The sequence below is a fragment of the Malania oleifera genome, chromosome 1 (assembly GCF_029873635.1).
Source record: "Malania oleifera isolate guangnan ecotype guangnan chromosome 1, ASM2987363v1, whole genome shotgun sequence".
Classification (NCBI taxonomy): domain Eukaryota; kingdom Viridiplantae; phylum Streptophyta; class Magnoliopsida; order Santalales; family Ximeniaceae; genus Malania; species Malania oleifera.
In genome coordinates this window covers 145,646,877-145,791,055 of record NC_080417.1, presented here as the reverse complement: position 1 = coordinate 145,791,055, position 144,179 = coordinate 145,646,877, and the positions used below count along the sequence as shown (strand labels likewise).

The window sequence follows — 144,179 nt, the reverse complement described above, 5'->3', positions numbered from 1 at the left end:
TATTTCTGAGGTAAATGAAAAGAAAAAATATGGTTGTTTTAACATGGAATCTGAACTCTTCTATTCTTCATCCTCCACCACTCCCTCACTTTAGGGGGAGACACCAAGTGAAGAGATGAAGTGGTTAAGTTTTGATTGGCTTGAAGACTAGAATAATCAGAATAACGATTCTATGGCAACACCAGACATGATCACAGGGTGTACACCAAATGAGGAATCCCCCTTGTCTGCAGTATCCACCACAGACTTATCTCCTGAGAATATTCCTGAGGTAAGTCATACTATTACATCCTCCTTTACAGATAATATAGAGTCATCTACTGGATATATCTTACCTTTGAGGCACAATCGTGGTAAACCACCAAATAGATACTCACTAGACAGAGAGAAAAAGAGATCAAGGTACCCAGTTACCAACTATGTGTCCACGGAAAAGCTACCTAAACCTCTCAAGACTTTTTCCAAAGACCTATCCACAAGCCAAATCCCACTACTGTTCGGGAAGCACTAGTCGATCCTAAATGGACACAGGCTATAGAAGAAGAAATGGGAGCATTGTCAAAGAATCAAACATGGAGGTTGACTCCACTACCCAAGGGGAAGAGAACCGTTGGATGCAGGTGGGTGTTCTCCATAAAACACAAAGTAGATGGATCTGTAGAGAGATACAAGGCGAGATTAGTCGCACAAGGATACACCCAGATGTACAGAGTAGATTATCAAGAAATATTTTCACCTGTAGCAAAATTGAATACAGTTAGGGTTCTGTTATCTCTTCCTGCTAACTTGGATTGACCTTTACATCAATTAGATGCAAAAAATGCATTTCTTTATGGCGATCTCGAAGAGGAAGTCTACATGGATATACCTCCAGGGTATACAACCTCCTCAAAAACTGAGGTTGTGTGTAAATTTCAACGGGCATTATATGGATTAAAGCAGTCACCTCAGGCATGGTTTGGACGATTTAGTCAGGCTATGAAGAAATATGGGCTTTGTCAGAGTAACTCAGACCATACACTATTCTTGAAATATCAACAAGGCAAGGTAACAACATTAATTATTTATGTTGATGATATGATTATTACAGGAGATGACAAGGAGGAAATTACCAGACTATAAGCAGTTGGCCACTGAATTTGAGATGAAAAATCTAGAAGGGCTAAAATATTTTCTAGGAATAGAAGTTGTTAGGTCAAAACGAGGTATATTTCTTTCCCAACGAAAATATATCCTAGATCTATTATGCAAAGTTAAAATGTTGGAATGTAAGCTAGCAAACACTCCGATTATTCAAAACCATGAACTTGAAGAACACCCAAACTAAGTTTCAACAGACAAAGGACAATACCAGACATTGGTTGGCAAGCTTATCTATCTCTTACATACTTGCCCGAATATTGCCTATGCAATAAGCGTAGTAAGTCAATTCATGCATCAACCCAGTAAAGACCATATGGAAGCAGTAATTCATATCTTACGATACTTAAAATCATCTCCAGGAAAGGGACTGTTGTTCTCAAAAAATAATCATCTCAGAATCAGTGGCTATACAAATGCAAACTGGGCAAGAAATGCTACAGATAGACGATCTACCTCAGGATACTTTACATTTATTGGAGGAAATTTGGTCACATGGAGAAGTAAGAAGTAAAAAGTGGTGGCACTATCAAGTGCCAAAGCAGAATTCTGTGGGATGTCAAAAGGGCTATGCGAACTTTTGAGGCTAAAAAGACTTGTGTCTGAAATAGGTTTCGACCCTACCTCTAACATGGATCTTTTCTGTGACAACAAATCTGCCATTGCTATTGCACATAATCTCATACAACATGACCGGACCAACACGTAGAGATTGATAGACACTTTATCAAGGAAAAGTTAGAAGTTAAAATAATTCAGTTTCCATTTGTGAAGTCCGAAGACCAACTGACAGATATTCTGACAAAGGTAGTATCAAGTAAAGAATTCTACAACTCACTAGAAAAGTTGCACGTTGAAAATGTGTTCACTTGAGGGGGAGTGTTGGCTTGAGCTATAAATTAGAGAGATTATAAATACAAATCCCTTCAATTAAGAATCCCAGCTATAATCCTACCCTTCAATTTTGTAAATTATCAAAAATAGAGAGAAAAATATCTCTATTTATATGTGTAATATTTCTAAGGTAAATGAAAAGAAAAATATGGTTGTTTTAACACCACTTAATCTCCTTTGATGGCCATATATCTTTTTCTTTTCTTTTCTTTTCTTTTTTTTTTTGAGCCATTTGGATCCACACAAACGATATTACATTGAGGGATGAAAATATTATTGTCTGCCCATTAATGCATCTTTGATAATTTATTAGGCAAACGACAAATGAGAAATTGATTTTGAGAGGTTGGGGTCGAGAAGTCTTTTTACTGGTACATGAATTCAATTTTTGTTTCATCCAGACAAAGTATACGTAATACAACAAAGATTTCTATATTATGTTTGGGAAAGCATCAAAAGCTTCCTGGTATCCTAGTAGCCTCGAGCCAACCAATGGCTTCATCACATATATGCATTTTCACAATGATTTAAGGGGTATTTCAAAGGATTCATGAAATTAAATCCGATTTATGACTCCTAAAATTTACTTTTTTGTTAGTGACATTAGCTTTTAACTTATGAAATTATGTAGATAAGGGGTAAGTCATTATGGGAGATAAAAGTAAAGATAAAGAGAAGAAATTGATCTTCAAACTTCAATACATAAATAATTAAGATTCAGCGTTGAAAGCTAAGAAGTGCCCCTTTGCCCGCAGATTAATCAGATTATGTTGAAGGCTTCGCGCATTAAAAAAAATAAAGTGTGAAGTGTCACAGACTAAGCTTTTTAAGGGCATTATATTTGCCTGTGACCGCTTGCCTTATATATTTGGGATGGGTTTTTGTTAGAATTGGTGTATTCCCAAGAGGGGGGGTGAATTGGAATTTTAAAATTTATCACTTAGGTTATGCTGGATAAACAGCAGTATATACACAACCTAGGGTCTGCCTATTCAATTTCCAAATGCGTAGATAAGTATAATGTGAAATTTAAGTCATACGCATCATTCACCCATAACATACATGTGCGGCTAATATAAAGTGCGGAAATATAAATGAACACACGATATGTTATCGGGGTTCGGCCAACCGTGCCTACGTCCCCGCCTCAAGCTCACAAGCTAGAGGTTTCCACTAAGAGCTCACTTAAGGGTGGAGCGGCACCGTTTACAACCAGGTCAAATTAACACAGGGCTGACCTCAACCTTCACGCCTTAACAGGACGACGCACCTAGCTTTCCTAACCGGGTCTAAGCCAATCCGGGACTATTCCAGGGCTAGTCTCCCTCTTCAGGCCCGTTCCTGGAAATACAACCAAAGTGTATTACAATGAGATGGTACAGTGATTATGCTTTCAAGTAAAGCAGATATGTACCCAAATTCGCGCAATAATATACACCACAAATATGAAATAATTTGTAAGCTCAGTGTGGTCTAAGATGTCAACTCTCAAATAGATTTACTATCGTTGTAATGAGTGCGTGAGAGTGCAAACCTAAATGATCTTTGTATCACAAGATATTTAATCTAAGTGCTCAAACAAAGATATCATCCAGACTTCATATATTTCAATCAACAAGTTTTCTCAATACACATATGTATATGAAGATCTAGCAACGTATAAGTTTGGTTTGCAAAAGGATATTCAATCTTTGTATTCAGCAAGAGATATATGAGTTAACGAGTATTGCAACAAAGATTTTATCACACTATCAAATATCTCATCAAATATTTTCAAGATTAATAACACAGTAGATATTTGAAAATGTTTTGCAACCAAAATACAAATACTATCTTCTTAAGATGTTGCCATGGAGGTGCAAATCTTAGAAGATCTATCAAAGTTTTCTTAGGATAGACTTATTAATAAAGTCCCCTAAGAATACTCAAGGTTTAGCTCTCAAGGATAATAAAACAATCAAATATGAATGGGAGAGCAAACCTACTTAGACTAGCACTCAATCAACTTACGAAGGGTTTAATTTGTATGAGAAGGTAAGTATGAGTGTAGGAGGCTTAAGAATGAGTATTATAGGGTTTTGGATTTTCAAAGAATTTTCCCTGATCAAAATGGCTAATCCTTGTTAATCTATGCAAATGAAGGCATATATATAGGCAAGGGAGAAAATATGACCGTTGGGGACCTATAGGGTATTATTAGAAAAGTTTAATAGAGTTTAATGCATTTTAACCCTGTTTAGAAAAATATTAACCACGGTAAAAATGGGAACAACCCGAGAGGTCCGGTCGACCAAAAGTAGCTCGGTCGACCGGGACTCAAGTGGCTCGGTCGACCGAGGGCATTTTGAACTAAGGGGTCGGTCGACCGGGATAAGGCGATTTTGAAATCTCCGAGTTTCGGTCGACCGAGGCCTTTTTGAACTGCACGGCTCGGTCGACCGAGTTGTTGGGAATTCTCCCGAGGCGCTTCGGTCGACCGAGTTGTTGGTGTACAAAAGTGGTCGGTCGACCGGGGGGTCAAATAGTTGACTCCCAGGTGGTTCGGTCGACCGAGGTCAAATGACCTGTAAGGGGTCGGTCGACCGGGACCGGGTCAAATAGTTGACCCGGACCGGTTTCGGTCGACCGGGCCAATTTGAACTGTTCGGCTCGGTCGACCGAAAGTGCACCAAGTGTGCATTTCGGTCCCGAATTGACCTAACTCAATCAATTTTAAGTGCCTAATAAACATATGTGCATATGTGTGTGTCCTAAGGCCACTTTGGGTCCAATTTTGAAGACACCGAAAAAGTCCGGTGTCGGTCGACCTTCGGTCGCCCGAAGGTACACTCTAAGGTCTTTCTATGGTTCGGTTTGAGCTTACAAAGTAAATCATTCATGTGATGTGTGTGAGCTTATTACAAACCAGTACCCTAATTACTATTACAGACAGCCTAATTACTGGAAAATATTATAATTAAAAGTTTATGAAATTGTCTTCAAGCCTTTCTAGCTTTGTGCACATCTTGATTTTATCATTCTTGATTCCTGCACAAAAGCTCAACCACTCATTAGATACAATGAGTATTTGTCATAATCAAAACCGGGCGTGACCAATAAGGTCAACAGTTTTCATCATGTAAATACTCGCATAGTCTTTCATAATGGTGTAAAAATAATCGGACCGTGACACGAAGTCATGTCAAACATCACTAAAATACCTAAAAGAACAACTTTAATAATGTACAAACTACATATATGAGGCCAATTGAGGCAAAATGCAGTATAAACGTTCGGGGTGAGCGGTGAATCCTCACCATGTACATTTTTTTTTTATTCTACTCGCAAATCTCAGTTCACAAAGTCTAGCTAAGTAAAACATGAACTAACCTGGTCTCATCCGTACACTCAAATATCCTCATAAAACACCTTGCTCGATCATGTATGGCCTTTTTATTTATTTTATTTCTTCCTTCCGTGGTACTTTATGTGCATGTGGCTTGATTGGTTTTAAACATTATTAGCCAAATGTTCAACTAGTGGCTTGATTTTTGTATTTGATCCTGATTTCTGGTCCATGAAATATTACATGGTGCAATATTTATCTGTGGTTATGTAGGGGAAAGTCGAACAGTGGTGAAACTCCACCTGCTGCAGTCCCTTGTGTAATTATGTATTTTGTGAAGGTTAGTCTAAATCTTCATATAAATTGTAATTAATATTCTCTGCGGGTGTGTAGAATGGCTGAACATAGGAAAGTGAGGCTAAAGGTGTCAGGGTGTTCTACTTATAACTATTGCTAATTGTGACTTCATCTGACTTCAAGGATGTAAGTAAATTGTCGAATCTTGTAAATTTGTGTTTTTATATGTTGATTGTTTCTAATTTCTCATTTTTCTATATTTCATTTGTTGGTTTTGTTGCAAGTTTCCTAACATTAATTCCATTGAAAAAGCCGAAATGGGCCGAGGCTATAGCGTATACCTTTCTTTTTCTTTCAAAATTCAAACTTTAACTACTAGGGTGTTTCCCTTTCTCCTATCTGATATACCTTTCTGTCGCTTTCAAAATACAAACTTAAAACTTCCAATAGAAAGACCTTAATCTTTAGCCATTAGGGATATTCCCCTTTAAGGGACGTGTACACATAAGATAATCCTCCTCAAAGATATAAAGAGCTAAGGGTAAACTATAAAGTTAATCATCAACTTACTATATATTTAGAAGTTTCAGCTTTGAACCTGAATTTGGTTTTATATGTATTTGGATAAAATATATTATAAAAATGTGTTAAATTCTATCAAAATTTACACAAACTCAAATTCAAAATTCGAAATCTACATTATTAACAATACAACTAGAAATTAGTCAATTTGACATGGTTGTTAGGTTTGGTTATGTTTTTGCTAATTTTCTAATTTTTTTACTTGAAATTCAAATTGGATAATAAAATGAAACATTAAAGAATTACTTATTTTACAATTAGCCATGTCAATCCATTTTTTTATGCAAGAACAAAATTAGGACTTTATGGTTAAACTGGGCAGCAAATATAATTAACATTAAGAGTATTAGGATGATAAAATTACTTGAGAGAGAATCATTGTTATATTTGTGTGTGGTTCTTATACTTAGTGAGATTCACAAACAAAGGAAGAAAAACATGAGTTTTGAAGTATTCCTAAGTGGCAGCAGAAGATTTGTCGACGAGTGTCCTGTACTCGTCAACAAGGAGATCTAGAGAGCAAGAAAAATTCAGAGATCTTGAGATATCGAGAGTAGAAAATGGGCTTGTCAATGAATGCTCTATTTTCGTCGATGAGTGTCCTTCTTGGTCTCGTCAATGAATCCCCTGTTCTTGTTGACAAGAAGTTTTGGTGTAATGCCCCGAACCCACCAAGTGGGGCCCAAAGGTTATGTGTTTCATTCACCTGTTTCTGATACCATAAATTACAATCACGCAGCGGAAATAAATAACAATATCAATTTAAATACCAAAGTTTATCTATAAACTCCAAAAAAAATAACTGCATCCATCTGTTTATATTACATCCCTGTATTTAAACATAAATTATACATAAATTTTTCTTACAGTCACCCCAAAATTACCAAAAATACTACCCTAACCGGAGCTCTAAGCTCGATCACCTGATGGACCTGAAAATATAATCATTTGCTAGAGTGAGACACATCTCTGTAAGGAAGATTAAATCATAAGAGTGTGTGGCAGAAAGTTTAATAATTACAAAATATAATCATTTGTTATTCAACATCACTAGAGGAAGCACATACAGATTACACTCACATATACATAATTATTTTTAGTGATAGTTCCCAAGAATAGGGAAGATTACCCGCCCATACAAGTAGCTTCCTTCTACTCTAGTACCAATACCAAGGCACTTACCTTACTTAGTGAGCCCTCAGGTTATGTATCCAAGTAAAGTCTCCGAGAATAGGAAAGATTACCCATCCATACAAGTAGTTTCCCTCTGCTCTAGTACCAAACTGAAAATTACTAGGGCACTCGCCTTTCTCAGCAAGCCCTTGGCGGAGAATTTTACTTTGCCATAAATACTTATGTAATTAAATTCACACATATACATTATAAACCATTTCACTGAGATTCATGTATACACATAATCACACACATCCACACTAGATACCACACACTTTAATTACATCCACACAGGGTCCGTATCCACACAGAAACACCATCCGCACAGGACTCACATCCACACAGGGAATATTGTCCACACAAGACTCACATCCACATAGGATACATAACATGGCCCACACAGGTGCCATCATCCACACAGGATATAACATGGCCCACACAGGCACTACTCCGACTTCCGTGACACGTGGTTCACACAGACACCTCTATTCACCAGTATCCAATCCCCATGACCTACCTGTAGTATATCAGTAGAACAAACTCCTCACGCCTGCCAATGTTCTACCTCAATATATAATGACAATATAACGAACTCCTCAAGCCTGCCAACATTATATCGTGATTATATCTAGGCAATATAACGAACTCCTCAGGCCTGCCAACGTTATATCGTGATACACACAAATAACCACACAAAATGAGTCATTCACATACATCAAAGTATTCATCACACAGTAATCAAAAGTAACCAGTATTCACAACCAATCCATGCTCACAAATAAATTGTAACCACAATCAGCCAATATTCACAAGTAGTCAATATTTATCACCAATTAGTATTCACAACGGCCAATACTCGCAACCAATTAAGTTATGAAAGTTATATTCATTCTACATAATTTTTTTCCATACATGATATATAATCAAAAATCATTATTTTCCAAATGCCTAACTGTTCAGAAAATCATACCTAAGCATATAAATTTGTATAATCAAATTAACCGATTCAAACTTAGTAAAACCTGCTATAATTGATTTCCCTTACCTGATTCCTAAAGAAACCGCTGAATTATACGGAAAACTCAAAACCCTAGGCTCCAAACCCGCCAACAAACGAAAACCAACGAGCTACAACACGAACCTTACGTCCGGGAGCGATCACAAACCGCCTCATAGGCTTAGAAACACTTGCAATGCCTTAAAACACCCAAAGACCCGAAACCCTGGCGGAGAGAGCGAAGGAGAAAATAATTTTTCTAAAAAATGAACTAGGATTTATTTATAGGTGTTCTATCCCCTCAAAAAAACCATCGACGTTTTTCTTGCACTTGACAAAACCGTCGACGGTTTGGTTCTTAAAATGCCCACTAAAGAGAAAATCGTTGACAGTTTTTCTGAGAGGTCCTCAAACCGTCGATGGTTTGGTGCTAAACCAAACCATCTTCTTATTTTTATTATTTTTTATTTCCTTTATTTATTTTACTTTTCTTTTATTCATTTTTATTTTATTTTTCGGGTTTGGGTTACTACATCTGGGCTGCAAGCAATTTTTTGAATTTTGAATTTGAACATTGGGGTGGTTAGGTAATTGGAGGGAAACCTCTAAAACATTATTATATATGTCATTTTGAGCATGTATTGAGTATGTGTGATCATTTTGAGAAGTGTATTGTGTACTTTGAGATTTTCATAATGAAATTTGTGTGTCATTGCTTCTATGGATGTAGGCTTTACCGAACCACGTAAATCTTGTTGTTGTTCTTGCTATTTATCATTTTATGGTTGTGTTTCATTTACTTATTGTATTTATTCCCTGTGCTTCATATTTATCTCGTCCATATCATAACAAATTGGTATCAAAGTGATTGTTGTTATGGCATCGAGATCGTCTTCTGCAAAATTTGACATCATCAAATTTGATGGAACCGAGAACTTTGGTTTATGGTATAGGAGAGTGAAGGACATTCTTGTACAACAAGGAATGGGAAAGGAATTACTTGGTGTTCAACCGGATGGAATGGATGAGGTAACATAGGGAGATTTGCAAGCAAAGGTCGCTTCTACAATACGCTTGTGTTTGGCCGACGAAGTACTCTATTGGGTAATGGAGGAGGATTCTCCAGCAGCTATATGGCGAAAGTTAGAGAGTCGGTACATGTCCAAATCTCTTAAAAATAAACTTTTTCTTAAGCAACATTTGTATTGGCTTAAGATGGTTGAAGGATCACACTATGATCAACATATTAATGCTTTCAATCAAATTATTAGTGATTTGATGAGAGTTGATGATAAGTTTGATGAGGATGAAAAAGCTTTAATGTTGTTAAACTCTTTGCCCTCGACTCATACCTATGAAAATCTTGTGACCACTCTTACGTGGGGAAAAGAAACACTTGATCTTGAAGAGGTAACAAGTGTTTTACTAAATGTTCATCAAATATTGAAAATATATGATGAAGGAGAAGGACTTGTGGTAAAGGGTAATAACGAGCGAGGCAAAGGAAAATCCAAACATGGTGTTAGCCTTACAAGGTTTAACATTCTATTTTGATGCTAACAAACAAGTGGAACTTAACATATTTGGTTAAGTGATGTCATTTCAAGATTCAATGATGAATGTAAGGTCAAGTGTTCAAAAGGATTCATGAAAGCTTATATTTCAAAGAAGGATGATCAATATGAAGCTTAAAACATGGATTCAAATATGGATTCAAAGATAAAGCTTGAAGATCATGAGAGCATGAGGATTAAAGAAAACTTGATGAAAGCTCAAAGAAAGATGAAACAAGTATAAAGACGTCAAGGAATTCAAAAATTGAAAATTTAAAAGAGTCTATAGGAAATTTCATGTAAGTACTTCAAATAATTTCAATATAAATGCATGAAACTCTTAGGTTAATTTCTTGGACCTAGATACCTTTTAACATACTTGAAAAATATTTTTATAAGGTCAAAAAATTATTTCAAAATGGTTAGAATCATTTTTGGAATGAAAAGCACCAAAAAGAGGATTTCCCAATTGCTGTCATTTTTGTCTACATCTGCATTGATGTACATTTTTCTCTATCACATAATCTTTATTTTAAAATGTGTTTAACATGAAAGTTGTGAGATTTTCTCTTAGCTTTCGTTTGACACCAAGAATGGCAAATTTGGAGTTATGTAGAAGAAGTTAGGAAAAAACACTGAAAGGTGCTCGAAGTTGATAGCTTGACAGCCGCCTGTCCATGTTCTTATAGGCAACTTTCAATGAAATCTGAGGCACCTGTCCGTGTTCCAACAGGCGACTAACACCCTACTGCCCCTTTAAAATAACTAGATAGGTGACTAACCAAAAAGTGAGAGTCAACTATCACATGGCAGACTTTAAATTTTTATAACGGACAAATTTTTTAAATGAGATTGCTTGGGGCTCAAACTTTGTGAAAACTTGGGGAATACTCCAAGTCACTTGGGGATCAAGTTACATACTTTTTCAAGTCTATAAATAAGCCTCAAGATCATTGAATTAATTACCAAGAATCAAATTTAGCTATCAAACTCTCTCAACTACTCTCATCATTGAAAGGCTCTCTTGCTCATATCTTGTGCACAAATTCAACTGAGTATTGCTGACATTCAATCACCAATATTGTGCTACAAATTCTAAATCTTTCAATCATTGAAAGAATTAATCGGTGATATACTCCCTTGAGCTTCAAGTTAAATTCCATATTGTTATTTACTTTGAAGTATATTATAGTGCTGAATTATTGTACTAATAAGCTCTATTTGAGAGCATTCTTTGTACATCTACTTGATTTGTATCTTGTATATATTGATGTTTCAACATTATTTGGATCGTTGGCTAAGCATGAGGATATCGCTTAGAGAGGTGGGCTCTAGCCTAATTGAAGGAGTGACCGAACGAGGGTATATCGTTTGGAGAGGCAGGCTCTAGCCTAATCAAAGAAGTGTTGTGTAAACGGTGTTCCACTCGGCAAAGGAATTGATTTTAGTGAATCCTTTGGAAATTTTACAAAGGTAAGGAAGTAGGTTAGGTATAAGCTGAACCTCGTAAATATCCCAGTCTCTCTTTCTCTTTCCCTTACTCACTTTATTTTTAGCACATATAAAATTGTGTGGATGTTTTAAATATCTAAATCATATACACTATGTGGATTAGATATTAAATAAACTTAAGATTAATTTGTTTTTGGGATTGCGGAAACCTAAATAGAGTATGTTAGTTGATCAATCTTTTGTGTAAACTGTAAAGTAATACATTGATTGATTCAACACCCCAAGACTCTTTAACTTAAAGTTTATTTAAGGTCTAAGTATTCAGAAAGAGTGATTGGATGTTGTATTGGATATCAAATTGAGAGACAAATTTCATATATATAAGGCTTGATTCAAATTTATATAAACGGGGCTGAACACAAGTTGAAAAAGCTGAGAATTTTCATTAAGTTGCAAAGTATATCTTGATTGAATGTTTTATGATTAATTGGTTTGATTAATTTGTTTAATTGAATGTTTGTGTGGTTGTGGATTAAATAAAAAGAATTAAGTTGTTGTGCATTATCAACAAAAGTTAAGTTTTCATTAAAGGAATTAAAATAAAATTTTAAAAATTCACCCCCTCCCCTCTTGGGACTACACCATTGTTTTCAATTGGTATCAGAACCAAGTTATAGTAAATCTCAACAAGAAGTTATAAAAAGATCATATGACACACATAGGAGTAGCTCCCTTCGAAGAGGGTCAATCCTCAACCCAGCCACCCATCCTTTGTGGTTTGAACTATACTTTTTGGAAACAATGTATGAGAATTTATCTTCAAACTATGAATTGGAAAGCTTGGGAGGTTTTCATAGATGGTGACCTAATTCCCCTTAAACTAGTAGATGGAAAACAATTTCCTAAGGAGAAAAATGATATAACAAACTTAGATCATAAGATGTTGTAAGTTAATTCTAGTGCTATGAATGCTTTATATTGTGCTTTAGATGCTAATGAATTTAATAGAGTAATGGCTTACAAAATGGCTAAGGAAATATGGGACAAGCTAGAAGTCATTTACGAAGGCACTATAGATGTTAGGGATAATAGGATTGACATGCTTACAAGCGAATATGAAACTTTTAAGATGAACCCAGATGAATCTATAACTAATATGTTCACTAGGTTCACTTACATAATAAATTCCCTAAATGCCTTAGGAAAAACCTACACTACCTATGAAATAATAAGAAAAATTCTTAGAGGGCTTCCTCCTATATGGGAACCAAAAGTCACCGCAATAACGGAAGGTAGGAACCCTAACCACCTCTTTAGATGAACTAATAGGTTTTCTACTCACATATGAAATGTCAATGAATGAAAGGAGTGGAAAAACAAAAGCCCAAGTGTAGTGACCCGAAGAATTATGGTATTTAATTAATGAAGAGGGAGAAAAGGAAAATTAAAAAGGGGGCACAGCAGTTCGTCAACGACGAGCACAAAGCGTTCGTCAATGAAGAGACATATTTTGATCGTCGACAAGGGTGCGCTTCGTCGACAAGAAGTTATCAAGAGGATTTTTTTTTCAGCTCTGAATTTCGTCAACGAGGAATAGAATTCGTCGACGAACTTCCTTCGTGACCTCATCGACGAGGTGACGTGGCTCGTCGACGAAGACCAGTGTATAAATAGCCCTAAACGCGATTTTTCAGCTGATTTTCACACAAAAACCCTTCTCTCTCTCTCTCTCTCTCTCTCTCCTCTTTGGTTCCCACTCCTTCTTTCTAAGTTTCTGGGCTGGATTTTTGCTGATTCGACGATCTGAGGCCACCACAACACTCCTAGGAGAGTTCTCTTTAAATCTGCTAGAGTGGATCGTTGGTGGGGCTAGTTGGAATTCTACCCCAAATTTAGGGTAAGACTTTTATTCAGTATTTGACCTTCCTTACAGTTGTAGAAAACATAGTATGCGTAGAAATACTAAATTTATATTCTAGGAAATGTTGTTTTCAAAGTGTTTAACCGAGAACCCTGCGGGTAGAAGACCAGTCGTAATAGGGGCTTCTCAGTAATCAGGTAAGGAAAATATGCTATGCTAGTTAAAGTAGAGATTATTACTAGTAAAATATAGTATATGTTCATGAGTTTTCAGAGCAGGAATTTATAGGGTTTTACAAATTATGTTTAATGAGTTTTAGTTGTGTGGCATGAGAATATTGATATAGTACAGAGTTCTACATAGTTTTTACAAAATTAAGTTTATGTAGTTTCTACAGTATCATGATATACAGATTTAATTACGGGTTATGGTTTTGTTGTAATTACAGAATCATGATTTACAGTTATATATAGAAAGATGCTTTATAGTATTTTTAGGAGTATGATTTACAGTATCAGCGGACAGAAGAATTTTTTACAGTTTCTTTGTCATAATACCATGATTATACAGTTTTACAGAAACCATGACACATAGAAATACAGTTTACTACAGCGTCATGGTTAATACAATTAATACAAAATCCTGGTAAAATAGATAGACTTTATATAGAAATATATAATATAGTATCAGACCCTAATGGACCATTGCAAATCAGTTTCAGAGCACGGTACCGTAGCTATATTCAGTTCAGAGTGCAACCACATTACTCAGATAGTATGTGGTATACAGTAGTCGATCGTGCCTACGTTGTGGACAGGCTCTCCTTTAGATAAAGGTTAAGGAGGCCAATCTGACTGTCGGAGTTCAGTTGACTTACCTCGATCGATCAGCCAGGATAGGTCCGCCCACGAGCTGTACAACCCTATCATAAGGGGTTAAATCATGACATACAGTAACCATCCAGGGAAGTTTTCTCAGTTATTATATATACTCAAATTTACAGAAATAGTAGATGTAACTATGAATATTAAAAGTATTATGAATAGAAAAATTATAAAGATAGTTATGTTAAGTAACGTTGGTGTGAGCTTAGAATGTACTATATTTATACATGTTTTTCTCAGATTCGATTATCCATGATATCTCTAAATCAGATTATTAAAAATATGTAACTCATTTGCCACACACTAGCGATAGCATATTTCATCTTACTGCGCGTTGTGTCATTCCAGTGATTTAATATTTTTCAGGTGATCCAGGTAGGCGAGCAGATCAGGCTTGCAGATAGAGGGAGCTACAGTATTGCTCTATCTGAGGGTGAATATTTTGGGGGGATTATTGTCATTTGGCCCTAGTTCTGTTGGGGGTATTTTGGGGAATAGTCGTGTATGTATAGCTTGAGGAATATTCTGACACTCCAGTATTGTAGATATATATGGTTGTTTGTTGTAGCATAGTTTCATGGGTCCTATCTGGACCGAGATGTCGGTTGACTTATAATAATAGATATCAGAGTAATGAAATTTCACAGTTTATATATAAGGAGAAAAAGAATTTATTAAATCAGGTCGTTACAGTTTGGTATCAGAGCCTAGGTTTGCTAGGTTCTGTAGACTCTAGAGTGCAGCGGAAGCAATACCAGAGTATAGAAAAGGATTGAGGTTTTGTTCTATGGTCTGGGTACAGGATTTCCATGGTGGTTTCTGTGTCTTTCCTGGGGTGACGATTTCAGGAAAGTCATAGTAAACTATTTTTAGGTCATGTGTCTAGATTGCAGAATTGGATTTTGAATTAATGTCAAGGAGGGTAGTTAACTATGGATATAGTATTTCAGTTGAATGAAATGGAATGGGTTTTGCCAGGGAGATAGATCTTTAAAGTGTGTTCTTTGTTTTTCAGGATGGACTCAGGAAGCAATGGTACGAACGCTGGGGGAGATGGACTAGGACCATCTAGCATGGGTGGTGCAGATACTGATGCAGTATTGCGTAGTGTTACCCAGAAGGTAATGACTGAAATGCCAGGGAGCTCTGGGGAGCGTAGCTACATGATCGAGCAGTTTATATGGATGAAGCCCCCATCTTTTGCTGGAGGAGCTGATTCGATTATGGCAGAAAATTGGGTCTAGGATATTGAGGAGACACTGGCAGTGCTTCCATGTACGGATGAACAGAAGGTGGTATTTGTGGCGTTTAAACTGATAGGAGAGGCAAAACGCTGGTGAAGATCAGCACGACTGATTGAAGAACAGAGGCTGGATCCAATGCCGGTGGCGTGGGATCGATTTAAGGAGCTGTTCTTCGAGCGATACTTCCCTACTATCGTTAGGAGTGCAAAGGTAGTAGAGTTTATGCACCTATCCAGGGGTAGATGACAGTATCTCAGTACGCAGCTCAATTTATTGATTTGTCATGATTTGCCTAGCATTTGGCACCAGACGAAGAGAAAAATGCAAGGAAGTTTGAAGAAGGGTTAAGGCAGAATTTGTTTGAGCAGGTGATTGGTTTTCGGGCTCAGACATTTGCAGAGATCGTAGATAGGGCTGTGATTATTGAGAGTGGCACACAAAGAGGTATTGCAACTCAGAGTCAAAGAAAGAGGCCTACACCTCAGAGTTTTTAGGCAGGGTCCGGTTGAGGCCCATGGAGAGGGAGTCGTGATAGGGGAGATCAGAGGCAGATGGTAGGACCTCATGAGAATCAGGGTATGCAGACCTACCCAGTATGTCAAACGTGCGGGAGACAACATTTGGGGGAGTGCCGGGTAGAGAGAAATGTTTGCTATCGTTGTGGGAGACCCGACCACATGGCACGAGCATGCCCAAGATAGCTGATCTAGGTCCCAACTCCTAGACTCTATCGGGGAGGTTATCAGGTGCCACGTGGTTGCCAACAGAGGAATGTAGCCCCAACGAGGGTTTATGCTTTGACGCCGGGTGATGCTGAGACTATCTCAGATGTAGTGACAAGTACTTTTACTGTTCTATCATATCAAGTTATTGTTTTATTTGATTCAGGTGCTACTCATTCCTTTGTCTCTACGACCTATGTCAAACTGTCTGGAAATGAGACCCAGTATTTAGATGTGGAATTGTCAGTAGCTACACTGTCAGGGTCGGCGGTGCATTGTCAAAGAGTGCTCGAGGGTTATCCAATAGAAATTCAGGGGAGAGTGTTACCAGCTGACCTAATTGTATTAGATATGTGTGGGTTTGATATAATATTGGGTATGGATTGGTTAGCAGATAATCACGCCAGTATTGATTGTCATAAAAAAGAAGTAATTTTTAGGCCCCCTGGCGAGCAAGAATTTAGATTTATTGATTCACGTGTACATGCTTCATCGTAGTTAGTGTCAATTATGCAGGCGAGCAGACTGCTCCTAGATGGAAGTCAGGGGTTTATGACTTATGTAAAAGAGGTATTAGAAAATGAATCAAAGCTTGACAGTACATTAGTGGTAAGGGAATTTCCAAATATTTTTCCAAAAGAGCTACTTAGGTTGCCTCCAGAACGTGAGGTTGATTTTGCTATAGATTTACCTCTAGGGACAACACCGATCTCTAAGGTTCCTTACTGTATGGCTCCAGATGAATTGGGAGAATTAAAGGATTAGGTGCAAGACTTGCTAAATAAAAGGTTTATACGACCCAATGTATCGTTATGGGGAGCTCCTATGTTGTTCGTAAAGAAGAAAGATGGGTCTATGAGGATGTGTATTTATTATAGGGAAATAAACAAGGTCACTATTAAGAATAGATATCCTCTACCCTATATAGATGATTTGTTTGATCAGCTCTAGGATACACAAGTGTATTCTAAGATCGACCTCAGATCAGGTTATCATCAAGTGAGGGTAAAAGCAGTGGATGTTTCAAAGACAGCCTTCAGGACCAGGTATGGGCACTATGAATTTCTCATTATGCCATTTGGTCTGAAAAATGCCCTAGTTGTATTCATGGACTTGATGAACAGAGTTTTTCACTAGTATTTAGACCAGTTTGTAGTGGTTTTTATTGATGATATAGTGGTTTACTCGAGGGATTTTGAGGATCATGAGGTGCACTTGAGGCAAGTACTGCAGACACTTAGGGAGAAGAAGTTGTATGCAAAGTTTAGTAAATGTGAATTTTGGCTAGAGAAAGTGTCATTTATGGGTCACGTGATCTCAGGGGATGGTATTTCCGTGGATCCCAGTAAAATTGATGCGGTGGTGAATTGGGTCAAGCCAAAGAACGTACAGGAAGTCAAAAGTTTCTTGGCACTGGCAGGTTATTACCATCAATTTGTTAAGGGGTTTTCAAATTTATCAGGGCCTCTTACGCAAAAATGCTAGATTTGCATGGGATGCAAAATGTGAGCAGAATTTTTAGGAATTAAAGTAGCGGCTCGTCACTACACCAGTATTGACGATTCCAATAGGAGGTGATGGTTATGTAATCTATAGTGATGCGTCTTTGAAAGGGCTCGGTTGTGTATTGATGCAGCATGGTAAGGTGGTAGCATATGCCTCCAGGCAGTTGAAAGAGTATGAAAAGAATTACCCTACCCACGATCTAGAATTGGCTACAGTGGTACACGTATTAAAGATTTGAAGGCATTACTTGTATGGTGAGAGATGTGAAATATTTTCTGATCATAAGAGTTTAAAATATTTCTTTACGCTAAAAGAGTTGAATATACGGCGAAGGAGATGGTTAGAACTTATCAAGGACTACAATTGCACCATCAGCTACCACCTAGGTAAAGCAAATGTGGTGGCTGATGCACTGAGTCGTAAACTAGAGGGTACAGCGCAGTTAGCTGCAGTAATTCGCCACCCAATTCAGATAGACTTGGAGAGGCTCGACGTGGAGTTAGTGGAGGATGATCCTCATGTATTTATTGTCAGCCTGGTTGTTCAGCCTACACTATATGAAAAGATTAAAGCCGCTCAGGGGAAGGACCTAGAATTAGCAAAGGTAATAGCTAGGGTACAGGATGGTCAGGGAGAAGAATTTAGCATTTCAGACGATGGGGCTCTGAGATTTTGTACTATATTGTGCGTGCCTGCGAATGATGATATTAAGAGAATGATTCTAGAAGAGGCCCACAGATCTCTATACACAGTTCATCCTGACAGTACGAAAATGTATAGGGATCTGTAGAAATATTTATGGTGAAGTGGTATGAAGAGAGAGATTGCAGAATTTGTGCAGCAGTGCTTGACGTGCCAGCAGGTTAAGGCTGAGCACCAGAGGCCGGAAAGACAGCTACAGCCACTCTACATCCCTAAGTGGAAGTGGGACCACATATCCATGGATTTTGTTACTAGGCTATCACCAATGCCGCATGGACAAAATGCCATTTGAGTAGTTTTGGATAGGCTGATGAAAACAGCTCATTTTCTACCCATTAAAGTTAGCTACCCTATGCACAGATTAGCAAAGATTTACATTCAGGAGATTATTCGACCTCATGTAGTATCGATATCTATAGTTTCATACCGTGATCCACGCTTCACATCACGATTCTGGAAGAGCTTGGAGGAGGCGTTGAGGTCTCAATTAGCATTTAGCACTGCTTCAATCCTTAGACAGATGATCAGATAAAGAGAACAATTTAGATACTTGAGGACATGTTATGAGCGTGTGTATTAGATTTTGGGGGTAGCTGGACCCAGTATTTGCCACTAATGGACTTTGCCTACAATAATGGTTATCATGCCAGTATAAGCATGACACCTTATGAAGCACTTTATGGCAAGAGGTTCCGTTCTCCTTTATATTGAAGTGAGCTAGGTGAGAGGCGAGTTTTGGGGTCAGAAATAGTGCAACAAGCGTATGATAAGGTTCAGCTTATCAGAGATAGAATCAATGGAGCTCAGAGCCGACAGAAGAGTTACGCTGATACCCGCTGCAGGAAATTGGAGTTTGATGTCTGTAATCATGTATTTTTTTAAAATAGCTCCGTTAAAAGGGGTTATGTGATTTGGGAAGAAAGGTAAACTTAGCCCTAGGTTCATTGGCCATTTCGAAATTCTAGAGAAAGTAAGGTCGGTTGCCTACAGGCAAGCTTTGTCACCTATGTTGTCCAAGATTGATGACGCATTCCACGTTTCCATGTTGAGGAAATATGTCCCAGACCCTTCTTATGTGATCAGTTATGGTGAGTTAGAACTCAGTGATTCATTAGTTTATGAGGAGGTACCAGTACATATTCTAGACAGGAAAGAGCAAGAATGACGTAATAAGAAGATTACTCTAGTGAAAGTTCTATGGAGGAATCACGCAATGGAAGAAGCATCTTGGGAGCTCAAGGAACAAATAAGGCGAAAATATCTGCAATTGATCCAAGAGGTTTAGTTATAACCAGGTAAAATGTAAATAGTTAGATAATATTTCTATTGTAGGTACATGTAACAGTTTAGTTAGTAAGTAGTCTTTTAGTTTTGGAAGAATTTTATTTTGTATATGTAATCTCCCAGAACTTGAAATGTAACCACGGTATTCCTCCGCCATAAGTAAAGGTAAGTAATAAAATAAGTAGACCACTTTTATTAAGGGATGATGAATCATATGAATAGTAAATTTCGAGGACGAAATTTTTATAAGGAGGGGAGAATGTAGTGACCCAAAGAATTATGGTATTTAAATAATAAAGAGGGAGAAAAAGGAAATTAAAAAGGGGGCACAGCAGGTCCTCGTTGATGACCTTCCTTCATAACCTCGTCGACAAGGTGACGTGGCTCGTCGATGAAGGCCAATATATAAATAGCCTTAAAAGCAAATTTTCAGCTGATTTTCGCGCAAAAAAAACCCTTCTCTCTCTCTCATATTCAGTTCCCACTCCTTCTATCTAAGTTTCTGGGCTGGATTTTTGTCGGTTCGACGATCTAAGGCCACCACGACACTCCTAGGAGAGTTCTCTTCAAATCTGCTGGAGTGGATCGTTGGCGGGGTTAGTTTGAATTCCATCCCAAATTCAGGGTAAGTCTTTTATTCATCATTTGGTCTTCCTTATAGTTGTGGAAAACATAGTACACGTAGAAATACTGAATTTCTGTTCTGGGAAATGTTGTTTTCAGAGTGTTTAACCGGGAACCCTGCGGATATAAAACCAGTCGTAGTAGGGGCTTCTCAGTAATCTAGTAAGGGAAATATGCTATGCTAGTTAAAGTAGAGATTATTACTAGTAAAATATAGAATATGTTCATGAGTTTTCAGAGCAGGAATTTATAGGGTTATACAAATTATGTTTAATGAGTTTTAGTTGTGTGGCATGAGAATATTAATATAGTACAAAGTTTTACATAGTTTTTACAGAATTACGTTTGTGTAGTTTCTACAGTATCATGATATACAGTTTTAATCACGGGTTATGGTTTTATCATAATTACAGAATCATGATTTACATTTATATATAGAAAGATGCTTTATAGTATTTTCAGGAGTATGATTTACAGTATCAGCGGACAGAAGAATGTTTTACTGTTTCTTTGTCATAATACCATGATTATACAGTTTTACAGAAACCATGACACCCAGAAATACAGTTTACTACAGCGTCATGGTTAATACAATTAATATAGAATCCTGGTAAAATAGATAGACTTTATATAGAAATATATTATATAGTATCGGACCCTAATGGACCATTGCAAATTAGTTTCAGAGCACGGTACCGTGGCTATATACAGTTCAGAGTGCAACCACATTACTCAGATAGTATGTGGTATACAGTAGTCGATCGTGCCTACGTTGTGGACAAGCTCCCCTTCAGATAAGGGTTGAGGAGGCCGATCTGATTTTCGGAGTTTAGTTGACTTACCCCGATTGGTCAGCCAGGATAGGTCCCGCTCATGGGCTGCACAACCCTGTCATAAGGGGTTAAATCATGACATACAATAACCATCCAGGGAAGTTTTCTCAATTATTATATATACTCAAATTTACAGAAATAGTAGATGTAACTATGAATATTAAAAGTATTATGAATAGAAAATTTATAAAGACAGTTATGTTAAGTAGCGTAGGTGTGAGCTTAGACTGTACTATATTTATACATGTTTTTCTCAAATTCGATTATCCATGATATCTCTAAATCAGATTATTAAAAATATGTAACTCATATGCTACACACAAGCAATAGCATATTTTGTCTTACTGTGCATTGTCTCATCCCAATGATTTAATATTTTTCAGGTGATCCAGGTAGGCGAGCAGATCAGGCTCGTAGATAGAGTGAGCTACAGTACTGCTCTATTTGAGGGTGAGTATTTTGGGGGGATTATTGTCATTTGGCCCTAGTTCTGTTGGGGGTATTTTGGGGAATAGTCGTGTATGTATAACTTAAGGAATATTCTGACACTCTGGTATTGTAGATATATATGATTGTTTGTTGTAGCATAGTTTCATGGGTCCTATCTGGACCGAGATGTCGGTTGACTTATAATAATAGATATCTGAGCAATGAAATTTCACAATTTATTTGTAAGGAAAAAAAAAGAATTTATTAAATCAAGTAGTTACACCAAGAATCTTTAGCCTTCAAAGCCTCAAAAGAGAACTCTAGTAGTGAAGAAGAGATGGATGAAGATGAAGTAGCCTTTATATCTAAAAAGCTAGCAAGGATACTACGAAGGAGAAACAAATTCAAAAGAAGAAATCAAAACTCTGAATCAGATGAAGAATGAACTAATACAAAGAAATCAAGAAATAAACCCCCCCCCATATGTTATAATTGCAACAAAGTTGGACATATAAAACCGGAATGTCCACGACTAAAGAAAGAGTCTAAGAAGAAAAAAAAAAAGGTCATGAAAGCCACTACTTGGGACAACATGAGTACAAGTAGTTCAGAGTATGAATCAAGTGACCAAGAGGTTGCTTATACTTGTTTTATGGCATAGGACGATGAGGAAGGCTCCTCATCCAAATCCTTAAATAATTCTCGTAGTGATTCATCAAATGAATCCAATGATGAGTGCATGTCATCTTATGATGAATTACAAAATGATTTATTCAAAGTAAAACAAATATGGAGAGCAAACGAAACATCCTTTGTGAAACCTATCGGACCTAAAAAAGTATGGGTACCTAGATAGAAATCCTTGAAAACCTCAAAGTGTTTATTGAAACACATAAAAACACAAATAACATTGTTGGCCAAAATCAAAGGATGAGTCATGCAAGCTTAAATAAGAAAGTTTTAAAATCAAAAGAAAATATGAGCTTACTGCATAAATTTTTTTTAAGAAAATATTTTTGAGAATAAGAAACAAATTGAGCAAAATTTTAATGATATGCTCCCTGCTTATGTGATGTGTTGATATGCTATATGCTACATGAGTATGACTTGACTTGACTTGACTTATATTGATAATTTATGACTCACTATGTTGAAAATTTGAGCATAAGATTATTAAGCATAAGCATGAATTTTGATATGAGATTAATTCTTAACCATGCATGCTATTGATGAATCACATGAATAAACTTACGGCTCTTTATATTGATATCTATGAGTTATGAAAGATATAATAGTTATATTGGTATAAATGAGCTATGCATGATGTGATAATGACTTAAGTATTTATAAAATACTTTGGTATCCGTAAATATTTTAATTGATATCAACATTTAAAAGCTCACTTGGTATCACAATCTAAAAGTTCAATTTGTTTTTTTTTTTTTGCATGACAAGTATGATTATATATGTGAGTATGATATGACATTGATGATATTGGCATGATATTGATATTTGATACATGATGTGAATCAATGTTTTGAAACATGGGATGATAAAAGCATAATTGGTAACAAAACTAAATGTATTGAATTCAAGGAGAGTGTTATAACTTATTACTTATATTATGATTGTTTCCCTATTAATCAATTGGTATCATGAATTAATAAAATTTTAAATTGATATCATGAATTAAATTTTAAATTGGTATCATAAAATCAACAATTGGTATCTTGAATAATGTCAACGAGAAAAAAAGTTGTTAGTAAAGATGTTACAACTCATATACATGACTATTAAAACACACTACACATGCTATATTGAAAAATAATAAAACTAAGTGTGTACATATGTTTGATGTGCATGTTTGATGATATGCTAGAAATGTGATTTTATTTGAACTTAATCATTTTTTTCTCTTTTTGATTGATGTCAAAAGGGCGAGAACTTTTAAGCAAAAATTGAGCATGGTATTACAAAAATTGAGCATGAACTTAATATTTATCAAAAGGAGGAGAAGTATTTGATATTGATTGATAAACTTGAACTTGAATGAAGTGATGATCATGATTGTAAAAGAGTTTTTGAAATTAATATTGATCTAGCGAATATTGTTAAGATGATACTTATTGAAAGGGGGAGTCTTTTTAAGGCTCACTCCAATTTTTGTTTCTTGTTTGTTATCATAAAAAATGGGGAGATTGTTGGCCTTACAAGGCTTAATGTTTTGTTTTGATGCTAACAAACAATTGGAACTTAACATATTTGGTTAAATGATGTCATTTCAGGATTCAATGATGAATGCAAGGTCAAATGTTCAGAAAGATTCATTAAGACTTATATTTCAAAGAAGGATGATCAATATGAAGCTTAAAGCATGTATTCAAAAATGGATTCAAAGATAAAGCTTGAAGATCATGAGAGCATGAGGATTAAAAAAAAAAACTTGATGAAAGCTCAAAGAAAGATGAAGCAAGTATAAAGATTTCAAGGAATTCAAGAATTGAAATTTTGAAAAAGTCTATAAGAAATTTCAAGTAAATACTTCAAATATTTTCAATATAGATTCATGAAACTCTTAAGTTAATTTCTTGGACCTAGATACCTTTTAACATACTTGAAAAATATTTTTATAAGGTCAAAAATTATCAAAAATGTTAGAATCATTTTTGGAATGAAAAGCCCCAAAAAGAGGATTTCCCAATTGCTGTCATTTTTTTCTACATCTGCAGTGATGTACATTTTTCTCAATCAAATAATCCTTATTTTAAAATGTGTTCAACATGAAAGTTGTGATATTTTATCTTAGCTTTCGTTTGAAACCAAGAACGTCAAATTTGGAGTCATGTAGAAGAATTTAGGACAAGAAAACTAAAGGGTGCTTGAAGCTAACAACTTGACAGCCACCTGTCCATGTTCGTATAGGCGATTGTTAGTGAAATCTGAGACGCCTGTCTGTTTTCCGACAAGAAATTGACACCCTATTGTCCCTTTAAAATTAACTAGATAGGAAACTAACCAAAAAGTGACAGTCAACTATCACGCGACAGATTTTAAATTTTTATAACGAACAAATTTTTTAAATGAGATTGCTTGGGGCTCAAACTTTGTGAAAACTTGGGGAATACTCCAAGTCACTTAGGAATCAAGTTACATACTTTTTCAAGTCTATAAATAAGCCTCAAGATCATTGAATTAATTACCAAGAATCAAATTCAGCTATCAAACTCTCTCAACTGTTCTCATCCTTGAAAGGCTTTCTTGCTCATATCTTGTGCACGAATTCAACTGAGTATTGCTGACATTAAATCACCAATATTGTGCTACAAATTCTAAATCTTTCAATCATTGAAAGAATTAATCAGTGATGTACTCCCTTGAGCTTCAAGTTAAATTCCATATTGTTATTTACTTTGAAGTATATTATAGTGCTGAATTGTTGTACTAATCATCTCTAATTGAAAGCATTCTTTGTACATCTATTTGATTTGTATCTTGTAGATATTGACCGTTCAAGGTTACTTGGATCATTGGCTAAGCATGGGGATATCGCTTAGAGAAGCGGACTCTAACCTAGTTGAAGGAGTTACCAAACGAGGGTATATCGTTTGGAGAGGCGGGCTCTAGCCTAATCAAAGGAGTGTTGTGTAAACGGTGTTATTTCGCCCAGAAAAGGAACTGATTTTAATGAGTCTTTTGGAGGTTTGCCAAAGGCGAGGACGTAGGCTGGGTATAAGCCGAACCTCATAAAAATCCCGGTCTCTCTTTCTCTTTCCCTTACTCACTTTATTTTCAGCACATATAAAACTATGTGGATGTTTTTAAATATCTAAATCATATACACTACGCGGATTAGATATTAAATAAACTTAAGATTAATTTGTTTTTGGGATTGCGAAAACCGAAAAAGAGTACATTAGTTGATCAATCTTTTTCGAAAACTGTAAAGTAGTACGTTGATTGATTTAACACCCCAAGACTCTTTAACTTAAAGTTTATTTAAGGTCTAAGTATTCGGAAAGAGTGATTGGATGTTGTATTGGATATCAAATTGAGAGACAAATTTCATATATACAGGGCTTGATTCAAATTTATATAAACAGGGCTGAACACAAGTTGAAAAAGCTGAGAATTTTCATTAAGGTACAAAGTATATCTTGATTGAATGTTTTATGATTAATTGGCTTGGTTAATTTGTTTAATTGAATGTTTGTGTGGTTGTGGATTGAATAAAAAGAATTAAGTTGTTGTGCATTATCAACAAAAGGTTAAGTTTTCATTAAAGGAAATGAAAGAAAATTTTAAAAATTCACCCCCCTCTTGGGACTACACCATTGTTTTCACATGGATCAAGTCATAAATCCTGAAATAAATCCAAGAAGAAGAAAGAAATTCGGTGTTATAAATGCGGTATAAAGGGGCATGTGAAACCGGAGTGTCCGAATTGGAAGAATGGAAATTTTGAGAAACATGAGGGTACTTCAAAATTTGTGAATGTTGTTCAAGAAGGAAGTTTAACATGCAGTGATGGAGATGTTCTATCAGTTTCACCGGGGTCAGAAAATCTAACGGACTCTTGGATACTTGACTCGGCATGTTCTTATCCCATGACTTCGAACAAGGAGTGGTTCAGCACTTACAGGTTAGTGAATTCTAGATCAGCTCTTATAGGTAATGATGTTTCTTACAAGATTGTTGGCATAGGGAATGTAAAGATTAAAATGTTTGATGGTGCTGTAACAACGTTGTGTAATGTAAGACATATACCGAAGTTGAGGAAGAGCTTGATATCACTTGGAACTTTGGATTGTAATGACTTTAATTACAAGTCCAAAGGTGGAGTTCTGACGGTATGGAAAAGTAATCTGACTGTAATGAAAGGGTAGAAACTGGACGGGAATATCTAGACATTGTAGGGAACTACAGTTGTTGGTGGAGCTGCAGCTATAAATGCTGAATCAGATGAGATTGTCTTGTGGCATATGCGCCTTGGGCATATGGGGGAACAAACCATGAAGAAACTACACAAAAGGAAACTTTTGAAGGGCCTAAAATCATGTCAACTGGAATTTTGCAAGATTTGTGTTCTTGAAAAATAGAACAAAGAAAGGTTCAAATTAGCTATACACAAGACAAAAGGGTATTCTTGATTATGTGCATTCAGATGTTTGGGGCCCGGTTAGAGTTGCATCAAAGGGTGGACATGTGTATTATGCGAGTTTCATTGATGATTACTCACAGAAGGTTTGGGTTTACTTTATGCGTCACAAATTAAATATGTTTGCCAAGTTTAAGATTTGGAAGGCTGCAGTGGAAAACTTGACAGGGAGGAGAATCAAATATATAAGGTCGGATAATGGGACCGATTACGCTAATTCTCGATTTATGGAGTTTTGAGCTGAGCGGGGCATCAAGAGACACTTTGTAGTTCGCTGGACACCTCGAAAAAATAGTGTGGCAGAATGGATGAATTGGACTCTTTCTGAAAGGGCTCGATGTCTCAGGTTAAATGCAGAGCTATCGAAGAACTTCTGGGCCAAGGCAGTGTGTATGGCTTGTTTTCTGATAAACTGATCACTAGGGGTGTCATTAGCGGGTAGAGTGGTAGAAGAGGTTTGGAAGAGAAATGCAGTAGACTACTCCGAATTGAAGGTATTCAGGTGTCTAGCCTATGTTCATGTATCTAGTGAGGCGAGATCTAAGCTTGACTCAAAGTCTCGTCATTGCATCTTTATGGGATATCTAGAGGGTGTGAAGGGGTATAAGATATAGGACCCAGTGGCAAACAAGGTGGTGATCAGTAGGGATGTAATCTTTGATGAGAAGGCTATGGTGAAGTGCACTTAAAAGCTAGAAAGCTAGGGCAGTGATGAACTTGTTGTGCAGGTGCACTCAGTGGTTAAGTCCAACCCATGGGCCACACGGCCTGATTGTGCGGGGTTACTTCATGATTATAGTTATCCATCCAGGGAAGTTTTTACAGTTATATATATAAATATAAGCATATTTTCAGAAAAACATGATCTATGAATCACAGCTAAAGTAAGATTAAATAGAAAGTTTGAATTTTTAATGGCTCTGATATATGAATTATGATATTTATTTATATGCAATTGCTACCTCAGTTACAGTTTAATTAATAGTATATTATTAATGAAAAACTCATTTGTCACACACTGGTAATAACTTATCCCATCTTACTGAGAGGTGTCTCACCCCAAAAATTCAAACATTTCAGGTGATCCAGATAAGCGAGCAGGACAAGCTCCCAGGTAGAGGAGTTGTTTACACCATCCTAGAATCAGGGTAAGTGATAATCTAGGCGGTGGATTTTGAGTAATCCCCGAGAGTTTCTTTTTGTGGATTATTGGGAGATGTACATGTATATTTTTAGGAAATACTAAAATTCTAGTATTGTAAATAAGGTTTAAGTATTTTATGTTTTCCGCTGCATAGCTGGTATAATTTATAAACAAGTGTCCTCGGTACCACTTTGGGTCCGAGACGTTATAGCGAATATTGTTATGGGTATCATAGTAATATTATATTGTTGCAAAAATATATATATATATATTGTTGCAAAAAAAAAATATATATATATATATATATAATGGTAATAATTTGGGGTCGTTACAGCCCGACATTGCCTTCCCGGTCAATAAAATGGCTTAGTTCATGCATAAACCATCTCGGGTTCATTGGACCGCTGCCAAACACATTATATGATACTTGAAGGGCACTCCTCATCATGGCATCCTCCTCAAGCGCACTAGGAATCTTTCTCTTCAAGGGTTCTATTATGTTGATTGGGCTAGTGATAGGGATACTAGATCCTCCACCTCTACCTAGCTTATTTTTCTAGTTGATTGTCTTATTTCCTAGAGCACACGCAAGCACCGTGTTGTGGCTCGTTCCTCCACTAAGGTGAAATATCGGGCTCTTACTTCAGCCACCTCCGAGCTTTTATGGATTCGCTCATTGTTTCATGAACTCGGTATTCTGATTAGTAAGCCTCCATATTTATTTTATGATAATATTGGTGCGACTCGGTTGAATCTTAATCCTATTATGCATTCACGGATGAAGCATATTGCTATTGATATTCATTTTGTTCGTGATCTGGTCACTAAAGGTTTGCTGCAAGTTTCTCATGTTAGCACCCACAATCAGCTTGCAGGCCTCTTGACTAAGGCTCTATCCCGTCAGAAATTTCCCTCTCTATGCTCCAAGATTGGCTTAATTGATGGCATGCCTATCTTGAGGGAGCATATAAAGGAAATTGTGTAATTTTCTAGCAAACCGTCAATGATTTCTATATACCCTTTGATGGTTGCTTTGACGGTTTTAGACAAAATGTTTTCTAGGAGAAAATCGTTGATGGTTTTACCAAATCATCGAAGGATTACTACAAACTGTCAATAGTTTCAGCAAACCGTCGATGGTTCTGCCGGTTGCTGAACTATCGAGAATCCTTACTGTAACGCCCCAACCTAGGTCTGCCAGGGAGCATTGTGTCTCTCCTCCTCCACCTAGACTAGACAACAAGGGGCGGGCCTTATCGGACTAATGACTAGCCCCACAGACCAACACATGTCTTTTTCAGTGTATTTTGTCCTCACTCACACACTTCCTGAGAAAACTTCCGAAAAGGTCACCCTTTCCAAGATTACTCCAAGTCAAACACGCTTAACCATGGAGTTCTTATGGGAAGGCTCCCAAAAAGAAAGGTGCACCTTGTTGATATGGGTAGTAATATCAAATATTTTTTAAGCCTTTCTTCCACGGGGTATGAAATTCTCTCCCACTTACAAAACGCAACAACCCACATTTCCAAACTCAGACGATGTGAATTTCATCACACTTTCGACTGGGTAATCACTTTGATACCATTTTGTAACGCCCTAACTTGGGTCTACTAGGGAGCACTGCGTCTCTCCTCCTCCACATGGACCAGACAACAGGGGGCGGACCTTATCAGACTAATAACTGGCCCTATAGACCAACACGTGTCCTTTTCAGTGTGTTTTGTCCTCACTCACACACTTCTTGAGAAAACTTCCTAGAAGGTCACCCATCCCAAGATTACTCTAAGTCAAGCACACTTAATCGTGGAGTTCTTATGAGAAGACTCTCGAAAAGAAATGTGCACCTTGTTGATATGGGTAGTAATATCAAATCCTTTTTAAGCCTTTCTTCCACTGGGTATCACACTTGCAGTTGAAGATTGACTGATATCCGATAGTCTGCAATGACATGGGATTCTTCAGTTATATAACTTGAGTGTTTGTTTATATTTGATAGTAAATGATCTTCTTGATTTGATATTTACATACTTTTGAATTTGTAACAACTACACCATATACAAGTCCTATATATATGACATCTCTACATCAATGGAAGTGTTTTGCATTTTCTATATCTCGATCATAACCACCAAGGTAAGGATGGTTTGGAGGACTCGAGGTGTACTCTAGGGGATCAATCTAATGCCTAAGGAAGGGACTTATTTAGAAGCTAATTGCAATAATAGAAAGAATGTGTATGAATGAGATGTTTTACCTCTTCTCCAATTCCCCTTTTATAAGGGTGGAGGTTGACCCTTCAGTGATACAATATTTATTAGTGCATTATTGCGCTTGTGGGAGTTACTTAACTTTATGGACATTGATATGGGGGTTTTGAATATGATTTCGTAACCGCCCCTCTCATCAATGTGTGTAATTTAATCTGTCGGTTATGAAATGTGGTTTAATGGGGGAATCGAAATCGTTCCTCCTTTTAAATGAGGATATTTTTCGGGTATATTACTAGTAATGCAGACTACAATTATGGGTTCATTGATCTTATGCCTTAACTTAGAAACCAATAAACTAATAGCATTGAGTGATGTAGCCATATTTGAGTAAACAAAATATTATTGGCAACTCCATTGATATTAGGCAACCAATTTCTTATCCCATTAATTCTTAATTTTTATGCAAAACATTCTTATATTTCTATAATGATTTCTTATGTTGATTCAACTTCTTTCAAGAACAAAAGGAAACCTATTTATTAATATTTTTCTTAAAAAGAAACTGAGCACATTAATCTGACCAATTGATTTGTCTTAGCTGATTTTTTTTAAAAGATACGGCAGCACGTGGTAAAGCTAGATTATGGTATTTATTACAGATATGAGATATATCAATGGACACTAGACTTCTATATTTGGGTAAAAGTTCATCCCTATAGAAAATTGACAAAGGTATTAATGGGAATTGGGATGATATTAAAAAAATCTACAAAGATTTCAATGATGTAAATCAGTTAAAATCTTTAATAGGGTGGTTATTAAAGTAGAACTTACTGGTGGAGAGGTATGTCAAATTTTGACTATTATATTAACCATTTATAATTAAACATTATCAATTACAAAATGTTCATAACATTTCCTTTTCATGATTAATTATGTCTTAAAAATGTTTATAAACTTTTTAAATACTTTACTTTAATTACTATAACTATTTTTAATAATACTCGATCAGGTGCAACACATTAATAAATATGAAATTGAAATTTTTAGATAGAATGTAATCGATGTAAGGTTTAATTAAATTAAAAGCTTAATTAAGCTGCATATGTTTTGTGAAAATTTTAATTTTAAACAAGTCTTACTGGCAATGTTCGCAAGATTGATTGCTAACTAGTGTTTTCAACAAATATTAAAATTTTAAAGAATATTACACGAGATAATTTCACTAATTTTACTTGATAACCTCCGTGCCCAATTAAAACTTTTATTTAATTTAAAAATAAATATATATTTTAACATTTTCATTGTGTTAAATTACTAAAAAATTTTAAAGATGATTAAGATTCTTAAACTATAAAACAAGAAGAAAAAAAACTATCCTTTCATCTTGTAGAGTATTGCTAGATTAGAACGACAAAACGGATTAGGTCAAAAAATTTGTGGCGAATTAAGTGACTTAAAAGGTAAACATACTTAAATTCATATTCGACTCAATTAAGTGGCGATTTCTGTAGAGACCAGGAAAAGTAATAACAATGAAAATAATAAAGGAAAAAGAAAACAAAAGAAAGAAAAGAAGAAGAAAGAAAATTTGAAGGGGCAACACAACAGGGACTCGTCGAAGAGTGCCCTGTGCTTGAGAACGAGGAGACCTCGAGAGTCAGGAAATCTCAAATTTAAGGATTCGTTGACGAACCCTCTGTTCTCATCAACGAGTATTCTTCTTTGACTCGTCGACGAATCTTATGTTCTCGTCGACGAGTACGACAACTTATAAATAGACTTTGAATCATTTTCTTATGGAAAATGATTTCATCTCGCTTTCGCTCTCTAGGGTTGCGGCTCTCCTCCCTTTTCTCCTCAATTTCTCACCTGATTTCAGCTTGAATCAGCTGATAAACGTGTTTTCGGGATCCCGATGGCGATTCTCCGCAGATTAACCAGAGTAATTTCGAGAATTGGGCATTTCAGGCACCATTCCAAAATCAGGGTAAGGAAGCTATTTTTGAGTTTTGTTAATTATTAAAGGAGTATGGGCTAAGGAATATTGAATATAGAATGTTTTGGGGTTATGCTGACTAGATTAGGGTTTATGAATACAGGAGTTTTGCACGTACGTTGCAGGCGCGGATTAGGATCCCTGTAGGCTTATCTTTAGTAAGCAAGTAAGGGGAATAAGTTATACCAGGTTTTTATTAAGTTTGAATCGGTTAATTTTGAGTATATGAGTTCCTATATACATGGATGATTTTCTGAATGGTTTAGGCATTTGAAAAATGATGGTTTTTGAATATAATTCATATTTGGGAAAAACTAGTCTGGCATGAGATTAGCTCTTCATATTAAATTGGTTGTGAATACTGTTGTACTCTCTTCATTAAATTGGTTGTGAATACTATTGTAAATGCATTGATGTGTTTGGACGGTTTGTTTGTGTGGTTATTCGTGTATTTCATAATATAACATTGATTGACTTGGGGAGTTCTTTATATTGCCCTGGGTATAAATCACGATATAACGTTGGCAAGCCTTAGGAGTTCATTATATTGTCCTTTATATAGGGGGTAAAACATTGACAAACCTAAGGAGTTTGTTTTACTAATTTATTATGGATAGGTCATGGTGAAAGTATAACAATGTATGTTGGTTGGGAAGTACTAGTGTATATCCTGTGTGGATGTGAATGAAGTGTATGGTATCTTGTGTGGATGTGAATGACATGTACTGTATCTTGTGTGGATGTGAATGAAGTGTATGGTATCCTATGCGGATGTTTTGTGGTGTATGTGTATACAGATTTTGTAGGATGATTGATGTGGAATGTGTGCGAATACTGGTATGTGAATTTAAATGCATAAATAATCAGAGCGAAGTAAAACTCTCCGCCCGAGGGCTTACTAAGTAAAGTGAGTGCCCTGATAAGTATCAGTCATAACTTCACACAAATTAAAAATGGGAAAGTTATAAACGAATCAAAGCAAAGAGGCGTTACATGTATGGGCGTGTAATCTCTCCAATCCTCGGAACGGTCGCTTATAAATGTTGATGCATAAGTGAACGTGGTATGCATGTGTCTTCTAAGTTGATGTTGATTAACAAATTATTATATTTTGTATTTGTTGGCCTTACAAGGTTTAACATCTTGTTTTGATGCTAACAAACAAGTAGATCTTAACATGCTTTGTTTAAGTGATGTATTTTTAGGACTCAATAATGAATGCAAGATTAAAGATTTCATCAAAGCTTGTTCTTCAAATAAGGATGATTATATCAAGCTTGAAGCATGGATTCAAGAATAAAAGCTCAAGTGATCAATATGGAAAGCTCAAAGATTAATGAAGCTCAAAGTATGAATTAGTGATGAAAGATCAAGAGAGATAAAGAATTGAAAGCTCACATCAAATTCGGGATCTTTGAAGCTCAGCAATAAAAGGAACTCAAAGCAAAGAAGAATCAAATGAGTCTTTAGGACAAGCTTTGTAAGTACTTCAAGCTGATTCATGTATGAATTTTCATTTTGAAACTCATTAGGCAAAAAGACTTAGAGAACTTAGTTTTTAAGTCTTGGAACATACTTTTTCAAAGCTAAACAAGTTAATATTCCAAGATAAATTAAGCAATGAAGAGAGAAATTAAAAATGTCTTAAAATGAGAAATAACAGGTTGACAGACGACTGTCTGTCTACGGACTGACAACTGAAATTTTAAAAGATATTAAACAAAGAGATGGAAGCATGACAGACGACTGTTAGGCACTTGACAGACGACTGTCAGTACAAAATGAGACGTCTACATAGGTTTTGTTAGCCGACTGTCACTCTTCTGTATGTTTTAAAAATTAAGTTGTTCAATGACAGACGACTGCCACCCTGAGGACAGACGACTGCCACCTTTCTGTTTGTAAAAATTGTATTTGAAATACATGGACAGACGATTGCTAGAGAGCACACAGTCGTCTAGCTCACGGAAAAAATCAAAATACTCAACGGGCATATTTTTAAATTTTCAATTACTTGAAGCCCAAATTAATCTAAAACTTGGACCCTACTCCAAGTAAAATTGGGGAACAAGTTAGAAACCCTTCTACATCAATAAATACCCTCAAGTTACATTGATTTAGATACCAAGAAATCAATTCAGCAATCAAACTCTCTCTCAAGCATTCTGAAATTCTGAAAGTTCTTTGTTGCTCACAATATCCACAAAGTTCTCTAAAGTCTTGCTGGTTTTCTCACTGATATTGTGCTACAATTGTTAATTTTTTCATCTATTGAAAGATTCCTACGGCGATAAATCTTTAAGAGCTTTAATCTAAATTTTGTATTGTGAATTTACTTTGAAGTATATTAGTTTCTGAATTGTTGTACTAATTAGCTCTTTGAGGAGAAAATTCTTTGTACACAAATATTTGATTTGTATTTTGTAGATTGACGATTCCAAGGATTGTTTGGATCGTTGGCTAAGCAAGGGGATATTGTTTAGAGAGGCGGGCTCTAGCCTAAGTGAAGGAGTGACCGAACGAGGGTACATCGTTTGGAGAGGCGAGCTCTAGCCTATTGAAGGAGTGTGTAAAGGTTTGTTCCTCCTGGTAAAGGAACAGGTTTAGTAAATCCTTTGGTGGTTTGCCAAAGGTGAGGACGTGGGCTGGGTATAAGCCAAACCTCATAAAAATCTCTGTCTCACTATTTCTTCCCTACTCTTTATTTTCAGCAAATTTATGAATTGCGTGGATGCTTTATTAAATTCTGAATTCTAAGTGTTTGGTTGTTAAATAGATCGGAAGATAATTTGTTTTGGTTTGATCAACATTGATTGCGGAAACCGAAAGGGACTACATTGGTTGATCATCCTTAACTTATTAAATTGAAAGTTTATTTAAAAGCTGAACATTGGGAATAAGTGTGTTTATGAATGGTTTGTTGAAAATCATATTGAAGAACCAAATCCATATTAGCAAGCATAAATTATCATTCACTATAGGGCTTGGTACAAATTTATATTCACAGGGCTTATATAAACAAACAACCATCTTAAGTTTTTACATTACATAAGTGCTATATATTTTTATCTTGGTTTGGTTGTTTGCTTTCAAATTATGGATGATTGGTTTGATTACTTGGATGTTTACATAGTTGTGTTGTTGATTGTATAAAAAACCTAAATTCTTGTGTGATTGACAAACTAAACAAATAAGTCAAGAATTGGTTAAAAGAAATAAAAGAAGTTTAAGGATTCTCAAAAGGAATTAAAAGAAATTTTTATAATCTAATTCACACCCCCCCCCCTCTTGGGACTATACCTTGCTTTTCAATATTTATTAAAACTCATCTGCCACACACTGTTATAATTTATTCCATTCTTACTGAGAAGTGTCTCAGCCCAACGTATCATTAATTTTTTAGTTTCTTCTGGTGATCGAGCTTAGCAAGCTATCGGGGCAAGGTTAGTTTTTGTAACTATGAGTAGTCGTAAGATGTAGTAACCCTGATAACTATGGGAATTAAATAATAAAGAAAAAATAGGGGAAAAGAATTTTAAAGGAGGACGTAGTAGAGCCTCATCAATAACAGTCTTCTTGGGCTCGTCGATGTGGACGCGTATCTCATCGACGAGAGTGTACCAAGGGGCTGTTTTCGGGGCCTGAAACTCATCGACAAGGGTTAGGTGCTCATCGACGAAATTCCTTCTTGAACTCGTCAATGAGGTGATGTGACTCGTTGACAAGGCCACGTGTCAAAATGTCCATAAATATATACAATCGGGTTTCAGCGAGAGAAATTCATTTCTCTCTTTTTTTTCTCTCTCAACTCGGTTCTCTCTACAATTCTCGCCCCGTTTCTCCCTGTTTCAATGATCATAAGCCGCCACGTTGATTCTAGGGAGATTCTCTACAAGTCTTCCAGAACAAATTGTTGGTTTGGCCAACTTGGGCACCATCTCAAAATCAAGGTAAGTAGATTATTTGGGTATTTTCAATTTTATTAGACTTATTTGAGTTTAAATTTTGAGTAATATGGGAATATACTAGAGTTTTGTGAAATAAATTAGGATATTATATGTTGACTTTTTGAGTCCGATCCCTATTTTGATGCTGACAAAGCACATGTTTCTTATGGGTGTACTTAGCATGTGAACAGGTCCATTAATTTAACACACACATAAGAAAACGACGATGGAAGCTTGCAGGACTTAAAGACTATGCGATCAAGCATATTCCATGAAGTCAGAAGAGCAAAAAGAAAGACATTTTTGTTGTACTTGTATTACATTTATTTTTATCCTTGGTGTAGTAACCGGGAAAAAAAAATAAAATTAAAAAAATAATAATAATAATAAAATAAAATTAATTAATTAAATTAACAAGTAAAATGAATAGTATGATAAGGAACAAATATATATATATATATATATATAAATATTAAAGCATGTATATATATATATATATATATATGTGTGTGTGTGTGTGTATATATATATATATAAAGTATGAAAGTTCTTAAAGAAGCTTTACTTTATTTAAGGTTTATTATTATATATAGGAAATGGAAAGCTTCTTCAAGAAGCTTACTTTGATATTTTTTTTTTGGAAGTGCTCTCTCTCTCTCTCTCTCTCTCTCTCTCTCTCTCTCCTACAACTCTCTCTCTCTTCGATTCCGGGCTAGTTTTACACCGGATCGACAAACCGAAGCCACCACGACGCTCCTGGCGAAGTTCTCTACAAGTCTGCCGGAGTAGATCGTCAAGGAAACAAAGTTGGATTTCATCCCAAATCCAAGGTAAGGCTTTATATTCAATATTTGGAATTTTGACAGTTAAAGAAAGTGATATACGCGTAAAAATACTGAACTTTAATACTGAAAATTTTCAGTTCCAAGGTATTGATTGGGATCGTTGGGAATCATCCCTAAGTTGAGGTAAGACTTTTTAAGTCGAATTTGACTTAGTGGTAGTTACAAAAAATATTGTACGTACGAAAATACTAAACTTTAATTCTGCGAGTTTTCATTTTCAGGGTGTTGAGTTGAGAACCTTGTGGGTACGGGGAAGATTTTCTTAGGGACTTTTCAGGAATCAGGTAAGGGGATAAACTAAGCTAGTTTTGTTTTGAGAAAATGTATGTATATATATATAGCATCTGGTTTCAGGAAAAATAAATATATTTATATATATGATTTATATTTAGAAAATACTGTTTAAATGATTATATGTTGAATACGCAGAAAATTTGTTTAGTGTGGCATGAGTATAAAAATGTTGTGAAATACTGTTTTTTTTTTGAATGGGGACGATATGGATTTCTATGATGGAAAACCGGCGTACGAGCCGAGATATTTTTATATGTATATGTGATTTGCCGGCGTATGGGCCGTGCTATGTGGATGAGATTTTCCGGCGTATGGGGCGTGCTATGTGATTTGCCAGTGTATGGGCTGTGCTATGTGATTTGCCGGCGTACGGGCCGTGCTATGTGGTTTGCCAGCGTATGGGCTGTGCTATGTGATTTGCCGGCGTACGGGCCGTGCTATGTTAAAATGTGTAATACCGTGCTATGTGATTTGCCAGTGTATGGGCTGTGCTATGTGATTTGCCGGCGTACGGGCCGTGCTATGTGGTTTGCCAGCGTATGGGCTGTGCTATGTGATTTGCCGGCGTACGGGCCGTGCTATGTTAAAATGTGTAATACCGGCGTACGGGCCGATGATTTTCATGATACACGTATATATGTGAAATGATATGATTGATGTGAAAATAAATGATATGAGATATTTATGTATCACGGTTTTAGTATATGTATATGATATCAGAACCTGGTTGGCTTGGTCTAGGCTAGCACTTGCACGGTACCGTTGCTATGTGTCCATGGTCCTCGTGATCATGATATCTGTGTTAACGCCGCTGTACGGAGTGGTGTGAGATTGGATGGTCGATGTGGTTATTTTCAAGAAGTGTGCTGTTATCGCCCCTGGTGTACGGACCAGTCTGGGTAGACCCATCGGACCTACAGACTACTGTTTGACTTGGCAGTGGTCGGCCAACCATTGTCAGGTCCCGCCTTCGGGCCACACAACCCAGTCATGTGGGGGTAATACATGACAACAGCCAGCTAACCTACCAGGATTGTTTTATGTTATTATTAGTGTATGAGATGAGATATGTTTATGAAAATGCAGTATATTCTGCTATGTGTTGATATGCATATGTTTTCCCATATTTGATAAACAGTATTGAATATATTATGTATGGTATATGTAGAACACAGAATACTCATGTTGCCACACACTGGTATTAGTTTATTTCCCTTACTGAGAGGTGTCTCACCCCTAAATCTTATACATTTTTCAGGAGCCCCTGATAGGAGAGCGGGAAAAGCCCCGCTGATCTAGATCAGTTGTTTGCCCTCTTTGGAAGGGTAAGTTTTTGGTAGGGATAGTTAGGTTTTGTGGGAGGTTGTCCCTAGATTTCATTTTTGAGATGTATATACTGTGAGATAGTAATTGTAGTGACTCTGGTATGTGTTATGCACAATATGATGAGATGTATATGATTTTATACTTTCTGCTGCGTAGGCTTCTGCTGTATGTTTTGTTATATCCCTGGTGCCCATGGGCCCAGGTGGATTGTGACCTGCTGAGCTGGGATGTATAATGTGATGATAATTTATTTTAAAAAAAATATATGTGAAAAAGGAGCAGGTCGTTACACTTGGTCTGTAATAATGCATACATCTGCATGATATGTTTAAAATGCTCAGATGACCGTAAAATGACCTTAGGGGCCAAATGACCTTAGGACTTCCTTCAATCGATCGAAGGTCGACCAACACCGGATTTTTTTCGGTATTTTGAAAAAGGCTTAGAATGACCCTAAGACACTCACACATGCACATATATATATATGTGGTAATATGAATAGGGTTAAGGTATAAGGGAGTTGGAATTGAAATGCATTAAAAATGCATGTTCGGTCGACCGAGCCTTTCAGTTCATTTTCCTCCCGATTGATCGAACCTAGGTCTAGGTCAACGATTGACCATGTCCTGGTCGACCGAACTGAATAGTTCAAATAGCCTCAGGTCAACCAAAACCCCCTGAGGTCAACAAATTGACCATCTGGTCGACCGAACCAAAAATGAATACCAACTACCTGGTCGACCGAACTTCTCAATTCAAAATGTTCCAGTCGACCGAACCTCGCTGTTTTGAAAAATCGCCTCTTCCGGTCAATCGAACCTTTAGTTCATTTTCACCCTGGTCGACCGAACTGCGCTAATTTGGAAAAATCGCCCTTCCTGGTCGACCGACCCTGAAGTTCAAAATTGGCCCGGTCAACCGAGCCATATGAATTTTGGTCGATCGAAAGTCTTCTGGTCGACCGGTGCTCTCAGGTTGGAATATTTTTTAAGTGTTTAAAATGTCATTAAACTTAATTAAACTTTTCCAAAATACCGAGCGTGTCCCCAACGGTTTTATTTTCCACAAATTCTATAAATACCCCCTCATTACTCCAGATCAATAACTTTGATTAACTCTAAATTTCTCTTTAATCCTTGATTAATCAAAGTTTTCCCAAAATACTTTTTATTGTTTAAATCATTCTTTTGGGGTTAAATATTTTTATTCAAATCTCTCCAACTCTCTTTCATGCTTTTATTTTAAAATCTTCTTTGAGGAGAGTATTTTATTTAGGGCATTTCAGTTGCACATATTCTCACTAGGCACCAAATATTTGAAAAACATTTATGAGAATATTGCTTAGGTTTTCTCCTGGATTATTTCCTTGATGAATATATTTTGGAAGAAGTTATTTATTGCATAAATATTTTATTAAGCTTAACTCCTAGATTCTCCAAATATTTCTAACTTACATAAATCTTTGTTGGAGAACATAATACTCATTCTTCATATTCATTCTATTTGTGCAAAAATCATTGAAAGAGAAAAACTCTAGGTTCTCCTATAGTCTTATTGAAATATATTTTTGGAGAAAACTTTTTATTAGGGTTTCAACATAGTTAAGCACCCTTACTCCCCTGAGCATTATTTCACATCATTGGAGTGTGTATTTTTATTGAGCTTATTGTGTACATCTCTGCTTGTATTTCAGAAGCATATTTTCATGTACAAAAATGGTTTTCATGTAATGGTTCGATTCAGCCCTTTAATTGAACTAGGGAGTCTTAGCCCCGCAAGTGAGATCGGTTCGGTTCAGCTCGGAATTGAACTAGGGAGTCTCAGCCCCGCAAGTGAGACTAGTTTGGCTCAGCCTAGTAATTGAGTTAGGGTTTTCCTCGCCTCGTAAGGAGAGGATGTAAAAGGCTTTTGCTCAGTCGATTAAGTGAGCAGGTATAATGGAATCCTTGGGGGTAAGCCCAAGGCGGCGATGTGGGCTTGTTTTGGCCGAACCTCAATAACAAATCTTCTGTGTCTCTCTCTCCCTATCTCATTTAAATTACTGCACTTTAAATTCAGTATGTGTATACCTATTTGTTTACTGTTATATTCAGTTGCATGCACACATATACATTGAATGAGATACACGTGTATGCATAAACCAATAGCATAATCATTTTACATACACGCATTTAATATTGAACGCGATATGATATGTGGTGAATCGGTGAAATGTTTTAAATTAGCCGAAAAGTTTTAAATGTCAAATTCACCCCCCCCCCTCCCTCCCCTCTTGGGATCACACCAATTCCAACATTATATTTTCAGGACTAGGGTATTGTTGACTCTACGAGTCCAATCCTGTTTTGATATTGACAAATCACTTGGTATTTAATATGTGTATTGAGATTGTGAATAGGAACAATATATAGCATATACGGAAGGATGACAAGTCATGGAAGCCATGAAGATTAAGGCATACATATCTTGGCACAATCCATGGAATTAAAAGAGTTGAAGAATGAAGATGCAAGCAACAAGTTCAAGAACGTCATGAGAATGAGTATTTAGAACTTATATATTCACATGTTTCATATGATTTAATTTGAGGCTCAACATATACCCTAGAATGACCTTAGGACTCATGCATCTCATGAACATCATTAGGGGATATCTATAGACTTAGAAATATTTTTAAAACCCTGAGAAATACTTTTATAAAAAAGCAAAGTAAGAGAGCAAAGCAGGTTTTTCAAATTAAAAGAAAAAATACAGGAATTGGTCAATTCAGAAGACTATACTCAATGTTTAGTCGTCTGAAGTTGCAACTTCAGAAGACCGAAGTTAAGCTCAGTCGTCAGAAGAATTTTTTCAGAAAACCGAAGATTAAGTTTAGTCATCTAAAGAATTTATGGTGAAACGCAAAACCTGGCAGAAGCACTTCAGAAGACTGAACTCAGACTTAAATCGTCTGAACTCGACACTTTAGAGGACTGAACCCCAACTTCAGTCATCTGACACTGTGTCCAGCTTAATTTTTTGAAGCTTTAAGGAACTTCAGTTGTCTGGGTGTTTACCCTCAGTCATCTGAACTTGAGGGGAAAGTTTAAAAATTTAATTTTTAGTGAGAGAACTCGCGAGCTAATTTTTGATCCAACGGTTGAGATTGATTCTAAGGGCAAGATACCTATATATTCAACATTTAAACCCTAGTGCCCCAAAAAAGATCAACTAGAACAAGAAGAGAAGAGAAAAGAAAATACCTTTGGCATACGATTGAGTTGATTGCACGTTTAGCACAACTTTGAACATACTGCTAAAACCTTTTGCCTAGGATTTCAAAGCTGAATCTGAGCTAAAGCTATCCCGATTTTCAAAAGGCCATCTAGCTATCTTTGTGCTTTCATTTTGGTATTGAGGTTTGGTAAATCAATCTGCTCATTAGTATTTATTCTCAGAGAGTGTATTCATCTAAACTAATTTGCTGGTTGATATCTATCTTTTCAAAGAGCTTGTTATTGCTAAATCAATTTTTGAATATTTGTTGTTAGCTTTGGTGTATTCCCAAGAGGGGGGTGAATTGGAATTTTAAAATTTATTCTTAGGTTTAGCTAATCTAATAACAGTATATTCGTAACCTAGGGTTTGTCTATATAGTTCCAAATACGCAGATAAATATAACGTGCAAAAAATTAAGATCATGCACACACCAACTATAACATACATGTGCAGAAATGTAAATTGTAGGAAGATAAACAGTGCAGACAAGATATGTTATTAGGGTTCAGCCAACTGTACCTACGTCCTCACCTCTAACTCGCAAGCCCGAGCATTCCACTAAAATCTTACTTAACAGGTGGAGTGGCACCGATTACAACCAGGTCAATTCGCACAAGGCTGACCTCAACCTTTACAAATTCTCCTTGCGGGGCGGAGAAGGCCCTAACAATCCTTACGGGCTGGATTACCGCCCCCTTATGCCACACCTGGAAATACAATAGTATTTTTCTTAATCAAGTTGGTATAGTTATTGTGCTTTTATATAAAGCAAATATGCACCCAATACGCGCAAGTAATAATCAATCCACACCAAATATGTAGGATCTGTAAGCTTAGTGGTGTATGTGTGCAATCTACACTCAATATGATTATACTCAATCAAGCACAAGAGTTTTCTAAACAAGCTATATCTTTGAAACAAACTAAATAAAATCTCAATAGCAAGTTTGGGTTTCAAAGATATTAACCAAGTATTCAAACTAGCTCAAAAGATTTCCTTCAATGAAATAAGAACGAGAGTAGTTTGGAAAATATTTTAGCTTGTAGAAAATATTTTGCACAACCAACATCAAAGCTATAGGACACTTGCAATGATAATGCAAATATCCTAAGCTTGCTAGTTTATCCCAACACAAGATTTATAATATTGAAATCTGTAGGATAAACTTAACTAAACTCCCCCAAAATCAATCAATCAAACAAGAACAATGGGAATATTAGCAATATCTAATAAACACAAGAACACTCAAGAAACTCTCACAATATCAAGATGTATCAAGGGAATAAATATTTGAGAGTATTTTGGACAAAATAAGATTTTGAGATAGAAAGGTTTTTTGCTAATTATTGTGGCTAATCTCTCTCTCATTCTTGCAAATGAAGGCCTACATATAGAGATAGGAAAAATTATAGTCGTTAGGACATGCAGGGTATTATTAATATTATTTTAAACCATTTTAACCCTAATTAACCTCTTTTAAAAATATTAATTGTAGTAAAAAATATGGGGCAACTCGAGAGCACCAATCGACAGAGACGAGTTCGATTGATCGAGTTGCTTGAAGTTCGGTCGATCGAGCATTAAATGAACTATAAGTTCGATCGACCGGACTTGTAAGTCCAAAGGCGATTTTTCCCTTTTTGCACGGTTTGGTTGACCGAAAACATTTTGAGCTATCTCAGTCGGTTAACCAAACTGTTGAGTTCCACATGTGGGAACTCGATCGACCAAGTAGTTGGTTTACATTTTGGGCTCGGTCGACCAGTTGGTCAAAAAGTTAACTCCAAGGGAGTTCGATCGACCTGGAGATAATGAACTGGGTAAGTTCGGTTGATCGGGCCATGGTCAAACTGTTGACTCGGCACCGATTCGATTAACCAGGAAGATTTGTACTTGAACAGTACGGTTGACCGAATATGCAACTTAAGTGCATTTCAGTTCTATTCCCTAAGTATATTAACCCTATTCATATGATGATTAAATTTAAGAAGATATGTGTGATACCCCATGGATGAAAAGACTTAAAAAGATTAGATGTTATTACCCATATCAACAAGGTGCACCTTTATTTTTGGGAGTTTCCCTATAAGAACTTCACGGTTAAGCGTGCTTGCCTTGAAGCAATATTAGGATAGGTGACCTCCTGGGAAGTTTTCTCAGGAAGTGTGTGAGTGAGGAAAAAATACACTAAAAAGGACACGTGTTGATCTATGGGGCCAGTTATTAGTCCGATAAGGCCCGCCCCCCTGTTGTTTAGTCCAAGTGGAGGAAGAGAGATGCAGTGCTCCCTGACAGACCCAGGTTGGGGCATTACAAATGGTATCAGAGCCAACACACAGTCAGAAGTGTGATGAGATTCACATCGCTTGGGTTTGGGAATGTGGGTTCGCAATAAGGACATTGCGTTCTATAAGTGGAGGAGAATGTGATATCCCATGGATGAAAAGACTTAAAAATATTAGATGTTACTACCCATATCAACAAGGTGCACATTTCTTTTCGAGAGCTTTCCCATAAGAACTCCACGGTTAAGCGTGCTTGCCTTGGAGCAATATTGGGATGGATGACCTCTCGGGAAGTTTTCTTAGGAAGTGTGTGAGTGAGGACAAAACACACTGAAAAGGACACATGTTGATTTGTGGGGCCAGTCATTAGTCCGATAAGGCCCGTCCCCCTGTTGTTTAGTCCAGGTGGAGGAGGAGAGATGCAGTGCTCCTTGGCAGACCCAGGTTGGGGCGTTACAATATGGCATATTTTCATATAGTATAAGGAGTCCTAAGGTCAGTCTAGGTCATTTGAGGACACCGAAAAAATTTGGTGTCGTTCGACCGAAGGGTGTTCCCTAAGGTCTTTCAAAGGTCATGATTTTGTGTAGGGACCTAGAGTCATTCTAAGGTCTTTGAGCTTGTAATTTCTACATGCATGAAATGCAAATTATTACAGACCTTTTCTTAATTAAGATTACAGACTCAAATAGAAATTGCAATAAATAAATTACAGCAAGGGTCTTTAGGGTCTTCATTTTCCTTCTGGTCTCCGAGTGCCATCATATGATATTTCCAAGATAAACCTACACATCAACTCGGCAGACATTAAATACCTGAGTATTTGTCATAATCAAAACAGGGTATGACCTATAGGGTCAACATTTGTTAAGAGGTTGATCTTGAGTGTGCATATATTAAATCATTTTTTATAAGATTATCACTTGAAAAAAGTTTTTGTTATTGATTAGATATTTTTTATTTAAGTGAGTTTTCATTCTAAGACTTGATATTTTTAATATTACAAAACTACTTGTTTGAATATCCTTAGTATTCATGACAATATATTATTGAGGGAATTTTCTAAAAAATATTACATTAGGTTTTTGATCTTTGGAATACATATCGTATTTATATTTGCATATTACAAAGATCACGTTATGGTTGAATATTTGGAAGTAAACTTCTTGATTTTGATCATTATAATATTCAAGATAAATCTTTTGATAAGATCACGATTGATATTTGTGCATTAAAAAAGTTGAACTCGAATCATAATTTCTCCAAAGCCTTTACTTATATCATCAATTTTGGGAGATTTGATATAAAGGGTAATTGTGTGTTGAAGCATTTCATTCATAAAACGATTGTATCATTTCATACATACTAAGCTTCAAGTTTCATCATGTGATTATGTGTTAGGAATTTAAACTGTACTCACTAGCTTTGTTAGAAGCAACATTGAGTGTTTTGCAGATTTGATATTATATTGTAATCATGGTTCGGGTTGTGAACCGGGTTTAAAGAGAAAGTTGTATCTCTTGTAAGCAGCGGAGTAGGAGGAAGTTGTACCTCTTGTAAGCAGTGGATGTAAAGGAAGCTCCATCCCAATTTAAGGAGCAGGATTATAATGGAATCCTTGAGTAGGTTGCTCAAGACAAGGACGTAGGCCAAGTTGGCTAAACCTCATAAAATAACGTTTGCCTCCTCTCTTCCCTTATCTTTTTTATCTCTACAATGCACTTCATTACTTAAATTGCATGTATGTATGTTGAATAACCTCACACGAACTTGATAAGTAATTTGTTAAATTTAGGAAGAGGGACTTAGAGGTAAATAGATTTTAAAGAATTTTAAAATATCCAATTCACCCTCCCCCCCTCTTGGGATTACACTTAAATCAACATTTGGTATTAGAGCGGGTTTACATAAACGTAATTGTTCATTTATAAAAATATCACATGGAACACATCGATGTAAATCCATTTGGTGAGGGACACTCATCCACAAGACTATCAATTTTCTGTGGTGTAAATTACATCTATTGGAAATGTAGGATGAGCATATACCTATTAAATGTAGATTGGAAGGTATGGAAAATAGTTACTAAGGGAAATTATGTTCCCATGAAAATAATTGATAAGGTAAATGTACCTAAAACTGAAGATGAGTATACTAAAGAGGACTGAAAATCAGTACAAATAAACGCTACTATGATGAACTTGCTTTTATGTGCATTAGATATAAATGAATTTAATAGGGTAACGACATGTAACTCGACTAAAGAAATTTGGGAAAAATTAGAAGTTACATAGGAAGGCACTAAGGAAGTAAAAGATAGTAGGATAGACATGCTCACCAGTGAATATAAAGCATTTAGAATGACTGCTGATGAATTTATTCAATCCACGTACACTAGATTCACACACATCACAAATTCTTTAAATGCACTTGGAAAAACTTACCCTACTTATGAGTTGATCAGGAAAATACTCAAGAGACTACCTCCAGTGTGGGAAGCAAAAGCTATGACAATAGCAGAAGGGAGAAATCTTAAGGAGATGTCTGTTGATGAACTCATTGGATCGCTCATCACCTATGAGCCTGCAAGAAGAATGAGCAAAGCAAAGCAAAGAAAGCCACAGCACTTCAAGCATCATCTCACTACTCCAGTGAGGGAAGTAATTTAGAATCAGATGACGACATGACCTTGCTAACAAAGAAGTTCGGGAAGTACTTGAAGAAGAATAAGAAGTTCAACAAAAAATTTCGGAACTCAAAATCAGAAAGAGGAGATTCGAGCATGAAGAAAAAGAAGGAAGATCCACCAACATGCTACAACTGTAGAGAGGTTAGACACATCAAGCCCGAGTGTCCCAAACTAATGAAAACCTCCAAGAAAAAAGAAGAAGGTGCTAAAAGTTGGTTGGGACACGCACAACACAAGTTATTCAGAATCTAAATCTAGTGATGACGAGATTGAAAATTTGTGTCTAATGGCACATGATGACCTTGAGTTACAATCATTATTCTCATCATCTTCTTATTATTCTAGAGAATGACGTGCTTTCATATGATGAATTGAAACAAGAATACTTGTACACTATTAAAATGCTTGAGAAGAAAACTAAGAAAATTTATGATTTGAAAAATAAAGTCAAAGAACTTTCAAGTTTAGTTGAACGTCAAAGCGAAACTCAAGCATCTCTCATGAAAGACAAGGATTTGAAAATTGAGGAGTTAGAAAAGAATTTGAAAGACAAATCTAAGATTATTGGTAAGTTTACAGAAGGACAAACTAAGTTTGAAAAAATCCTTAGAATTCAAAGAAACTCCCTAGAAAAGAAAGGTTTTGGTTATAATGGAAAGGATAACATAGAATGGAGACACCTTTACATGAGATATTTTGTAAGAGAGTCAAAATCATATGTTCCATTTAAATACTATCATAAAAATACTACATGTTTTAAATGTAAGAGGCTGGGCCACATAAAATTTGACTGCCTTTTCAAAAATAAAGATGTCAAAAATAAGAAAGTCTGGAAGGTCAAAGGAGAATCTAGTACTAACCCCCATGGACCCAAGAAAATCTAGGTACCAAAAGTAGTTATCTGATTATGTCTTACAGATATGCTTAAGATCATCCTCTTCAAAATACAAATGGTATATGGATAGCAGATGTTCACGTCACATGACCGGGGATAAAGCAAAGTTCACTTCCATCACACCCAAGGATGGAAGATTTGTCATTTTTGGGGATAATGCTAAGGAAATGATCACAAGTGTAGGTAAAGTTGGTATTGATTCATCACTAATTATCGATGATGTTTTACTGGTTGGTGGTTTAAAGCACAACTTATTGAGTATAAGCTAACTATGTGATAAAGGTTACAAAGTGTCTTTTGAACATGACAAGTGCATTGTTGAACACAAAACTGATAATAAGATATTGTTCACTGCTGAGCGTCATGAAAATGTATATACCACTAGTTTTGATAACTTAACCTCACAGAGTGCGACATGCTTCTCTGTTATGAATGAAATTAGTTGGATTTGGCATAGGAGACTAGGACACGCAAACATGGACTTAATATATAAACTAGTTAAGGGAGAATTAGTTAAGGGATTGCCTAAGACAAAATTCGTCAAAGATAAAATTTGTGAGGCTTGTCAACTAGGAAAACAAGCAAGAACGAGCTTTAAGCAGAAGAAAGAAATCTCCACTACTAGGCCACTTCAAATGCTACACTTAGATTTATTTGGTCCAAACCCAATTCAGAGTTTAGGAGGAAAATCATACGCATTTGTCATAGTTGATGATTACTCAAGATATACATGGGTGCTATTCTTAGGTCACAAAGATGAAACATGTAAACAATTCATAAACCTGTGCCAGAAAATCCAAAATGAAAAGGGATATACTATCACTAAAATTCGAAGTGATAGGGGTAGAGAATTTAAAAATCAAGCCATGGAAGACTTCTACAATTTATTAGGAATAACTCATAATTTCTCAGCTCCTAGAACACCATAGCAGAATGGTGTAGTTGAAAGGAAGAATAGGTCTATACAAGAAATGACCAAAACTATGCTTAATGAACATAAACTACCTAAGTACTTCTAGGCTGAGACAGTGAATACCACGTGCTATATTATAAATAGAGTTTTGATTAGACCATCTCTAAATAAGACTTCGTACAAATTATGGAATGGCCATAGACCAAACATATCATATTTTCATGTCTTTGGCTATAAATGTTTTGTACTTAGAGACAATGAACATTTAGGAAAGTTTGATGTGAAATCAGATGAAGGTATCTTCCTAGGGTATGCCTTAAATAGTAAAGCCTATAGAGTATATAATAAACAAACATTAACTATTATAGAGTCCATTCATGTAGTGTTCGATGAATCAAATCCCTTCTCCAAAAAAACTAATGAAGATGAAATTGAGATAAGCAAGGAATTTGATAAACTATTCATTGACAATGATTCAGAAAAGAAAAATAAAATTAAAGAACCATCCGCTGAAACTAATCAAATTGAAAATGAGGTTAATAAACCACGTAGAGAATGGAAGTACATAAAAAATCATCCCATTGATCAAATAATAGGTGAACCATTACGTGGAGTAGCCACACGATCCTTACTTAGGAATATGATGAGTCATTTTGCCTTTCTATCTCAAGAAGAACCTAGGAATGTGAGTGAAGCAATTGAGGATGAATCGTGGGTGTTGTCCATGCAAGAAGATTTAAACTAGTTTGAGAGAAACAAAGTATGGACATTAGTTCCTAGACCTGAGGATAACACAATTATTGGAAAAAAATAGATATATAAGAACAAGAAAGATGAACATGGGATAGCTGTTAGAAATAAGACTAGACTAGTAGCTCAGGGATATAATCAGGAAGAAGAAATAGATTTTGAAGAAACCTTTGCACCTGTAGCTAGAATGGAAGTCATTCGAATGCTTTTAGCCTATGCAGCTTTTAAGGACTTCAAGCTATATCAAATGGATGTCAAAAGCGCATTTTTAAATGGTTACATAAGTGAAGAAGTGTATGTAGAACAACGCCCAGGTTTTGAAAACCATAAGAATCCAGATCATGTTTATAGACTAACAAAAGCCTTGTACAAGTTAAAGCAAGCTCCTAGAGCTTGGTATGAAAGGCTAAGCGGTTTTTTTACTAGAATCAAAGGAAGGATAGACACAACTCTGTTCATAAAGTCTAAGAAAGATGACATTTTCCTAGTTCAAGTATATGTAGATGATATCATATTTGGAGCAACAAATAAAGAATTCTGTAATGAATTTGCTTGCACTATGCAAAATGAATTTGAGATGAGCATGATGGGTGAACTAAATATCTTCCTAGGACTTCAGATCAAACAAGCGAAACATGGAATCTTTATAAATCAATCGAAGTACATTAGAGATCTGCTAAAAAAGTATAATATGGAAGATGGAAAAATACTAGGAACACCTATGAGCGCTTCTTTGAAATTAGACAAAGATGAAAAAGATATTCCAATAGATGTCAAGTTCTATCGTGGAATGATTGGTAGCTTACTTTATCTTACTGCCAGCCGACCTAACATAATGTTTAGTGTATGTTTGTGCGTAAGATTTCAGGCTGCATCAAAAGAGTCACACTTGTTGGCTGTTAAACGAATACTTAGATACCCGATAGGAACCGATGAACTTGGGTTATGGTATCCTAAGTATACATCTTTTGAGATTATCAGTTATTCAGATGTTGATTTTGCTAGTAGCAAAGTGGATAGGAAGAACACGAGTGATACTTGTCATTTCTTAAGACATTCGTTAGTCTCTTGGTTTTCCAAGAAGCAAAATTTAGTAGATCTTTCCACAGCTGAGGTTGAATACATAGCGGCAGTTAGTTGATGTGCTCAAACTCTTTACATGAAGCAACAACTGACTGATTTTGGATTAAACTATGACACAATATCTATAAGATGTGATAATACAAGTGCAATAAACATATCAAAGAATCCCATATTACATTCATGAACTAAGCATATAGAAATACGACCTCACTTTCTTCGTGATCATGTGCAAAAAGGAGATGTGACACTTGAATTTGTATGCACGGATGAACAATGGGTAGACATATTCATGAAACAACTTGCGGAAGATAGGTTTATCCAATCAAATGAGAATTAGGTCTGATGCATAGTCGAGAGGTTGCTTAGAATTATATTAGATGACATAATTCAGGGGAAGCAATGTCACTTATTTCAAATTCATCTCATTTGTTCTCATTCGGTATAACATTTGTTAACATTTGGTATTAACATTTGGTATCAACACTTGTTCACATTTGGTATTACACTCACATCATGATCAGAGTTTATTGATTTTCATATGTTAATCATCACATAATCTTTGAAATTTGCCACATTGAGTATGTTCACATTGCGATTTACATTCAACAGCACAACTAGAAAGGGGGAGAAGTACATTAAGTCAAATATAATGGTTGAATAAGTACTTAAATTTAAGATTAAAAAGGGGAGAAGATTATAAGATTCTGTCCACTCATGTATTACTTTGTTATACACCTTTTTGTTGATGTCAAAAGGGGGAGAAAAATCAGGAGGAGCAAAAATTGTAAAATTGTTGCCAAAACTAATTGTGTAAAGGGCGAGAAGAATCAGGCTATATGCCATGCCCCGGACCCAGTAATGGGACCCGAGGGTGAATAAGTAACCTAATCTTGTCCCTGTATCATACAAATCACCAATGACACAGTACAATGAATGAGGGTCCGTCCCGTGGGGTTCCCAGGCACCTTATACACATTCACATATACCATGAAAACACAGTGGAAGATAAGTCTTTCTATACATGTACAGTACCATACCAGAGTCTATACAAAGGAGTCTAACTCCACAAAATACAACACAAATCCGAGTGGCAATCAAAACCCCCAAAAGACCACCTAACATAAGCTTAGGATTTACCCAGGTACTTCCCACAGTATACCAACACTACGCTCCTACACTAGGTAGCTAGCTCCGGTTACCCGAAGGACTTGAAAAATATGTATGTACAGCAGGGGTGAGACACCTCTCAATAAGGTAGATACAAGTTATATCGATGTGTGGCATTTGAGTGTTATCATGATAGAAAAACATATACAATTAAATGCAATTTTAGTACTTTCACAGAACAATTTCAAAACAGTGCATACATGCACACACACATGATCAAGTAACCCAGTGTCGTCACACCCTTTGGCCTGAAGCCGACCTGCGATACATGGTGTCCTTGGCACACGGCAAACCCCAGGCTCCCATTTCATCGTAAGGATACAAAATGGTGGATCCACACCCTTCGATGATCAGCCGGTAAGGCTTGCGCCCTTGGATATAGAGTCGAACACTCTTTCAGTACCTGGAACAACTTGAAACTCGGTTCCTATTGCATTTCATCAAAACACAACCATGCATGCTCATATAACCAAACAAACCACACCCATTTGGTAACCTATAAATCATGAATTTCCAAGTGTACACAGTTTAATAAAATCAAGGCACGACCATCCCTAACATAATACATAACACAATATACCAAAGGTTTTCCAACAAAACCAGGGATTGTAGCCCAGTATCCCCTTTTTCTCAAGAACTGTTACATGAAAAACCTACAATTTTACCCGTTAGATTTCCCCAAATGAGTAACCAAAACGTACACAGGACCGTGAACCACAGTTCTACCGAGTCTAATTTCAAAAATAACCGACATAAACTGAATCCCCTTACCTTTACCGAATGAAAAATCTTGAACTCCAAGGCCCCTAAATCGCAAATCGAGTTCTAAAACCTACAACCCACAGTACAAAACTTGATCACAAATTTGTTACCTACAAGACTACCAAATCAGAATTGAAAGTCGAGCCTTACCTCTATTTTGGGTAAAAACCCGAGAAAGCCCGAAACGAAAACCCAATCCATAGAACTTGTAGAGAATCTTTCCCTGATCCTCGTGGTAAAGTTGGATCTACGATTCCAGCTACATACGGCGAAGAAATCTAAAGAGATAGAGAGTAGGTTGAGTTTCTAGAGAGATAGAGAGAGAATTTGAGTTTTCTTAGCTAAGAAGTAATGAAAATATCTATTTATAACCCTTTGACCCAGCCACTCCTCATCGACGAGACTCTGCATTTCATCACTAAGAACTACAAAGACTTCATCGACGAACTCTGGTTTCGTCGTTGAAGCTTGCTTAATTACCAATTTACCCCTCTTTTAATTTATTAATTCCCTATATCACGGTTCGAGTTCTTACACTATAGGAGAAAAATCATGCTAAACAACTTATATTTGACATGAGCATATTTCATTTGTTAAATATTTGATGCATTATGTGAGGGGGAGCCTTGTTAGGCGTAACCCATTATATATTTTTTTGCTCATGTATTTGTCATCATCAAAAAGGGGGAGATGGTTGACTCTACGAGTCCAATCCTGTTTTGATAATGACAAATCACTTGGTATTTGATCTATGCATTGAGATTGTGAACAGGAACAATATATAGCATACACGGAAGGATGACAAGTCATGGAAGCCATGAAGATTAAGGCATACATATCTTGGCACAATCCATGGAATTAAAAAAGTTGAAGAATGAAGATGCAAGCGACAAGTTCAAGAACGTCATGGGAATGAGTATTTAGAACTTATGTATTCATATGTTTCATATGATTTAATTTGAGGCTCAACATATACCCTAGAATGACCTTAGGACTCATGCATATCATGAACATCATTAGGGGATATCTATGGACTTAGAAATATTTTTAAAACCCCGGGAAATACTTTTATAAAAGAGCAAAGTAAGATAGCAAAGTAGGTTTTTCAAATTAAAAGAAAAAAAAATGCAAGAATTGGTTAATTCAGAAGACTAAACTCAACGTTCAGTCGTCGAAAGTTGCAACTTTAGAAGACCGAAGTTAAGCTCAGTCATCTGAAGAATTTCTTCAGAAGACCGAAGATTAAGTTCAGTCATCTGAAGAATTTATGGTGAAACACAGAACCTGGCAAAAGCACCTCAGAAGACTGAACTCAGACTTAAATCGTTTGAACTCGACACTTCTGAGGACTGAACCCCAACTTCAGTCGTCTGACCCTGTGTCCAGCTTAATTTTTGAAGTTCTAAGGAACTTTAGTCATCTTGGTGTTTACCCTCAGTCGTATGAACTTGCGGGAAAGTTTAAAAATTTAATTTTTAATGAGAGAACTTGTGAGCTAATTTTTGATCCAACGGTTGAGATTGATTTTAAGGGCAAGATACCTATATATTCAACATCTAAACCCTAGTGCCCCAAAAAAGATCAACTAGAACAAGAAGAGAAAAGAAAAGAAAATACCTCTGGCATACGATTGAGCTGATTGCACGTTTAGCACAACTTTGAACATACTGCTGAAAACTTTTGCCTAGGATTTCAAAGCTGAATCTGAGCTAAAGCTATCTTGATTTTCAAAAGGCCATCTAGCTATCTTTGTGCTTTCATTTTGGTATTGAGGTTTGGTAACTGCTCGTTAATATTTATTCTCATAAAGTGTATTCATCTAAACTGATTTGCTGGTTGATATCTATCTTTTCAGAGAGCTTGTTATCGCTAAGTCAATTTTTAAGTATTTGTTAAGAGGTTGATCTTGAGTGTGCATATATTAAATCATTTTTGATAAGATTATCACTTGAGAAAAGCTTTTGTTATTGATTAGATATTTTTGATTTAAGTGAGTTTTCATTCAAAGACTTGATATTTTTAATATTACAAAACTACTGGTTTGAATATCCTTAGTGTTCGTAATGATATATTATTGAGGGATATTTTCTGAAAAATATTACATTAGGTTTTTGATCTTTGGAATACATATCATATATATATTTGCATATTACAAAGATCGTGTTGTGGATGAATATTTGGAAGTAAACTTCTTGATTTTGGTCGTTATAATATTCAAGATAAATCTTTTGATAAGATCACGGTTGATATTTGTGCATTAAAAAAGTTGAATTCGAACCATAATTTCTCCAATGCTTTTACTTATATCACCAATTTTGGGAGATTTGATATAAAGGGTAATTGTGTGTTGAAGCATTTCATTTATAAAACGATTGTATCATTTCATACATACTGAGCTTCAAGTTTCATCATATGATTATGTGTTAGAAATTTAAACTGTACTCACTAGCTTTGTTAGAAGCAACATTGAGTGTTTTACAGATTTGATATTATATTGTAATCATGGTTTGTGTTGTGAACCGGGTTTAAGGAGAAAGTTGTATCTCTTGTAAGCAACGGAGTAGGAGGAAGTTGTACCTCTTGTAAGCAGCAGATGTAAGGGAAGTTCCGTCCCAATTTAAGGAGCAGGGATTATAGTGGAATCCTTGAATGGGTTGCTCAAGGTGAGGACGTAGGTTAAGTTGGCTGAACCTCGTAAAATTGCGTTTGCCGTCTCTTTTCCCTTATCTTTTTAATTTTCGCAACGCACTTCATTACTTATATTGCATGTATGTATGTTGAATAACCTTACATGAACTTGATAAGTAATTTGTTAAATTTAGGAAGAGGGACTTAGAGGTAAATAGATTTTAAAGAATTTTAAAATACTCAATTCACCCCTCCTCTCGAGATTACACCTAAATCAAAAGGTATTTTTAGGACCCTGCAGACATGGGTTGAGGACCCCAGTGAATATTTTTGGGAGCCTAGGTAAATTATAGTTCAAAAAATTACGAGTATGTAGGTTCAGAGAAATATAGTTGATTTATTGGAAATATGTATATATGTATTATTTCAAGATTTTTGGGATAGTACGCCGCGAGCGTGAGGATAAAGTTGGAGGCGAGCCTCCCAGCTAGTTAGGTAAGGGAAATATGATATGCTAGTAAATTCAGAAATATTATTAGTGTATTTGTTTATTATGGTATAGGGTATAAATTATACAGTTTTATAGATTCTAGAACACGAGTTTTATTAATTGTGTGACCTGAGTAGATATTTGTTGAGTATATAGTTTATATAGTTTTTCAGAATATCATAATTTACAATGTTTTTGCATAGAAATATGTTTTACTAGATTTTACCGAATTATGTATTATAGTGTATAAATATAAACAGATATACCTTACAGACATATATTTACTAGACAAATATTTTACAAATATTATATAGACAAATATTTTACAGTATTTACAAAATGTCATGATTTCCAAAACCATAACACTCAGACATTACAAATTATTCAATCAAATATTACAGTAAGATATTGCAATCATTTTAGTTAGATATTACAGTTATTTTAATCAGATATTATAGTATTTTCAAATCAGATTTATAGTGTTATGGTTATTTTAGAATCATTATGAAAATAGTAGGATATCAATAGAAATAGTATATACAGTATTAGACCCTGATGAATCAAATTATATTCGGTTAGCAGAGCACGGTACCATTGCTAGTATAGATCAGAGTGCAACCACACATCTTAGATAGTGTGTGGATGGTTTCTGTCAATCGTGCCTGGAGAGATTGCAGACTCCCCAGAAGACTGGGTTGAAGTAGCTGGTTTGCCGAGGCAGCTACTATTCTGTGCCTAGGGGAGGTTGTAGTTTGGCCGAGCTGAGGATTAGTAGAGTTACAGTTGACTTACCTGGTAGGCCAACCAGGATTAACTCCCGCTTACGGGCTGCACAACCTTGTCATGAGGGGTTAAATCATGACGTACAGTTTTTCCAGGGTAAACACCTCAGTTATGTATATGAAAACAAATTTACAGAACATCATCAGATATAGTATGATACTAGAAGTATGAAAAGTAGAAAACTCAAATATTACAGTTATACTTTAAACTATGATAAATGCAAATTATACTGTATATTAATTTACCAGCTTTTGCAGTTTTAGATATTGTCAGTATAGTATTTACAAAACTCAGTTGCCACACACTAGTAATAGCATATTTCTCTTACTGAGGGCTGTCTCATCCTAGTGATTTAACATTTTTTAGGTGATCCAGTTATGCTCGCAGATCAGGCTCGCGAATAGAAAGATCTTTTGTACTGCCCTATTTAAAGGGTAAGTGTATTCAGGGGATTGTATTTTTGAGTAGAAGACATTGGGGTGACGTGTAAATTTGTATATATAGTTTGGAAATACTGAATTATGGTATTGCAAATATGAGTGTATGACTTTATGTTTTCTGCTACATAGATGTGTCAATTTGTATACTGGGATACCTCAGTGCCCATTTGGGGCCTGAGATGTTATAGCAAGTATTACAGGGTATCAGAGTAATTTATATTTAAAAAAATGGTGAAATTCTTAGGTGTTTACATAGGAACTGAGATATGTAAAGTTATGTTTAAAATTTTGGTTATGTAATATAAAGTGGATGGATATACATTTTGGGTTGACTAGTATAGAACTCTGGTATTTTATTTGAAAATGTTTAATTATTTTAACTGTGTGAATGGTATCAGAGACGTGTGAATGGTTTCATAACCTCCCGGGCCCCACCTAACGGGTTCAGGGCGTCACAATTTCGATCGAATAATTTGTAGTGGTTGGCGGATAATTTTCAATTTCTAAGAACAAATTTTTTTCCTGATTTGATAAATAACTTATTTCGTGGTATAATAATTAAAGTTACATTTGAACTTATAATTTGATAAATGACAAATACATTTACAAAGTTGAAAACATAGCTACTCCTAAAACTGCAATAATAAATGTAAAATTTATTTAAATTTAAAAAAATGACTATTTTTAATACATACATGTCAAAAATAAAGAAAAACTCACAATTTCAAATGTAATTTTTCACATAAATTTAAATTAGAAAAGACATGAATATTTTTAAAATCAATTATGAAATAAATTGACCAAGCAATTTTTTTAATAACTTCAAACCATGGAAGTCCTTGTATTGATTATAATGTTATGATCCAGGACATCATAGCATCCACCATAAATATAGTAAAGTGGATCGGGGTCGAATAAATTCGTGGTGGATCAAACGGATAGTCAAATAATCAAATTGCAATTCATATCCAACTCGTTGTGTAGATAGATAAGATATGAATTAATTTAAGCACATCAAATTGAATTCGAATTAACGAACATTTATTTATATTACTAGATCTACACTAGTCTCTTCTAATAAAGAAGAACCTTCCTCTTTTGTATGTTGGGTGGGCCAAAAAAGTTTTTTAAATTATTGATGATGTGACTAAGATGTCATTATTGTGTATGAAAATTTAGTAGAGCTTTGCAATGAAAATATGGTCCTTTTCTACAATTGTATTAACCCGTTTAAGGGGCTATATAATGCATTGACTATTTTGCTGAAATTTACAAGAATGCATTGACTTTTAATTAAAAGAATTTTCAAAAATACATTATAAAAGGTGCACATAATTATTTTTGTTATTTCCTACTACTATTCAAAGTTCTTTTTTTTTTTTTTAAAAAAATTTCATACCAATTATAAGCTCATACTTTAATTATGACACTTTCACATTGAGCGGTTAATTTTGTAAATTTCCAACTTAATTTTGCTTAAAAAATTACTTTTCTATAAATAATTATGTTTCAAGACCACCCACGCACTCCTCCAGTTCGAATAGTATGAATATCAATTATTTCACTTAAATAATAATCCAAATCATGATTTTTGACATTTAAAATTGAAAGAAATTTTAAATAATTTTGTATTGGTTCTTTTTTGAAAACCTCACAATTTCAAATGTAAAGTCCGGTCAAAGCCTATTTTATTAGGGTCCAAATCTGTTGACCTTATAGGTCACGTTCGGTTTTGATTATGACAAATACTCATTGCAACTAATGAGTGTTTGAGGTTTTGTGTAGGAACTAAAATTGTCAAGATCGAGATGGGCACAAAGTAAGTGAAAACAAAATCCCATTTGTGTTGTAATATGTATTTCATTTACAAAATTGGCATGTAATAGTAATTAGGGTTCTGGTTTGTAATAAACTCACACACATCACATGCGTGATTTATTACGTAAGTTCAAACCAAATACAAACTAAAAGTGACCGTAGAAAGACCTTAGGGTTTGGTCGACCTACATCGAATTCTTTCGGTGTCTCTATTTTGGACATAAATGACCCTAGGACACTCACCTTTGCACTTGCATGTATTAGGCACTTGAATAGGGTGAATGTGTATTGAAACAGGACCGAAATGCACACATTGTGCACTTTTGGTCGACCAGCCAAGGCAGTTCATTTTGCCCTGGTCAACCGAAACAGGCCTGGTCAACAGTTGACCAAGGCCCTGGTTGATCGAACCAGTGTAGTTCAAAACTCCAGGTCGACTGAAACCCCCTGAGGTTAACATATTGACCATTTGGTTGACCGAGTCAAAAATGAATACCAACTACCTGGTCGACTGAGGGTCCTTGGAAAAAATCCCAATGGTCTGATCGACCGAACCAACCAGTTCAAAATGGCCCGGTCGACCGAACCTCAAAGAAATGGGAAATCGCTCACTTTCGGCCGACCTAGCCTTTAGTTCAAAATCCTCCTGGTCGACTGAACCATATGAGATTTGGTCAACTGAAACTGTTCTGGTTGACCGGACCTCTCGGGTTGCCCTGATTTTTACCTCAGTTAAACATTTTTTAAATAGGGTTAAAATATTTGAAATGTCATTAAACTTTCCTAATAATACCCAATAGGTCCCTAACGGTCATATCTCTTCCCATGTCTATATATATGAGATCATTTGTGCAAATTAGTGGGGGATTAGCCACTTTGATTAGGAGAAATTTTCTAAAATTTCCAAATCCTATAATACTCATATATAAGCCCCAACCACTCATACTTACCTTCTCCTTTTACTCAAACTCTTTATAAGTTGATTGAGTACTTGATTAGAAAGGTTTGCTCTCCTTGCTTTTGTTGTTTGATATAATTTTCTTGAGAGCTAAGCCTAAGTATTCTTAGGGGACTTGGTTAAATGCAAGTCTCACCTGAGAAGACTTGCATTGAACTTCTGAGTATTGCATATCCATTGCAATATCTTGAGAAGTTTGTATTTGTTTTTGGATTGCAAAAACTTCTCAAATATTTTTAAATATCTATTGTGCCTTTATCTTGAAAAACATTTGAAGAAATATTTGTTTGTGTGATTGTGATCTTTGTTGTAATATTCACTCACTCATATATTATTTGCTGAATACAAAGATTACACATCTTTTACAAACCAAGTATATACATCATTTGATATTTACATGTTTGAGACATCCTGCTGATTGAAATACTTGAAACTTGACATCTTTGTATGAACGTACTTGTTGAATATCTTGTGATACAAAGATTACTTGATTGATACTCTCACGCACTCATTACACTAATAGTAAATACATATTTCTGAGAGTTGAGATATTGAACCACATTGAGCTTACATATTGAATCATATTGTGGTGTATGTAATTGCGCGTATTTGGGTACATATCTGCTTTACACGAAAGCAAAATCACTGTACCAATTGATTGTAATACGCATATGTTGTATTTCTAGACACGGGCCTAAAGAGGGAGACTAGCCCGGGAATAGTCCCGGATTGGCTTAGATCCGGTTAGGAAAGCTAGATGTGCCATCCTATTAAGGCGTGTAGGTTGAGGTCAGTTTCGCTAATTGACCTAGTTAAGGTTGAGGTCAGCCCTGTGTTAATTGACTTGATTGTAATCGGTGTTGCTCCACCCTTAAGTAAGCTATCAGTGGAATCCTCGGGCTTGCGAGCTAGAGGCGGGGACGTAGGCACAGTTGGCCGAACCCCGATAACATATCGTGTATTTGTGTAAATTGTCGCACTTTATATTTACCGCACGTGTATGTTATTATGTGAATGATGCGCTTGATTTGAATTTTCGCATATTATATTTATCAGCGTATTTGGAACTGGATAGAAAGACCCTAGGTTGTAATACTCAACTGACATCTAGTTCAACCTAGGAGAAAATTTTAAAATTCCAATTCACTCCCCCCTCTTGGGAATACACCAATTCTAACAAAATCTTTGTTGTGCATATCATATACACTACTTTTCAAAGATTGAAAATTTTATGTTTAGAAAAACACCCTTACTCTACTGAGCATCATTGCATGTCATTTTAGAGTGCTTGTATTGAGCTTTATTGTGTACATTCCTGCTTGTATTTAGAAGCACTGTATTATGTTCAAAAATATATTTTTTTGTGTAATGGTTGGGTTCATCACGTAAATTGAACTGGAGAGTCTCAGCACCGTAAATGAGACCAGTTTGGTTCACCCCGAAAATTAAACTTGGGAGTCTCAGCCCCATAAGTAAAACTAGTTCGGCTCAACCTAGTAATTGAGTTGGGATTTTCCTCACCCCGTAAGGAGAGAATGTAAACGGCTTTTACTCCGTCTGGTTAAGTAAGCAGGTTTAGTGGAATCCTTGGGGGGTTATGCCCAAGGCAGGGACGTAGGCTGGTTTGGCCGAACCTTGATAACAAATTTTGTGTGTGTCTCTCTCTCCCTATTTCATTTAAATTACTGTACTTTAAATTCAGTATGTGTATGTCTATTTATTTACTGTTATATTCAGTTGTATGTACACATTTACTTTGAATGAGATATGCATGTATGCATAAACTGATTAACTTAATCCTTTTTTATACACGCATTTAATATTGAATGAGATATGATATGTCGTGAATCGACGTAAATGTTTAATTTAATCAAAATGATTTAAAACCCAATTCACTCCCCTCTTAAGATTACACCAAAGTCAATAGTATCCGAGATGTGTGAATGGTCTTATAACCTCCCGGGCCCCACCTGACGGGTTCGAGGCGTTCCAATTTCGATCGAATAATTTGTAGTGGTTGAAGAATAATTTTCAATTTCTAAGAACAATTTTTTTTCCCGATTTGATAAATAACTTTTTTCGTGGTATAATAATTAAAGTTACATTTGAACTTATAATTTGATAAATGACAAATACATTTACAAAGTTGAAAACATAGCTACTCCTAAAACTGCACTAATAAATGTAAAATTTATTTAAATTTAAAAAAATGACTATTTTTAATACATACTTGTCAAAAATAAAGAAAAACTCACAATCTCAAATGTAATTTTTCATATAAATTTAAATTAGAAAAGACATGAATATTTTTAAAATCAATTATGAAATAAATTGACCAAGCAAATTTTTTAATAACTTCAAACCATGGAAGTCCTTGTATTAATTATAATGTTATGATCCAGAACATCATAGCATCCACCATAAATATAGTAAAGCGGATCGGGGTCAAATAAATTCGTGGTGGATCAAACGGATAGTCAAATAGTCAAATTGCAATTCATATCCAACTCGTTGAGTAGGCAAATTAGATATGAATTAATTTAAACACATCAAATTCAATTCGAATTAATGAATATTTATTTATATTACTAGATCTACACTAGTCTCTTCTAAAAAAGAAGAACCTTCCTCTTTTGTATGTTGGGTGGAGCTTTGCAATGAAAATATGGTCCTTTTCTACAACTGTATTAACCCGTTTAGGGGGCTATACAATACATTGACTATTTTGCTGAAATTTACAAGAATGCATTGACTTTTAATTAAAAGAATTTTAAAAAATACATCATAAAAAGGTACATGATTTTACTGCCACTCAAATTCCACTCACCTAAGACAAGTTAAATCAGTAGGGGAGAACTTTCCTTCTTTGTGCTTTTGTATGGTTGTTTGGAAGCCAAGAAAAAGTCTTTCCTCACCAAACCACCCTCGCAAAATAATCCATTCCCCTGCCCCAACCACCTCAGCCCCATCCCATCCTGCCCCTCTTTCCAATTGGGCCCACATCGTGCCAACCCAAGTCGGAGTCCGCTGACCCAGCCTGGGCTGCGCGTAGATGCACGCGCCACCTCACGCGGGTGTGAAAACTCACTACCCACGCCTTGGCCCTCGCCGCGACAAGGGGCCAGACGGACAGCAAAACAAATGCCCGCAAATCCACGATTTTCTCGTCTCCCACCCAATTAGAGATGGGAAGCAAAAAGCACAGCGAAAACGAAAAAAGGAAAATAAATATCCAAAACAAAAGCAATTAAAACGAGAACAGAAATAAATAGAACTATTCATAGAGTGGGAGAGAGAGACAAAGGGGACGTTAAATAAAGAAAACAAGCGGGGGCTTCGGTTATGTTGTGTCCTGAAATGGGAGCCATTTCGGACCTTTGACAGAGTAATCCCTCCCACCATGTCCATGACCTTCGGCATCCACCACCTCTCCTCCTCCACCAATCTTTTCCAAAACCATGAGACATAAATAACGCTTTTGTTGTTTTCTTTTCTCATTTTTGATTCTTTCTGCTTTGAATTCGTCGCGGTTGGATCCAGCCCTCGTGATCTGGGCGGGGTCCTCTGCCCTCTGCCTATCTTCGTAACCCGATTTATTTATTGGGTTGGTTGTGGGATTCCAGCTAGAGGGTGTTGCTGATTTGAGCCGGTTGTTTAGAGTTCGGGGAGTTTTGTTTTTGCTTTTGGGGGATTATGTGGAGGGACGCTGGAGCTCCTGCGGATTCTTTCTATGAGGTTCGGTCTGAGTGCACCGATGTTCCAAAAACCCGATTCAAAATCAAGGTCTGTTACCGACTGATTTGCGTTTTGAAAAGTTCTCTGTTCAGTTTATTTCGAGTCTCGTGTTCTGCGATTATGAAGTTTGAGCTGCATTGTGTGATATGATTGATGATTGATTGTGCTTTCTTGCTTTTTTTTTTTTTTGTTTTTTTTGGTTTAGAATCAGATGGGGAATTTTTGTTTTTGGCTTGTACCTTGTTGAGCCGATGTTTGATGTTAGTTTTGTGTTGGAAGAAGGTGGATGGAAAGCTTAATTCGGAATGCCAATGAGCTTGTTTAAAACAACTAGTTTCGGGGTTCTGTTTGTGGTTGATTATCAATGTATGATCAAGTTATGGAGTGTCCCGAGTCAGAAGTAGGAAGGTATAGACATTAACACCACCCCCGCCACCCCAAATCACCCCCCCAAAAAAATCTTGAATTTGATCCTCTACTTGAATATGCAGTACATTGATGATTTTGGTATGATCTTGTTGGAAGCTTTTTAAAACCAAATATAAAGCTGCTCTTGTATAGAAAATTTACTTTCCAGTTGGATTGTTTATTATTACTGTTATTAATGTTGTTGTTAAGTTCTTGTGTTACAAACTGTTATTTGCATTTTCTGTGTTGCACCTACACAATGCCTTTCAAAACTGATGAGCACATGGGCTAAAATTATTACGCCAATGTGCTTGATAAAGAGAAAAGAATATTTTTAACAGCAACCCAAGACAATTTTATGTTGCTCATTGCTATGTGAATAAACCTCTGGATGAAAGCAATCTGAAGATGATTAATTATGCAAGTTTTCTTTGAGACACTGTTATGAGAGGATAATCATCACAAGGGACAAAGTACTTTTCCTGTAGCCCAACAAAACATGAATTGTCCCAACTAAGTTCAGTTTCTTCACTTCAGGTTCAGTGTCGGTTTTCTTGGGTTTATTGAGCACCGTAGACTCAATTAAATGCATACTGTAGGTTGGAGAAAATGACTCAAAACATATATATAAGAATATGTTCTGGAAGTGGATGATTGAGGTTTGTTTGCTTTGATATGTAAGGATGAAACTTGAAATTTGAAAAAACTTGTTCTATGGTTTTTTAAAGTGCTCCATAAAATTGAGAGAGAGAGAGTTTAACTGAGGCTGTGTGTAAAAAAAATTGATGTTAGGTAATTAAATTGACTTTTTTAAGTTATATGACTGAGACTTTTCTTCAGGAGTCTTCATTAGGAGTCCTGTCGGTTTAGCACATCCAATTGTTTGTTTGAGATCTATGAGAGGTCATCCTTTCTACTAAGTTTTTCCTCCTTAAGACAGTTAATTGGTGTTTCTTGTTGGTTGTTACAATATGGATGCATCATTTCATCCTGTAAAATATAAGAATTGCATGCCTTCAATGATCAATTCCCTTTGTTCATTTAGATTTTGATTTTCTGCTTTATACCCCTTGTATGTGCCATTTTCTATTTATGTAATTTAATATTCCTATTTTAATTTCCTTATGCAGGCTGGTAAAACTCTAAGTGCAAGAAGATGGCAGGCTGCATTTACTTCGGAAGGTTATCTTGATATAGGCAAGACACTAAATAGGATCCAACGTGGAGTAAGTTCATATTCATGTTTCAAAAGATGCCACCATGCGTGCTTAGGTGTGGTATGCAAAAAATATTAATGAATGATGTGCTTGATTGCTTGATATACTTTTGTTGTTATGCACACTTAGATTGACAAATGTTTACACCTTTAGAAATTAACTTCCAAAGTTGATTTGAATCACTTATTGTGTTTCTTGATGGTTCTATCTGCCTTAAATTGCCTTCACCGCACAGTACCTCTTGGTGATCATTATCAATTCTCTTGTTGGCCACCTAAATACAATCCTAGTGATGTCGTATATGTCATGTGTTAGATGGTGCTTACTGAAGTGGTGGTTAATAAATGACTCACTGATATTACTTTTTAAAAAATCAATGCTAAGGACATATATCCAATATCAATGATCAAGCAACATTTATAATGTGGAAATTCCTTGAGAAAAAGGTTCATCTTCAATAGAACAAAGCAAAAAGAGTAGTTTCAAAGTTAAGATTGAAGTGATAAGAATTCATCAAATTGTTGATATCTAATCTTCATAGAGCAACAATCTAGCAAGATTGAGTTATAACTTTAAAATTTTATTTTGTTGAAATCTCACAAAATGATTTCAACTTATTTCAAAATCACGTGGCTTACTTACAAATATCACCACAAAAAATTGTGTCGCGCTTGCTTGGAGAGAGAGAGAGAGAGAGAGAGAGATAGAGAGAGTGGAAAATATTCTTTTTTTAGTAGAATCTGGGTTTTCATTATCCTTCCTCAATTTATAACAATTTTGATATTATTTTGTATATTAACTCATTTTTATTTCATATGTTTGGTTAAACTCAAGTCCAAAATCAACATCCAAATACTAGTAGAGTTTACCCGCTGAATTGCATCTAGGTGATTATCCTAGCCTAAGGAATGTGTCTTCTATTTATCTTCTATCCAAGCATGCTGTGTGCCTAGGTATTTGCTTAGTGTCACGGGCCGACTATTTTCACACCTTTGTGAAAGGGCCGTGCGGCGTTAGTTAAAGCACTCTTGCTTAACTAACTAGCCTTTAGTTTACCAACATTCATCCACAAAACACTTTCAGTAGCATTCAATCAAATAGCAGCAAAAACAGTAAGCAGTCATGAAAGCAGTGGCAAGCAAGCAGTAAACATTGAATCTACACAATTCATTAACAACACCTCCGTTGACATTGTGTGTGTAGCGAGGGAGGCAAGTAGGCTAAACACGTTGACAATAGTTAGTGAGTTTTACAATGACTGATGAACACTCACCTTCCCCTAAAGAGGTTTTTATGTAATTATCATCTTGACACTAGGAAACATCAAAGTGACCGAGGAGTCATACTGCCTTATTTGGCATACAAAGATGCTACTAGTAGAAAATAATCTTACACTAGTATTTACATGATGGAAACCCATTCCAAGCACACGAGACAAGCGGTCACAGGCAAACATAATGCCCTGAACAAGCTTAGCTCGTGACACTTAGTCATGATGTGGAAAAACACATTCATTTGCGAATCATCTCAATTGGCATTGTGTTGGTTTGATTTATAGCTCATTTGAGTATTCATAGCCGAGGAATGGCCTGATTAATGATATTTATCTTTCTAGCCTTTCATGTCAACCACTGGCCCTGCAAAATATCCATGCTCAGGTTAAACTTTTGTTACATACATGTCAGTTTTTGGTCAACCAACATAATCCGGGTCCATCTTATTTTTAATTATTATTATTTTTATAATCATTCCTTTTCTTGTTCATAACATGACAGTCATTTAAGACTTCTAAAGTCTGAAGTGCGGTTATACTATTTATTTGTAACTATTGCCTCATTTCTTTTTGGATACTTCCACTAGTTAATTGAACTTGTTTGCAAATATTTTCTATTGATGACTTACATGGATCCGTGCGTCTTGGAGTTTGGAAAAATTTTCTACTAGTATAGGAATTAAAGTCCATTACTGCTGCTGGCCCGACAAAAAGGGTCTTTGTCCCTCCCTCTAAGAAAAAGTCATCCATGTCCTCTGTTTAGATATGATTACTCATTTCTACTTTGCAATTGTTGCGTAAGATTTGGCTAGAAAATCAAACAAAACTAAGCTTGTTTGTCTCCGATATGGTACAGCATTATTACTTTAAAATGGAACTGGAAACAGTTCATTAACTTGTTAAATGAAAATATTTTCACGTGACTTCTAGCTGAGGACTTTGTCTGGGTAAGCCAATGGTTGCTTAGGTGCTGATTTTTAGTTTTTATAAAAAAAATAAATTTAAATAGGTTGGCAAGATATGTACTAATGCATTAATGCAGACAAGGAATCTGGTTTGGCTTTTTTTTTTTTTTCTGTACTTGTCTATCCTACCCTATATTATATGGTGGGCATTTAGGTGCATCCATGTGCATGTATGGGTATAGAAAACAGGGGTCTTTCTTAACATTTTGTTTGGCTCAAATAGGGTATACATCCATCTATTAGAGGAGAAGTTTGGGAATTTCTACTTGGTTGTTATGATCCAAAGAGCACATTTGATGAACGAGATCAAATACGACAACATCGAAGGTAGTACATCTTTCATACTTTGCTTCATCTATCATGAACATTTTTTCCTTTCTGTTGTGCATCAAATTTTCCAGTTGGTAGAATATAGAGTGCAGATAGTGGGGAATGGGGTTGGAAGATAATTATTTTGACTCTTTAAATGGAAGTCTTTCTAAAGACCATTTTAGTTTGGCTGTTCAAAACCTTCTCTACAAATGAGCATTCTCATGAGGGTGAAATACAATTCTATTCTCTTCTGGTTTTTGAGATTTTATGTGTAAGATCAGATTTTGGTTAAGATTCTTCCATGTTTTGTGGTCCATATATCCTTTTTTGTTTGATAGAACAAATATATTTATTAAAAAATGAAAAACAGTTTCATGATATATCTGACTCCAATTCTGAAGAACAGGCTGCAAAACTCCCTGAAAGTACCCTGCTGTGAGCCCAAAATGAAGCAAAGAAAACAACTCTATCCCATAATAAATGTGAAGGAGTTGTTTTCCGATGAAAAAGACTTGCATTCTTTTTGATTTGCAAAGTCTAAAAAAGGCAAAAGGTGCATCTCCCACAATTATGCCCTTTCTCACTCCTTCCAAAATTCTTATATTGTACCCCAAAAAAGAAAGTTGCCGACAGTCTTTGATGGCACCATTGCTTCATAAAAAACTGAGAACAGATTGGCCCAAGGCTGCTTAGCCTCTTGACAATGAAGAGACAGATGTTCACTAGTTTCACTTGACTCTAAACACAAATGCATATATCCAGCTCATGGCATTATAGGGCCTCCTCACTTGCAAGTTGCAACAAATCATTAGTATTTAGCCTATTAAGAACTAGAGTAAGAGGAACCTTAGCCTTCCAAATGAAAATTACTCGAGGGGAAAGAAAAAGAATTTGAGTTTATGACTAATAAAAAAATATTTTGTGGTAAAAGAACCAGCAACATCCAAGATCGAAATCCTCATGTCATTTCTCTCTTGAGGAATAAAAGAGTCCAACACTCAACAAAATGCTAAGGTCATCAACACCTTTCTCATTGAGATTCTTGCAAAGTGAGAATCTCAAGAAAGAGAGTTCCCTTCCAAAGAATAAAAAGCATTAATTAAGGAGTTATGAAGGGAAGATAGTCTGAAAAGATAAGGGACCAATGCCTTCAATGAGACCTCACCCACCCAATTAACCTCCTAGAATCGAATGAGATTTCTATTTCTTACTTGGGACCCGGTAAGATGGTAGAGATATTTAAACTCCCAAGGGCTGGCATGAGAAGCATTATTGGTACCTCTATTTTCCCAACCATTTTGATGCAAACCATACTTACTTCTAATAGCCTTGCGTCATAAGGAATCAACCTCCAATGGGAACCTCCATAACCATATCGCAACCAGAGAAACATTTTTAGACACCACATTTCCAAGGCCTAAACCCCCTGACTTAGGCCTTCTAACCTTATCCCAGCTCTCAAGATGGTCCCTCTTCTATTCCTCCTATTTTCAACCCAAAACAAAAAAAAAAAAATCTCATAGGCCTCTCTAATGTAGCAGCCACACTCACATGTACTCCAGAAAGAGAGAAAATAAATAGCAATATTAGATGGAGCTGCACTAATGAGAGTGATGTGACCTTGTAAGGATAAACAAGCACTCTTCCAATCCTCCAAACCATGGTCTTAAATTTCCACAAAATTGTTTAAATTTCTGATTTTTGTTACCCTCGAAATCGAAATGGTAGTCGATTTCTATTTTAAAAAATTTCCATTGAAATTTCAACAAATCATCCGAAATTTATTGAGATCTCGAAATTTTGGCGAAACTTGTCAAAAGTTTAACTGTAGAATGAAATTTCCTCAAAATTAAAATGAGATATTTAGGAGCAAAGTGAAATTTCTCTCTTGATTTGTTTTTTTTTTTATTGAAAAAAAGATTATTACAAGGGCTTTTGAAATTTTATGAAAAAATAACTTACAACAACATTTTTAATCTAACCATTTATTTCTAAATTATCATTATTTGTATAATAAAAATTTAAATGATTTAGGAATTTCATTTGTATTAATTGAATATGTTGATGCACATTATCTTACAAATATGTTTGATACATAAATTATATTACAACTTTTCCACCTCATACACAAAATAGATGTATTTAACTTGTAATATATTAGTCCTAAAACTTATATTATTACGTTTGTAAACCATTTCTAAAGTTTCATAAAAGAATTTCATGCTTTACTATTGTTTTCCATTATTTTTTCAAATTGGAATTGAAATTGAAATTTCCGTTGAAATTACTGTACTTTTGGAGCTTCAAAATTTGAGTCAAAATCGAAATTTAAGACCTTACCTACAGTCCACTCTCTCAGCTGCCAAATTCTACAAGGTAAAGGAATTAGGATTGCCTCCAAGAGGAAGACCGAAATAAGTCAAAGGCTAGTCTAAAGTGGTGCAACCAGCTCAAATAACAAAACCCTCTAACTCACACCTCCCCATATTAACGCCACCCACCCCATTCTTAGACATGTTCATTTGCTCGAAATTTCAAGGTTGGCAAAATCATTTGAAATTTCAACAACATTATCTTCAAGAAAAAAAGAGAATCATCAGCAAATTGGAGAGGGGACACTACAACCATCTTCCTGCCTACCTTAAGGCAACAAATCATGTCAAGTCCTTAAGCATGGTTAGTCGGCTTACTTAGCACATTGACTACTATCATAAATTAAAGCGGTGAGAGGGGATCCATTGTCTCAAAACTCTCAACCCCTGTGAAGCCTAAAACTCTTCTCTTAGTTGACTAGTCACCATGAGAGACATACTCACTTTGTGTAAACACATTTAATCCATTTCTTCTAAGCCTCTCCAAACCCTTTCTTAACCATAACCTGGTCAGCTGGTACAAAAAACTCCAACTCACCATATTGATGTCTTTTTCAAAATCCAATTTGACCAAAACTCCCTTCCATCCTCTCCTCACATCCTCTACCACTTCATTGGCAACCAAAACTGCATCTATAATCTCTCTATCCTCATTGAAGGCAGCTTGTTCCCAGTAAATGTACCCCTTAACACCTCTCAAAGCCTCTTAGACAAAACCTTAGCCAAGATTTGTACAGACTAGTAACTAAGCTAACCGGACGAAAGCCTCTCACCCTCCAAGAGCGCTACTTATGACAAGAGCACTAAAAGTAGAATTCACATTCTTTCCTGCCACCTTGTTCTGATGAGACTTCCATGAAAAAACTTCATAACATCCTACCAAATCACCTCCCAACTATCCTGATGTGGTCCATATATCTTGCTAGGATGGAACTCTTATGTTGGGACTCCATGGTGTCCCTCAAATGATTTGGATGTCGAGCTTCAGTTAAGGGTATCTCTTGTTCTATAGTCATTTACATCATACTATGTACCTTCCTTCTCATCTTTCTGTAGTGTGCGTGCATCTTTTTAATTCTTTCTGGTATTACTTTTTGGTATTATGTTGCAGCTGCTTGTACGAATTTAGTTGTAAGAAATTAAGGGACTATATATAGTATGATTTTTGTTTAATTTTCTGCTTCATTGCATTACAGTAAGGAAACAGGTGGTGGCGACACATTTATTAGGGCTGCTGTATTTTAGTTTTGTGTTGTTATGGCAACTACTAAAAACCAGGTTTGCCATTTGCTTGTTGTGGCATCTTGTTGTGAGACTGCTCAAATATCCAAAATTCACCTGGGATTAATTTATTTGTCATGCGAATTTAAAATGAAATTAAGATTAAAATCTCTTTGAAATTTCTAAGAAGTTGAAAAAATATACGAAAATAATCAAAAAATATTTTCACCATTTTCAACTTTCATATGCAAGTATTGTTCTTGGAGTACTAAAGAGTGAATTTAAAAATATAATTATTAAGTGATTCCTATTTAAATGTATATCTTCTTTTGCATCTTTCATTATATTAATCATATTTTAATTGATTCAAGCTTTATATTTATTTCTGTTGTTTGATTTATTAATAGTGGTACTGTTAAATTGCATGTACTTGATGATGAACAATTTTATGGTGATTGAAAGATGAAAGATAATTAATTTATTAGTTGATCCAATGATAAAAAACAGACATGTACTTAACCAGATTTTTAATTTGTTTTAGTTTAGGGTGTATTATGAAATAGCTTGCCATTTTGTTTCTTATTTTTAATTTTCATTTGTATGTTTTGCCTTCATAATTAACAATTACGTCAACTAGACACTAAAATTTTCTTTAATTCTTGGTTGGAGCATTTGGAAACTTAATTTGGTTTTAAATTCTAGGATATTCTAACTTATTTCCAGGATATTCTATCTTGCTTCATTTACATATATCCTGTTGCAGTTTACACATATAGCTGACACATGGTTGCTACTTCTAAATTGCCATCATGTTAGTACTACTTTTTTCTCAAAACAATGCAATACACATGCAACATGCATAAAAAGGTAATACACAATGCATGAGAATATGATTATTTAGCTCTTTTATGCCTATGCCTTTGAATTCTTTTATGCATCCATTAGGTTTTGGTTCAGCTTTAAACCTAACCCACCCCTCTGTTCAACCATGAATTGCCAAAATACTCATATTCTTTGAATTTCTTTTCTTGGAATCATCTTTTTCTGAGATTTGAAATTCCTAAATAATTTCTCTTAATGTTTATTTAGCTAAAATGCAATCATATTTCAAGGATAACATTACATATAAATTTCCCTCAGGCAGTGAATTCAAATGATTACTAGATAGCAGAAAATTTGATTGGCTATTTTGCTTTTAAAATGTTATTGGAACTATGAAAAATCGCTTCCATCCTTTGGGCCTCATCCCCAAGTATCATTATTTTTCAAGTAAATTATTAAAATTATTTGCATTTTGTTTTTGCACAGAATTCTTTCTTCTTTAAAAAATTGAAGTTTCTGCCCTTTGTTTTCAATTTATGTTTGAGATTCATCTCCTGAGATCAGTAGTTAAATGTCATATATGTCTAAAACTCCAGGAGGCAATATGCTATGTGGAAAGAAGAGTGCCGTCAAATGTTCCCACTCATCGGAAGTGGTAGGTTTATCACTGCACCCATTATCTCTGAAGATGGACAGCCCATTCAAGATCCTTTAGTACTTTTAGAAGGAAATACAGAAAAGGAGCTGCATTTACCTCCTCAAGTAAATGGCCAAGCTGAAATCTCCGAGGCTTCAACTGGCAATATGTCAGGTGGTAATGCCTTTATTAGTGTAAATGCAAACTCCTCCTACAGTTCAGAAACAGTAGAACAGCCTATTAGTCGTGGTCCTCTAGATAAGAAAGAAATTCAGTGGAAGCTTACACTGCATCAAATAGGTTGGTGCTGTTTGTTTTATCAAATGCTTCTTGTTTTTTTGTGCAAATTTTGACTCCTGATTTATGTCATCTTTGCAACACAATGTGATCCAGTACCTCGTTTGACTAGTTTGAGAATATGAAGGATCATGAGATTTATTCACTCAGCTTTATGAGTATCGATGCTCCTTAGTTTCTCTTAATTTTATGCATTTTGATTTTGAGCTGATGTTTCAATATCTGATTGTATTCTATCAATGTAAGCATAATTGTAGCGTGTCTTTTGTGTCTCATATTTCTATAGTTGAATTTATTTATGATGTCATCTTCTTTTTTTTTTTTTTTCTTTGTTTTTTTTTGGAGAAAATGTCATCTTATTTTAGCTAGTGTTCAATCAAAATTGCTGGTATCACAGTTTAAGAAACTTAAAACTGAACAATGTAATGATGTATTTTTAGCAGAAGCTATGTTTGCTTGCCTTCCACTTTTGCGATTTCTGGCAGCATAATGGTTGAAATATGAAGCATGCCTCCTCATTTTGCAGTAATGCATGCTCTGTCTTTGGCTAGAAGCATCTGAAGCTATCTATAATCATTATATGCACATGGTTCTTTTATTTTTCCACCCCACAGTCTCCCCTTTTTTTTTGGGCCAAATATCATAAAGCAGATATTGGATATGCTGCTCATACCGAGCTACTTGTAGTCACTTCCATGAAAATGTTTTACTCATATGAACTTGTTCAAAAGTTTCTTGATTATGCAACTCTTCTAGTTTTCCAAGATTTATATAGGAAATTTAGTGAAACAAGGAAAGGATGTTTTCCAACTTCCCTGTATAATTTCAGAAAACTAGAAAACAAAGTGGCATTTTTGTAATTTTTATTTGAAAAATTGGAAAGGGAAAATAAAATCATTTTCGACAAGTAAACAGAGCCTCGACATTCCCCCGTTTTCTCATTTGCCAATCTTATCTATTCTACTGTTTTCCCAATTATTTAGGGAATATTATACCAGTTTCTGAAGATTCTAATTTATTGGAACTTAAACCTGGTTATGTTACCTTTTGTAAGTTTCAACAGAAAAACCCAACATTTCCTTCTTTTTAGGCAACCTCTTATAATTTCCTTATATGCAGTTTTCAACTGCATCCATTGTGACATATATATATATTGGGGTAGATGTGGGGGAGGGAACAACTTACTCTTAGATATCATCACTCTTTTAAGTTATGGGACTAAAACTGTGGTCTAAATGGCTTGCATCCCTTGACTCCTTTGTTGGGTGGCAAAACCACCGAATAAACATACTATGCTAGTTATGAATGAACAGAAGCCCTTTATGTTGAGTTGAATAGTTCCCCTCGAAAACTTCCATGAGTTGAGGTTTGAAGCATCATTTCTTTCCTGGTTTGATTGTTGTTCACACTACTTGTACTAATTTTTTAATGATACTCCTTTGACATTCATATAACTTGCATTTTTATTGTAAAACTTGACAGGTCTTGATGTGGTTCGCACTGACAGGACATTGGTGTTTTATGAGAAGCAAGAAAATCTGTCTAAACTTTGGGATATTCTAGCTGTTTATGCCTGGATAGATAAAGATGTTGGCTACTGTCAAGGTTGGTAGATCAAAATGAACATTCCTACAATAATAACACCTTCTAGGACTCCTATTCATTTTTTTTCCCCTCTTTCTATCCTCCACTTCACATTGTATATTTTTCTAATTCTTTATTTGTCCCTCATTCTATTTGTCAAAAAATTCTTTCCCTTGACACCATTCTGTGGTTGGTGTTACAAATTTCTTTGAGCTGATTCGGCCAATAGATAATTAAGCATTCCAATATCCTTACAGTTCTCATATTTCGTTTATCAAAAAATTTTCTCTGTTCCACCATTCCGTGGTTGCTGTCACAAATTTCTTGAGCTGATTTGGCCACTAGATCCGAAACTTAAAGTATTGGTTGCTTCATTTCTAAGTCTATTCGGTTAGCAATCTAACAAGCACACACAAAAACTTATGCATTGTAATCTTATATTTGACAAATATTGCTTCTTGTTATTTACTGGATTGCTAATCCTTAAAATTTTTTAAAAATTTGACCAGTTTTTATTAAAACCAACAAAATTGCAACAATTAAACCTTTGGCCCAAACTACTTTGGGTTTGCTGCATGGGTTTCTTTTCTCATCTGTAGTTATCCATGCATTTTTTTAATTGGTGGCCTGCCTATAAATTTTCCGGCTACCTTTAGGACAACTGGTGTCCCCCCCCCCCAAAAAAAAAATCACAAGCATCCACTAAAAATATGTTCGATACTGAGAGGAATTGAACACTGGAGAACCAGGATGCCTAAGTTGACAGCTTGTCCTACAGCTCACCCTTACCACTTGTCTGTCTACCTTATGAGAGGTTAAAGCATGCATGCCATTTGAGTGATTAGGTAGTTTGGTTGTTAGCTGCCCAATGTGATTCTCCTTCATCCAGACATGGGATTGGCTACGTAAAAGATAGAGAACTTACAAATGCTGTGGAAATCTTGTAGGAAAACTATGGCCTGGTGTATAATATAATGATATTCATACTTACAGCCTGCTGCTTTGAGCATCATCTAAGGCACTGTTGCTGCATCGAATTAATTCAGGCTTTAATTGCATGCAGTTCAGCATTGCACATTCTTTCGGTTTGAAATGAATCCTTGCCATAGGTAGAAGAAATGACACGTACTATTCTGGTTTACTTGTTTGATCAAGTGTATCATCAATGTCTTTGATTAGGTTTGACCCACCAATATAAGCATTCTTTCTATAAAATTATTTCCATAAATAGTATTTGACAAGTAGTAATAATGAAAGCATAACTCAAGTTTTTAATTTTGCTTTTGCATTTGATATCTTCTTGGGTCCATTAGAAAGAAGGTCTCAATTCTTCTCCCTCTCCCCATCCCCACCACAAAAAAGAGGAAAAAAAAATGCTGACATGGCATAAAACTGTTATAAATATAGCTACTTTGTATTGCTTGTAAGGCGAAGCTATTGAACAATCTTTCTTCCCATTTAGTTTTGTTCTATCCTCTAAGTCTTTGGGGACACAGGTTTTTCTTTACCTCCTTCTGTAGTGGGGATTGGTTCTAATTTTAGCTGTACTACTTTGAGCAACTTGATGGTTCTGCATTCTGACTTTATGAACATGTTGGGCAGGAATGAGTGATCTTTGCTCCCCCATGATAATTCTTTTTGAAGATGAAGCAGATGCCTTTTGGTGCTTTGAACGCTTGATGCGGAGATTGGTATGTATTTTTCTTTTTGATCATGGAACTTATATGCTGTGATGTTTCATTTCTTAATTGTAGATTTCTATTTTAGTTGCTGGATTTGTTCAAGAATTTATAACACCAAGTGCTTTCTCAACAATGTAAGAATAACCTTTATATAGTTTCGCTCACCTGTTTTAAAATTAGAATCCTTTTTGTTTGTTTGTAATTTTCATTCTCTGGCATTTAGTCGGGGTTCTCTTCTGAATGCTTATGAAGGTGGGAGCAACCTTATGTGTAACTAATGGTTGGATTTCCATTTGGCTTTCTATGCCTTCTTATCTTCTTGCAACTTAACTCAAGTTTTCTTAAATAAAATTGTCAGGTATTTAAAAAAAATTTCTTCTTTCATGGATATCTTGACCTTTTTCCTTGGGTTCCATATAAAATACACACATGCACATATACATATATAGCGGAGAACAGAAATTCTAGATATAGTTTAAATGCTACATATGATCTTTTAAAGTCTAGGGTCAGTGTTATCAAAACTGTGCCTGATTGGATGATAAATTACAGAACAAAAGAGGGAGAAAGGAGGGGGAGGAAAAAAGGAAAAAGAAATGATGCCAACGATTCAGCATACAATTTCCCATTTAGTGTTTTTATAGATGGTCCCTTCTTCCTAAGAAGTGAAATTCCTAATTCTTAGAAATCCTAAGTGATGTAGTATAAATACAGGGAAGAGCTTGACCGGATGGATTATGTCAGCATTGCTAATCATAGATATAACTAGATGTGAACAGCTCTTGATTAGAAGGGACAAAAGTCCAATATGGAAACCCTAATAGAAAAATAAAATAATATAAATTCACAAAAACAATAATTTTGCTTGCTTGCATGCTGCATTCTTAAGCCTACTATTTCTAATTGTTGGAGATGTGGCTCATTTTTGAGTGGTACGCATGTACTGGGGAAAGCTTAGTGATGCAAAGAACAAGGAGGCTAGTTGTTCGTCGACGGTATCAGAGACAGTTTGCTCTCGGTATCAAACCATCGATGGTTTCAGTCAATAGGATTCAACTCTCGGCATTAAACCGTTGAAGGTTTGGCTGAAAACATCGACAGTTTCATTCGGCGCAGGTCACGGAAGATCAATAGATTGGGGCTTTTGGAGGATTTTCCTCTGAGGATTGCTATAGGATTTATTTAGATAAGTTCTAAGATTTCTGTACGCATTAGGGTTCATTTATAATCATATTTTGTGACCCTTCATGTAAGCTTGACATTGTGATAGTCAAAATTCAGTTGCTACTCCCATGGACGTAGGCACATTGCCGAGCCACGTAAATCTTGTGGCTTTGATTATTATTTTCGTTGATTCTCTTTGTGAGTGATTGCTTGTTTTCTTATATTCATCATTGAGTGCTTGCATTGCTTGTTCCGGATTCAATTGTGTGGTTTCCGCTGTGCATTTGCATCAATAATTGGTATCAGAGCTATTGGCTGTAACGGCTGGGTTCTCTTCAGTGAACTTCAATGTTAAAAAGTTTGATAGAACGGAAAATTTCGGACTTTGGAAGAGGAGGGTTAAGGACTTGTTGGTGTGGCAAGGCATGGTGAAGGCACTATACGGAAAGAAGCTGGAAGGCATGGACGGCATGATTTGGAAGCGAAAGCTGTGTCCACTATTAGACATTGTTTGGCCGATGACGTGATGTATCACGTCATGGATGGGCAATCACAGGCAGCGGTTTGGCTGAAACTGGAAAGCCGGTACATGTCCAAGTCATTGACAAACAAGTTGTATCTTAAGCAAAAACTATATTGGCTTAAAATGGTAAAGGGTTCGGACCTGACTTAGTATATCAACACATTCAATCAGATCATTAGTCATCTGAAGCAAGTTGATGTGAAGTTGGAGGAAGAAGAAAAAGCATTGATGCTACTTAATTCCCTACCCATGTCTCCTACGTACGAGAATCTGGTTACGATTTTGACATGGGGGAAAGAAACCCTGGAGTTGGAGGATATCACGAGTGATTTGTTGGGGTTCCATCAGAGGAAGAAGGCTAGCGATTAGAGTTCACAAGGTGAAGGGCTTGTGGTGAAGGAGAATTAGGATTGTGGGAGGAGCAAGTTCTGAGGTGGATCGAGCAACAATAGAGCTCGGTCCAAATCCAAGAAGAGGAAGGACGTGCGGTGTTTTAAGTGCGGGAAAAAGGGGCACATAAAACCCGATTGCCCAAAAAGGAAGAAGGGGAATGCTGAAAACAAAGAAGGTTCGTCAAACACAACGAATGTAGTAGAAGGAGACTTTGGAAGCAGTGACAATGATATGCTCTCGGTTTCATTTGGGTCGGATGAGTTCGAGGATTCTTGGATCTTGGATTCGGTGTGTTCTTATCATATGATGCCCAACAAAGACTGGTTCACTACATACAGATTGGTGAGTTTTGGTTCCGTTTTGATGGGAAACAATGCTGCATGCAAAGTTATCGGGATGGGGAATATTAGAATTAAGATGTATGATGGTGTGGTGAGGGTGTTATGTGATGTTAGGCACATACCGGAGTTAAGAAAAAATTTGGTTTCGTTAGGCATCTTGGATTGTAACGGGTTTAGTTACAAATTTGAAGGTGGGGTAATGAAGGCGAGTATAAGGGCGTCTGACCATGATGAAGGGGAAGAGAGTACCCAAAAATATATACACACTGTTTGGTACTACGGTTGTAGGTGGAGCTGCAGCCGTAGAGTCTGAGTCAGATAGTACCGTTTTGTGGAATATGCGTTTTAGGGCATATGGGTGAGTGTGCAATAAAAGAACTTCACAAGAGAAATCTTTTGAAGGGGCTCAAATTATGTATGCTGGTTTCTGCAAGTACTGTGTGCTGGGGAAGCAAAATAGGGTTCAGTTGATGACATCCACGCACAAGATGGAGGAAATATTGGACTACATTCATTTGGACGTTTGGGGGTTGGTGAGAGTGCATCACGAGGGGGACATGTATTTCGTGAGTTTCATCAATGATTACTCACGGAAGGTCTGGGTATACTTCATGCGGCGCAAGTCGGAGACATTTGCCAAACTTAAACTGTGGAAAGTTGAGGTGGAAAACTAGACTGGGAGAAAGATTAAGTTCCTTAGGACAGACAATGGAACTGAGTACACGAACTCGAGTTTTAGAGAGTTCTGCAAGCAGCATGGCATAAGAAGACATTTTACAATATGCCGAACACCACAACAAAATGGTGTGGTGGAAAGGATGAACCGAACCCTAACTAAAAAGGCTCGTCTCAGATTATATGCTGGACTCGCTATGAATTTCTGGATTGAGGCGGTTAGTACGATTTGTTTCTTGGTAAGCAGATCACCAAGGGCATCATAAGATTGGAAAGTTGCTGAGGAGGCGTGGACAGGTAACGAGGCAGACTACTCCAGATTGAAAGTATTTGGGTGTCTAGCCTATGTGCACATTCTTGGTGAGGAGAGATCAAAGCTTTAGGCGAAGTCTAGAAAGTGCCAGGTGTGAAAGGGTTCAAGTTGTGGGTTCCAGTGACAAACAAAGTGGTGATCAATAAAGATGTGGTTTTCGATGAGAAAGCCATGTTGTGGCGTACTCAAGAGGAAATAGAAAAATAGGTGCTAGAAAATCGTAACAGCAACAAGCATGTGGTTCAGGTGGAGTTGGAGACTCGGGACGTAAATGCAGGGAGTTCTAGCTCGAGAGATCAGTCGGCAGTGCAAGTGGAGTTAGAAACTCACGGTGGAGATGACGATTTTTAGAACACAGGGAGTTCTAGTTCGAATGACCAGCAGCCTCGTCGTAGTATAGCTGTAAACAAACCCAGACGCATCGTCTTGCCACCCCCCAAGTACAAATTTGACGACTTGGTGTCTTATGCACCTTTCACTTGCAGTGGGGATCCTACTACCTTTCAGGAGGCCGTGCACAGACAGGAGAAGGGCAGTTGAATAGGCACCATGGTGGAGGAGATGAAATCATTTCATAAGAACCAGACGTGGGACTTGGTGGAGCATCCAGTTGGGAAGCAGGCGATTGGATGCAAGTGGGTGTACAGGAAGAAAGAAGCAGTTTCAGAAAATGAAAGAGAGAAGTACAAGACTCGCTTGGTAGTAAAAGGATACTCATAGAGGAAGGGAGTTGATTATGTTGAAATCTTCTCCTCTGTGGTCAGACACACTTCTATCAGGGGAGTGTTGGGACTGTTGGCACAATACGACATGCATCTGGAGCAGATGGACGTAAAGATGGCGTTCCTTCATGGTGACTTGGAGGAGCTGATTTACATGACACAGCCAGAAGGGTTTTGCCAACCTGGACAGGAGCACTTAGTTTGTAAATTGAAGAAGTCACTTTACGGGTTGAAGCAGTCTCCGAGGCAGTGGTATGAAAGGTTTGACGCCTATATGATCCGTATTGGCTACAGGAGGTGTGAGTACGATTGTTGTGTCTATGTGAGAAGTCTTGAGGACGGTTCTCTCATATTTCTGTTGTTTTATGTCTACGACATGCTTCTTGCTACTAAAGACATGACTGATGTAAATCAGTTGTAGACTCTATTGGAAAAAGAGTTTGACATGAAAGACTTGAGTGCAGCCAAGAGAATTCTTGGCATGGACATTCGCAGAAATAGAGCTGCAGGGAGACTATGATTGTCTTAGGGCGGTTATGTGGAGAAGGTGTTGGAGAGGTTTAGTATTGAGTAATTCTAAACTGGTGAGCACACCGTTGGCGATTCATTTTAGGTTGTTTACTGCCCAGTGCCCTAAGACAGATGATGAGGTTCGTGACATGTTGAAGGTCCCCTATGCTACTGCAGTGGGGTGTTTGATTTATACCATGGTGTGTACAAGGCCAGACCTGGCACATGCTGTCAGTGTAGTGAGCAAGTTCTTTTCGAATATGGGCTGACAACATTGGGATGTGGTCAAGTGGATTTTCAGGTACTTGAAGAATACAATCGGATATGACATCATGTTCAATAGATAATAGAGTGATCCATAAGTGGTAGGGTATGTGGATGCTGATTACAAAGGAGACTTGGATGACAGGAGGTCTACCATAGTCACCCTTGTGGTAGGACCTATTTGTTGGAGGTCTATGATGCGGTCGCTCGTTGTCCTATCTACTACTGAGTCAGAGCGCAGCCAAGGAAGCATTGTGGCTCACAGGATTGGTTAGGGAGCTGGATGTCTAGTAAGGTGGAGTTTGGCTGCAGTGTAATAGTCAGAGTGTCATCTACTTGGCGAAGAATCAGGTGTATCATGCGAGGACAAAGCACATTGATATGCAGTTTCATAGGATCAGGGAACTAATTGCTTCAGGTGAACTTCTACTTTAGAAGGTTCACATGTCTAGCAATACTGCTGATATGCAGACAAAGCCGGTCACAACGGACAAGTTTAAGCGTTTCTTGGACTTGATCAACGTATCCAGGTGTTAGACGAGAGACTACCCTAATCTACTATCCTGGGTGGAGCAACAGGTATGCTTTCGGTTTTCTCCTAAGAGGTGAATATTCACCAAGGTGGAGATTGTTGGAGATGTGGCTCATATTTGAGTGGTACGAATGCATCGGGGAAAACTTAGTGATGCAAAGAACAAGGAGGCTAGTTGCAGGATTAAACCGTCGAAAACCGTCGACGGTTTCAGTCTGCAGGATTCAACTCTCGGCATTAAACCGTCAATGGTTTGACTGAAACTGCTGATGGTTTTAGTCTGTAGGATTCAGCTCTCGGCAATAAACCGTTGATGGTTTGGCTGAAACCATCGATGGTTTCATTTGGCGCATGTCATGGAATTTGAATTGGAAGATCAGTAGATTGGGGTTTTTGGAGGATTTTCCTCCGAGAATTGCTATAAGAGTTATTTAGATAGGTCCTAATACTTCTATACGCATGAGGGTCTGTTTATAATCATATTTTGTAACCCTTCGTGTAAGCTTGACATCGTGATAGTGAAAATTCAGTTGTTGCTCCCATGGACGTAGGCACATTGCCGGACCATGTAAATCTTGTGTCTTTGATTATTGTTTTCGTTGATTCTCTTTGTGAGTGATTGCTTGTTTCTGCATATTCTTCATTGAGTGCTTGCATTGCCTGTTCCGGATTCAATTGTGCGGTTTCCGCTGCGCATTTGCATCAACACTAAGAATGCTTGGATATTATACATCTCTCTCAGAAGGTTCACATGCTTCAAGACCAACATTTTGCTGCCTCAGCTAGCAGACAAATTGTCCTGAAATATTCGTGCAAAAACAGTTATGTTACATTCGATGATTCATTTGTCTTTGCTGGAAAATTATTTACGAATGTCTCTTCAAGCTAATTTTCATCCGACCGAGTCTTAAGATTAAATTATGTAAAAGCTAAAATTTGACATTTTGTGTTGCAATATTTAATTTTATGATGATGTGGGACATATGCTTGGTGGTACAGACAAGTAGTGTGCCATTGGTCCCGTGGTACTATCTGTATCTGCATGATAATAAATGTGTAGCATTTCATTGTTTGGATCAATTGCAATTTGTCTAGCACTTTTTCCCAATGTAATTCTTCTGTCTAAATAGCAATGAGATAATGAGACTGCAATGTTTCAACCCTCACAGTATTTCTTTCAATGTAATTATTAGTCAAATACTGTACTTTTAAAGCTACTGTAGTTGTTTCATTTCATTTGCTTTCTAATTTAATTTCTAGTTGCTTATGATATGTGTTGTTATTTGAAATTTTAAAGCGAGGAAATTTCAGATGCACTGAGAGTTCTGTCGGAGTGGAGGCGCAACTTAGTAAATTAGCTTCAATTACTCAAGTAATTGATCCAAAACTTCATCAACACTTAGGTATCATTCCTTAACTATTGCTCATTGTTCTTTTTGTCAATAATCTTGGATTATTAATTTCATATTTTATTTATTCACTTTCACTCTTAATTATGCTTTATGAGTTCTGTTTGTTTGTTTTTTTTTTTGTTTTTTATGCATTACTCATTAAATAGAAAGTTGTAAGAGTGTTGCCTTATGATTTTTGAGTGCAGAGACACTGGGCGGAGGTGACTATCTATTTGCTTTCAGAATGCTCATGGTCTTGTTTCGTCGGGAGTTCTCTTTTGGCGACTCATTGTTCCTTTGGGAGGTATAATCAACTACTCTTACACTTTCTTCATTAATATTCCTGAGAGGTTTAGAGAAAGGAAACCCCATGCTCAAGTTATTTTTGGATTACTTAGCCTTATATCATTTTAAACTACTAGATATTCTTAGAAGCTTAAGCTATTAGGGAATGGGGTAATGATGTCTGTAAGGCTAACATGCTTTAATTTTTCCCCTTCAATTTGCAAAGCCACTTGAAACACAGTATATGAAATAGTGGGGGTTCTGTCAATGTAGGATCATATCTATGTCCTACCCATGGTTTTATGTTTTGGTTACAATTAAAATTTTGAGTCTTCAAAAATACAGAAATTCTAATTTCATTTTTTAAAAATGATGGAAATTGGTCATAAACATGGAATATTTTTATGAAATGTTAGAAAATGTTAATAGACATCATAATGCGAGATGTAAAAGTAAAATATTGCAAGTAAAATGCATCAATGATAAGCATGTGGTGCATAAAGTGCAATAAATGGAAAACAAAAACTTTATTGGAAAATCGTCAATTGATATAAATGGAAATCTTGAATTGGTTAAATACTGGTTCTTATGCAAATGTAACTGCCGTGTGACTTAGAGGTCACGGGTTCGAGGCATGGAAACAGTCTCTTGTAAAAATGCAAGGTAAGGCTGCGTACTATACATCCATTGTGGTCCGTCCCTTCCCCGGACCCCGCATATGCTGGAGCTTTGTGCACTGGGCTTCCAATTTTTTTTTTTTTTTTAATGCAAATAGAACTAATTTAGACATAAAAGGCTGTCTAAAGTTTTTAGCTAATATTTTACTTCAATTTTGTATAAAATTTAAGAAGTTCCAATGCAGTCCTTTCTATGTAGTAATTTATTTTCAATAGAAAAGAAGACTTATTTTGACAAGTTTCAACTTTAATGGTTTTCAATCATAAACTTCACCAAGGAAAATGATGGTGCATTCAGTTTGTGAAAATTCTGCTTTTTTTTTTTTTTGGAATTAAGTTCACTAGTTCCTTGGAATAATGTTCTTGTATTCTATTTTTTAATTTCTAAATTCGGGCAGATGATGTGGGCTCTGGAATATGATCCCGACTCGTTCTCCATGTATGAAGAAACTGAATCAGCCAATGACAGAGGTGAGGGATCCAAAGGGAAAAAATCAATACGCCAGTGTGGGAAGTTTGAAAGGGAAAACATGAGAAATGCAGGAAAGAATGCCTCAGCACCCCTTCCAATTTCTGTTTTTCTTGTTGCCAGTGTCTTAAAAGAGAAAAGCTCAAAGCTACTGCAAGAAGCTAGGGGCCTGGATGATGTTGTTAAGGTCAGTTTGATGAATTTATTTTTTATGATGCATTAGAAATTCAGATTTGCTTGCTCTTGTCAGTGATGACCTGAGAACAGTATAATGATTGAGCGGAGAAACATTGGGAAAAAAAAATAAAAAAATAGTAGTGATAAGAGAGGTGCAAGCATGCAGCAGCAAAGACCATTAATATATATTCTTGATAATTGTTTTCGATCTGGAAATGGTGCTAAGGGTTTCCCCCCTCTGTTTTCATCGGAAATGGTTGGAGTTTCTAGTGCTCTTAACAATTTATAGTAGTTTGTATGGTCTGAAGAAATGTAAAACTGCTTCATTCTTAGCTATAGCTTCATTTTAGAACATTATTTTTCAGTTCCTTTTTAAAGCTTTCAATGGATCTATGTTGCAGCCTTCTGAAAATTGATGTTTCAGCCCCTATAACTTTTTCTTTATCTCATTCAGAATTTTTTTTTTTTTTTTCTTTCTAGATATTGAATGACATAACTGGCAGTCTAGATGCTAAAAAGGCTTGCACTGGGGCAATGAAACTTCACAAGAAATATCTAAAAAAGGTATTGTATTCTTATCTCGGAGTATCTTGAGGAATTCATCCAAATGCCATACTGAAAATTTTCTACCAGTTAAAGAATGAATGAACAAGTTTGCAATGGTTGGAAGTTGGAATTGATGAAGCTTTCAAGAGTGTAATTATTAGAGTTTTACACAATGAAATTGCAAGATTCAAGCAACAACCATTTGTATGCTTAACTAGCAGCACGGAAACCTTACTCTTCTCATATTAGTTCAAAAAGTATTTGAATGAAATCTAGTTTTGGCTGCAGTCATTATGAGGCAATTTTTTTGGTCTACTTCAGAAAAAGGCTAATAGCTTATTTTCATTTTTTATTTTTTTCAAAATAGAACAGTAGCATAAAACTTGTCTGATATATCTGTTTTCATTTTAGTTTGTGTCAGAAAATGTTGTCAAAATGTCCAGAGTCTTGAACCAGGAAAAAAGTTGCTTCCATTTTTTTTCGGAAAAAGAAATCACTTATCCCATGTTTGAAGAAGCCTTAAATTTGGATAAAATGTAGTATAAAATTGTATTGAAATTTGTCAAAATTCACCCAAATTCAAATTTAAGGTTCAAAATTCATGCTATTGGAAACAAAATAAAACATTTTGCCTGTTTTTTTTCGTGAAGCAAGAAAGTACATTTCCAAATGCACCCAGATAAAAAGCCCAGATGATCAGTTCATCGATCAGATGTAGCACAAGGGTGGTTGAATGTTTTGAAGTTTTTATTTTATTGATTATTTTTTAGAATTTATATTTAGGCTAGGTCGTTTATAAGCCTATTTTCTGTGTTGTATCTGATCCTCCTCTTGCTCACTGTTACTGCAGGCTAAGAAGACGTGACACATTAATCAAAGCATAAATTTCAGAAGATAGAAATTATTTTTTTGACAGGTCAAGAAATAATCACGGCATAAGATTGTTTGGCAACTGTCAATAACAGACTTCATTTTAATCTCGGCTGGGTGTTTGCTATACCGACTGTTTGAATATCCAGATGAAGCAATTGTTGTATGTGAAAATTCCTGATTTGTATATTTGGTACATTTTTTTGTAAGGTGAATACACGAATCTCTATTATACTACCCGATGGTTTGATTTGTGTGTAATTATGGCTTAATTGAATAAAAAAGTTTTAGTTCATGACGTGCCTTATTATTATTATTATTATTATTGCTTGCTTAAAAATAATAGATAGTTAGAAAAACTCTATTCATTACAAGAAAGTGGTTGTAGAAGAAAAGTCACTACTGATAAGGTATATATTGATTTGTTAGAACTTATTAAGTATGTAAAAATAAAAAAAGGTCATTTATAATTTTTTTTTTTTTTGGTTATTTCAGTAAAACTCAACTTTTATAGGGGAATAGAAGGGTGCTAAAAAGAATAAAAGTGATTGAACTTGGAAGCATGAGTCTCAAAATTTGAACTATACCCAAAAATTGAAACACGAGCCTCGTATAAAACTTTTTGCTCTGATTTAGATGTAACCCTGCATCTTGCATCAGTGGCATACCTGCAGAGCAATGGATAGGTAGAAAATATGAATCGCATAATCTTGCATGGACTTAAGATGTGTCTCGAGTCTACACAATGCTGGTGGAAAAAAGAGCTCCCTTTGATACTTTGGGCATATAACACCACCGTAGAACAACCACTAGAGAAATCCCTTTTCTACTAGCCTTTGAATTAGAAGTAGTGATTCCAACAAAAATAAGAATTCCTTTATGGCGAAGGCAACATTTCAATGTAGAAGAAAATGATAAAGAATTGAGAATAGAGTTAGATTTGATAGAGGAAAAACGAGACAAGACCCATTTCAGGGTGGCGACATACTAGCAGAAAGTGGTTAAGTATTACAAGTCTCAAGTGAAGGCTCAAGTAGTATTCAAGCCTGAAGTTTGGGTCCTAAAGAAGGCACGGGTAAGCCCAGGAAATATTAAGACCTAACAAGCTCAAGCCAAATTAGGAAGGATCATACCAAGTAGTAGTGGAAATCATCTTCCTCTTCCTCCTTGTCATCATTTGATGAGCAGCGCTCATAAGGCCACAAAAGATGGGTACTGCTCGGGAAAAAATGATCCATCTAATGAGCATGTACCGCTCATGAGCCTAAAAAATGACCATATGATGAGAACCATTTATGAGGCAACAAGAGAAAAACATTGCTAAAAAAATTGGTTCATCTAGTTAGTATTGCTCATGAGAAAACAAGAGATAGACACTGCTCGTCAAAAATTGGCCCATTTGTTGAGCACCACTCATAAGGCCCAAAAATGCACATCTAATGAGCACCAGTCATGAGACAGCAAGAGATGGACACTGCTCAGCCAAGTGTAGGCTCATTTGACGAGTAGCACTCATGAGGAAACAAAAAATGGGCACTGCTTGGTAGAGTATTGATCCATTTGATGAGCATTGTTCATGAGACCCAAGGATGCCCATTTGATGACCTATAATCCAAATCTTGTGATATTAAAAGGACTTACAATAAATGCAATATACTCTTAATTCAAAAAGATATCTTTAAGACTCGAGAGTCAGGGGGAAACTGATATAACCTAAAAGAGATCCTAACATTAAACTCGACATTAACTTATGTAAGACCAAAAAATGAAAAGACATAAGGTATCAATGGAAAGAAGGTAATGTCTGTTAATTAAAGTAGGGGTTGGCACACAATCTTTATTCCCTAGTAACATATCCATAACCAAAGTGTAACCCCAGCGATCCAAATAAATATCCATTAGTAGGGAAATCAATAAGGAGGTATCCTGAATGCATATAAAAAGGATCCGTTAAGAAAGTAAGGCATCTTATCTCATGCTCACTCACTCATTTACTGTTGCAATCACATAATCCTTCCAAATCCCTAAACTTAGGTATTGGAATGAATCCTTGGAGTGCATTCTTGATCCTACAAGCCGTTTTTCTCTCATTCTTAAAAGGTAATCGAAGTCGTGATTAATCCAAATTCTCTCAGAAAAATTTTGACTAATAACAAAATGAAATGTGTATTTTTTTTTATTAAATATATTTGATCATGGTAAAAAATGTTGATTGTTAAATTCGTTTGACTTTAAATTTAAATCATCAATACTTTTAAATGATATAAAAAGTAAATCAAACTTTGCTTATAATTGTGTAAGATTCCACTAAGAAGAAAACTGATCCATTTAGTTAGTTCAACACAGTTTTGTTGTTAAGAGATATTATTTCATGTAAGATGTAAAATTTATTTTATTTTTCCATGTAAAAAATATTTTATATTTATATATATTTGAAATATAATCGATATTTTACTAAGTATATATGTTTGTTTAATGTTAATTATACTAATCTAATTAAAAAAAGTCAAGAAAATAATGATAGTTTTATTGAGGATAGGCCTCAATATTGAACTTACCTATCTCCAAATAAACTTTTTTTTTTTTTTTTGTATTACATAGAAACTCCAGCTACCAATGAGCCCTTCGGACCCCTTGGTGCGGCACCAAACCTACGAATGAGCGTCCTCCGCCCCCAGGTCTCATTTATTAGGGTAAAATCCGAATGCGGGTACGGTTTCTGTGCAAACTTTTCTTTTCTTTTTTGCTAGGTATGTTGAAATAGACTTAAGAAGTAAAAATATCTATGTCAAATACAATTTTATAAATAATTAAAACATCCAAACTATTTAAATAAACATTAGATACAGATTTAAAATTATATCTGCACTTGTGAAGATGTACTATTTAAACTTTTTGGCAATTGGATTGCATGCAATTTTCATCACTCTCCTTTATTTTTAAAATACCTAGCTATCTTGGTCATTGTAGTTTTTTCCCCTCTCATATAGTTAATGTGCATTATAAATCATTACAATTCGTAAGTAAATCTAGTGTTGTAACGATCTGCTTAATTAAGTGATTTTTTTTCCATATTATAATATTCTATATGTTCTGATACCATACTGAGGAAAAACTCATTCATAAACCTAAGCAGCAAGAAGCAGAAACTGAATAAACACATCTATGTACGTTTATGTACAACACCAGAGTGCTAGCATGTAATCTCTGAATACACATGTATTACTGTTCCCAAAATAACCTTAACTGGTGAGGGCTACACAAAAATGCTCTTAAAAATGATACTTACTCTGCTGACAGGGGACTACAGACGCCCCTCTATTTGCGAGCCTGATTTGCTCGCCTACCTAGATCACTTAAAAAATATTTCAACATTGGGATGAGCCAACACTCAGTAAGAAGAAATATGCTATTACTAGTGTGTGGCAAATGAGCTACTATATATCATGAAATCTGTTTCATATAAACATGAATAACTAAGTACAAAAGTACATCACAAATAATAAAGTACACCACCCCTTTTCCCTATTGCTTGACATATCAGTATTATGGTTATAATTCAAAATACTTCTAGTGTATATAGTAGGATCTCTGTTTCTGTAAATCAATACGTAAGTAATAGTAACTGAAATTGTTCCCTGTGGCTATCTGTGTCATGACATGCCCCTCATGACGAGATTGTACGGCCCGTAGGCTGGATTTACCCTGACTGGCAAACCAAGAATATATCACTGAATTCCGTCAGTCGACCTGCCCACCTCAACCCATATCTGGATGGGGAGCTTAACCTCTTCAAGGGCCTAGGTGGTCGACTTTACCACGTACATCTGAATAGGTGGTTGCACTCGTAAAGTAACATAGTATCTGTAGCAACGATACCATGCTCTGTAGCTGCAAGTCCAACAGGGTCTGATATCATATAATATATTTCTATACATAACTAACTGATTTACCATGATTCTGAAGTACTGAAATAACCATGATGCTGCATAACGTACTGAAATCTGAATAATCATAACATGGAACTGCATATTCGTAATACTAGAATTCGTATAATCATGGTACTGAAATAACGTAAAATCATGGTACTGAAATCTGTAAGATCGTGATACTGAAGTTCGTATAACCATAATACTGAAATTCATAAAATCAGGAAACTAAATTCATAAAACATATCCCCGTACCATATACATAATCACAAGCCACACCATACTAAAATACATAATTTTCATAAATAAATAAACTGTATAATATTTAGAAATTTCCTAGTATAGCATATTTCCCTTACCTGACTACTGGAAAGCCCTTAGGGAACACAAGCCTAACACCTGCAGGGCCTCCTACAAAACATATGAAAACCAACATATGTCAGAACTAAACATCAGTATTTTTCCATCTATATCATTTTCTATAACTACTATAAGGCCAAAAGGAGACTAAAAGGCCTTACCCTGAATTTGGGATGATTTCCAACTCCGATTTCCCGACGATCCGCTCCGGTAGATACATGGAGAACTCCACAAGGAGCGTCGTAGTAGCTTCGGATCGTCGATCCGGCGACCGGTGGGGCCGAAAATGAAGAGAGAAGGGAGAGGGAGTCGGAGGAGAGAGAGAGAGAGGAGAGAGAGAGCGGCGAGAGAAATGAAGATTATCCCGGATTTCCACTATTTATAGAGTCAGGTTCGTCGACGAGACACGTCACTTCATCGACGAGCCCTTCACAAAATTCGTCGATGAGGCCTTGTGTTCGTCGATGAAATTCAGAGTAGCCCGAACCGTCTCTCGGTATTTTCTCGTCGACGAAGTCCTGTGTTCGTCGACGAAATTCTGAAGACCTTCGTCGACGAGACCCTGTGTTCGTCGACGAAGTTGGGCAATTTCCTTGAAATTATTTTTATTTAATATTATTTCCAAAATGCAATGTCGTCGACGAAGTCTACGACCTCTTTCTCTTTCTGTTTCTATTTTCTCTCCCTCTAATATTTAAAATGCTATTATTTTTCATGTCACTACAAGTGTAATTATTGAACTTAAATTGTCTAGTTTTTAGAAAGTAAAACTGAACCTGCAACTATATATTTAGAATGTAAAATCACACTAATTTTCTTTTTCTTTTTCTTCTTTTTTTCCTTTCCAAAAAAAGGTAACTGTAGAACCTTAATAATTCAACAGAAAAAAATGAACACAAGATATCTTTGGCTTAACTAACACACCTTAGCCCTATAGTATTCCATTATATTTATAAGTTGTACAATTGAACTGTCAAGCGTTTAATAAGGAAACAAATATGAGCAAAATAAGGAAACAATCAAATACACATTTGTAGGAGAAAGTCACGCTAATAGCTGGATCATTTTGAATTAGTAACATAATGGATGGAGTGAGAAATTGGTGCAGATGCTCCTGGATTTTCTACTGAAGTTTCTGATAGTCTAACAGTAACTTCATTAGAGGGAGGAAACATGCAAGCAGCTGGGGGCCTTCGAATAAGGAAAGAAAATAAAGGTGGGAGCGGTAAGTGATATCACCCTCCCAAATCGATAAAAAATACAACAAAACTCTTCCGATCTAATCCAATGGATAAAATTTGATAAACATCGATCATACACTATTGATCGAGGCTATAGAGTGTCTCTCCCTAAAGATATCCTTCCGTTCCTCTCTTTCCAAATCTCCCAACAAATAACTGTGGGAATTGCTGCTTTTATTCTAAGAGACCCCCTTAAGCTTCGAAAAGTTCCAAACAAAACATTAACACTAATTTTTTTTTTAATAAAAAAAAATGCAATTGACCAAGATAGAATTTTTAAAAAATAAAAAATCAGTGGCTAAAGATGCACCCAACTCTCAATAGCCAGTCCTTCAAGTTCCTTCTTTGGGAGGAATTTGTGACGAAGATGCCTTTTTTGGCCATTACTGTCAAAGCTTCAGTTTCAGACATTTGTTTGGATCTTCCTTTCTTTCAATTTTGTTTCTTGTGTTGCCTTTAGATATCTGGCTGTTGTTTATTCATATTGTGTAATTCTACCTTGTAGTTGCACCTTCAAGCTCCTGGCTTGGATGGCTTGCCTCTTGAATATAGTTCTCTCTTTGAAAAAAAAAAAATACTAGAATTCAACTCACGTTTTTTGTTTGATCTATTTTTCATCGATCAATTGATGATTAAAAATCAGGTCCCTAAAGGGACTATTATTGTGGTACTGCAAAACATTTGCAATTTTAATCTTTTGCTGAGTCGCCATGACAAAAAAGTGTGGGTATAGGTTTTGAATGGTGTCCATGGTGGCCCATTTGTCAGTCTCGAAATTTGTTTTGTTCCCGTACCCAACCAAAATCTTCATATGTTCCCACATTTCCAAGTTGAGTTTGAGGAAGTTCAACCAAAAACTCCCTCCGATGGGTATATAGAGATTGGGGAAGCACCAAATGGGTATACTGATTCTATACTTAATACATATCACCTTTTTTCAAAGGCTATTGTTTTCAATAGAAAATCTCCATATTCATTTTCCGAGAAGATAAGCTATATTCATGATTTCTAACTGCTTGATTCTGATTCCAAGACTGCCCTTATATTTGGGAAGAGTCACTGAGCCCCATTTGATAAAAGGTATATTTAAAACTCTCATCGATTCCTCAGCAAAGAAAATTTCTTTGAAATATTTTGATGAGATTAACAATCCTGACATGTAATAAATGGGAAGATTGGAAAGAACTGAGTTAATAAAAGCTAGCCTACCTCCTATGGAAAGAAAGTTTGATTTCCATGTTGCTAGCTTCCCTTCCATTTTTTCAAGAATTTGGTTCCAAATATGCGTGCATGTTGACTTTGATCCCAAAGGTATACCAAGGTAAAAAGAGGGGAGGGAAACCAACGTACAACTCAAAATGTATGCCAGCTTTGGAACACCTTCATTCCTTCAAAGTCAGTGTCTTCTGGTTTGGCAATCAACAATAGAATTCTGACAACATATAATTTACAAAAGAGAGGCTGAAGTTTGGGTTCCATGTGCAATTTTTGCAAGATGGACGGTGAACATATTAACCATCTTCTCGTTCCTTGTTAGTTCAATAAGAAGTTGCGGACATTCTTTTGCCCTTTTTTGATAATACACTTGGTCACGTCATCTGAACTGAGTTCCTTCATGTATGAAATTCAACTTTCCTCAAAGGATTTCTGAGTTTAGGCATTGTGGGTATTTAGGAAGTCCTTCTCATCGACCCCTGAAAAGTTCGGAGTTCTGTATATATACTTTACTAGCTTCTTCTTTTGGTTTAGGTCCTGTCCTATTCTTTCGAATTTGGATTAATTCCATTGCATTTTATCTAATTTAAGAGGATAATTGAAAGCCTTTTCAACGGCATGGGTTGGGGTTATTTTGCTCGTTGCTGTGTTTTTCTATATTTGAGCCACAGAGTTTTTCTTTTCTCTTCTTTTCTCAAGCCTTTTAGTATCTTGTTGGTTTTAGCGTTGTAATATAATCAATACCTTCTCCAAAAAAAATAAAAAAATAAAATTGCCATCAAACGTTTTAGTTGCTCATCAACCATCTGAAATCATAGTGGACACGATATTTATTAAAAAAGACAAAAGGTAAACTTCTTAATTTAAACCCACGTACATTTACACATTTCACGCTCTCTCACACACGATCATGTGCACGCGTTAACTTTATTACATATCTCCTCTCCTCTCTACATGAGAGACCCCCCCTACGTAGTTCATATTTCGCATGTGGTACGCAAATCGCAGGCGTCCGGCAGCTCCCTTGCCCTCCGCATCACCTCTTCCCTCTCTCCTTCCTCACTCAACCGCTCCCGCTCCCGCCGTGCCATCTCCTCTATCCCCTTGCACTGGCACCTTTCGTCCAGCCTCTCCAGTCTCCTGCAGCACCCCTTCAGGTGGTGCGTGTTTTCCATTCCCACTCCACGAAACACATCTCGCCCGCCGAGTCCCTCCCTCAGGTGCCTCTCGCACTCCCCAAGGTCCTCTCTTTCTATCTGCTCCCGGCAGCTCCCCACGTGCCTCCCTTGCTTCTTTCTAACCGCTGCGTCTTGTTCTTCCCAGCAACCGGTCTCGACGCCGCACCGCGACCACAGCTCCCCCGCCCGCCGCACCAACAGCCCCATTTCCTCGTAGCCCTCCATCTCCCCCTGCTCCATCATAATCCGCTTCATCGCTTCGCACTGGCAATCGTCGTCCATCTCGTTCAGTTGCCGGCAGCATCTCTCGGCGGGGTCGATGTTGCGGACGATCCTTCGGATGAGAGGATGGGCGGCGCCACGGATGCCGTCTCTTCCTCCCCGAGTCAAGTACCGCTCGCAGCTGCTGAGGTCTTGGCGTTCGATCTGTTCCCTGCACCTACGGCTGGTCTCGTGCACAATGGTGGTGGTGACGGTGGTTCGATACGTAGAGGCGTGGGCGATGGTTAGAACAACAGAAGAAAACAGTAGTAGAAGTAGCGGCGGAAGGGACATGATGAGCTTTGCCATGGCTAATTATTGAGACGCGCTTGGTGGGGTATAGTGATAAGGGATGCGGCGATGGTGAAGGTGCAGGTGACGGGGGAGGTATTTATAATGGAATGGAGCCGAGTGCATGTGGATTACGTGTGGGGAGATGGGCAGGGTACGTATCACAGATGGTGGCACGCGTTAGGATGGCTGCCTTAGTGGTTCCACGTAGTTAGATCCATCTGGACTGTACTGCATGTAGGAACTGCTGCTATTGTCCATCTCTGCATGGTTTGGTCCGGTGTACGTGTCTATGTCTATGGCGTGTAATTAAGTAAAGAGTAGTACTATGATAATATGGATCCATATGACAGGTGTGTGGTAAGTTTAGCAGTGTTAGTCACATGGGCTCGTGTCATGGCCCCCGACGTCCTTCAGCATTTTTTTTATGACTAGCTTTGAACTTAGGGTTAGTTTGGACACTTACGCATTTCATTTAATAAGTATGGATAATAATAAGTGTAGATAATAAATGTTGAATTAGAAAATTACTAAAAGTTATAAGTGATGTTTGATTATGTTTAAAGCAAATAGTATTTGAATATTTATTTTTATTATATGGTGTTATATAATTATTTTTAGACATATTTGAGATTACAAATATTAATATTTCTAAGTTTATAATTTCATTAATAATTATTTTAATTATTCACGATTAAAATTTAGATATTTTCTATTAAAAAAATAATATAAGATTATTATTTTTAATTAACAATAATCTTATTATTAATGTTTATTTATACACATTAATATCATATTAAATTATGATAAAATAATATTATTAATAAAATTCAAACTTTTAATTTATCTAATGTTAATTTTAAATTAATAAATAGGTATTGTTCAATGCAGAATTGAATTATAATAACTAATACACCATAATACATGGTAAAATAATATATTATTATTTTTAAGTATATTTTAAATAAAAAATAATATTTTTATAACTAACTTTAAATGAAAATATTATTAATTTTCTATTTAAAATATAAATATTTTATATTAATTAAAATAATATAATATTCTTATTTATTAATTAACAATAATCTTATTATTAATGTATATTTATAACATATAATTAGCACATTAAGTTATGTTAAAAATATTGTTAAGAACTAAATCAAATATTTTAATTTATTTAATTTTAATTTAAATTTATAGACGGTTTTTTTTATCATTTCAGAATTTAATTATATTTTATCAATAATTAATTGTCTATAATGTATAGAAAATAATATATGGTTAATTTTAAATTAATATTTTAATTAATAATTATGTAAACTATTATTTTTAATTAATATTTGAATATTTTTTATTTAAAATAATATAATATTATTTTTGATTAACAATAATTATGTTCTTAATTTATATTTATAATATATGACTATCATATTAATTTATATTGAAATAATATTATTAATTAAATTAGTATTTTTGATTTTTAATATAATTTCAAATTAATAGATGGTTTTTATTCATTTCATAATTGAATTATGTTTTACTAATAATTAATATATTATAATGCATAATAAATAATATATGATTATCTTCTAATGTATTTTTACAATTTTAAAATAGCTACTTAATTTTTTTATATTTACAAAATTGACCCTACATATGATTAGTGCCACTTATAAGTGACCAAAAAGTTATCTTAAATTGCTTCTCAAAAGTTACTTAAAAAGTTTTCAAAAAAGTGATTTTGGAAGAGTACTTTTTGCAAAAGTATTTGTTGCAATATAAGCCAAACACTACTTAAAAAAAAAAAAAAAATTATAAAAGTGCTTATTTTAACTAATAAGTTCTATAAGCATTTTTTTTCCAACACTTCCAATTAAACGGGGGCTTTTCCAACATGTATTTTAACTAATACATGTTGTTGATTTTTTGAGTCCAATCCTCGTTTTGATTATGACAAACCACAGCATCTCATTTGTGCGTTTAGTCTTTGAATAGATTTATGTTGCAGAAGGTACAAATGATGAATGCAAAATGTGTAATGTCCCGAAGAATAATGATAATTAAATAATAAAAAAGGTAGAAATGGAAACAGGAACAGAAGGAGGCAGCCGACGACGTTGCACTTTGGATGTAATAATCTCAAGAATTTTCCAAGCCTCGTCGACGAACACAGGGGATTCGTCGATGAGGGTTCTTCAGGATTCGTCGACGAGGGTTCTTCAGGATCTTGTCGATGAGAAGATATCGAGAGATGATTTTTGGGAAGTCTGAAATTCGTCGACGAGGGTACAGGTTCGTTGACGAACTTTCTATAGGACTCGTCGACGAGGTGACGTGGTTCGTCGACGAATTCCACAGTATAAATAGCCTAAAACTGAGTTAAATGCATAAATTTTCAGCAAAATTTACTCACTCACTCTCTCTCTCTCTCTCTCTCTCTCTCTCTCTCTCTCTCTCTCTCTCTCTCTCCTACGGCTCCACCTCCATCTCTCTTCGATTTCGGTCCCGTCATTCGCCGAATGGACGATCTGAGACCACCACGATGCTCTCGGGGAAGTTTTCCACAAGTCCGTCGAAGCGGATCGTCAATGAGACGAAGTCGAATTTCATCTCAAATTTAGGGTAAGGTCTTTTATTTGAAATTAGGTTTTTCAACAGTTGTAGGAAGTGTAGAAGACGTAGAAATAATGATGTTTTGTTCTGAGATTTATAATTTTCAGGGTGTTGAGTGGAGAACCCTGCGGGTGTAGGACCCGCTACAGTAGGGGGATTTTAGTAGGAATTAGGTAAGGAAAATATGCTATACTAGACAATACCAGTATGATTTCTGTATGAATTATATGTTTTTACTATATTATTATTTCACAGTAGGAATTTATACAGTTTATCAAATACGTTTAAAATGTTTTAAATTACTGTGTGGCATGAGAATATGTATATAGTGCAGAAACATGTTTCTATAGTATTTTTAGGATTATATATTACAAATTATACAGACAGGGTATATTTTTTATATATTTTCAGAATACCATGATTATACAATTTTCAGTACCATGACATACAGTTAATACAGATACAGTTTATTATAGTGTCATGGTTAGTACAGATATTACAGATTCATAGTAAAACAGATAGATTATATATAGTAACGTATTATTTAGTATCAGACCCTAATGGATCAGATTCAGTAGAGCACGGTACCATTGCTATATACAAATATTCAGTATAGAGTGCAACCACCTATTCAGATAATACGTGGTATGTAGGTCGATCAAATGCCTAGGAGCGGATAGACTTCCCATCAGATATGGGTTGAGGAGGGCTGATCAGACTTATAGAGTATAGTGGTGTATCCTGGTCGGCTAGCCAGAGTAGATCCCGCCTTCGGGCCACACAACCCTATCATGAGGGGTTAAATCATGACATACAACCATCTAAGGAAGTTTTCAACTATTATATGTATATACAGTTTTACAGTAACAGAGGGCATACTTATGTATAGTAGAAGTATTATGTGTAGAAACCTAAAAATACAGTTATGTTAAGCAACATGGGATGGTGGTTGCTATATTATTTGTACTATTTTTTCAGATTCAGTTATATGTGTTTATATAGAAACAGATCTTCTTAGTATTGTAACTCATTTGCCACGCACTAGCAATAACATATTTCATCTTACTGAGCGTTGGTTCATCCCATTACTTTAATATTTTTCAGGTGATCCAGGTAAACGAGTAGATCAGACTCGCAGATAGAGGGGCCTCAGTACTGCCCTATCAGTAGAGTGAGTATTTTTTAGAGTATTTGTGTATAGTTGTAGCCCAGTTGAGGGTATTTTGGGAACAATCTTATATGTATATTTTGGGGACACATTTTAGCACTTTGGTATTGTATATTTTCTTGATGGTGTTTATATAGATTCCACTTCTCGCTGCTTAGGTTGATGGTTTGGTTTAATTTAGTAGGTATCAGATCATTATAAATCTTACAGTATAAAAAAAAAAGTTAAAACTAGAAAAGGAACAGTAGGTCATTACAAAATGAAAGTCAAGAAGTACTTAATCGAGTACAAATCCTGATGTACTCCATGGTGTATTAAGGAACAGAAGCATGAAGACTCAATTTATTTTTTGAGTTGTAATAGTAATTAGGTTTGAATAGGCATGCATTTTACATGATTTAATTTGAAGCTCAAACCATGACCTTAAATTGGCCTTAGGGACCTCCAAGTAACTTGAAAACCTTTAAAAAAAAAAAAACTAAATCTTTACAAAAGGTTTGAAGGGGTTTTGAACTAAAAAGAAGGCAAAACTTAAGTTTTAAAAAGGGCTTGGTCGACTGGTTGTTAAGTCCTAGTTGACCGACATGTGCGTAATGGGCATTCACTACAAAAAAATTGGTTTTTAGTGATGAAAATATTAGTAATAGATTCAATTTCGTCACTAAAAGTGGGAATTAGTGACAATTTTTAAGAACCGTCACTAATAGTGTAAGCATTAGTGACCGTTTTAGTAACCGTCACTAATATGACACTATTAGTGATGATTTTAAAACTGTCACTAATACTTTCGTCACTAAAAACCGATTTTCCCGCTCAAATTATCATGAGAAACCATTCTTTGGCAAAAATTATCCCGGGAAAATATTAGCGACGATTCTTGGGGTATTAGTGATGAATATAATCCGTCACTAATATCCTATTATTAGTGACGATTAAGTAATCGTTACTACTAGTCTATTATTAGTGATGGTTTCAAAAATTCGTTACTAATAATAGGGTATTAGTGACGGTTTAGAGGATTCGTCACTATTAGTGTTTTTATTTAAAAAATATAAAAGTAATTTAGTTAACAATATTAGTGATAGTTGGTAAAATTCGTCACTAATAATAGGGTATTAGTGACGGTTTAAAAGATTCGTCACTAATAGTGTTTTTATTTAAAAAAATATAAAAATAATTTAGTTAACAATATTAGTGACGATTTTGAAATTTGTCACTATTAGACTACTATTAGTGATGGTTTAGAGAATTCATCACTATTAGTGTTTTTATTTAAAAAATATAAAAATAATTTAGTTAACAATATTAGTGATTGTTTGGAAGATTTGTCACAAATAATAGGGTATTAGTGACGGTTTCGAGGATTCGTCATTAATAGTGATTTTATTTAAAAAATATAAAAATAATTTAGTTAACAATATCAGTGAAGGTTTGTAAAATTCGTCACTAATAATAGGGTATTAGTGACGGTTTAGAGGATACATTACTAATAGTGTTTTTATTTAAAAAATATAAAAATAATTTAGTTAATAATATTAGTGACAGTTTATAAAATTCATCACTAATAATAGGGTATTAGTGACGGTTTAGAGGATTCGTCACTAATAATAGGGTAATATGTTAGGATGTGTGGCTTGTATGGGTGTCAGCAGCCGCACCACCCAGCCGCAATTGTTGAAGATGGAGATGGACGGCCACCAACAATCTGCCTACCATGTTGAATTTGCAGCTACCTTTGTTTGACTTATTTCCCCTCCCATGTATATATATATATATGCTTGTAATTACATGTGGAAGGTGTGGTGAGTCGTAGTAGAGTGTGGTGAGTTGTGTGGTGTTGTGTTGTGGTGAGTTGCAGCAGTTGAGTGGTGTTGTATTGTGTGCAGCAGAGAGCTGTGTGTGTGTGTGTGTGTGCATGCAGAGAGCTGCATTGTGAGAGAGCAGAGAGGTGTGATGTGCTGTGTGTGAGGCAGAGTGAATCCTTGTAGTGAGAGTAAGAGAAGAGTTAAGGGCAATAGCCTTCTCCTTCTCCTTGTATAATTCTCTCGGCGGTTATAGTGGATTTTGTGCTCTCCCGTGGACGTAGGTCACAGTGGACCGAAAGACGTAAATCTGGTCTCGTATATTGTGTTGCATAATTTTTTTCTTGTGCTATTGTTCCTCATCGATCACTTCCCAACAAATGGTATCAAAGCGAGGTTGGAGCAAAATCGCCAGCTCGAAGCAAAATTCCTAGATTTAAGCATCTGCCTAGTAGCTCAAAACTTGGTTTTGAGACAACCAAAAGATTCCTCTCGTTGAGATGAAGCTAACGGTGGTAACCAGAGCTCGAACGGAGCTCAAAGGAAGCCGCACGCGCTCACACGTGCCATAGGCGGAAAGACCATATTGCCATGCGCCTTCACGAGCCGGCAGCAGATCGGGAAAGGGTGTCACGCGCGTCCATGCACCGGTGAAAGTCTGGCGCACGTCCGGAGGTTTAAGATGCTGATGTCAGCGGGCACGTAAGCGCTAAGTCAGTGCCGCATCAGCAAATGTCAGGCCACATCAGTGCTGAGTCAGCTACACAGTCAGCAACCACGTCAGTAGATGGGCCCAGTGCCATGTCAGTAAGTGGACCCCACAAGAGGTGGGCCCGGTGCCACGTTAGCAAGTTGGCCCCATAGGAGGTGGGCCCAGGTCACATCGGCAAGTGGGGCCCGCCATGCCACGTTAGTAGATGATGTTAGTAATGGCTTCGGTTGCCGTTAACGCCATCAGGAATATTTCTTTAACAGATGGAATATTCTATTAAAGTTAACAGAGAGTTGACAATTGTTGACCAGTTTGACCAAAAGTTTGACCGGACTTTTTGAAACCATTTTGGATCGGTTTTTCGAGCGGCTTGAACCATTTCTAAGGTTTTCGACCATTCCGGAGCCATGGGAGGTGTCCGTTTATTGAGATTTGGAGCAGAATGGAAGGACATGGTACTTCAAAGTTTGAGGTGGAAAAGTTTGATGGGCGGAACAACTTCTGTTTGTGGCAGAGCACGGTGAAGGATATTTTGGTTCATCAAGGCTTGATCAAGCCGTTGATCGGGAAGAAGCCAGATGATTTCAAATATGATGATTGGACCGAATTAGAGATGAAGACAGTCAGCACAATCCGATTGTGTTTGGAAAATGAAGTCAAATATTCGGTGTTAGATGAAACCTCACCAATGGAGCTTTGGAAGAAACTAGAGCAAAGGTATATGTCGAAATCCCTTACCAATAAATTGTTTTTGAAGAAGAAACTTTATCAACTTTGAATGAACGAAGGAAGCAGTCTCTTTGATCACATAAATGATTACAACAAGATTTTGACCCAGTTGTTGAGCCTCGATATAAAGATTGATGAAGCGGATAAGACACTTCTACTTTTTTTTGTCTCTACCAGCTTCATTTGATGGTTTGGTAACTGCATGGCTCATAGGGAAGGATACCTTGAAGTTGGATGATGTAATGACATCACTTCAAGATTCTGAGACATTAAGATAGCCGATTGTGATGTCTCGTGAGCAAGCTTTGGTAGCTAATAGTGAGAGACAAGGAAGAAGCAAAGATCAAAAGTTCGGAGGTAAGCAATTGTCACGCCCCGAACCCTAAAATGGGACCCAGGGGTGAATTTAAGTAACCTAACCTGTCTCTGTATCAATTAAAACATTAAATGATACCACATACAAAGAGGGTTCGACCCTGTGGGGTGAACGGATGCCCTATATACATATATACACATGTCCATACTCATTAAAATACGTAGCGAAATACAGTCTTTCTATACATCAAACTGTACCATACCAGAGTCTATACCATATAGGGTTAAACATACCTACAAATACTATACAATAGCACGAGTGTCTACAAAATCCATCAGGACAACCCGGTTACAAAATTCGTACCTATCAGGTACTAACAGTAGCTAAACACACCCCCCGCTTCCGGATGCTAGGATGCTAGTTTCGGCTACCCAAAGGACCTTAAAATTTTTTTATATATTCGGGGTGAGACACCTCTCAGTAAGGGAGAAAACATGTTATATCAGTGTGTGGCATACTAGTGTCATTTTCATACTTCATAACACATACATACGATACAATTTGAAACACATACGTACAGTTTCAAAACAAGTTCCATGCATTCCCATACAATTCCATACAGTTTCAGTATTTCCATAAAATCCATTCCAGTTCATACGATACTCAAATACATACATACATACATATGGTTAGTGTCGTCACACTACTCACAACTGCATAAGTCACCTAGTCTCACAAAGGTTACGTTCCAACACATTAAACTACAAAGGTTTCCAATTCAGGCCCAATAGAGAATCCATTGCTACATATGCAACTACACAAGGTCACCTGGTCTAACCCCGATTACATTACCATGTGCAAACTACGCTATGTCAACTTAGGCCCACTGTGGTCCGTTGCTACATTCGGTGACCAACCGAATTATACTGGTGATATTTCGCACCCCGGATATAGAGCCGACCACTCTTGCCCACGGTAGTTAGCCATTAGAGGGCACAACGTACGGTAGTTAGCCGCCCCTAACTGTTACAGCGTACGGTAGTTAGCCGCCCCTAGCTGTTATGGGGTACGGTAGTTAGCTGCCCCTAGCCATTTCGGCGTATGGTAGTTAGCTGCCCCTAGCCGATTTTCACAAAACCTGGAATCACTTTGGAACTCACGTCCCTATACATTTTAGCGTACGGTAATAAACCGCCACATAGCTGTTTTTCATAAATATCTGGAACAACATACAAACATACACACATACCACACTTATTTGGTTTATGGTAAATCATATTTTTTACAATTTCAAGTATACATTTTATGCAAATATGGATTACGGTCATCTCAATAATACAGTTCAAACAACATAAACGGTTTTCCAATCAAATAAGAGATGATACCCGAAATCCCCAATTTTCCTGAAAACTATAACCCGAAAATCGCGTGTTTTAACCTGATAGATTTCCCCAAATAAGTAGTCAAAACATACATATGATCGTAGCCTACAGGTTTACCAATCCTGATTTCGAAAATGAACTGAAATAAACAGAATCCCCTTACCTCAACTTGAAACCAAACCACGAACTCTATCGCCCTCAAAACTACGAACCGAGACTCCGAAATCTACAAATCACAATACTAAACATGCTTACGCTCTATACTACTACACATATACTGAATCATAAATGAAAACTGAGCCTTACCTTGATTTTGGCCTAAAAATCAAAAACGCTAGAAACTGAGATTCCGATCCGCAGAAGTTGTAGAGAATCCTTCCACGATCCTCGTGGTAACCTCGAATTTCTGATTCTATTAACGATCGGTGAGGAAATCTAGAGAGAGAGAGAGAGAGAGAGAGAGAGAGAGAGTAGAGAGAGAGAGTTGGATATCTTAATGAAGAAGAAATGAGAAAATTCCTTTTATACCCCTTTTGACCCGACCGGTTTTTGTCGACGAAAAGTCAAGGATTTCGTCGTGGATGTCGGCAGCCTCGTCGACGAAGTTTGATATTTAAACTTTTCCAGACCTCTCGGCTTCTCTTTGTCGACGAACCTCTGAATTTCGTCGACGAAAAGTCTACTGCCTCGGTCGACGAAATTTGGCTTCGTCAACGAAATCTGCAAAAATTCCTTTATATTTTTTCGGGTTCTTACAGCAATGGCGTTAGAAATCAAGAGGATGAGATACGATCGAGGTTGTATGTTACTAGTGTGATAAAAAAGGGCACTTTAAGAGGGACTGTTAAGATCGAAAAAGATACGAAGAAGAAAAGAAGACATGGGACGGTGTCAATGTATTGGAGCATACCACATGGCATGGAAATGATGAGGCCCTTGTAACGGTGAGCAGCTCACATCGACAAATCAATCGAAGAAATGTGCAGTGTCGATATTGTAAGAAGCACAACCATATGAAGAGAGAGTGCTGGAAATTGATGTGAAAGAACATGAATGCTCATGGCAGTCCAAATGATGATGGATGGGTTTTGGACTCTGGGAGTTCAGTTCATGTCGGCTTTAAGAAAGAATTTTTTCATTCTTTCAAAGAAGTTTGTGGTATGGTATCACTCGGTGATGGGTCTTTATGCGATGTCAAAGGGATTGGATTTGTGAAGCTGAAGATGCCTGTTGGAGTGGTCCGTATTTTGGACAACGTAAACTTCGTTCCAAGGATGCGAAGAAATTTGATCTCCTTTAGTCAGTTGGATTCTAAGGGTTTCCAAATCTCTGTCGCAGGTGGAGTTATGGAGGTGACCCAACGTAACTCAATGATATTTACTGGGAAGGAGTCTCGTGGGCTATATCAGTTGATGGGAACCACAGTGGTTGGTGGTTTAACCTCAGATAATGATAGTGGTACATCATCAGAAACGAACAAACGAGTTCGGTTTGCCGATGAAGAATGCGGTACTTTTTGCATGGTTCATACGTTTGAACCAAGTTATGAAGACTTGCCTTGATCGAGTTTGTATCAAGGTGGAGCTGTGGACTTGGGAGTTGATACTCGCCAAGGTGGAGATTTTTAGGATGTGTGACTCATATGGGTGTTGGCAGCCGCACCACCCAGCCGCAATTGTTGAAGTTGGAGATGGACGACCACCAACAATCTGCCTACCATGTTGAATTTGCATCTGCCTTTGTTTGACTTCTTACCCCTCCTATGTGTATATATATATGTTTGTAATCGCATGTGGAAAGTATGGTGAGTCGCAGAAGAGTGTGGTGAGTTGTGTGGTGCTGTGTTGTGGTGAGTTGCAATAATTGAGTGGTGTTGTATTGTGTGTAGCAGAGAGCTGTGTGTGTGTGCATGCAGAGAGCTGCATTGTGAGAAAACAGAGAGGTGTGATGTGCTGTGTGTGAGGCAGAGTGAATCCTTGTAGTGAGAGTGAGAGAGGAGTTGAGGGCAGTAGCCTCCTCCTTCTCCTTGTATAATTCTCTTGGCGGTTATAGTGGATTTTGTGCTATCCCGTGGACGTAGGTCACAGTGGACCGAACCACGTAAATCTGGTCTCGTATATTGTGTTGCATAATTTTTTGCTTGTGCGATTCTTGTTCGTTTGTGTGTGTGTGCATGCAGAGAACTGCATTGTGAGAGAGCAGAGAGGTGTGATGTGCTGTGTGTGAGGCAGATTAAATCCTTGTAGTGAGAGTGAGAGAGGAGTTGAGGGCAATAGCCTCCTCCTTCTCCTTGTATAATTCTCCCGGCGGTTATAGTAGATTTTTTTGCTCGTAGATCATATTTTCCATGCTCTTGGTTTTCTAGATTGATTTTGTAAGTTGATTCAGAATTATATTTCTACCTCTTGGTTTTTTGTCATGATGCATGACACTTATAGAGGTTTCTTCAAGTCAAAAAGGGGCTTGAGGCAAGGGGATCCGTTGTTGCCGTATATTTTCATCATCATGGAAGAAGTTCTTTCTAAATTAATTCAAAAAAAGATGTCTGAGAAGCGGATTTTACCGTTTGCACATCCGTGTGGTGCATCTATTATATCGCATTTAATGTACGCAGATGATGTTATATTTGCTAATGCTGGAAAAAAATCTGTTAGATAGATAATGGAGGTGATTAAGGAGTATGAAAACTGGACTGGGCAAAGGGTGAATAAAGATAAATCAACTATTTTTTTCTCAAAGAAGTTGGGTGTTTAGAGGAAGGAAGAAATTCTTCAAGATACTGGTTATAGTGAAGGTAAATTTCCTTTTATGTATTTAGGTGTGCCGATAGTGGATGGTAAATTGAAGAGCTGTCATTTTGACCCTTTAATTCAAAAAATAAGTAAGAGAGTTGAGGGCTGGAAAAGTAGACTGTTGTCTCAAGGAGGTCATCTAGTTTTGTTGAGACATGTACTTTCGAGTATGTCTTTGCATTTGTTAGCTGTTCTAAATGTCCCGAAACTGGTGATAAAAAAGATACAAGGTATGTGTGCTTCCTTTTTCTGGGGTTTTAAGGATGGAAAAGAAAAAAATGAAATGGAGGGCTTGGAAGAAATTGTGTGTTCTTGTAGAGGAGGGGGCATAGGAGTAAGGGACATTTCAGAAGTGCAACGGTCTTTGTTCATGAAGTTTGGTTGCCATTTATTAACTCAAAATTCTTTATGGGTTAGATTTTTTAAAGCTAAATATGTGAAAGGATGACATATTGCTCTCTGCAGACCTCATGGATCGGATTCTTCCTTTTGGAGGAAAGTTCTGCAAGGTGTGCCTGATCTGTTAAGTAAATCTAAATGGAAGGTTAGAGAAGGAGATGTAAAATTGTGATATGATAAGTTTCTAAATTCGGGACCTTTGTTTGTAGAGTGTATAGATGGTGCACATTCACATATCAGATTAAAAGATTTGGTTATCAATAATGCGTGGGATGTGGAAAATTTATAGAGGATCATGGGGTATAATAAAGCAGAGGAAGTGATGGAAAAAGTGGGAAATCTTAGAATTTCTTCGGACATACTGCTATGGCTCCTGGAAAAGGATGGTTGCTTTAATTCAAAGTCTGCATGGGATGTTATCAAAGTTAGAGCTCCAAAGTTTGATTGGGCAAAATGAGTTTGGAATAAATGGTTACTGAAGAAAATTGTTATTTGCATATGGAAGACTGCTTTTGAGCTTAAGTGTTGATGAAAAGGTGAGAAGGGTGGGGGTTTCACTTGCTTCGGCGTGTAATTGTTGTGAGATGAGGCAGCCATAAGATATGAAGCATGTGTTAAATAAGGGAGACCTTGCTACTGAGGTTTGGAGGAAGGTTTCGGTGGAGGTAGGTGTTCCTTTCCTTAGACAACAAAATTGGAAAGAAAGAGTCCAAATGTGGTTTAATAGGGCTTCTAGATTTTCTCAATTGAGATCTTTAATGGGTTTGATTCCTTGTTTAGTTGTTTGGAGGCTGTGAAGAAGGAGATGTGCGGCTAGAATGGAGGGGAAATTGGAGAGTAGTACAAATGTGTGGCTGTCCATTAAATATTGGGTGAGGGTTTTAGTAGGAACATGACAAGAATGACTCAGTTAAAGGATGCTGATTTTTGGATTTTGCAGAATCTGGAAGTGTAAATTGTGAATAAAAGAATTAAAACAATGTAATGTGTGAGATGACTAAAACCGGGGTAAGGGAGGTTGAAACTAAATTTGGACGGGAGCAGCTTGGAGAACCTAGGGCCAGCAGGTGGTGGTGGCATCCTTAGAGACCATACAAATTCTTTTGTTTTTGGTTTTTCAAAATATTTTGATTCTTGTTCAAATAATGAAACTGAATTGAGAGCTGTGTTGGAGGGAATAAATATTTGCAAACATTTAGGCCATACTAGTATTTATATTGAATGTGATTCGAATATTGTTGTAAATTGGATAAGATCCAGTAGGTGCTCCTTGTGACATTTATGGGATTTTTGGGAGCAGCTGATTGGTTTATTGGAGGGAGTAGATTTTTCAATAAAACATTGGTATAGATAAGGGAATAAAGTGGCAGATGCCTTGACTTATCAAGGTGCTATGATGATGAATAGTTTGTTTATAAATAGTAGTTAACTTCCTAGAGTTATCAATGAATTGTATAAACTGGAGAAGATGAGTAAAACTTATATGAAGTATGTTTTAACTGATTTCCTATTGGTTTTGGTTTATACTTTATGTTGTTTATCTTTTGTTTGTTTTGTTACGGGAGATTTGTTTTGTAGGTTCTTATTTTGTTTTGTTTTGCTTGGACTTACAATCCTGTTTTGGTTGGATGTTGGTGTTGTTTTTTGGGAGACCTTTATACTTTTGTCTTTTGTTTCTTCCTTTGATTGTCTTGTAACCATAGTATTCCTCCGCCAAACATCAGGGTTTATCAATAAATAAATGGAGGTGCCGCCCTTCTTATAAAAAAAAAAAAAAAAAAATTGTAGCTAAATTACCTTCTCCCCACGATTTTCTCGATCTCCCTCCTTTCCTTCCTTCCTCCTTCCCTAATCTCCCACGTCGATCCCCCCTCCTTTCCTCCCCCCTCCTTTCTTCTTTTTGACCTGTGCCGTCCTCTCTAGCATCCCTACCGCTGCCGTTGCTTCCCGCCGTCGTTGCTTCCCACCGCTCTCGCCTGAAGTCGTTCTGCCAACTCGGAAGCTTGGTCATGTTCTTCTTTTTCTTTTTCTTCTCCTTCTTCTTCTTCTTCTGGTTTTTGATTGCTTTGTTTTTTGATTGTCTCATGTAAATGACGCTTTCCGTCTCTGTCTTTTGATTTCCTCTTTCTGCCATTTTCTGTACATTAACTATTTTTTCTTATATCTGATTGCTGAGAAAATTGAAGGAAAATGAAATGGGACTTTGAATCTCGTGTTTGATGTCCTCAGCGGTCATTTGTTTTCATGGATCTCGTAAGAATGGACATTCTGATTTTGGTGTGATAAATCAGATTCTACATTGTAAGACTATCTAAGATTGTACTTATAGCTTTCAAACAATATCTGAATTCTCTTGCTTTTGAATGAATCATTTATTAGGGTCCTTTAAGATTAGTAGTGGATATTGATAGGGGCCGCCATAATTAATTATATCTCTTCATTCAAGTTTCTGAAGAATATAAGCTGGTTCTAGACACACTTCACCTCACAGTGAATCTCATCGATCGATATCTTTCTCAAAGTCACATTGAAAAACAAAGACTCCAACTGCTTGGTGCTACTTGTATGCTAATTGCCTCGTAAGTTCTTCATTTGGGATAGTCCAACTTAAATGGAATGCATTACTTTTCCTTTAAATTATGAGTTAAAAAGGTGTTGTCATTGACGAAGATAATTGGAACTCAGAATAACAGCTTGAATTAAGATGTGGCTTGCCACTTCAGTGATGGAGAGTGTGTTGTGCCGGGCACCCCACTTATGCCAAACACCAATACTACGACTATTGCTATTGAATATAAAAGAAATTAAAACAATGCAGAAACTAATAATAAAGTAGTAAAAAGAACAAGCCAAGAAATTTACGAGGTTCGGTATAGAATTACCTACGTCCTCGGGCGCCGATGATCAATCCACTACTTCTTGACAAAGTACAACTTTGAGGTGTGTTTTACAAATGAAGAGTTGAGCTCTTTATATAGCTTCAACCTCAAGTCTAAAAAACACTTCTCTCCAATGTGGGACAAATAATATAAAAAATTCAAAACAACCTTTTATACTAAGGTGGAAGTATTCTACCAATGTGGGACAAGAACAACAAATCTCCACCTTGACGATAAATTCAACAAATTTTTCAGTCACCAACATTTTCTAGAGTTCACATCATCGGCGCCTTCCAAAATTATTCAGACTTGCAGGATATTGATCAAGTCCAAACAATGATTGAACTTGATTGTTGTCACAATCTTGGTCGACATATCTGCAGGATTTTCAGTTGTAGCAATCTTCTGAAGAAGTATCTTCCCTCCATCAATAATATCCCGCATGAAATGAAACCGAACGTCTATGTGCTTTGTTCATGCATGGTAGACTTGGTTCTTTGCCAAGTGAATAGCACTCTGACTATTACAGAATACAACCATGTGCTTCTGAACAACTCCCAAATTTTCAAGTAAACCGTGCAACCAAATAGCTTCCTTAACAGCCTCTGAAGCTGCCATGTACTCTGCTTCTGTTGTAGACAAAGCAATGGTAGACTGTAAGGTAGACCTTTAACTCACTGGACTATTAGCAAATGTAAAAATATATCCAGAAGTTGATCGACGTTTATCCAAATCACCTGCAAAATCCGAATCCACATATCCAACAACACGTTGATCAATAGTATTATTTTTCTCAAATACTATACCAACATCAGCGTATTCATAATATATCTCAAAATCCATTTCACAGCTTGCCAATGTCCTTTACCCAGATCATGCATATACCTGCTCACCATACTAACAGCTTGTGAAATATCAGGTCTAGTACAAACCATTGCATATATCAGACTACCAACAACACTTGCATAAGGAACCTGCGACATATACTTACGTTCCTCATCTGATTTAGGAGATAAAGCCGCACTAAGTTTGAAATGAGGAGCAAGAGGAGTGCTTACTGGTTTTGACTGCTCAGACATGCCAAAACTCTGTACTACCTTCTTCAAATATGGTTTCTGAGACAAACTAACTCTTCCTCTCATTCTATCTCTACAAATCTCCATGCCAAGTATTTTCTTTGCTTCACCAAGATCTTTCATCTCAAACTCTTGATTTAACTGACTTTTCAACTTGTTGATTTCTTCCCTATTCTTTGAAGTTATCAACATATCATCAACATACAAGAGTAAATATATAAAAGATCTATTTTGTAGTCTGCGAAAATAAACACAATGATCATGCTTATTTTTGATGTACTTCTGACCCATCATAAACTGATGAAATCGTTTGTACCACTGTCTTTGAGACTGTTTTAAACCATACAACGATTTACCCAGTTTACATACCCAATTTTCTTTTCCAGCAACCTGAAATCCATCTGGCTGAGTCATATAGATTTCCTCTTCCAAATCACCATGTAAAAATGCAGTTTTTATGTCGAGTTGAACTAGTTCAAGATCAAATTGTGCTACCAAAGTCAACAAAATTCGAATGGAAGAATGTTTAACAACTGGAGAAAATACCTCATTATAATCAATGTCTTCCTTTTGTGCTTAGCCCTTAACTACCAATCTAGCTTTGAATCGAACATTATTTGCACCTGGAAATCCTTCTTTCTTTACATAAACCCATTTACAACCAATTGCTTTCTTACCCTTGGGTAGCTGGGCTAGCTCCCAGCTCCCAATTCTGATTCTAATGAAGAGACTGCATTTCTTCATCCATTGCTGTTTTCCACTTGTCTGATTCAGAGTTCCTCATTGCTTCTTTGAAAGTGTAAAGAACATTATCATCCACAACTGGAAGTGCATAGGCCACCATATCAGTGTACCGAGCAGGTTTTCGAATTTCTCGTCTTGGCCTTTGAGAAACAATTGATTCTTGTTGTTGTGAAGATTCTCAAATTGAAATCTCCTCTTCTTGTACACTATTCCCCATCGTAACTGGAAAGTTACCTTGTGTAGTCTTATTTCTCACTAGGTTTCCCAAAATTGTCTCAACCTCCACCTGTTGTTGAGTACCACTGGTCTTCTCTTCAACTCGTGACTCCTTGCGTATTGTTTTCTTAATCATTGCAAGTTCATCAAAAGTTACATCTCTACTCAAAATCATTTTTTTCGTCTCTAGGCACCAAAGACGGTATCCTTTGACTCCTGCACTTATCCCCAAGAATATTGCTTTCTTGGCTCTTGGATCCAACTTAGATTCTTTAACATGATAATAAGCCATAGTACCAAATACATGTAAAGAATCATAATCATTAGCAGGCTTTCCAGACCATACCTCATAGGGTGTTTTTCCCCCTATTGTAGATGATGATAGACGATTGATGAGATGACATGCATATCTAACATCCTCAGCCCAAAACCTTTTGTCTAACCTAGCATTAGACAACATACATCGAACTTTCTCCAGCAAAGTCCGATTCATGTGCTCTGCTGCCCTATTTTGCTGTGGCGTATTTCGAATTGTGAAGTGTCGAGCAATACCTTCATCCTGACATACCTTCATAAATGGGTCACTCGTGTATTCACCACCATTATCTGATCTGAGCCATTTAATCTTTTTGCTAGTTTGATTTTCAACCAATTTTTTCCACTTAAGGAAAAAATCACTCTTCATTTTTATGCTTCATAGAATACACCCAAACTCTTCTAGAAAAATCATCAACAAATGTAATAAAATAATGCATACCACCCAACGAAGCCGTTTTTGTGAGCCCCCATACATCTGTATAGATGTAGTCTAAAATACCTTCAGTCTGGTGGATTGCTATGCCAAATTTCACTTTTGTTTGTTTTCTCAGAATGCAATGCTCACAAAATTTAAGTTTGCACACCTTTGCACCCTTTAACAAACCTCGCTTAGCCAATTGTTGCAAAGATTTTTCTCCTGCATGCGCTAATTGCATATGTCATAACTTGGTTGTATCTGAACCTGCATCTTTCTCAGAAACAATAGCTGCTGAGCCAATAATTGTACTACCTTGTAAATAATACAAGTTATTTTTCCTTATTCCTTTCATCACCACCAGCGCACTTGATTTAATAAGGTTCCATCTTTCAAAGTGATAGTGAACCCTTTAGATTCTAAGACACCCAATGAAATCAGATTCTTCTTTAGGCTTGGAACATACCTAACATTAGTCAAGGTCTTAATAGTTCCATCTTGACATTTCAACTGTATTGATCCTATTACAGTTGTTTTACAAGTATTATCATTTCCCATAAAAACAACCCCACCATCTAATTCTTCAAAATTAGAAAACCATTCTCTATTGGGACACATGTGATAGGAACAACCAGAATCCAAAATCCACTCACCAAGATAATGTGACGAAGATGTTCCAACAAGAGAAAAATCTGACTCACTTCCATCATCATTGGCTATATTGGCATTAGAATGTGCTTTGCCCTTATTCTTCTGCTGTAATTTAGGACAATCTTTCTTCCAATGCCCTCTCTCATGACAAAAGGCGCATTCATCTTTAGCAGGTCTCCCACGAGATTTACTCCTCCCATTAGATTTACTTTTCCTTCCAGGCATACGACTCTGAGACCGTCCCCTTATTGTTAGTGCTTCTTCTGTTTCCTTATGGACCTTCTGATCCTTCTTTCTGCATTCAATACTAATCAATGCAGTACAAACATCATCATAAGTAACTTTATCTTTCCCATACAATAAAGTGGTAGTCAAATGTTCATACTCATTAGGGAGAGAATTCAGTAACAATATGGCTTTATCCTCATCTTTCACCTTTTCATCCAAATTTAACAAATCGGCCAAAATTTTATTGAAAGCATTTATGTGGTCATTAATCGAAATACCTGGTTGATATTGGAAGCGAAACAATTTTTTTTCAAATAGAGCCGATTTTCCAGAATCTTGGTTATAAATGTATTTTCCAATATCTTCCACAATTTCTTTGCGGATGTCTCCCTCATAACACAATATTTCTGATTTTTGGCAAGACACAGACGAATCGTACCACATGCCTGACGATTGATCTTTTCCCAATCTCTATCACCCATATCTACCGGTTTATCATCCAAAGCAATATCTAGTTCTTGTTGATACAAGATGTCCATCACCTCACATTGCCACATACCAAAATTATTGGTACCATCAAATTTCTCCACCTCAAACCGAGCATTAGCTATCGTCTTCGATGATGATGTCGAAGCCAAAGGGGTTGGAGTTCGTGTGGACAGAGTTTCTTCTACTACTGCACTAGTTTCTGCCATCTTCTATATATTCAATAGCACCCAACAAAGTAAAAGGCCTAGGATGAATAGTACGTACCAATTGTGTCTATTCTGTTTTATCCTATGAAATTCCACTTTGACTAGGCTGACCTCCAAGGAGCGACTGAGCCGCAATGGTCTCTGAGCACTCACTTAGACAAGGTCTTTCTTAGACATCAAATGTGGAATCAAGGATCCTAATAGAGGAACACCTCCGTATTAACACTATTCAACCTAGCTCTGATACCAATTGTTGTGCCGGGCACCCCACTTATGCCAAACACCAATACTACGACTATTGCTATTGAATATAAAATAAATTAAAGTAATGCAGAAACTAATAATAAAGCAGTAAAAAGAACAAGACAAGAAATTTACGAGGTTCGGTATAGAATTACCTACGTCCTCGGGTGCCGATGATCAATCCACTACTTTTTGATAAAGTACAACTTTGAGGTGTGTTTTACAAATGAAGAGTTGAACTCTTTATATAACTTCAACCTCAAGTCTAAAAAACACTTCTCTCCAATGTGGGACAAATAATATTTAAAATTCAAAACAACCTTTTATACAAAGGTGAAAGTATTCTACCAATGTGGGACAAAAACAATAGAGTGTATTTCTTCATTAGAATCTCTCTCTCTCTCTCTCTCTCTCTCTCTCTCTCTCTCTCTCTCTCTCTCTCTCTCTCTCTCTCTCTCTCTCTCTCATTTGTGTTCTTGTGTCCCTGTGTTTTGTCTTTAAAGAAGCAAAAGAAGTTCTCTTTTATCATTTTAATATCATTATATTGCTCTTAGACGTGAGTCTACGTAATCTAGCTTGATGTTTATATACTAAAAATAAAACTTAATGCATTAATTGATACATGAAAAAACATGTCTATTCTTTTCTAGTTCACTCACAAACATTTTTTTTTTCTTTTGCTTCTCAACTCTTGTGAATTGAAGAAAGTATGAAGAAATATGTGCATCCCGTGTGGAAGAGTTTTGCTTCATCACAGACAACACTTATACCAGAGAGGAGGTATGTTCTAATCAATTTTTCAAACATGCTTCAATATGCTGTAATATTTATGGCGTAGAGAAAATAGAGAACAAATAGGAAGTGATTCATTAAAAATGGAATATGGCAATCCTATCCCTTCAAGGTCACTTGAAAGTTGAGGCTACAGATTTAGAATTTAGTTCCTACGTTGCTGAATTTGAAGTGGATTAATTGCCACATCAAGTAAATTTCGTAATGTAGGTTGTAAAATCAGGAATGAATAATCCTGAATTTTTTTTCCTTTTTGTTCTTGGATGAAATTAAAAAACACAGATCTTGGGCTGTCCAAAACTTGCAGCTGGAAATCAGGATGAAGTTGTAGTCCTTAAAAAGGACTAGGCCTTGATGCTGGGTTTTGAGTCCAAAGCTGTTATCTATATTGCTCTTAGGTTGTGTTTGGGAGTACGGATTCTAGGCCTTGAATTTGGGTTTGCATATATTTCACTTCAACAGTAGCAATGGTTTTCATGAGTTCCAAGCCAGTTAAGCTTAATGGAGGACTTTGCTTATTGGATCTTTTGTAATTTTTTTGAAATCTGAAATTCAAAGTTTTTGTGTTTTGTTTTTAGTGAAAAAGAGAGGAAAAGAATCTCTTGGATTTATGATATTTTTATTTTTCATTCATGCTTGTACTTGAATTTGGTTCAACACCAGCCAACTCAATACCCAACATCTGAAGAGTTGAGTATTGGGAAAATCAATTTTAAGGCCTTTGATTTGGGAGGGCATCAGATTGCACGTAGAGTCTGGAAAGACTATTATGCTAAGGTACTTAAAGTTCTCTCCTATATATATATATATATTTTTAATTACATAAGAATTCTAACCACCAACAAGCCTTTGGATTCCCTGATCAGCACTAAATCTACGGATCAGCGCCCTCCCCTAACTCTCGCTAATAAGGAAAAGTCTGAAATACAAACACCTCTATTTAAGTATCGATGTATGTATTTGTGCTTGTGAATGTGATTCCTAGATTATGCAAAAACATAACCAAGTTTTGAAAGTTAGAGTTGACCTACACACATAATTGATTTGAAATTTGAGCTCATAATCTTACTTTATATTTTTATCATTGAACTAAACTCTTAGGTTGTCGCTGTTTGGGATTGTAGTGACTGCTCGGGATCCTCAAATCAAGTTCGCCACTGCTGCGATTGCAGTAGCCATTTGAGATTATCAAGAATCAGTTAAAAACCCAAAACGCCCTTATAAGAAACCCACAGGTTGGGGTAATTTCATCTTCACGGGAAAGAAGTACTGTTCATTTCCCTCTTCACAAATTTATAGTACAGAGATCTTGGAAAACTAAAAACTAGATTGAAATTTTTATAATTATTTGAAAAACTTAAAAAAAAAAAAAAAAAAGGGGGCCTTTGGCGTCCATTATTATTTTAATTAATGGATGAAATTACGTTTCTTTTATATTCACATCTATATTAAGAATTGTCCCAATAGAATCATATTTATATACTTGAATGCATTAAATTGATGAGATGGAGAAATTAATAAATTAATACGGGAACAATAAAATTGTGTTAAAAATTAAACTTGACTGGAGTCGTCGGCAGCTGCACCAACCAGCTGCTTCTGTTGACATTGGAGATTGGTGGCCACCAACTCTTCACCAACTTCAGCCCACCATTGTTGATTAGATTCTTCACTTATCGTCCATCCTTTGCTATAAATAGATGTGTGTGTGTGTAATGTAATGTGTGGTGTAGAGCAGGCGAATAACCAATGAGTGAGAGATTTGTATTGAGAATTTCTTCCGTAATTTATTTCCAGTTTATTATTGAAATTAATTGAGTGTATTTGTGTACAATCCTCACTGAGTTTCAGTCACAACTAGTGATTGAGTGAGTCCCCTTAATTCATTAGTGGTATTAGAGCTTTAGGTTTCCTGGAATTCGGCAAACAAAGGGGAACAGAGGGGAAATTTGAATTTTCTCTTAGATTTGAATTTGCTCAAAATCCAAAATTGAGTATACCATTGTGAAATTTGATTCGAGATGAGTTTAGAGATGAAAACCACGTCTCAAATGGAGTCCCAAGGTCTCTACACGCGCCTTCACCCGCCGCCAACGAATTCGGCGTAAACGACACGCGCCGGAGAGACTATTTACCGGCGACGTCACGTGCCGCACGTGTCTTCTCTACTTGGCTAACATGATCCAACCCGGAAACTCGATCTTCAACTCGGCCTAGCAACCAGCAAACCGAATCCGGACTCGTAAGCACGACCCGACCTGGCTGATGAACGCGTGTCCAATCACCGACATGTGACACGCCCAGAAGCCGCCACATGGACTAACGGTAAGAACTGACGTCGTTTATCTCTGTTAAGAAAAATCGGTCTAAGGAAAACAGGTCCAGAATTTTTTTTTAGCCAGTTCAGTGATTTTTAAACCGGTTCGTTGTAACCCAAAATCGGTTCTTAAAGTTTTTCGACCTTATGAACACATTGGTGGCATCATATTTGCCAAAATATATCCCCATCACTCTGTTTTTTGATATATTAAATCTAATGGCGAACGGTATTACCCAAACGGTCATTCCAAAGTTGACACGAGAAAATTATGACAACTGGTCTATTCAAATGAGAGCCCTTCTAGTTGCTCAGGATGTCATGGACATTCTTGAAGATGGGTACAAAGAAAACCCATCAAAATAAGCTAAAGCAACTATGTCTGGCGCTCATAAAACGATCTTACGAGCCAATCAAAAGAAGGATTGCAAAACGAAGTCCATAATCTACCAAGACCTTGATGAGACCACGTTCGAAATCAGCGCCTCTACCAAGACATCCAAAGAAATTTGGGACTCTCTCCATCGAACACACAAAGGTGTAGACGAAGTAAAGAAGATTCGTCTTCAAACATTGCAAGGTGATTTCGAATCCTTAAGAATGGAATCTACTAAATCTATTGCTGATTACTATACACGAGTTATAGTAGTATCAAATCAATTAAGAAGAAATGGAGAGACTCTCAATGCTAAAAGAATTTGTGAAAAAAAATTTGCGATCTTTGGATCCAAAATTTGATTATATAGTGGTGACCATGGAAGAAACAAAAGATTTGGAAATCATGTCTAGAAAAAAACTTGTGGGCTCACTCCAAGTCAACAGAAGGAGTGATGATAAAGCATTGGAGCAAGCCCTCCAAATGAAGTTGTCCCTCACTACAGATAGATACGATAAAGGGGGGAGGTCGCAGCGAGGAAGAGGATGAGACCGAGGATCTCATGGAAGAAATTTTGGAAATTTTGAATTTAAAGAAGGTGGCAGAGGCAAAAGAGGTCTCACTAGAGAAGGACGCAATCAACAGAACTATGTCCCATGAGGCAGAGGACAAGAAAGAAGAGGGGAATACAATAATCGTCCAAGCGTAGACAAGAGAAACATTCAGTGCTACAATTGCCACAAGTACGGACACTATAGTAATGAGTGCAGTGGTAATCCCCAAAATCATGAAGTAAATGAAAATGCTAACTTGCAGAAAAGGAGAAAGCCAAAGGAGAATTGTTGATGCTGATGGCGCACAGTTCAACCCACCAGGACCAAAATGTTTAGAGCCAGCAATCACATGATTGGAAGAAAGAACCTGTTTAATGAACTTTATGAGAAAGTTTAGGGAGAGATATTATTTGGTGTTCTCTCTAAAGTTATAGTTCAAGGAAGGGGAAATGTCCTAATCAAGAGGAAGGATGGAGACCATGCTTTTATCTTCAACGTGTACTATGTGCCAACCATGAAGACTAATATATTTAGTCTCGGACAGCTTGTGGAAAAAGACTACTGAATTAGCCTTAAAGATAAGCAGATGGTGATAACGGATGCTCAAGGTAAGCTCATTACTTGAGTACAGATGGCAAAGAATCGAATGTTTCCGTTCGCCATTCAACATGATACGTTAAAGTGTTTGAGCGCTATCATCAAAGACAAATACTGGTTATGGCATCTCAGGTATGGACATCTAAATTTTGAAAGTTTAAAACAGTTGGGAAGCAAAAAGATGGTAAAACTCTTACCCAACATCCACCATGTAACAACCCGAATCCAGAAATTAAAAGAAAATTAATAAAAGAAAAGGGAAAAGAAATTTAAAAATGGCATCAAGTAGGGACTCATTGACGAATTTGTTCTCCTCGTCGACGAGCATTCTTTCTCATTGATAAGGAATTATTGAGAGTAGGAAAAATTCAAGTTTTTAAACATCTCATTGACGAACATTGAACCTCGTCGACGAATGTTCTTCTTGGCTTTGTCGATGAATCCACGTGTCTTGTTGATGAGGGTCAGGTTAAGGCCTTGGATCCTATTTTCCATGAACTTCCCTCTCCTCTCTCATTTTCTTTCTTTGGGTTTCGATTTCCCTACCTATTTTCTACGAATCTGGTCCGGATTCAGCTCAATTCGACGATCGAAAACTACTATGAGATTCTTGGGAAGATTCTTTGCAGCATAGGCGGAGTAAATTTTCAATTTGGAGTACTTGGGCACCACTCCAAAACCAGGGTAAGTAGGGTATTTTTAAGTTCTTTTAATAATATGGAGTATATAATGCATAAGGAATGATAAAATAACATTTTATTGAAGTTTGGGTTGATAAACTCAGGTTTTTGAATTAGGATTTGGGTGAGTATTGCATGCGACGTTACGGGATTTTCGTGGGCATAACTTAGGAAACCAGGTAAAGGGAAAACGTTATAGCAGCTTTTTATTAATTTTAAACGGGTTAATTTTGAGTATACAAATAATATATATATATATATATTCAGATTTGATTAATATGATCAGTTAGACATTTGAAAAATAATGATTTTGATTATATTTTATAATTGGGAAAATCCGTGTGGTATGAAAATGACTTTCATAAATAAATGGTTGCGAGTATTGCTTGATTACAACTGTTGTTCGCATATGGCTACTGGTTGGGTTATAGATTCTATTTGGTTGTGAATACTATTCAGCTGTGAGTATTGTTGGATTGTGAATAATGTGGTAAATGTGTTGATGTGCCTAGGTGATTGGTATGCAATGGATGTGTGATGTTTTATGGTTCATGTAAATTGCGATATAGCGTTGGCAATGGTATGAGGAGGTCGTTATATTGTAACTGATATAAATTGCCATATAATGTTGACAATGGAATGAGGAGTTTGTTTTATTGATTTACTATGAACGGGATTGTGTGTGTGAATTTGTAACATGTGTGCTTGAAAATTTTGTGTAATAACCTGTGTGGTTGATAGTCCTCTATGGACCAGTCTTGTGTGGACTGTGTAATCTGTGTGATGTTAGTCCTATGTGGACTGTATCACTTGTGTGATTATGGAACCTTTGTAGGTGTGCATGAAATATGTGTGTATCTTTTGTGGATTGGTTGTGGTATGTGTATATACGTGGATTTCTGTGAAATGATGACATTGGATGTGTGTAACTATAATTACATAAGTATTTATGATAGAGTAGAATTTTCCACCCGATGGCTTGCTGAGGAAGGCGAGTGCTCTGGTAATTATTTGTTAGTACAAGAGCAGAGGGAAGCTACTTGTATGTGCGGGTAAGCTTCCTTAGTCTCAGAGACTTTGCCTGGGTACATAACCTAAGGGCTTACTGAGTAAGGTGAGTGCCCTAACATTAGTGTTAGAGCAGAAGGAAGCTACTTGTATGAGCAAGCAATCTTCCCTATTCTTGGGAATTATCAATATAAATAATTATGAATGTATGTATGATATTAGGTATCTGTGTTGCTATTAATGATGTAACTTCTCAACTTCTATGTTATTGATTATCAAATAAATATTTTTGGTATGTATTAAACTCTCTACCACACACTGTTATAGCTTTTTATTCCTTACTAAGAGGTGTCTCACCCTGTCAAATTATTATTCTGTTCAGGTCCTTCAGGTGATCGAGTTTAGACAGCTCTGGGGCGAGGTTTAGTTGTGAGTGGTTAAAAGAATAGGTTTGAGATTGGAATAGCTTCCTAAGGGAGGGGGGGGGGGGTGACTTGAGATTTAAAAATTTTATTCCCCTTTGTCTTAGTTCTTTTGATTTATAACAACAACCAAAACTTAAACACAATCACAAATTTTATCACAATCAAAACAATATAATCAATCACTCAATCCTTTTAACAATATTTAAATTTGCTGAACTTGTTATAAGCCATGTATCACAATGATTCTTCTTCCTAATATTTAGCTTTTAAATAAATTTTCAGATTAATAAGTCAAGGATGATTGTGATGACCCAAAAATATATATATGATTAAAGTACAATAATAATAAAATAATAAAAATAGTCATTGAGTTAATATCAATACATATGTGTTTTTCTGTAGGATCCTTGATTCCATGTTTGATGCCTAAGAAAGACCTTGTCTAAGCGAGTGCTCAGAGACCATTGCGGCTTAGTCGCTCCTTGGAGGTCGGTCTGGTCAAAATGGAATTTCATAGGATAAACATGATAGACACTATTTGTACACGTAAATAAGTATATATACATAAAATAGTATTTTGAAAGACATAATTTGTAGAAATACATAATAAGATGATAATAATATATGTATCATATGTGGGGCCCACAAGACTATCTAGGGTCCACATGAGTCCCGAAGCCACAAGACACTATTTATATACGTAAATAAGTACATAAAATAATGTTTTGACTGATATAATTTGTAAAAATGTATGATAAAATAATAATAATATAGGTATCCTATGCGGGGTCCACAAGACTGTGTGGGGCCCACATAAGTCCTGAAGCCGTATGGAGGTTTACACGAGTCTCAAAGTTATGTAGGATACATAAAATCGTATGAGAGTTATTCGAGTTACGTAGGATCCATTCGGGTCTCGAAGTTATGTGGGGCCCACATGAGTTTTCAAAATTTAAATTTAATTTTTGTTCAAAAATAAATAATAAAATAAATAAATACTAAAAATAGTTTAAAAGTAATAACAATGATAATAATAATGATAATAATGATTAAGAAAAATAATAAAATAATTAATTAACTAATTGATTAATTAATTAGGTAAGTAGTTAATTAAAAATTTATTGAATGGGAATGGTGGCAAGCACTCCCACATGGCCTCCATCCCCATCCTATACTCAACCCATACCTTGCCCATCTCTTGCCCATTCTTTAATTTTAAAAAAAATTATAATTTCACCAATCTCCCCACACTTTTATAAATTCCATTTCTTCCCCAAAAATTTCCTATAAATAGGGAGCTCTCAACCTTCATTTTTCACAACAATTTTCTAAGGAAGAGAAGGATTAGTGAATGAAAGAATTTGTGGTGGAGAGATAATTTTGAGTAAGTTCTCACTCACCCACTCTTTCCGATCTCATTTCTTAAAGATAGTTATTGTGTTCGTAGCACACGGTAAAAGAAGAAGGTAAGTAAATTTTGATTATGTTAGTTTTTTTTATTTAAAATTTATACCCGAGTTTATTTTATAAGTAAATTTCAATTATGTTAATTAGTTCCATAAAATTTCCATGAGTTTATTTTTACGCATATTTGATTATACCAGTTCTATCTTTAATATACTTGCATCTATTTTTGGGTTAAGAAATGTTCTAATCCCCTCGGTAAATTTTTAGCATTTCTTTCTATTCAAAAATTAAATTATATATATTTTTAACACAAAAATTGTGTGGCATGAGTTTATTTCTACGTTGCATTTTTTATAAAAATGTGAGTAAAGATGAGATTTTTACGTATTATTATTTTAAATTGCATAAATTATAATAAGATGATTTTAAAACCCCTTATGGCAACGAAAGTTCAAAGTTATAGATACTCGGTACCTCAGCTTAAAGTTTATACGGATCAGAGTGCACCCACACTATTTACAGAGTGGTTATTTATGTTAGTGGATTTCTCCTGAGTGCACACCTGGTTCCGGACCAAGACTTAATAAGGAAAATCTCACTTAAAGTTTACGTACGTTAATTTAGTTTGGTCGGCCAGCCAACTAAGTCCAGTCTTCGGACCGCATAACCCAGTCATGGGAGTAGACATGACTTATGGCAAACAGGCCTAAGGGTGGTTTTTATAATATATGTTTATACATATTTAATTACGTGTACAAAGTTACTGATGATTTGAAGGAAAAGTGTAAGTTTACGTGAAAAGAATCATTTTGATGCTTGAATGACGATCTAAGGAAAACTTATAAGGAAAAGTATATGTATGTTTATCATTAAATATTTTTACATTTTTAAAGTTAAAAATTTAATTTAACAGTTATAGTATATAATTATAAAATTTTACTGTTGTAATTGATGAAAAAAGTTTAATACAGAAATTTTTAAATTTATATTTATTCTAAAAGAAATTTTGAAGTTATAGTATTTAATATTGTTTTACGAAAATTTTTAAAAAACTCATTTTGGCCCCATACTAATAATAATCTTATTTACTTACTGAGCGTCGTCTCACTCCAATCATATTTTTATTTCAGATAACTCTGAAGAGCATGTTGGAAATCAGGCTTAGCAAGCATACGGGTGGGGATAGAAAATAAAGATTTGTTTAGAAATATTAGTATGGTTTCAGATATTTATGTTTGTGTAATTTTTCTTCTTTTGAAATAAACGATTGTAATATGGATAATTAGCGCTTTAGTTTAATAAAAATTGAGTTTATTTGCTTCCGCTGTAAATTAATGGTAAAAAGTTAATATCCCAGACCCCTCGCGGTCGGGGTGTTACAATGATCAACCAACGTAGTCCCTTTTTGGTTTACGAAATCAATGTTGATCAAATTACCTTCCGGTCTATTTAACAACCAAACATTCAGAATTGAATTTTAAAACAACCACACAGATTATATCCTTTACTAAAAAATAAAGAGTAGGGAAGAGAAAGAAGAACACAGGATTTTTACGAGGTTCGGATTCAACACAACCAATGTCCTCGCGCTTGGCAAAACCAAGGGATTCACTATCATTGCTCCTTTACTAGGTGGAACAATACCAATTACAACACTCCTTGGGTAAGGCTAGAGCCTGCCTTCTCCAAACAATATCTCCTTGTTTGATCCAACAATTCAGCAATCGAATCATCAATCAACCTGTTACAAAGATATAAAACAAGGCGTGCAAGAACTTGCTCCTTAAAGAGCTTATTGGTATAAATTGAAATACAATGTACTTCAGTAAATTCAGAATATGAATTTCAGAATGAAGCTCTAGAAGTTTATCACCGCGAGTTCAATGAAAGAATCAACAATTGATACACAAACTCAATGAGAAAATCAGTAAAACTTTAGAGATTTTTGTGAGTGATGAGAGCAATAGAGAGCTTTCAAAATTTCAGTAAGCTTTGAGAGAGTATGGGAGCTGAATTGATTTCTTGGTATCTAAAATAATGATCCTTGAGGGTATTTATAGAGGTAGAAAGACTTCTTGCTTGTTTCCCAAGTTTACTTGGAGTAGTGTCCAAGTTGTAAATTAATTTGGGCTTTAAATAATTTAAATTTCAAAAATATGCCCGTTGAGAATTTTTGAAAATTTTCGCGAGTCAGACGACTTTGAAGTCCTGACAGTCGTCTGTCCATGTATACATTCATATTTTTTCAGACAGAAGGGTGGCAATCAACTGTCCTCATGTTGTGTAACGACCTCAAAATTCTTATCATTTATATATATACAATAAACATTCCTACGCAGCGGAAACATAAATCATAAAACCAATTATACATAAACTGTACAATACCATAATCCAGAATATATAGACCATACAAAAATATCCCTCCAGTGTCATCTATCCAAAAACATACACCATTCTGACAAAAACTCACCCTATAACCAGGGTGATCTGAGTTACACTCTATTCGCGAGCCTGATCTGCTCGCCTCACTGGCTCACCTGAAAAATGTTAAAGTAATGGGGTGAGTCGACGCTCAGTAAGTGGAAATATGCTATCACTAGTGTGTGGCAACTAAATTAAGGATAACTTTAAAAAATAATAACTGAACTGCAATGAAATAAATCATCTGTAAAACATGTCTTTCTTTCACAATTTAAAACATAATGTATCGTCTATTTTTCTACTTTTCATACTGGTAATATCATACTATACTCATCATATACTGTAAAATTGTAAACATATATATATAACTGTGCTTTTATCCTAGGGACTTTGTACGTCATAATTTGACCCCTCATTACAGAGTTGTGCGGCTCGTAGGCGAGACTCTATTTGGTCGGCCCTCCAGATAAGTCATCATACTCTACACTAATTCAGCCCAGCCAAACTACATCCTCTCCTAAGCTCGGGACTGACTACTATCTCGTCAAACCGGCCCCCTCAACCTAGTGTATTGGGGAGCTGCATACTCTCTGAGCATGGCTGACGATACCGACATACTATCTGAGATATGTGATTGCACTCTATCTGTATCTAGCAACGGTACCGTGCTCTGTAATTTGTATCTGTCTGTGTATCTTTCCTCAGGGATCTGTTACTGTATACATATATACATATATACTCTTTTACTGTTTTCATCATGTTTCCAAAATTACCATAACGCTATCTTTATGTAAAATTGTATACTGCATCTGTAAATATACTGTAAAATTGTATACTGCATCTGTAGCATCTTGATGCTACCTTTGTATCTCTGTCTGTATATTACGGTAATAGGAAACATGGCATACTAAATTTTGTATAAAGTTGTAGTATAAATACCGATCTGAATAATATTGTATACATGCATATGTATATATATATATATATATATATATATATATATGTGTGTGTGTGTGTGTGTGTGTGTGTGTGTGTGTGTGTGTGTGTGTATCTCTGTTTCAAGAAACTATTCTTATAAAACTGTAAATGCATGTACATTATGTAATAACCCCAAAAAGGGTTATAGAAGATTAGAAGAGTGATTTCAAAAATAAAAAAAATAAAAATAAAAATAGTTAATTAATTAAACGGATTTATAAAAAATAATAATAATTAAAATTAATTTTTTATTTTATTTATAAAATATATTATTATTAATATGAATTAAATATACTATTATTATTATTATTATTATTATTATTATTATTATTAATCATCATTTCTTTCCTTCTTTTTCTTCTTCTTCTTCTTCTTCTTCTTCTTCTTTTCTTATCTTTTCCTGAATTCTCAGGAACTCATTCTCTCTCCTCACGTTCTCTCTCGCTCTCTCTCTTCGATTTCGTGACGAATTTTCGCCCGATCAAAAATTCTAAGATACCGCTGGGCTCCATTCGCTGCTGCCGTCATTTCTACCCGAACGGATCAGTGGTAGGAGCGGCGTAAGCGTATTCCCTAGGGTAAGTCATTTTCCTCTTTTTTCTTTAATTTTTTACAAAATATAAGCCCAATTGACGAATGGAGACCACCACAAGAATCTAGGGATGATTCTCTACAAGTCTAGAGGGACGAAATTCTCGTGGGAGTGTCGGGCCAAAACCCCAAATTTGGGGTGTGGGGGTTATTAAGGGGATTATTTTTAATTAATTAGCATTAATTTAGAAATGCTAAAATATAGAGCATCTGGAGCTGAAGTAGGATTTCTGAAATTTGGGGTCTGGGTGAGCGGCGCGGGTGTAATTTTGGGACCCGCAGGCAAAATTTAGAAAATTAAGTGGGGATGTTAAATAATAGTTTAAATATTAATTTGAGGTATATGGAGCCTAGGGAAGGCTAGATGGGTATTATTTTGGAGAAATAGATTAATTAATTTGGGAAAAATGCAAATTGCAGGAGTTGAATTTCGGGCGCCAAGGGCGTAGAATTTGGGATTCTAGCGAGACTCTCAGTAAGTTAGGTAAGGGAAATAAATTATAACAGTATTTTTAGAATTATTATTTGAATTAATATGTGAAATTGAGCATATGATATTTTATCTGAAAATTATTATAATATAAATATCAGATAAATTGTGTGGTATTTGAGTAATTATAAATTGTGATATTTTGGAGTGTAAAATATAATGATGAGTAATTTCTGAGAAAATATTGAAATGAGAATTATTGATGTGATTAATGAGAAATAATGAAATGTGGTATTTATTTATGAGTGAAAATTATTTGCATGAGAAATGACTTTGTACAAATTACTAATATGAGTATTTTGGGAAATGTGGAAATATGTGAAATATGATATATGATATTATGAGATGATGAAATGTGCACAGAAAATGATGAGAATATTTATATTGAACTGAATTGTGATATACTGGAATATAATTGATGAAATGTCATTACTGCATAATGATTGCAAGTATGTGGTGGTAAATCCTGTTGGATGGTTATGATATTGAGCACGGTACCGTTGCGAGTGGTGTTAGTGCAACCACACAGACTCTTGGAGCGTGCAGCGTGACAGTCGAATGTGCCATTGTGTAAGGTTGTTGGGCCTCCTGAGTCCGGATCAGGGTATTAGGCCGGTTAGTCATACTACATACGCGATATGTGATATGATATTTGATCTAACCGGGTAGGCCAACTGTCGTTGAATCCAGCCTTTGGGCCGCACAACCTTGATCATGGGGGGAAGCATGACGTGTATAGAAAGATCCTTAGGGTGGCCATGAGTTACAGACGCGATGTTGGTATTTGATACCGAGGATACTCATGAGCCAGAAAGTAAAGTGGAAATGAAAAGTGAAAGAATGATAAAATTGGTTAAAATGAGGAATGAAAGAAAGAATGGAAATTGAGAAATAAAGAATGTTAAAATTGAGAAATGGAACAGTGTGAGTTAATAATATAAATAATTAAGGCAAAGTGAAACTCTCCGCCTGAGGGCTTATTGAGTAAGGTGAGTGCCTTGATGGGTATCAGATGTGGCCATACCCGACTGCATAACGTGTTAGGGCAGAGGGAAGCTACTTGTATGGGCGGGTAATCTTCCCTATTCTCAAGAACTTCGCGGGTAAATATGTGTTGGAAATCATTGAATTTGATAAATGATTTTAAAGCTTATAAAAGCTTGTATTGTATATCTATATGATTATGTGTATATGAATATCAGTGTATTTTCTCAGATGAAATGATGATTTGAAAAGTAAAGTGTATTATAATTGTACTCATTTGGCCACACACTATAAATAATTTATTCCTTCTTACTGAGATGTGTCTCACTCAAATTATCTAAATTTTTCAGGGGACAGAGATAGGCCAGGTGGTAGAGCTCCGTGATCATAGGGAGCTGAGACCCTGATATACAGGGTGAGTTTGGACTAGGGAGGTGTGATTCCCTAGGGTTGTATTATTTTTGGCTATGAGATTGTATTGTGTATTTGTGTATATTGATACTCTGGGTATTGTATTCTGACTGATATGTGTATATTGTCTTCCGCTGTTAGGTTGTATAATAAAATACTTTTTACCCGGTACCCAATGTGGGTCGGGTCGTATGGATGATAGTAGGATTGTTGACGTGGCTGATTAGTGGATTTATGACATTATTATTTATTTACTATTTAACAAAAATTTGTATGAAAATCGGGGCGTCACAGTTTGGTATCAGAGCCTTGGTTGTTAGGTTCTGCAGACTTTAGTAGACAGCGAAATACAATACTAGAGTATAGGAGTGGATTTTAAAGGAAATAGGAGATGGGTAGATTGAAATGTGAGTTAGTTGTTATTAGAGGATGAGGTGAGAATTTAGGATTTTATCTTGCGGCCTATTGATAGGAGTAATGGGGTTGTTTCTGTGTTTTTCCTGGGGTGATGATTTCAGGAAAATTATGGATAGCGGTAGGACTAAATCTTAAATGGGGATTTAGGATGTGGATAGAGGAATAATTTATGAGTTATTGTAGTGCATGGGTTGTGTAATAGTGATTGTATGCTGAGATTAGCTATTTCCTTTGCAGGATGGATCCAGGGAACAGTAACACGAATGCGGGAGGTGATGGAGGAGGACCTTCCAATATGGGTGGTGCAGACCCTGATGCAGTGTTATGTAGCGTCACTCAGCAGGTGATGGCTGAGATGGCCAAGAGCTTGGGGAGCGGAGCTGCACGATCAAGCAGTTCACACGTATGCGACCCCCATCTTTCGCTGGAGGAGCGGACCAACTAGTAGCAGAGAACTGGGTTCAGGACATAGAGGACATACTAGCAGTCCTCTTATGTGCAGATGAGCAGAAGGTATTATTTGCTACCTTTAAATTGACTGTGGAGGCAAAGTACTGGTGGAGGTCAGTGAGAGTACTAGAGGAGCAGAGGCCTGGCCCTGTAGCAATGACGTGGAGTCACTTCAGGGAGATTTTCTTCGAGTAGTACTTTCTCACTATAGTCAGGAATGCAAAGGCTTTGGAGTTTCTATATCTGACACAGGGGTCTATGACGGTGCAGCAGTACACAGTCAGGTTTGTTTAGTTGTCCCGCTTCGCCTCGTATATGGTGCCAGATGAAGAGAGGAAGGCGAGGAAGTTTGAGGAGGGCTTGAGGCAGAACCTGTATGAGCAGGTGGTAGGTTTCCGAGCTCATACCTTCTCGGAGATAGTAGACAGAGCTGTGGTGATTGAAAGCAACATACATAGAGGCGCAATAGCCCAGAGCCAGAGGAAGAGGCCCGCGCCTTCTGATTTTCAGGCAGGGCCCAGTCGAGGTCCGTGAAGGAGATTTGATACCAGAGGAGGGCGACGACAAGGAGGAGGAGAGCGAGCAGTGCAGGGCAGACAGATGCCCCCTCCTTGTCCCAGATGTTTGAGGAGGCACCTAGGAGAGTGCCGAGCGAGAGAGGTTGTCTACTATCTGTGCCATCAGCCTGGGCATATCGCGAGAAACTGTCAGGCACCACCAGCGGTAGCGACTACTCCTCGACTGTATAGAGGAGGCTACCAGGCACCTCGAGGTGTACAGCAGAGGAATGCTGCGCCGGCGCTAGTTTATGCATTGACGCGGGGAGATGCTGAGGCGGCAGGAGATGTGGTGACAGGTACTATTTCAATACTATCATTTAAAGCTACCGTTTTATTTGATTCTGGGGTGACGCATTCAGTTATTGCTCGGGATTATGTAAAATTGTGTGGGTTTGAGCCTCAGCAGTTAGAAATTAGTTTGTCTGTTGCTACGCCGACTGGGGTTGTAGGGGTATGTAGAAAGGTACTTAGGGACTGTCCAGTGGATATTCAGGGGAGGTCTTTTTTGGCTAATCTGGTGGTTTTAGACATGCATAGGTTTGAGGTAATCATGGGTATGGATTGGCTAGATGCCCACTATGCTAGCATTGATTGCCATCAGAGAGTGGTAGTATTCAGACCTCAAGAGGGACAGGAGTACAGATTCATGGGATCACGTGCGCGCACCCCACCTCAGTTACTATCTGCTATTGAGGCATGTGTATTGTTATCAGAAGGTTGTCAGGGATATTTAGCCTATGTGAAAGCAGTATCAGGAGGGGAGCTGAGGGTGGAGGATATCCCAGTGGTGAGAGATTTTCCTGATGTATTCCCCGAGGATTTACCGGAACTACCTCCTGATCGTGAAGTAGAGTTCATTATTGATCTGGTTTCAAGGACAGCGCTGATTTCGAAGGTGCTGTATAGAATGGCACCGACAGAGCTGAAAGAATTGAAAGAGCAGTTGCAGGAACTGTTAGATAAGGGGTTTGTTCGGCCCAGTGTGTCGCCTTGGGGAGCACCGGTTTTATTTGTGAGGAAGAATGATGGCTTGATGAGGTTGTGCATCGACTATCGAGAAATAAATAAAGTAACTATCAAGAATAAATACCTGCTCCCACGTATCGATGATTTGTTTGACTAGTTACAGGGGACACATATTTTTTCGAAGATAGATTTACGCTCCGGGTACCATCAGGTGAAAGTCAAGGCGGAAGATGTTCCAAAGACGGCATTCAGAACACGGTATGGTCACTATGAATTTCTAGTTATGCTGTTTGGATTAACGAATGCTCCTATAGTGTTTGTGGATCTTATGAACAGGGTCTTTCATCAGTACTTGGATCAATTTGTGGTAGTATTTATTAATGATATACTGGTGTATTCGAAGAGCCCAGAGGAGCATTTGAGTATAGTGTTACAGGTGTTGCGAGAGAAGAAGTTATATGCGAAGTTCAAGAAGTGTGAGTTCTAGATGGAACAGGTTACCTTTCTTAGAAACGTCATATCGAGGGGTGGTATTTCTGTTGATCCGAGTAAAATTGAGGCGGTAGTAGACTGGGTACGACCAAAGAATGTGCATGAGATCAGGAGTTTCCTAGGATTGGCTGGGTACTACCGCAGGTTTGTTGAGGGCTTCTCTAGATTGTCAGGCCCACTTACCCGATTGACCAGGAAGGGAGTGAAGTTTGAGTGGTATGATGAATATGAACAGAGCTTCCAGGAATTGAAGCAGTGACTTATCACTGCGCCTGTGTTGACGATTCCTTCAGGAGAAGAGGGGTTCGTAATTTACAGTGATGCATCCCATAAAGGGCTTGGATGTGTATTGATGCAGCGGGGGAGAGTGATAGCCTATGCCTTACGACAGTTGAAAGAATATGAGAAGAACTACCCTACCCATGATCTGGAGTTGGCGGCGGTTGTTTACGCGCTGAAGATTTGGAAGCACTATTTATATGGGGGTAGGTGTGAGATATTTACTGACCATAAGAGTTTAAAGTATTTCTTCATGCAGAAGGAATTGAATATAAGGCAGAGGAGATGGCTGGAGCTAATAAAGGATTACGACTGCACTATCAGCTACCACCTAGGAAAGGCTAATGTGGTTACTGATGCTTTGAGTCGAAAATCAATGGATTCATCTGTATCTGCAGTGGAGATTCAGCATCCGATTAAGATGAATCTGGAGAGGCTCGGTGTGGAGCTAGTAGAGGGCGATCACCAGGCATTCATTGCTGATTTGGTTTTGCAGCTGACTCTACAGGAGAGGATTAAAGCAGCGTAGAGGAATAATGTAGAATTAGTAGAGCTTATGGGAAAGGTGCAGGATGGTCAGGAACTAGAGTTCAGTATTTCAGATGATGGAGCCTTGAGGTTTCGTACCAGGTTATGTGTTCTTGCCGATCTTGAGATCAAGAAAGTCATTCTGGAGGAAGCACATCGGTCCCTATATACTGTACATCCAGGTAGCACTAAAATGTATAGGGATCTCTGAGAGTCCTTCTGGTGGAGCAACATAAAGAGGGAGATAGCTTAGTTTGTGGATCAGTGTTTGACGTGCCAGGACGTAAAGGCTGAGCATCAAAGACCGGCGGGATCGTTGCAGCCACTCCACATTCTTGAGTGGAAGGGGGAGCATATAGCAATGGATTTCGTCTTAGGATTACCGCCAGCATTGCATGGACAGGATGCTATTTGGGTAGTGGTGGATCGATTAACGAAGACTACCCACTTTTTGCCGATCAGAGTTAGCTACTCCATGGACAGATTGGCTGAGTTATACATCCAGGAGATAGTTAGGCTCCACAGCGTCCCAGTGTCCATAGTTTCAGATAGAGACCTACGGTTCACATCTCGTTTTTGGAAGAGTCTACAAGGGGCCATGGGTTCTCAGTTGTCGTTCAGCACAACTTTTCATCCTCAGACAGATGGACAGATAAAGAGAACGATACAGATTCTGCAGGATATGCTGCGAGCATGTGTGCTGGACTTTGGAGGTCGTTGGATGCAGTATTTGTCATTGGTTGAGTTTGCGTATAACAACAGCTACCAGGCCAGCATTGGGATGGCACCGTATGAGGTGCTCTATGGTAAGAGATGTCGATCCCCATTGTACTAGGAGGAGGTTGGTGAGAGACAGGTATTGGGGCTAGAGCTGATACAGCAGACTCAGGATAAAGTCAGACTCATCAGAGAAAGGATCAGGACAGCGCAGAGCTGACAGAAGAGTTATGCTAATACTCGTTGGAGAGAATTGGAGTTTGACACAGGAGATCACGTATTCCTAAAGGTGGCACCGCTGAAAGATGTTATGAGATTTGAGAGGAAGGGTAAGCTAAGCCCTAGGTATATTGGACCATTCGAGATTCTTGAGAGAGTGGGTCCCGTTGCCTATCGTTTGGCATTACCACCAATCCTATCTAGGATCCATGACGTATTTCATGTTTCTATACTGAGGAAATACGTCCTAGACCCCTCCCATGTGATCAGATATGAAGAACTGAAGTTGGGAGACACTTTAGCTTATGAGGAAGTGCCAGTGCAGATTCTTGACTGGAAGGAACAGGAGCTACGCACGAAGAAGATTCCACTAGTAAAAGTTCTGTGGCGCAACCATGCCATTGAGGAGGCTTCTTGGGAACTAGAGGATCAGATGCGCCAGAGATATCCGCATTTACTCAGTAGAGTTTAGAGTTGAGCCAGTCAAGTGAATGGAATAGTATTGTAGTCTTTATTTGTATAGTGTAATGTAGGATAGATGGGGTTTTTAGTTTTGAAAGGTGAATGGTTTTGGGGAGAATTTTGAATACTTGTAATCTCCCAAAGCTCTCGTTGTAACCACGGTATTCGTCCGCCATAAGTGAGGGTAATTAATAAAAATTAGAAGTGTTTCTCTAAGGAAGGGAAATAGGGGAATGACAAATTTCGAGGACGAAATTTTTATTAGGAGGGGAGAATGTAATAATCCCAAAAAGAGTTATAGAAGATTAGTAGAGTGATTTAAAAAAAAATAAAAAAAATAAAAAAATAGTTAATTAATTAATTAAACGGATTTATAAAAAAAGGAAAAAAAATAATTAAAATTAATTTTTTATTTTATTAATAAAATATATTATTATTAATATTAATTAAATATATTATTATTATTATTATTATTATTATTATTATTATTATTAATCATCATTTCTTTCCTTCCTTCTTTTTCTTCTTTTCTTATCTTTTCCTGAACTCTCAGGAACTCATTCTCTCTCCTCACGTTCTCTCTCCCTCTCTATTCGATTTCGTGACGGATTTTCGCCCAATCGAAAATCCAAAGATACCGCTGGGCTCCATTCGCTACTGCCGTCATTTCTACCAGAACGGATCAGTGGTAGGAGCGGCGTAAGCGTATTCCCTGGGGTAAGTCATTTTCCCCTTTTATCCCTGGGACTCTGTACGTCATGATTTGACCCCTTATGACAGGGTTGTGCAGCCCGTAGGTGGGACTCTATTTGGTCGGCCAAACTGCATCCTCTCCTAAGCTCGGGACTGGCTACTATCTCATCAAACCGGCCCCCTCAACCCAGTGTATTGGGGAGCTGCATACTCTCCGAGCACGGCTGACGGTACCCACATACTATTTGAGATATGTGGTTACACTCTATCTGTATCTAGCAACGGTACCGTGCTCTATAATCTGTATTTATCTGTGTATCTTTCCTCAGGGATCTGTTACTATATACATATATACATATATACTCTTTTACTGTTTTCATCATGTTTCCAAAATTATCGTAATGCTATCTTTATGTACTATATATATATATACTGTAAAATTGTATACTGCATCTGTAGCATCTTGATGCTACCTTTGTATCTCTGTCTGTATATTACGGTAATAGGAAACATGACATACTAAATTTGTATAAAGTTGTGGTATAAATACCGATCTAAATAATACTGTATACATGTATATGTGTATATATATATGTGTGTGTGTGTGTGTGTGTGTGTGTGTGTGTGTGTGTGTATCTCTGTTTTAAGAAACTATTCTTATAAAACTGTAAATGCATGTACATTCTTTATATAATCTCTTTGAATATATATATCTACATCTGTATATTCTGTATAATTTCATATATTGAGAAAAAACCATATAAACTGTACATACTGTCTACTTCCATGCATTCCGTATAGTATGATATATATATATATATATATATATATATATATATATATATTATTAAAGTTATATAAATTGCTTCATCTCATGAAAATCACTTAGGCCACACAATCATTTAAACTCATATTTTAAAACAAATACTGTTTCAAATTCATATTCTGAGAGTTCTGTATAGTAAAATGGTGGAGTTATGCATCTATAAAATCTCTAATATCATTACAAAAACTCCTAGCATAGCATATTTCCCTTATCTTAACTTTGAAAAGCCGCTATATAATTCTGGCTCTATACCCGCAGGATTCCTAACTCAACATCCTAAAAACACAATGTTCCAGAACAAAACATCAGTATTTCTTAGTCTACATCATTTCCTATAATAGGTAGAAAGTCAAAAGTTCAAAAAAAGACTTTACCCTGAATTTGGGATGAAATCTAATTTCGTTTTCTTGACGATCCGCTCCGGCAAACTTGTAGAGAATTCCACCAGGAGCATCGTGGTAGCTTCCGATCGTTAATCCGATGACTAGTGGGGCTAGAAACGAAGAGAGAAGGGAGAGGGAGATGTAGAGAGAGAGAGAGAGAGAGAGAGAGAGAGAGAGAGAGAGAGCTCGGTAAAAAATGATAAAAATCTCGAGTTTCCACTATTTATAGGGTCAGGTTCGTCAATGAGACACATCACCTCGTCGACGAGCCCTTCACAAAATTCACCGACGAGACCCTGTGTTCGTCGACAAAATTCAGAGCAGCCCGAACTGCCTCTCGGTATTTTCTCATCGACGAAGCCCTGTGTTCCTCGACGAAATTCTGAAGACCTTCATCGACGAGACCCTGTGTTCGTCAATGAAGTCTACAGCCTCCTTCTGTTTCTGTATCTATTTTCTCTCCCTCTTATTATTAAAATGTTATTATTCTTCGGGTTACTACATGTTGGTAGTCGTCTGTCACTAGAATAATTCAGTTTTAAAACAACTCAGTAGGGTGGTAGTTGTCTGTCCTCAGCTTGGCAGTCATCTGTCACCAGAACAACTTAGCTTTAAAAACAAACTCAAAAGGGTGGCAGTCGTCTGACAGAACACACAAAGATGACTCAACTATTACTGGCAATCATTTGTCAATTGCTTGACAGTTGTCTGTCAAGCTTCTGACATGTGTTTAAAGTCTTACAAAAATATGTCAGTCGTCTGTCTTGTGACAAGCAGTCGCCTATCAACTGGCTGTAAGTCATTTTTTGGTTTCTCTCTCTTTTGTTTAATTAACCTTGGAATTTTAACTTGATTTAACTTTTGAAAAACATGTTCCATGGTTATAAAAACTTCATATTTCTAAGTTTCTTTACCTAATGAGCTTTATAATGAAAATTCATATTTGAACCAACTTGAAGTACTTACAAAGACTCTGTCCTAAGCTGATTTGACACTTTCTTTGTTTCGAGTCCTTTCAATACAGCTCTCAAACTTCTATGAGCTTTCATTATGGATCTTTGGTATTCACAAGTGACTTTTCTTGTTCCTTGATCCTTGTAAGCTTTTATGTCGGGGTATGGGAAATTTGAGAAAATCATCTTTTCCTGAAATAATATCACTTGAAAATTCATTAAATAACTTTACTTTGTTATCATCAAAACCAAGAGTTTTGTAAGCCTAACTAGGCCAACAAGGTTTATTTACATTTTTATGTTAAAATTTTCCTAGCTATGTAATATGGATGATTTGGTTATACTCTTTTAAGGGTTTGTTTATATATGTATATAGAACTCTGGTACTTTGTTTGAGATTGTTTAATTAGTTTTGCTGCGTGAATGGTATCAAAGACAATGGATTGGTCTCATAACACCTTGAGCCCCACTTGGTGGGTTTGGGGTATTACACACCACCCAAATGTAATATGTGAAAGTTGTGTTCTGAGCAAGCAACACAGAAACAACTTTGGAACGCAAGCCAGCTGGAGACCTACCATGCCGCTCCAGCTAGTACACACAGACGTGTGTGGTCCATTAAGGCTGTTTTCAAATGGATAGAACTGATACTTCCTCACATTATTAACCCTATAGGCTGTAAATAGGATTTCTTGTTTATTAGGATTTTGAACTAAACATTTATCTTGCTTAAAGATTATGTCAAATCCTTTATCACTAAGTTGACTTATACTTAAAAAATTATGTTTTAGGCCATTTACTAACAACACATCATCAATAGTAAGTGAGTGTTCTTTGCCTATTTTACCGATTCCAATAATTTTACCTTTAGCATTGTTGCTGAAGGTGACATATCCCCCATCTTTTTGTTCTAATGTAGTGAACTTGGATCTATCTCCGGTCATATGTATAAAACACCCGCTGTCCAAGTACCACTTTTCCTTTGATGATGTTGTCCTAAAGCATACCTACAATGAAGGATTCAAGGTGTTACTTTTTGGAATCCAAACTTTCTTAATTTTATTTAAATCATATCTAGTTCCATTGTTTACTTTCCATTCATTTTTAACTTTGGCATACTTCTTTTTAAGAGGACAATTAAACATGATGTGTCCTTTGTTTTTACACAAGTAGCATGTGGTATGTTCATGTATATTAGTTGAGGATGTGCTAGCATAGTGCTTTGCCTCTTTTACAAAATACCCCATGAAAAATTTCTTCTTTCTTTTATTTGTGATTCCATTAAAACCGATTTCTTCTTTATTACCATTCATTCTTTGTTGTCCAACCAACTTTTCGAAATTTTCTTTTCCTTTAGTAAAATTGTAAATAATCTTCTCTTTATCTTCAATTGTCTTTTTAAGAGCAATTATTTCTAAATCTTTCTTGTTTTGATCATTTACTTGTAGCTTAACTAATTCTTGTGACATATCATTTATTTTCTCTATTAGATTATCAATATGGGTTTCTTTTTCTTTTTCAATAGATTTAGATTATTCTAATCGGATTTTAAGATTTTCATTTTGTTCCTTCAAGACTATATTTCTTTTAGAGACTTTTATAAATCTATCGTGAAGGGAAAATAACTTAGCTTGAAGTTCCTTATAAGTTGGCATACTTTCACAAGAGTCATTGCATGATTCATTACTTGATTCTTCTGAGGAGGAGTAGTGGGAATTTACCTCTTCGTTGTGTGCCATGAAGCACAGGTTTCCCATCTCTTATTTGTTGGTTTCGCTTTCTGATTCACTCGAGCTCGTGTCATTCCATGTGGCTTTCATCGTTGTTTTCTTTTTATTCTTCTCCTTCTTGAGCTGAGGACAATCCGGCTTGATGTGTCTTACCTTTTTGCAGTGATAACACGTCGGTGGATCATTTCTGTTTTTGTTCTCCTTCTTACTTGTTTCACATTTTTCAACTTTTGCTCCTTTGAATTATCTAGTGAACTTTTTTGTTTCTTATATAGAATTTTTTGAGTCTTTTAGTAATAAAGGCTAGTTCATCTTGATCTAAGTCACTTGATTCACTATCTTCATCATTTGAGCTTTCTTTTGATGCTTTTAGAGCTATGGATTTCTTATTCTTATTTTCAAGATTTCTTTCTTTTAAAGTCATTTCATAAGTGAGTAGTGATCCTACAAGTTCATCTCGAGATGTGGTTTTAAGATTTCTTCCTTCGGTTATGGCTGTAGCCTTTGGTTTCCATATGGGTGGAAGATCTCTAAGAATCTTACAGATCATCTCATACGTAGAGTATGTTTTCCCTAAAGCATTGAGAGAATTTATTATATTGGTGAACCTAGTATACATGCTAGTGATAGATTCATCATGATTCATCTTAAAGGCCTCATATTCACTAGCTAGCATGTCGATCCTATTATCTCTAACATCTTTGGGGCCTTCATAGGTTACTTTCAACTTGTCCCAAATTTATTTAGCAGTTTTGTAAGCCATGACTCTATTGAATTCATTAATATCTAAAGCACAATATAAAGCATTAAATGCACTTGAATTTACTTGTAGCATTTTGTGATCAATTTCAGTCATGTCTTTTTCTTCCTTAGGAACTTCTTTTCCATCTACTAATTTGGTAGGAATTCAGTCGCTATCCATGACAACCTTCCATGCCTTCCAATCCATAGTTTGGAAGTAAATCCTCTTTCCAAAAGGTATGATTCAGCCCACAAAAGATAGGAGATCGGGTTGAGGATTGACCCTCTCCGAAGGGAGCTATTCCTAGGTGTGTCATTCCGATCTTTATATAGCTTCTAGTTAAGATTTACTATAACTTAGCTCTGATACCAATTGAAAGTGGAATAGTGTTCCCAAGAGAGGGGGTGAATTGGGTTATTTTAAGTTCCTTTTAAATTCTTTGTTTAGTTCTCATAGCAAAACTTAAGTTAATCAATCAATTCTCAATCAACAACTAAAAACCAAAATTATTTGAAAAATTAAACAATCCAATCAACCACATAATGATTTAAGATAACCAACATAAACACTTAAACAATCAAGATTTTGCAACTCTTTGAAAGCTTTCAACTTTTGATGACAACCCTGTAATTTGTATGCAAGCCCTGTTTTGGATTGATTTTTGTTGCGTTCTCTTAATTAAGATTTCCGCAAATTAACCAACGTACTCCCTTGTGGGTTTCCGAAAACAGTTAATTGAAACATACATTCTATAGATTAAAAGTCTTCTTTGAATTCAGTGTTTAAGCCCTACAACCTACACTTAGCATATTCAAGAATATGTATAGTGTAGAAATTAAAAGAGGAGGGTTGAGAAGAACACCAAATTTTTTATGAGGTTCAGCTTATCTCCAGCCTACGTCCTCGCTTTTGGCCAATACCACCAAAGGGTTCCACTAAATCAGTTCCTTTCTGGGTGGAACAACATCATTACAATCCCTCCTTCAATTAAGCTAGAGTGTGCCTCTCCAAATGATAACCCTCGTTTGGTCCAACTGTAACATCCTTAAAATTCTTACCATTTTTTTTTATATATGTATATGTATATCTACATCCATACCTAAGAAGCAGGAACATAAATCATACAACCATTCACATATATACTATACAATACCAGAAACCAGTGTATATTAACCATAGCCATACAAAATACCCCTCTGGCATCATCTACTCAAAAATATACACAACTCTGCCAAAAACTCACCCTATAACGAGGGTAATCAAAATACTCTCTATTCGCGAGCTTGATCTACTTGTCTAATTGGCTCACCTGAAAAATGTTAAAGTAATAGGGTGAGTCGACGCTCAGTAAGTGGAAATATGCTATTACTAGTGTGTGACAACTAAGTTAAGGATACTTTTAAATAGTAACTGAACTGTAATGCAATAAATAAACTGTAAAGCATATCTTTCTTTCACAACTTAAAATATACTGTATCGTCTGTATTTTCTATTTTTCATACTGATAATATCATACTATACTCATCATATACTGTAAAACTATATACATATACATAACTGTGTTTTATCCTTGGGACTCTGTACGTCATGATTTGACCCCTCATGATAGGGTTGTGCGGCCCGTAGGCGGGACTTCATCTGGTCAGCCCTCCAGATAAGTCAATATATTCTACACTACCTCAGTCCGGCCAAACTGCATCCACTCCTAGGCTTGGGATTAGCTACTACCTCATCAAAACCGGCCCCCTCCACCCAATGAACTGGGGAACTGCAACCTCTCCGAGCACGGCTGACGATACCCACACACTATTTGAGATATGTAGTTACAATCTATCTGTATATAGCAACGATACCGTGCTTTGTAATCTATATATGTACTGTATCTGTCTGTAATCTTTTCCACAAGGATCTGATACTATATACATATATACATATATACTCTTTTACTATTTTCATCATGTTTCCAAAATTACCATAACGCTATCTTTCTATACTGTAAATACTGTAATCTCTATATACTGTATTTGTAGCATCTTGATGCTACCTCTGTATATCTATTTGTATACTCTGTCTATATATTCTGTCTGTATACTCTGTATGTTATGGTAATAGGAAACATGGTATGATATAACTATGTATATATTGTTCTATATAAAGCTGTAATATATATAGTGATCTGAATAAAAATGTATACATGTATATGTGTGTGTATATATATATATATATATATTTGTTTCATGAAACTATTCGTATAAAAATTATATATGCATGTAAATTTCTCTATATAATCTCTGTGAATATAAATCTATATCTGTATATTCTGTATAACTCCATATACTAGGGAAAACTATATAAACTGTATATATACTGTCTATATCTATGTATTCAGTATAGTATGATGCATTATAAAAGTTATATAAATCCTTCATCACATGAAAATCTACTCAGGCCACACAAGCATTTAAACTCATATTCTGTAAATACTGTATAATAAACTGGTATAAATATGTGTCTATGAAATCTCTGATAGCATTATGAAAACTCCTAACATAGCATATTTCCCTTACCTTAACTTTGAAAAACCCCTATAAAATTCTGGCTCTATACCCGCAGGGTTCCAACCTCAACATCCTGAAAACACAATACCCCAGAACAAAATATCAGTATTTTCTTACCTATAACATTTCTTATAACTGAGGGAAAGGCAAACACTGAATAAATCCGACAGACTTGCAAAGAACTTCGCCAAGAGCGTCGTGGTAGCCTCAGATCTTCGATCCAGCGCAAAACAGGCCCAAAAAAGAAAAGAGAAGTGAGAGAGGGACGTAGAGAGAGAGAGAGAGAGAGAGAGAGAGAGAGAGAGAGGAGAGGTTCTTGCGTCATTTTTCATCAAAAATCCGGGTTAAAGACTATTTATACTACGGCCTTCATCGACGAGAGACGTCATCTTGTCGACGAATCTTTTAGTAATTTCGTCGACAAACCTTGCTCCCTCGTCGAAGAAATTCAGGCTGCTCCAAAACCTCTCTCAGTATTTTCTTGTCAACGATACGTGGCTTCGTCGATGAAGCCCCTTATGCGTTCATCGACGAATCCCCTGTATTCATCGATTAAATCCTATGTAAAAATCCCAAGTTGTTACACCAACAATGATTCATGGACCTGAACCATCAATCAATCTACAAGAAAAGATTCAAGGGAATTTGTACAAGAGATGCTCTCAAAAGAGCTGATTAGTACAATTTCAAACTATATACTCCAAAGTAATTCAATATGAAATTTAAATTGAAGCTTAAGGGAGTGTATCACTGATTAAGTCTTTTAATGATTGAAAGATTCAGAATTGAGGCACAAGATCAGTGTTGAGAGTCAACAAAGTTTTAGTAGAATTCGTGCACAATGAGTGAGCAAGAGAGGCTTTGAATACTTGAGAGCAATTGAGAGTATGAATGCTGAATTTAATGCTTGGTTGGTTTAATTCAATGATCTTAAGGCTTATTTATAGATTTAGAAAAGCATTTAATTTGATCCCCAAGTTTACTTGGAGTAGTGTTCAAGTTTTAAATAAGCTTGAGCCCCAAGCAATCAAAATTTTAAAAAAACTTTCCGTTAAAAAATTTGAAATCTACCGCGTGACAGTAGTCTGGTGCTTTTGGTCAAGCACCTATCACATTAAAACCTAGTTTAAATACAAAGTCAGTAGGGTGGCAGTCGCCTAACAGAACCCAATCAGGCTTTTCATATTACCTCATCAGGCGCCTATCAGGGTCCAGGCAGTTGCCTGACGACCTTCTGTCTGTGTATTTTAAAACCATTTAATTTGGTAGCCTACTGATGATTCCAATTAGGCTCTTGTCAAGACAAAATACTGATTTTAAAATGATTTTTGTAAGAACTCTCTTTGCTTCTCAATTCTTGGAGTTTTCAATTTGTTTTCTAGAAAAATATGTTCCAAGATTTAAGTTTTAGATATCTAGGTCTTTTGTTCCTAATGAGCTTCAAAAATAATTTCATATTTGAATATACTCGAAATACTTACAAAGCTTGCCCTATTGACTCATTTATCTAGTTTAATTCTTGAACTCCTTGAAATCTTGAGTTTATTGCTTTGAGTTCTTTTAATTCTGAGCCTCATTGTTCATCAAGCTTTCAATCTTGATCACCAATATTGATGTGTGCTTTCAAAACAGTTCCTTGTGATCATATGAAGTATGCTAAGCTCCAATATCTATTTTTTCTGAAACATCATAGTTTTGAAACAAATTAAATTACCTTACTTTGTCATCATTAAAAGTAAGAGTCGTAAGCCTTGTTTAGGCCACCAAACACTAGTATTCCCAAAAATACATTAATTCATAAATAAATTTCTAAAAATGTCTAACTTAATCTATTCCCTTACCTATTTTCTATTAAACCTGTTGAAACTCTAAATCTATGCCCCGCGGCGTTTGAAGCTCAAATCACTGAAATTATATTTTTTTTTCCAAATTAATCAACTCAATCACCAAAATATCATCATTTAAAATTACCTAGGCCCAAATACTTCAATTTAACCATTAAAACCAATATTTAACACCATTGCCTCAGTTTTGGAGTGGTGCCCCAGAAACTGAAACTGAAAATCCGCTTCGCCAAAGTTGCAGAGAATCCTCCCAGGAACCTCGTGGTGGCTCCTGATTGTCAATCCGAAGTTTAACGAAGCGAAAATTGAAGGAAAAAAGATGGTATGGCCGTAGGGTTTTGGTGTGTGTGTGTGTGTGTGTGTGTGTGTGTGTGTGTGTGAGAGAGAGAGAGAGAGAGAGAGAGAAAGAGAGAGAGAGAGAGAGAGTATTCTGTTTAATTTTTACAAATAGCTCGTGGGTTTCCTTTATAGCCTACATTGTCAAGAAAATCGTCGACAGTTTTCTCTATCTCTCAGAAAATAGTCGTCGGTTTTCTATTAATCGGCCCAAAATTACCATTTACCCGTTACCGTCCCGTAGTAAATTCCCACAACCGTCGATGGTTTTCTATCTTCTCCAGAAAACCGTTGCCGATTTTCTTCTTTTTCAGACAAAAATTCATTTTTCTTTCAATTTTTTTTATAATTATACTGCGGGATTCGTCGACAAGCCACGTCACCTTGTCGACGAGTCCTGTAGAAAGTTCATCGACGAACTTCAACCCTCGTTGATGAATTTCAGGCTTCCAGAAATCCTCTCTCGGTATCTTCTTGTTGACGAGACAGAACTTTGTCGACGAAATCATGAAGAACCCTCGTCGACAAAACCCCTGTGTTCGTCGACAAGGCTTGGAAAATTTCTCGAGATTATCCCATTCAAAATGCAACATGAAATCAACTGCCTTCTTATGTTCTTATTTCCATTTCCATTTCTTCTTATTATTTAAATACCATTAATCTTCAGGTCGTTACACTGCCACACACTGTAAATAATTTATTTCGTCTTACTGAGATGCGTTTCACCCTATTATCTAAATATTTCAGGGAATCGTGACAGACTTGGTGTTGGAATTGGTGTATTCCCAAGAGGGGGTGTATTGGAATTTTAAACTTCTTCTTAGGTTTAACCAAATATTGTAGTGATCCAAAATATATATATAATAAAAATGAAATAAAATTTAAATTTAAAATTAAATTAAATTAAATTAAATAATTAACGAAATTAAATAATGAAAATCATTAATTAAATTATATAATAAAACATATTAATATATATTAATATAATATAATATATTATTATAATAAATAATTAAGTAAAGATCTTGAAGCTAGAAGCTTCAAAATCCATTTGGTTCAACGGAGTTTCATGCCCCACCTTGAGAGTTCTTCCTGTGGCAACCATCTCTCTTCGTCTTCGTCTCTCTCTCTCTCTCTCTCTCACAATTTTTCGACAGATTTGCGGCGGATTGAGAAATGGAAGGTGTCGTTAGATTCCTAATTTCGCTGCCGACATATCTATAGGGGTGAATCTGTCGTGGAAGTGGCTTAGGCATTATTCTTGGGGGTAAGAGAATTTTTTCCTAATTTCTCAATTTCGCTTTAAATCTACCGTTAAATCGACGATCAGGCACTACCACGGTGTCCTAGTCACGATTGTCGTCATTTTTCCTATAGTAAATTTCCAATTGGGATTTAATAGGCCCCACTCCAAAGCG

The 144,179-nt window shown here is 36.3% G+C and overlaps 2 protein-coding genes across 2 annotated transcripts; one reads left to right on the top strand and one right to left on the bottom strand.

Annotated features, from left to right (window-relative positions):
* Window positions 1-62,251: 62,251 nt before the first annotated feature.
* On the top strand, window positions 62,252-86,017 carry LOC131145559 (GTPase-activating protein gyp7). The gene is made up of 11 exons (XM_058094708.1): window positions 62,252-63,128; window positions 64,619-64,714; window positions 67,167-67,270; window positions 72,267-72,607; window positions 74,087-74,209; window positions 75,791-75,879; window positions 82,605-82,710; window positions 82,905-83,002; window positions 84,059-84,316; window positions 84,787-84,870; window positions 85,703-86,017. The coding sequence occupies exons 1-11, from the start codon at window positions 63,039-63,041 to the stop codon at window positions 85,715-85,717; spliced, it is 1,404 nt and encodes a 467-aa protein (XP_057950691.1). The 5' UTR covers window positions 62,252-63,038; the 3' UTR covers window positions 85,718-86,017.
* A 7,241-nt stretch (window positions 86,018-93,258) lies between these two features.
* On the bottom strand, window positions 93,259-94,287 carry LOC131145551 (2S seed storage albumin protein-like). Its single transcript, XM_058094697.1, has one exon. The coding sequence runs from the start codon at window positions 94,213-94,215 to the stop codon at window positions 93,445-93,447; it is 771 nt and encodes a 256-aa protein (XP_057950680.1). The 5' UTR covers window positions 94,216-94,287; the 3' UTR covers window positions 93,259-93,444.
* Between the last annotated feature and the right edge of the window lie 49,892 nt (window positions 94,288-144,179).

Coding starts and splice junctions, on each gene's coding strand:
- LOC131145559 (XM_058094708.1), top strand. CDS start 63,039: ATGTGGAGGGACGCTGGAGCTCCTGCGGATTCTTTCTATGAGGTTCGG. Junction 67,271..72,266: donor CAAATACGACAACATCGAAG/GTAGTACATCTT, acceptor CTAAAACTCCAG/GAGGCAATATGCTATGTGGA. Junction 82,711..82,904: donor AAAACTTCATCAACACTTAG/GTATCATTCCTT, acceptor TTTTGAGTGCAG/AGACACTGGGCGGAGGTGAC.
- LOC131145551 (XM_058094697.1), bottom strand. CDS start 94,215: ATGGCAAAGCTCATCATGTCCCTTCCGCCGCTACTTCTACTACTGTTT.